The sequence below is a fragment of the Agelaius tricolor genome, unplaced genomic scaffold (genome assembly GCF_023055355.1).
Source record: "Agelaius tricolor isolate 1412-34295 unplaced genomic scaffold, bAgeTri1.0.p SCAF_13, whole genome shotgun sequence".
NCBI classification, from domain to species: Eukaryota; Metazoa; Chordata; class Aves; order Passeriformes; family Icteridae; genus Agelaius; species Agelaius tricolor.
This window is the reverse complement of record NW_027269273.1, coordinates 21,217,075-21,350,622: the sequence shown is the minus strand read 5'-3', so window position 1 is coordinate 21,350,622 and position 133,548 is coordinate 21,217,075. Positions and strand designations below refer to the sequence as shown.

Here is a 133,548-nt window from a genome sequence, read left to right as displayed (position 1 = left end):
TTTGCATGGCTTTTATATTTGGAGAAGAAAAAAAATCATATACTTAATTTGGTTTTGTCTGGACATCTGGGGGCACATCCTCAGCTGCTGTAAATCATGACAACATAACCTATGTTAGGTACTGCCCCTGTAATAATTTATCTCTGTAGCTAAGCAGTCTGTCACTGCTGTGCAATTTAGGCATCCTGGAACTAGCTTTAAACCAGCTATCCTGAGAAATGCTAGCAGTGCAGCTACAGTAAAACGGAGCTCAGTGTGGGTTAATTGCTGAAATATTTGCCCAACTTCTTGAGCAGGTTTTACAACCCCTGCTAATCTCCTGTATGCAGCTGTATTTTGACAGCTTGGATGCTGGCTGCAGACCAGTTTCAGGTGAGCTCTGCTGTGATGCAGCTTTGCCTGCTCAGCAGAGGCTGGGGTGGGCACATGCTGAGGCTGTGGTTGCTGTTTAGGTGCTGCACCCCTCTTGTTATGCCGGGTCCAGGAACTGATTTTGTTGAAAAATTACCTATCAAAAAAGGAATTGCTTTTTGGCCAGACCAGGTCCTCATTCCAGCTCCCCACATGAGCATAGTTTGTGCTGGGGAGCTGCACCCAGACAGGAGGAAGGGTATTTCATATTCCTCCTCTTGGTTAGCCTGTTATTTAAAAGAAAAATATTTGACCAGGTCTCTCTTCAAAAAATCACACACAATTTAGAAGGTGCTGTGCTTTGGTCCTGGAGTAAAAAGCCATGATTTATATGCAGCATGCTGGTTCTTCCCCGAGGGTAAGGTGAGTTAATAGAACCCACACTTCTCCCAAAATCATGTGAGTAACAGCTCCTGCCAGCCAGCAGCATCTCTAAAGCTTAGAATTTCTAAACTATCTGTTAAGTTCTGAATGTGTTGTTCTTAACAACACACAGTTGTATCTACTCTTTAATCAAAAGGACATTTATGAATTACACTGATGGAAATTGGCATTGAGGAATGCTACTTGATAAATCAATATTTGATTGAAAGGTAAGAGTATTTCCAGATAAGGTCAAAACAGGTAAAAGTGAATTTTTCTAGTGGTTATATGACTAAGGAAAAAAATGCTGAAGACTTATTGGAAATGATTAAAAATAACTTGATCAGGTTTATTTATTTTCTCCTTGTGAAACAAAGACATGTTACTTGCATGTTGCTTTCAGCAGTTGAGCTGGGAAAGATTTTCCTTTGTTATGGTTCATAGAAGCACCTATTTAAGGGACAATATAGTTTGAAGTCTTGTATGTTTAAAGCTTGAATTTTATTTTATTTTATTTTGTTTTATTTTATTTTATTTTATTTCATTTTATTTCATTTTATTTCATTTTATTTTATTTTATTTCCTTACAGGAGTCTTTTCCTGGACCTTGCAAGATGAGAGGCTGACAAAAAGGTTTTCCTTCTTTCTACCCATTTCAATCGATTGTTTGTTTTCTTATTTTATTCTGTTCAGTGATTTAGAATTAACCTTTGGAGAGGTACCAAGAAAAATACTTAATAATATGTAAAATACTTAATCTTTGACTTTCAAGTTGCATTTTCCTACATGCTATAGGAAGTTTTAAACAATGTTTTTACAAATCTGCATGTAGCCATCTTTGAGAACAGAACACTGCTGTTTTTTGTTAATTCTATGCATCTGCAGAGGTTTTCAGGGTGGATGCTGATAAAATAATATGTCTGTCTTTTAGAAAATAATGTGCATAAAATTAGAACCCTTGTTCTAATTTTTTTTATGATTAGAATTGATTTAATGAGGTATAAATTCTGAAAATTTGCTATCTATCTCAAAGGGAGCTGCACTGCCTGGACTACCTGAAAATCCAATATTACTTTTGATATAGTCTTAAACACCAATTAAATAGATTAAATATCCCATGTGTAAGCAACCTATTGCTGAATTTTTTTACCTGAAAATTAGTGCATATCATCTTTCCTAGAAGAGTCTAACAGGATGTATGCAAGGCTCCTGGATCTTTTACAAGGCTAGGCAGGACATTTGCATAAACCAAACTTTAATTTACTGACTTTTGCAAAGATTTAGAAATTTTAAAATGCAGACACAAATCCTGAGTTTGAGATATACTGCTGGTATGTTCCAGGCCCAAGTTAGTGAATTTATTTATGGCTTAAAGGTACTATGTTACATGTAGTTGTCCTCTATTATAACAAAAAAAGAGTGGGGTGAGTTTGGATAGCATTTAATTGAGATAGTTTTGTTTGCCAGGTGGTTTGTATTGTAATTTCTCTGTCAAGTTATACATCCAGCATGCAATGCAAAACATATACAGATTAGCAGCAAAAATTCAAAAAGTTTATTAGTTGCAACCATTAGAGTGATAGATTAGGAGAAAGGAAATGTAACTGGCAGCAAGTTTAGAGAAGACTCATTACTAGACTGGCTTGCTTCACTTGTTTAATAATGTCTTACAAAAAATGTTATATGAGAAGTTCAATGAATAATGCAGCCTTCATTAAGTTATGTAAATGAATGTAGCTTCGTGGGTGGGTTAGAAATAAAATATTTAACAAATCTGTTTATATCCAAAGAGTAAAAGCAGCGGAAACAGCTTTTAAAGAATCTGAGATTTAAATATTTAATAGGTGACAGACAGAACTTTCCTAGTAGGACATAATAGTGATGTTTTTAATAGGTGTTTACAGCTTGCCTCTCAGTTGCAACAGAGGCAGGGCAAGATATTAAGTGTTCTCAGTTAATGAAATGTTATTTGTGCCTTTATCAGCAGTCCCAACATTGCAGTTTCCCTTGTATGCCGTTAGTGCCCCGGAGACATGCAGGGCTTGTGGGATTTGCAAGGCTGGAAGAATCATTTCCGCAAAAGTGACTTATGATATACTTCTTTGCCAGGTCATTTTGTTCACAAATACACAATCATTCATATGTTGCTAGATTTCAATTATTTTCTTTTCCCCAATTTATGACCATTTAGGAAAGCCTTAGAATTCATGGGTTCAGGCTACGCTGCTGTGCAGGATAACTGTCACAACATGAGAAAATGACAAACTCAGGACTAAATCAGGCATAGACAACATGTTCTCCTACCACACCCACAAATGCCAACCTTTCTTAGGCTTCTCCCAGAGCAAATCCTTGGATTTGGGCCTCACAGCTTACGCAGAAGGTCAAAGATTGTTGGAGGCTGTTTTCAAGCAAAAGGGGGAATAAATTCCAGAGCTGAGGGCCCCTCACAGGATCTCTCTAGAGATAAAAGTAACCAAAATCCAGTCAAGTACCATTTGCACTCTTGAGTAGGAGGCAGGCCCATAACTTTCTGGGGTGGTGGGAAGCTGAAAATATTGGTGTAACTACAGAGATGTGGGTCCTGAGCAGTGCTCTAGGTACAGTTTAAGGAGGAGATGCACATAGGCACACATCTACCGAGACTTGTTAGGTCATCTTTGTTAATGCTGCTTTAAGTGAAATAGCTTCCTCCAAGAATTGCTATTTTGAGGGTAAAAGCAACAACTTAGGTTTGGGATTTTTTTTCTGCTTGAGCTCTATAGGGTCAATTTGCTATATCTGTATCTCAGAAATATACTGCTTTTATAAAATATCACCAGAACAAACATGTTTTCAAGATTGAACCTAAATTTTCCATGGAATTATAGTAGGTCTTGGTTTCCTTGGCTTGCTGACTTACTTGATGTAAAGCAGCAAGAGGCTGTGGTGTGCTTTACCTCTTAGCCTTTATTTTGTATCTGAGCCCTCCTGAATGAGCTAACTGCTTATATCCTGTGGGAAGGCACAGAAGGGACTGCATGTTGCCCTGCTAGCAAGAGTACTGCCTGCCTGTGTGAATAGAGTTGGGGTTTTTTCCCCTCTAAATTCTACATCCTGCCCCTTCTCATCAAGCACGCTGCTTCTCTCCAAAGCTTCCCTTGGAAGCCCAGGAGCTGCCGAGTAATCGGAAACTGCTACCTGACCTGGCAATAGCCCCCTCTTCTGTGAATTGTCCCGGCAATAGCCTCCTCCTTTGTGAATTGTCCTTAACTTTGACAAGAATGGAAGGAGATAGGGTGGGAACAAAGGGGAGCAGCAGTGAGAGCAGCAGCCCCACTGCTCCAGCGCCACACTGCTGGCCTGGCTGCCTGGCACACAGGTGATTTTCATCCTGGTGTCATCCTCCTTGTCCCTCTGGCTCTGGCTCTCGGTGTCATTATATTAAATAAATATTATTGGTGTTAATGATGCTGCCTGCAGCACTGCAGCAAGCTAGCCACGTGCATTACAAATCTAGCAGTAAAGAGAAAAATTAATAATTAGTTTTGCTTGAAGTGATGGCAGGTTGTGATCTTTTTCCTCATTGTATGACATGAAATGCCTCAGATTTGTGACATTTCCGAGGGAACTTTTCCTTTTAACTGGGACTAAGAGCATGTTGGTCTCTGAAATTCACTAATTGTCAGTCGGTATTTCTAGGAAAAAATCTCAAATTTCAACCACAAGGACATGCACAGCAGAGTATATTTTACAGGGATCAGTTACTTGCCTGCAGAGTAGAACCATCCACTTTTTATGGAATTGTCTTGTTGGTCTCCTCCTTTGCATACTGCTAGTAATTTTTTTTAATCAATAGTTTGCAGACGTACTTATTATCAAAGTATTCCCGAGCAGAGAAAGGAGACAGGCTGAGCATGCTGATGTGGAAAACCAAGAGTCCTTAAGCAGTCAAAGGTACTTGTTTGTTTTGGTGGCTCCTTGGTGATTGTCCTTTTCACCTTTTATTAACCTGCAAATGGATTAGCCCTCGTAAACTAAAGAGAAGAGACCAGTGCACAACCCACTGCCCCAGAGATAAGGTCACAAAGAGGGGACGTGTCCCGAGTACAACCTCGGAGAAGAAATAGAAGTCTGAAGGCATTTACACGAGGCTGCCATCGCGCTTTACTAGCCCTACTGTGATTTACCGTATCAGTTCAACTGCTGACACCTTTATGTCCCTCCCTCCTATCCCAGCAGGCCACAGAGACACAGTCCATGATAGATGCTGGTGAACTTTTCCTCTGATCACCTTCTGAAGAACTTTCCCATAATCTATTGTTTTCTATCACAGTGGAAAACAAAACAAGGGGGTTTTTTTGACTTTCAGTTACCAGCTATTTTGCCCTAACTTTAAAGCAATGTACTGAATTTATTACATCAGTGTGAAAGAAGTTTTAAACTCTTGTCTCTTTATCCTACTCCCTGAACTTAACATGGTCCAGAGTAAATCAACGTAATTGCTGTTAGACCTACATTGTTGCAGGAATGTTTTATATTCCATGTTGTCAGTTATTTAGAACAGTTAATTGAAATTGCAACCATAAAGAGAGGAAAGCTACAGTTAAGAAATTAACTTTTTTTTTTTTTTTTTAGTGCCTGTGGCTACTTATATGAATTATATAAAGAGCCAACACTAACTTTTATGTAAGACCAAAAGTGTCTGGAATATCTAAAAGGAAAAATACATTTGTGTATTCAAGGCAAGTATTTCCTTTAATTGACTGATAAAAATATAAGAGCCCATTCTGGATTGAGAGAAGCAGCTGACCTATCATTCTTCTTTATAACTCCAAAATAGTTACCAAAATTTTGTATTTGCCTCTAAATAAATAAATGCCACGGGCTACACCTGGTTTGTCTCATCAAAATTCAGCACCAGTGTTACAGCATGAGGGGGAAAAGAAAGTCACAGCAATGTTAACAAGGGGTATTTTGAAGAGAGTGCACTTGGAAGAGAGGGAAACTGTGCCACAAACCCTCCTGAGAGTGTTCTTCCTCTGAGTGTGCCCTCAGCTGGGTTCCTTGCTCCTGCAGCCTGCAGAAAGGCTGGGAAGTGTGTACAGAAGCATCAGTACCCGTGTAACAGGGAGTTAAGGAGTGGCTGGGCCGGGAAGGAGATATTCAGGGAAGGCTAAGTCAGCACTTGTCAATAGTGACCTGATTGCAGAGCTGATCAGCTTCATCCTTCATCCTGATCAGCACAGAATTATGCTTGAGAAGGTCTACCATAAAATGCTCCCAAATAGGTTTCCCCAATTTTGTGCAAGGCTCTGTGTTCTCTCTGGGTTGTGAGTGTTGCAGATTTGAAGTTGGTTTGGGTTTTTTGTTGTTGTTGTTTTTTGATTTTTTAAAAAATTATTTTGTAATGGCTTCTTATAATTAACATTGCTGTAGAGGAAGATTTGGCTTATGTCATTTAGCAAATTATTTGTCTTGCTATTTTTTTCTTCATATACTGAACTTCATGCACTCTAAGCCCAACTTCTGGGCTCTGCTCTATTAGCATGGCTGCCTGTGGTCCTGCAACACTTGTTCTTAGCACAAGTGGCAAAAATACAATTGAGATATGATAAACCCATCTTGTATTTCTGAATTCCTTAAAACCAATTGCTTTATCTGGCAGCATGAAACCTGCAGTCAGTTAGACATAGAAATATTTACTCACACTACATGTGGGCAAATGCACATAGTTATACATCTAGCTATATAAAGTAGGGTAGAAATATGAAAATTTGTTTTAAATTTCGTATTACCTACACTAGGCAAAGAAATAGAGATGCACTGTGGACTTGATGCTTAACCTGTCACCTTTAAAGAAAGCACAGTGTGTGTCCCACCTGGCTTCTACTTCTGTGGTGCTTCTTGTTTGCTGAAGGCTGGAGGAAAGACAAGAATTTTAGCAGCAGATTCTTGACCAGACACACTGTCCTTGCAGCCACAGCAGAAAAGGGCAGGAGTGCAGCCAGGCCACCAGCTTGTGACAAGGTCAGAGTAGGTGCCTTCGTGCCTGCTCACCCTGCTCAGATGGAGGGACATGAGTGTGCTGAGGACACAAGAAGTAGGGAGCATGGAAACGCAGCCCTTTGCTGCTGGTTCTACTCAACACTCGTGCACCTTGCAGCTCCTGCAGGCTGAGCTGGTGCAGGCACCAGGGTCACCTCCCTGCCAGCCTCCTCCTTTCCCATCTTCCTTTCATCTCCGGCACGTCTCTGATCCCTTCGATCTGAAGCCTCCCTTCCCTGCTGCAGACCCTGTACAGAGAGTAAACGCCGTTCGCCTCCCCTCGGGCTCCCTGTGCCTCTCTCCCCTGTTCCAGCTTTCCCTTTCTCCCGTGTCCCTCAGCAGCGCTCACGGTGGCCACGTCTCCCTCCATTCCCGTCTGAATTGCCTTCCTCAGTCTCCTACCACTAGTGAAGGCAGACTCTCCAGTCTTTATTTGTCTGGGAAATGGCTCATTTAACTGGGACAGGGAGGATAGCCAGGGATGAGAAAGGGCCATTGTTATGCTGAAAGCAGTTAATGGGTGCCACCAGACACTTGTGCGATCTACAGACCGTAGCACAAGTCCCTTAAGCAGCGCTGGTACTGCCCAGGCCACCAGGGTTTCCCACTTCTCCCTCCTCAGTTTCCAAATTTTTGTCCTGCTGGTCTGGTACCATTCCTTGGCATTTTCTAATGAATCTGATGAAGTAGTCAAAACACACCATACTACAGTGGGAGAAACACCCTGGAGTTGAGGAAAGGCCTTATGATATCAAAGGCCTGAGGCTTTGATTTGGAGAGCTGGCAGTCCCTCCGTGGATGGGAAGGACTGGGGATGGAGCTGCACACAAAGCTCCATCCACACACAAAGCTCCATCCACACACAAAGCTCCATCCACACACAAAGCTCCCTCCGGCTCTGCTGGAGCACCTGGCCATTGGCCGGCTTTGTGGAGACAGGGTGGCATTCTGTGGCCCAAGCCATTATTTCTCCTGAGCATTTAAACATGCCATTAGAAAAAAAACAACCCACAATTTTCCTGCAGAAAATATTTTTTTTTACAGACAGACGCTCAGCCTTCAGCACATATGTAGGTCAGCTGCACGGTCTGGGTGTCCTTATTTAAATAAGGAAGTCTTCCTTTGTGTTCCTGTAGAAATTAGGCTTAAGTCATGATTGGACTGGAGCTTTTATGGTTATTAGACAAAACCACTGTCAATTTAAAAGCCTAAATAACTTAGGTTTTTACACCAAAAATCATTCATTTCACAGTACTTCTACTTTTCATGGGCTTGCCTGTTAGAGGCAATGCGAATATTGGCTCAGTTTTTCAGTTCTGCTGTGTGGAGACTTGTGAGTTACTTAAATGTTCACCCTTTCCCATGGTGTTTCTCTTTCTGCCTCACCCCCTCCCTGGATCACAAGTGCTGACTTTAATGCTTAACATGAGCAGTAAGTCTCTCAGAGTTTTCCTGTGACCAAAAGAACTGAAAGATGAGTAAGATTCTGCAGGTCAGAAATTGACTGTTACTGATTCATTGAAACAAATCCAAGTGGCTGTTGGAATGTCTGTAAATATGCTGTAATGAATCACTACAGTGACCTCTGAGGGGAAGATAATGTGTCAGATATTGCCTACAGATATGTCTTGTAGACTGGTATGGAAGATGGTTATTCCCCAATAGGCGCAGGGAAGGCACTTGAAATAAATCCTATTAGGACCAGGGTGGCTGGCATATGGTGTTATTCCCCTTCCACATCCAGCTCAACTCAGCAGTGGCTGGCGCAGTTATCGTTGTCCTTTAATGGTCCATGAAAATGAACTTTTGATCCCAGTCCTGTTTTAAGTAAACAGATGACCCCATCAAGCAACACCACCCCATTTGGGAGCTCAGCAGAGGCTAAAGCTAGCAGTAAAAGATCTGCCATTTATAGACACTGCTAGTGAGCTGTGAACTTTCATCCAGGGGGTGATAGTGGTGAAAGGACACAGGAGGAAGTAGGAGGAGTGACACTTGGGCCTTACCAATTTATGGCCAGGTTTTTTTAACTCTAGTTCCTTCTGTCAGAAGAAATGTTGGCAAAGAAGGATACTATCCATGAATAAACTCGTGAGGAAGGAAAGGTTAGTAACCCCTCCTGCCTCTCCTAGAGGTTGCCTGTGTAGTGGCAGGAGAGAGTTCACATCTGGTCCAGCTGTCCCTGCCTGCGGTGGCAGCCCGACACCCTGCTGCTTTTAGCAGGAGTGATGCTGAGGGATGGAGGGCAGCACACGTGCAACCCCGGCCCTGAGCTCAGCTGGGCGATAGAGTGAGGAAGTGCCTCCAGCTGAAATTGTGTGCAGACTGAACTCTTTCCCATTTCAGTGCCAGAAACCAAAACTCTGTTGCAACATGGTGTGCTTAAAGGCTGCCACAGGCCACTTCAAATTTGATCTTTAAAGTGTTTTTTCAAGACCATGAAAATTCACTGTCTATAAACCTTTTTTTTTCAGATTATTGCAATCTTCTTTGTTAAACCAAATTCATTAGTTTAAACTTAAGGACTGCCTTATACCATAAAGCTGGATAACCTTTTTTTTTTGTTTGTTTGGGGGAAGGGAGCTGCACGGCCTTTCACCTTCCAGCTTTACAAGCAAAGCCAAATTTCTGGGCAATCACTGCAAAATGCTTTTTCCCTCCCCCTCTTCCAGTGATGGCTGCAAACAAAGGTCTTTAGGGCTGGCTACTCCAGACTTCAGGACTTTTAAAGGTCTTTACTTGACTGGAGATCAAAGGTTTCTCCTTAAAGAGTTTATCACTCAGACAACTCTGCAGTTAGCATTTCAAACTGGGTTTACAAGTCAAATAATTTAGCAATTTCTTCTAACCATGTGGCCTTATGCAGAGGCTGCTGGATGCCAATTATAGCACCATTATGACATGGAGTGCAGCACTATCTATTGACAAATGTGTGTACCCTTTTCACCATTCTTTACTGCAGAAAAAAGAGGTTTCCACATATTCTGAGTAGGTCCCAGACTGCTCAGCTGGGGTTTGAGCTCCCTTCCTGGGATTGTGGATTCCTTCTTTGTCACCTTGAGTATGGCTCTTCAGCCCTCTGTGCCCTGGCAGAAAATGTTTTTCTCCTTGGAAAGCATGAGAGCTATGAAGACAAGTAACAGGATGGTGGGCATTATTATCATTGGTGTAAAATGCAGCAATATGACTAAAACAAGACCCTAAACACAGCTCAAATGTCCCTGACCACTGACACTTCTCTTTTCAATGTTGCTATCAGACTGTCCTGACACAAGGAAGAAGGGATTGGTGTGTACAGGCCAAGCCAATGACCAAAACACTGTTGTCAGCAAACCTGCACAAGCACATTAGCTGCTTGAGTCCAGAGCTCTGTTTATTTTCTGTGCTCGGTTATCATCTGTTATGTTGTTGTAGGTTCCCTTGCCGTGCTAACCACTTTAAACTCCTTCCAAAAGTGCACTGAACAATGACACTAGCACCCATCTTGGATTCATATAGCTTTTCCTCTCACCAGGCAAAGGAATGGAGCCATTGAATTGTCTTGGGGATGGTGAAACCTAGGGTGAAACGTTTGTTCCTGTTAGTCCTTTACACATGTCATCACAAAAAATATGTGTTTACACATGTTGTACTTTAATTTGGATGTAAAATTATGGTGGCAATATCAGCTGCACATTAAATTGTCAGAAGAGTAATACATGGAATTCATTGAAGGGGAGGTGCCTAGGCTTTCACAAACAATCAGCCTGTTGTAAGCAGAGCTGTGCAACAAGTATTTTATATCCTATATATCCCTTCTTTATGCACCTGGAGGGAGGTTTTGCTCTGCCTGCTAACTATGGAGGCATAGGGTCTGACTTTGGCTGGCAATTCCAGAACAGAAGCATTTTATGGTCGAAGAAAGTGAAAAAGTCAGTGAGTCAGGTTTTTCAGACAAAAGGCTGAATGGTTTCTCAGACCTCCTGTACAACCAGTAGTTTACACAGTATTTAGGCAATGTTATTACTAGTAGTTTAGCTGGCTAATCATTTTCAATTCAAAATGCATGGAACAGTAAGGAAAATGTCAGCGTGCTATGGGTAATTTGTGGCATACATTTTTTCCAGATGGACTTTCTGTCTTGTACATGCCCATCATGATGAAGGCTGATATGTTCAGAATTATGAGTGATTGAGCACTCAATAGAAGAATTGCATGTTGTTACTAAATAAATGGTGTGTTCTACTTGCATCTATAAGCATGTGAAAGGCTGGTTAAGGATAGCTTTTAATTTAGGATATATTAGGTGTACATTAAGTACAACTACTCCCTCTAGTTTTACATGACAGTGGTATCTACTGAACATCCTGATAACTTAACAATGTTAAATTCTTAGGAAGCATTTTGATTATCAGACCCTTTCCTTCACAGAGAGGGTGGTTATTTTCTACATTATTGGAAGTGAATAGCTTCTATTCCCCAGGCTGGCAGTTTCTACAAGAAGCCAAGGTCCTTCACACAAACTCATTGCAGAGAACACAGAAGGTGTTGCATCCTTCTCCTGAGCAGATTTTGCATGTTAGCCTGTCCTTGCAGTGTCCACACATGCAGAAGGCTTTTGCAGACCAAAATGAAGATAATAATGATAGTGGTATGATATCAAGAGACCATTGTCTAACACAGGGACCATGCAATGTTATGTACAAAAGCAGGGTATAATTCGGAAGACATCATTTGAGTTAATAAACAAAATTCCACTTGAATTTGCAAAACCAGGCTGTATCTAGCCAAAAAGTCTTGCAGGACTTCTCTAGCAACCCAATCTTTATGCAGGAGTCCTATAAAGAGGCTCTCTTATTTATTTTATTATTATTTAAAATGTCATAGCATCTAGGAACCTGTAGCATGAACTAGGAGTCTAAAAGAGCATTTTCTAAAACATATTTGTTCTCAACAAGCTACAAACCTTGAGGGCCCTAAATGCATTAATTTTTTACTAGATATGCTTAGAAGAGGGGAAATAGCAGTGATGTTTCCCTTTCATCTAATTGCCTACTAATGCAAGTTGCCATCCAAGACACAGGAAACATGAGTCATACCTTGGCTGGGTGACATGCTTCAGCCTCTTGCTGGGAAGGTATTCCCAACCACAGAGCCTCCAGCAGCACCATGGAGTGTTCGGCTCAGGGCAGAAGTTTGACCTTACCTGGAACTGTTCCAGACCATGATCAGAAATATTCACTCCTCTGGTCAGGAAGCAGGATGCTACCACAGGAGCTGGAGTGCTTCTCTGAAAGTGACAGGCTTGGCTGCACCTTTAATGAAGATGTACATCAAGAAAGTTGATTAGGATGGGTTTGGTGTCAGTTTGGTTCCCATGTTGGTGAGATGGCTGCTTGAGCATGGAGCTGGTGTGTTCAACTCTGCTTTTCACAGTGCAACCCTAGCTCTGTATAACCCAAGCTTTCCAATGATGATTGTGCTTGATTTTTGAGAGACGAATACTTTAAAAGATCAAAGTTAAGCTCCTAGGAACCCTAATGCCAAAGGCTCAGGTTTAACCCTCTGTGATTTAGTTCAATTGTTTCTTGGGATGACAATACAGGTCAGTGCATTCAGGAGGGTATTTGCCCATTGCAGGCCTGGGAATAGTGGTTAAAACTGACAAGAGTGAGGCAAGAAACAGCAACACTGACTTACTGCAGAAATGCTCATATTTCCTAATGGACTATCACCTTTTCTGTGCCTGAATGTGAACATTGTCCACTTTATTATCTCTGTCTGAAAGAGGAATTGAATAGAAGATAGTCACAGACCTGAACCTTTCTGAGTGATTTATCAAGTAGTAGGAGAATTCTCAATATGAGGGTTAAATCTGGAAAACAGCTGTGTTATGAACTGAATCAATGCAAAATACAAATTCCTTGTTCTCTCATACCCTATTTGGTTTGTTCATTTTATTTCAATGTAGTAAATGGGGATCCAATTTTGCATTCCTTACTCAAATGCACAATTAATGTAAAAGAATCCCCTTGTCTGAAAACAAGTTGTGAAAGGCCTGAGTTAAAACAGCAGGACCAGGCAGTAAGTCATACACTGCAGAATAATAACTTCTTAACATAATATCATCATGTGCCACAAAAACTAGAAACTAAAATATTCACACTGACCATAAAAATATCTTTCTACACTTCACCACATCCTAAGGTATGTTTTCTTTTGGAAGTAATGTATAATATATTCCTACCATTACTATTGCTTGGTGAAGTGGCTCTTGCAAAGTTTACTGTCTGCTGAAGCAAGGTGGGGGGAGGAAGTGGAGGGAGAAAGAGCTTGTTTTTAAATTTTAATTTTGAGAGAAACTATATTAATATGTCAATATCTTGCAGGAATCATTTTACAGATAGCTTTACTCTGGCAACAGCAAGGTAATTTTTATATCAGAGCTAGTAACTTTTTTCAAAAGCAATATATGTTATCATGGCACTGCTCTATAAAAGACCTTCTTTGACACTGCTGTTGCGGGTAATTGCGATCTAGTCACAAAACCCATTCTCAAAATGTATTAAACTTGGCTGTCAAAACAGCTACTTGCTTCTACTTCTTAAAGGAAAACTCTCCTTCAATGTCCTCTTTCTAAGAGTTAAAACTTTCTTTGAAATCTGGAAAAATATTACTCAGAGCTAGATTATAATCATTTATTCTTGCACTAATTTGGTTTTAAAATTAAGAAAGGTTTTTCCATTTTGAGTATAGAGAACCATTCCAGCAGAATTCACTGTATTGCACCACACAGACCTTTTCATTCTCTTCTCCAAGGTCCTGTCAGTACAGCAAGTTTTCTCTTTAGTCATTCAATTGTGAACAAAGATGAATTTAAAATATGGGCTAATGTGAACAGTATTCCAGATGAGGCTCGAACAACACCTTCTCCAGTGTTATGAATGTTTGCCTATTTCCACTGGAAGTGCCTCACCTCATATATTCCAGGATCACTTTTGGCTTTTCCCAGCCATATCATGTTGGCAAGTCAGTCTTTCCATGATCAGGTAGTACCTCCTGACCTTTTATTTTTCCTTCAGTGCTTTCCAGCTGATGAGAATTATTGGTCTCATCTTAGTCTAATTTTAATTCTTGCTATTAGTTGCTAAACATTCCCTTTATATATTACTTTTCATGCCACTAGCACACTCTTAAGTGCCATTCTCTTTTGGACACTACCACCCTCTTGACTTTTTGCCATCTTATGAAATGAGATGATCACAAAACTGATCACTGTGAAATTACAGTAGTAATTTCTCGTCCAACCACCTCTGACCAAATATTGCTTCTTTTAGAACCTCTCCCCTAGCAAAATCCTCATTCTCCTCACAGCTCTCAATTCCTACCTTCTCTGTCTTAACTAGTGACACCTACAAAACACCAAGTGCTCCAATGCAGGCATTTTCTGTACCCAGAAATTCTGTTATTTCTTCAAAACAAACCACCATGAAATGCCTCATCCAATATGATTTATTTACCATGAATTCTCACTGGTAGAACTGAGCTTCATATGTTAGTTCTGTACAACATCCTATGAAACAATCCTTAACTTGTCAGGAAAAATTTAAAATGTATGCATTTAAAATATGGAGATGGTATTGTTAACAGCTGCAGCTTTGTGATACACGAGTGCAACATTCAATAGCTAATTCCTCCCATAACAGAGGGGATAGAATGCAGAAGCAGCAGGATAATGCTTTTTAAATGATTGTCTGACTTGCTTTTTTTTGTCTGTTTTTTCCTCCACTGAGAATCAAAATGATTACATTCTTTCAAAGCGGATGAAAAACATTTCTGTGACTATAGTTGTGCTAAAAATCAACTTTATTTATTGATTGATTAAATCTTTAGAATAAAGACCTGGCATAGTTGATCCATCCTAATAGAAAAACAAGATTCAAGAAATATTAATATTCTCCTAATTACACAAAGATGATGTGCATACTAACTTCTTAAAGTATAAACTAATGCCTTCAATTCAGTACCATTTCATGACTTTACATTCTTTTGAGATCTAGATTTTTGTGAAGCACAATGGAATAGACAAAGAAGAAGAGGGATTTTGTCTTTTTGTGGTACGGACAACTTCAAGCAGATATAGTTACCCATATAAAGCTATTCATATACTATTAAAAAAATAGAAATTAAATGTAGAGAACCTTCAAGAAGTTTTCATCCTTGGAATATCTTGTAAAATACGTTCTGTAATTTTTATTAGTCATTCTTTTAATAGTGGAAAAGATTTATAATTCTCAGATATAAGTCCCTGGTTCTTGTTTGTTCTCATATATTTTTTTAATCAATTATTTATTAATTTTTTTTGGAAAAAGGAATAAGTAGGTGATTTGGAATCAGATTTGGTCAGATGACAAATACATGTAGCAAGGCACCCAAATCTTTTCTTGGATGGAAAGAACCTATGATAAATAGGCTTTTTCTCCTCCTCAAAAAATTAACCAACCAAAAAAATAAAATCAAACCACAAAAAAGCCCAAAGAACCAAAAAACCCCCTCAGCATATTTATAACTACTGAAATCCAGCTAAAAATTATAAGAAGGTAAACATTTTTGCAGATGACTTCAGACTCAGACACCTGGTTTTGCAGCACAGAACCACCTGTGCAGAGTTAAACAGGAGAGGAAGGAAGTACAGTACACAAGGTGAAAATACAGGGCAAGGCAATGTGATGTATCCTATAAGTCAAACAAGAGGCTGTTTGTATATGACCCTTCTGAGGCAGGGTATGACTTCCCAAGGCTGGAGCTCTCTACAAAGGGATGCATAAATAGCAGTTGTTCACAGCAAGGGTTATACTATATGGCTATTAGAGTGAATAGAAGCAGCTCACTTCTTTCCAATGACAGGAAATAAGGTCAAGCAAAGATAACAGGTCATTGAATTAGAGGTTTTCAAAATATTAGTCTTACGCCTTTAGTATGGAGTGAATGAGTGGGTTCTCTTTAAATGTCCTGCTTCTGAAACTCAGGGACATTTGAGACCAAGCCTATGAAACAGCAATTGTGAGGTTTTAGATCTGCCTGACCCAGCCCCACTTTCTCCAGAAGGCAGTATATTTAATAACACAGTCAATCTGAAGGAAAATCTTTTAAAAGCAGCTGAGGCCTTCTGGACTGGTTTGTTCAGTCTGCATGTTCTCTCCAAAAAGAAGGGAGAAGAAATCATGTAGGATGTCAATGCTGTAATAGCAATGTTAAACATCTGCCTTGCTTGAGAAAATAAGTATAACAGTATCTTGTTTACTATTAATCTTTAATACCTGCATGTGCTGCAGGAATAGTTATCTTTTTCTATAATTCCTAATGGATTAACTACATAATCAATTTCCAGAGGGACCAAGCCTTAGCTTTCTTGCTAGGCATTTGTTAAAGGAAAATTGGTCTTTTCCTGTTACATGTTGCTGAATGTGACGCATAAATCATCCAAAACCAGTCATTAGCATGTTTTACAGTGCAAGCATTTAATATCAAAATTTGTTAGGGAAATAGTTTCTCAGTGATTTCTAGAAGCTCAGTCTGAGTTACTGCCCTCTTAATCTCTTCAAATCTTACAAAGTGTTTTTTCCTGCGTTTTCAAAGCATGAAGCAACTGCATCTGTGATAGATATATGAAATGAAATCACAGACAAAAACTTCAGGTAAACTCTTACTCATGTTCAGCAATCACACAATAAGTGCACCTATATAAACTTGTTCCATAATGGGGTGAGTTCAGTAGAGTGGATTCAAAATTAGTGTAGTTGCCAGCAATTATGAGGATATGGGCAAAAACATGGAAAAATTGAATATACTTTTGGTTTTGGTAGCACCTATACTAAAACAGTACCTCATATTAATTTTGTATTGATTTTTGTAATCAAAATCAGAAATTTTAAAAAATCAAACACCAAATTACTTCTTGCAGCTATACAGCTGTAACAGTTTTTGTCTCAGCTGCGTACATGTTCCCTGTGTTTAACAGGTATGCAATTCGATTTTGTACATATGTTGTTCTTTCAATAAAATACAAATCACTGCTAAGTAATTTCTGAATAGTTGGTAAATTCATGTAGCGTAAACAGATAGACTCCATATTTTGTTCTAGTGTTTGTGCATACATTCATGTTTCAAGTCAAAGAACACTGCATAAGGTAATTTTTTTTTAAAAATAATAGAAAGTCTTGTATGTCATTCTAACAAGAAAGGGTAAAAACTCTTGATGGTCACTAATGTGTTAGTTGGGTTAAAAAACCCCTTTCTTATTATCCCTTAATCATAGGCAAGTTCACTGATTCAAGTTCATCAGCTGCAAGACAAGGGAAGAAAAAAATTTCACACTTTTGTGTTCCTTTTGTAATGCTGCAACTCCTCCTTTAAAATGAGATAAAGCATATTTCTAACTCAGCCTTTCAAAGGAAAACTCCTGATCCTACATAGTCTGAAATTCCTGAGTTTTTGAATGAAAAATGCTTATGCATCATTCTACAAATTTGATTACAAACTTGAGTCCTGCTGCTTTGTCATATTTTCTATCCATACAGGTGCATAGTTTTTTCTTTGGCTGTACATGTATGGACTTTCTCTGTCTATTGTAGCAACATCCATAAACATCGATATTGTATCTGAGGTGCCTGCTGAGCGTTTCCGACACTTACCCTGGGAGGAGCACACATGTTAGCAATGATAGTCCAGCTGCTGCTAAATAAATCATAATGCCATCTTAAAAACATTGACAAAATAGAACCAGATTCCATATTGAAAGCTGGCCAATCTTTCATATCAATGTCTTTCGCAGAAATTCCTGGGCACCTGTTATAAGACTTACTCTTCACTTTTAATTAAAAGATATCCAGAAGTATTTTTATTAAATACCTAAGCACACATGGTCATTTCTTTTTATCTTTTGTTTCTTTTCCATAGAGTGTAAAATCATCTGCCAAGTATTGTACTCTGTGTAAAGTTTGTGGTTTGGGGGTCATGTTGAAATGGGTAACCAGAAAGATGAAAAAAATGGATGTAAAACTACAAAACTATGTTTGTATATCCAATACATAAAATGCAGACACTCTCTTTCATTTGTCTTGTGCTGCTCTCCAGAAATGAAAACATAATTATAGAATCATTTCCTTCTGGAGTATGTTACAGAATAAGTGTTACCCATATTTTAATAATAAGGAATGAAAACATACATGGGATAGGATTTTTAAATAACTCAATGGTACTTCCATATTTTTTGCATATAGGTACCCAAATGAAATCAAATTCATCAACATTGAAGGTTGCTTCATTATTTTTCTGGTTTTCTATTCCATGGTGAATGGATAGGCTTCTGTCTCTCCGTGTAGGTCTTTCTTGTAATGTTCTCTGCACATTTTCGTTTTTTATTCTGCATTACCTGACTTTTGTTTTCCCTGAGGCAAAATGCACAGTTACAAAATTTACCAAAGGCCTGAAGCGTTCAAAATGACAGTAACTCTTAACAGAAACACCACGTTCCTTTAGTGATTTTCTTTTGTGGGGGCTAAGAAATCCTTTTTAATGGTCTCTTTCAGAAATATGACTTTGAGACAATTTTCCCCTGTGTATCTATGAGCTCTGCAGAACACAGTCTGCTTTCAACACAGGTTTTCAGGTAGCCATGTCCTTCAATCCTGCTATGTGTTGTCCTTTTGAAACAGTTTATTCCTATTGTTATAGCCTAATGCCATAACAGAAGAGTGATGGTAGTTGTGTTAAGAGGAAATAAATGAGACTCTCGGGTGCAGACTGTGGAGAGAAGAATATGTAGGCCAAGGAATGTACTTAAACCATTGGCTGTTTGGCACAGGGGGGAAGTACAGTGTATGTTCAGAGGAAACCAGTGCTGTTAATATTAACCCACCATTTTCAGTGCACAGGGCTCCTGTCCTGCTGAAATTCTGTGTCAGACAAGAGCTATTAAGAACAAACTTAACAACAGGAACTGGTGGAAATTTACTTGTATATGTTGTGATAGAAATCATTAGTGACTAGTATGTGTGTTAGTTTGAAATAATTTCATCACCATGTGTTGCACAAGTGAGAACTACCAGCAAGAATCTTATATTGGGGTTGTCTACCACATATCTGCTAATTCAAGCTTTGCAAAAAACATTGCCAAACTAGGAGGCCCCATATGCCTTTTGTTTAACTTGCTGTATAAATTGTCTAACACCTTTAAAAAACTGTTAAACACTGTTTATGCAAAGGGAATCCCTGACATTGTGTGCCAAGTTCAATGTTAGCATGGTTTACAGACTATTCCCATGCCCACAGGGCTAGAAATTCTGCCCAAGGCCATAAGAAGGGTGTAGTCTGGTTTGGAGTGACTTAATATGAGGCAGCATGTCATAGAAGTACTGGATACTAGAAAATAATAAAGCATTTTAGATTAAAGGTAGAACTTACATATTTTTATTTTCTAGTTTAAATTTATGTGAAGAAATGACAAGAAGTCAGGGGATTTTTGTTTATTTTTCTTAAGTTTTTCCCCTTAATCTTGTTCTTTAAGATATTTTACTTTGTTAATATTGCATAGGTTACTATCTATATGTTAGAAGCATATATTCTGTTCATTTGTCTCTTTTCTTTCAGTAAAATACTCAATAGCCAATGGTTTAATTTTAAGCTCACTTAAAAGACTGATAATGTAAAATAAAATGAATCTAGAGCTAAAATTTAATGGATAAACCACTGAGATTATTAAAACTGTTCCATATAATAAATAAAAAAGAGGAGTAAAACGAGCCTTGGATATTGTCATACACAAAGTACGCAAAACATCTCATCTGCTTTCTGGCATTAACCCAGCTGAGACCTAGCTACCATGTAAAAAACAGATTAAACTAACATCCATCAAGGTGAAAGATAATTATTGCTTGTGTCAGACAACACCTGTTTTTGCAGCATTCCTCAACTGAGTTAAACTAGAGACATGCTGAAGTTTTCCACTGAATTTTACATTTGACAGTTGCCTGAAGCAATTGTGTCTGTGGAACACCTTCACCTCTTCCTTTGTTTACTTTTTAGATAGACTAAAAAAGGTAAAATACTAAAGACAAAATTTCAAAAATTAAGCAGAAAATTCAGCAGCAAAATATGTCAACTTTTTGATGGATGTTTATTGAAAAGTGTTGCAATAGTCAGTCTTTTGTGATGTCCACATACAGGTCTGTTGAAAACATTCATTTGGTAATGAATTCTGCTTACATTACTCAGGGGAGTAATCTCACTTACTTCAGTGGAAGTTTGCAAAAGTTCAAGTAGCAGTTCCTAGATAATGTCATAAGGTATTCCTGCTATCTTTAAGCAACACTGCATAGGTTGTAAGGCAAGATGTTCATCCTATTGCATAAAGTAATCTGTATTTCAGGCACTGATTTCACAACAAAGTCCTGCTTCAGTTGTGCCAAGACAGCTTAGAATCCATGGATCAAAGTGAACTCTGTAACATGAAAAGCAATGATACATATGAACAGTATAGCTTTCACAGGTCAGTTCACAGAAGGATTTGGATTTTTTTTCCTTTTTTTTTTTTTTGGTGAGTTTTTTGGTTTTTTTTTTCCTTTTTGAGAGACATAGGATAAAGTTTGATTTTACAACTGTCTTTTGAAATAGACCTCTTAAAATAAAACTTATTTTTCCACTATATAGGAAAAAAAACATTGAAAACTCTGTGTCATTAACTACTCTGCAAGGTACAATCTAACCTGATCAGGCTAAATACTAAATATTAAGAGGTCCAATCCAGGATTCACTTAGGTCAGATAGGGTGGTATCTGATAGAAAGGCCAGGTGGATGATTATGCTAAACAGTAGCCCCTAAATAAATTTGTTAGGTGTATCAATGTGAATTGGTGCAAGTAATGGAGCACCAATCATCCCATTAAAATCAAAACTGCCAGCACAGTGTAAACTATGATAAACTGTGTTCAAAAGGTAAAGAAAACCCCTCTGCAAAGAATGTGCTTCCCAAGAGAGAAACACAGAGGTCCACAGAAGAGAATGAGCTGAGGTCACAGATGTGATGTTTATTGGGGCAATAGATCCAGAGGCAGCTCAGCATGGCTCACTGCAAAATGAGGCAGCAGTTAACAGTGTTTGGTACTGGCTGCTTTTAATGACAACTTCTAAAGATTGCACACAGATTTGAAAACAAACATGATCAGATGGAGAAATGTGAAACAGATAAAATGTATAAGCCAAAGGCCCTAAAAGAAAAGCTACTGCTACAATAATTTAGGGTAGGCAATTGTATCAGTGCAGATAAAAGATGCAAGATCACCTTGTGGGAAAACCTTTGCTGAATGATCAGGCAGAGAAACTATTTATGCTACTTCATCTGTTCTTAAGAGTTTTATCAGAGCATATCAGAGCAGTATGGCCACAGCAAGGGCAGGGCTGACACCTCAAATAGAGGGCTTGAAGGGAACTCCAGGGGTACCTTTCCATTGCAAACTCATTTGGAGGGCAGACCCTGGCCAGCAGAGTATGTTCTTAAGAGAGTAAGCATACTCCTGAGAGAATTAAGAAAGTGGAAAACAGAACAAAATCAGTAGAGGAGACCACAAATTGGCTCAAATCAATGGTCATTTCACCAGAAACTTAGTGACCCATAAAGATCCCTGAGTTTTTATTAAGATTGTTATGCAGGAGCAGTATTAGGTACTGACAGAAGAAAGACAGCGACAAAAAAAGCATGAACATTAAATAAAAAAGATACTCTGCAAAAATCATGGTCTTACAGTGGATGTCAGGATGACCAAGAAAATATTTCATAATACTTTATCAACATTACTCCCTTAATTTTCTAAAAACTTCAGAAAAACAATGAATGGACAGAGGCCCAGATGTAACTGGACAGTACAGTAACCAGGGGCAGGAGTTAAGAGTATGCAAACAGGAGGATTGTGTCTGTGGAAAGTGTTTTAGAGATGATGCCTCAATAGAGGATGAGGTCAGTGGAGAAAGCTGTCAATTATTTGAGCTGGAAATCTACATTGCTGTGAACTGTATTAACAATACAGCTGGTACTGATTACATAAAAGCACCACAGGAAATACCAGAAAGAGTAGATAAAAAAATGTCCTTTGGTTTAAGTGTATGAAAAATACATCTTTGTAGTTATGGTGGTAACTGTGGATGGTTTTAGTGCATTTCTTCACATCTTTCTTAATGTATTGATTCTGTGCTTTAGAATAATTGACTTAGAGCATGATTGAGGTACATCTAACCTAACCGAATAAAGGTGTAATTGGTGATTAGAGAAGTGCAAAGAGATCAGTGGGAGGAAGCAAATAATTAGCTTCCACACAATATTTTTCAGAGTTTTATATTCCAGAAAAGTCTGAGCACAGACCTAACACACATTCTTTCAAATCCTAGCCATAAAAACATCATTATGGTTATAAAACATAATATTCTTTGCCCTGGAGTTTATAGCCTAGAACTATTTGAGTGCCGAGTCTGTATTTCTGCTTGTGTTAACATTTTAACTTCTACTACTGCCTCAAATAGATCAAAACTGGTAGAGAAGAAACAAACGCCCAGGGCAACATACAATCTGAAGAACAAATCACTGGGATTAGCTGCCCAAGAGATGATCACAGCCCGAGTCTGGTCCAAGGAACTGGTCTAGGGACCATGTACACAGCTGAGTTCCATGTAATCAACCCTCACCCATGTGCCTGCACAACACCCCATGCTCAAATCAGTACCAGTGATGACCACGGTGCTATATTTAACTTACAGATTCTTCGTGATCTGTGATTTCCAGGTGCCTAGACATCTAAAACCTTTGAAACTCTCACCCCCTCATGTCAGTTTCTAACACATTTTTTTGTCTGGTGTTCACAAATTCAGTTCTTCTACATGAATTTCTGCTCAGAAAGATACCTAATATTGTTTTCTTATACGATTATTTCATTCACCTGTCTCACAATTGCTCTTTCCACAATCTAAGTCAGCAGAAGTGACTTGTCCTTTTGGAGTTTCATAGCTTATGTAATCTTCTCATTCAGCATTTAAAGGTTGACTCCTATTTTTAACCTGTTAATGATGCCAGTCTATTTTCCACTTGTTACATTTTCAAAAGAGCACTGGAGTGCTTTCATCCATATATTTGGCAGAAGCTCCATTGAGAACTTGTAAAGAAATGCAACCTATTTATCTTCATTGCCCTTAGATACAATGCCTACAAAAAATTGCCAACAACAGACTGCTGGCGTCCTGAGATGCCTGCTCTTCAAGCTGATGAGTATTGTTCTGGTGTTCTTTTGTAAAGCTCTGTTATAATTTGTGCTCTTTTATTTAATGGTACAGCTCTTTGGGGCAAGGACTCAGGGACTTTTTCTGCTTTGCATTTATGCCGCATTCCTGTGGCCTGCATCAATGCCAACAGAAGAACAATTAATAACACTTGTACAAAACCTGTACACACAACAGCCCCTAAATGGATACTAACTTTTGCATGATCTACTGGCTATCTTGAATTGCCTTGCATACCCAACCCTTCTTCAGCATCAAGCAGGGAGATCCTGTTTTATTAAAGATGTCATGTCTAAATATAGACTTTTTTAAAGCTTGTGGCATTTGCTGCCTAGTTCCAAACACTGTATTCTACACACATTAGCTACTTTGCTTCTGCTTACTCCAAAATTAATAAAACTGGTCCCAGTCTTTCAGTGGCACTGTTTGTTTCTAACTTTCTCTCTCCAAATCTCTTAAAAATGCATGAATCAACACAGCAGTCTGACAAACCATTTTAGGAGCTGATTTGATTGATGCTTCTGTAATAGGTTGCCAGTACAAGTCCTACAACAAATTAGAAAGAAATGGGAGAGCAGGGGCACACACAGGGTCTACAGAGCAAGGGTCAACTTCCTAAGTCTCACAGAGGATTCAGTGTTTCAGTGGGGGAATGGGTTTGATATACTGTTCTGAACTTCCCAGAAGAAAGACATGGGGATCTGAGGGATTAAACACATATTGGTCATCCACACCTGTCATTGTGAAGGTAACAGCAGCCTCAGGGGTGCTGGCAACAAAATCTTCCCAATCTGTTATCATTGCAGATGCCAGAGCTAACTTTCTCTCTGGGTTGCAAAATGGATGCCAACAGCCACTCCTCCTGTTCAGAGAGGGGCAGGAAGCAGCAAAATCACTCCCATATATTTGAGATGAAAAGAAATTCTCCTTCTTGCATGCCAAAAGGCTTGACTGGAAAGCCATGCCCAGCAAGGCTCCCCCAGCAGAGCCATTTGAAAACCAGGGTAGATCTGTGGTGGCACAGTTGCAGGGTGTGCATACTGCACCTGGGGCCCAGGCCCAGGCAGGGTGTGGGGTTCTTGATAGGGAATGCTCAGGGTGTTCAACAATTGGGCAGGGCAATGGGGAAACTCAACTTTATCCCTTGGAAAGTTCAGAAGATTAGAGCATCTGAGGTGTCAGTTTACATACTTCATGGAGAATATGTGGAATTAATCAAGTGGTGATTCAGATTATTATTTTTCTGATCTCTGGTAACAATATAATTAGTGGTGTGTACAAAATCTTATTGTTTTACATCACATCTCTGTATGGAATTTAAGCTCAGTGTTGCCCTTCAACAGTGCCTCACTGTCAGCTACTTCGCCCATTTCAGAAGCACAGGTGGGTTCTGAAAAGGAAAATAAGTAAATAATAATGAAGAGGATCCTCAGCCATCAGCCTGTTATGAGGGAGGGCTGGTATCGAGGCGCAGGTGGCACAATCCTTTCCAGACGACGCTGCTCAGGCCTCGCCCGCGCCGGGCTCGGGGGCGCAGAGGCGGCCGGAGCGGGCCCGGGGCTGGCGGTCTCGTCCTGTCCCCGTCCCTGTCCCTGTCCCCGTCCCCGCTGCTCAGCCGGTGTCCCGCGAGCCGGCCCCTGCCAAAGCCTGCCGGGTTCGGTGCCTTTGCAGTGCTGTGAGAAGACGCTGGGACCGTGATTCGCAGGTACCTCAGGGCCTCCCATCCCTGCGTTGGGCTGCCTGGGACGAAGCGGTTCCGCAGGCGGCTTTGGGGGCCAGCCGAGGCGCTTCCTCACGGGTATCTGCATCGTGCCCCCGGCCGATGGCCCGGCCAGGAGCGGAGCGAGGTTCCAAGGGGAACTCCTGTAGCATTTGCGGGAAAGGAGAGCCCTTGGCGCGGCCACGGGAACGGGAACGCCCGGCCGAGGCTGCGCTTTCCCCGCCGACCCTATGGGAGCCCAGCTCCCCAACCCTTCTATCACTTTTCTTTCCTTTTTTTTTTTTTTTAATTTAATTTTTTAAATGCAGCGAGATTGGTATTTCCTTTCCTCATTCCTGCTGACTGCCTAGCTCTTGGGTGAATAGAAATAAAAGGAGCAGATATCTTGGACGTAAAACTTGCCAGCAAAGGAAGTGCAAGGGCTAGAAACAGAGCTGTATAAGTAGGCTTTGGAGTTAAATGGTAAAGTTGGAAGATCTAGTTAGAAAAGGAAGTTAGTAATGCAAACTGTCATGAAATTGCTTTAGAATTTTCTGAATCTTGAATCTGTCTTCCTGTCATAGTTCAGCTGATTAAAAACATACAACTGCATTAGTGAGGTGCAACAGAGGGGCGATACTATAGTGATTGCTACAGCTGCTCTTTGTAAGTAATCTCTGGGTTGCCTTTCCTCATTCTTTTGGATGGAAGTAATGAGTGACTCTAGCGTTACAGGCGGGCGAAATGCACGGCTTTGTGTGGTATGATTATTTTCACAGGGAATTTACACAGTTGAAGAAGTTTATCACTCTTCTTTGGACATTGTAAGGCTTGTTTGAACCCATTTCTAATGTGGTCAGAAATATTTGTCATTCATATGCACCAGTGAGTTATGAAACTGCTTGTGAACTTGGAAGTACAGAACATCTTGTAGTCTTAGTAGTTTTAAAAGCCTCAACATATTTTCCAGGTTTTGTTGGTTGATAGGTCTAAAACTGATAAAGCATGAATTGAGACTGCTGTAGAATTTCTAATAACATTAAGAAGGGACAGTAGTAGTCATGTGCATGCAGACCAAGATTTAGGAGGAGCATCAGCATAGGAATCTTAAATGCACTGTGTTTTCCCAGTTTTTCAAAGGCTTTTTGCTGGTATATATTGGGAATGAAGGCAACAACCTTTTTCTTTTTGGAAAAAAAGTATCTCTACTTCTCTGTATAAAAAGAATACAGCATAAACATCAAAATGAAATAGCAGTGTGAGGAGCCAAGTGAACTCATGTGTGCAGAGTTTGTTTTGGTTTTTTTTTAACTAACTTTATCTGTGAACTCCCAGCCCTGGAGCCTATTTTAAATAAGATAGGAAGCTTCAGTCTTGTCACAAATGCAGCTACAACTTGTCCTGGGGAAGCCTTCGTAATGGGGTCAGGTAAAGTTCAATGAACTACCAAACCAGCACTATTTCAGAAATGCTAAGGTGCTCTTTCCACTGATCGCTCCACTCTCTCTGCCTGTTATTAAACTGGTAGTTTTTACAACATCAATAAAGAACTTTCCTACCCAATTGCCCCAGACAAAGGCCTGAAAGCTAGGTTTAAACTATGAAAACTTTGTGTTAGGTTCATTTAGATTGTTTTGCTGTGTCAAATACTCACTTGAGTTCAAAAGTTCAGATGAACCATGAACTTTGTCATTTCACAGCAGGCAGTTCTACAAATATAATCCGAAAGTGAAAAAACCTGGTATATTTAAGGTGCGTTTGTTGTTCTATGTGGAATATACTTCGAGTTCCGCATTTGCAAAGTTCTGCTCCACTTAAAAAAAAACCTTTTAACTATTTAAAAGACAAAAAACCCTAAAACACAATTAAGCCAAATAATTCCTTGATCCCTGACCTTTTAGGCTTTCAAACCAACACATATTCAGTGACTAATCATTACTGCACAAACTAAACCCAGCTAATCTTCTTAATAAATTGTGAAGTCTTGTATGTCTCATGGTTTCAGTGATGGCTTTTCTCCCTGTCTGGAACATTGCAGAATATCAAAACAAATGGGTCATGGCTTTATGTATTTGTTTAAAGTTTTAATCTATGTCATCTCATGATATAGTCTTGAGTTGAGATGGTTTTACAAGCCTATGTGAAGTATAAGACTGGTAGGAATGAAAAATCAGTCAATGTAATTTTCACCTACTTGCTAGAATATTAAAATGTGTGGACAAAACCAGTTTGTTCAAAACTATTTCATAAATGTGGAAACTTACCAGAAACTGAAGAGTGTAATAAATTCAGCTTATTTTCCATGAAAAGGAATTCCTTATGCATACTCTCTTCCTCCTCCTAGTAGGTCTGGAGTCTCAATCTATCAGGAAGAAGCAGCTCTTATTTTTTTTTTCCAGACTTCAATTTGGAATCATAAGTAAATTTAGGCTATTGTCACTGACTGTTCATAAGTTTGAATTCAAGGTTCAGAACAGAAATCCTCCAAACCCAACAGGTATTATCTGAAATATATTTTTCAGTATCACATATATTTTCTGATTTTTGCATTACAATAATTTTGAATTTTTTTACTTTTCTTGATGCTGTATCAGGCTTGAGACTGCATATGGGGGCTTATCATTTGATTATAACACTTTAGGAACTTCTCATTTAAGGAAAGCAAAATAATTACAGATTCTTGATAAAATTTGGTCTCTATATGAAGCACATGCTTTTGGCAGAAGGAGTAATTTAATTGTTTGAAATAATTCATGTATCTTTGTGCTACTCAGCAAAGAACAGATATGAACATAGAGAAGAAATTAGCGATCATATTCTTTGTGAACAGCAAAGAGAGAATGAGGAAACATCACATTTAATGGACATCTGCAACAGCTCACCAGTTGTGCTAAGCCCATACTTGTAGTTGAGATTGTGACTGAGCTTGTGATGCGAGCAGTGGCTACTACTAGGATCACTTCCCTATCTCCTTCCTCTTTCTGAAGGTTTGTGTCTGCTGAATGGAAGAATTATACATTGTGAGAGACTGCATCGCCTGTCTCGTCTGATAATTGCCAGTGCTGGTTATCTTGGGCACTTCTGCTGCAGCATCTTGACCAAGTGCACCAATTCCGGGGCTGGTGACACCGAACTCGTGAGCTACCTCTGCTGCAGCAGGCATGAGCTCTCTTCCTGCTGGCAGGCTGTCCTGGGAAAAGCCAGGGAAACAGAATTTCTGCAAAACAAGGCATGCTTTTCTGTAGCAATAGCTTCCTACTAGTGCTGGCAGGAAGCTTTATGTAATGCATCAGTGATTTTCAGCATGAGCCACAAACCTACTCGGGAGTTTTGATTACAGTCTAATTTTTATATATGCATGTAAGTCTTTCCTCAGTCCCCTTATGCTGGGTAAAAATCACAGAGCAGGACATCAAGCTTTCAGGATTTTAGATCTAGGTGAGGAAGACTGTCTTCTGAGAGCCCTCCTGCCATGCCTTCCAGCATTCCTGGAGGTGGATTGGTACTAGGAGAGTCATTTATCACATCTGGGGAGCCTTCCATAGCATGGTCAGCAAGTGACCTTAGAAACTGTGACACAGATTGGCTTCAGAGATGGCTTTAAGCCAACTGAGCATTCTGTAATTTCTGTAAGAGCTCTCTGTAGAGGAGGTACAACATATGGGCAGCCTTCCTAAACTGCTGCCTAACTTGTAAGCTGAGGAGAATTTCAGGGGTGGTGGTGGTTGTTATTTGGTTGGTCTGTTTTTGCAAGATGCAGTTTAGACCAGAGTCCTGTGTAAGCTTTCAGCTGAAGGGAGAGTCAACTAAAGATGAAGTGGCCTTCACTGATTGCAGTGGCATAGCAGTAGAATGGCTAGGGTGGATAGGCTGCTTTTCTTCTATTCTGAACATGGCCAGTGACTGTAAACACAGTTTTCTTTTTCCATTTGGGAACATGAGCTTTACTGAAAAATATTCTACTGAAACCAGGCTGCAACACTAATAATGTTAATGCAACACCATACTTTTCATTGTATTGTCTCTTTTACTCAACTTTAATGAGATAATAGAACAGTATTTATTTACTTCTAGATATCTCTTGCACAAACAGATGTTCAGGATCTAATTCATTGTGGTGGGTTCTAACAGGTGAAAGCTAAAGAGGGCTCCTGTTTTTATAATCACTTCTAAATGTGTAGTAATTGCTATGCAGTGCATTTAATGTATTTTAGAGTCAGACTGAGAAAATCAAAATATATATTAAAAAAACGGACAACTCACTTTTTTGTTAGATGTTTCTTCCTCTAGGTCATCTCAGTTCTGTGGGTATGAATAGCAAAAAACTGATAGTCACTGAGATTAATTGCTAAAGCTATGTGAAGAAGGTCAGACTACTCTAGTTCCATTCATAAATTAGACTGCATTCATCTCATACTGTTTTGACTGAAGTAGAATAATAGTGGTGATAAATGCAATACATTTTTCTATTCAGACTGCTCTTAATGGGAGTGATCAAATTATTTAGTGGCTGGAAATAAGTCCAGGATGGGAGAAAGACCAGCACAGGAATTGTATTGCTCATTAAGGCTTGAATTACTAGGTTTTCTGGTTAATTATAATTTGTCGTTTGTTTTAACAACTACCACATTTACTAAGATTTGCTATTAATTGTAATTGTATGAATAACTTTATTTGGGTTACTCATGATCAGCACAGAAAGAAAGCACATTGTCTGCTTTGAGAATGCTGAAATTCTGGGGTTTGTTGATTTAAGCACCTAAAATGGTGTCAGTTTTACTCAAGCTTCTTGAGACTTCAAATGTTGACTTGAAAACCTGAAACAAAAACTTGATTTCACATACTAACTCTTACTGGTCCTTTTGCACGTATTTGGGAAAGAGAATTTTAGTGGTATTTTATCCTTTTGGCTCTGCTTGCAAGTAATATTGAAAAACCATTAAGGTGATTTCAGTTCTGTTTAGACTTGACATAAAAACATTTAAAATATTTTTGGATGACAATGGTGGAAAATTTGTGCACTTTTTCCCAGAGTGGTTGAACAATTACTAATTCAGTGGTTCCTGGTCTTATCTATACAATGCAGTAGAGGCTTTGAACTTCTTTTTCAAATAGTGTCCTTTCAGAGTAAATATTAGTGTTACCTTTTTACTTCATAAACGCATTGTTACTCTGGTTAATTGTTAGATTTATTGGTCCTCTGGGGGCTGACATGGAGTTTAAAATGAAGTCATTTAAACTAAGGGCTGAACAACAAAAAGCTGAGACTAGCACAGAGACCAGGCTAGTGCACTAGTGTATGTCTTTACTCTGTTAACTTAAAGCACATCAAAGGTGCAGGAACCTGATCCTCTGACTGCTCAGAAGTCTGAAAATAATTTGGTAGTAAGGTGCCTTCCCAGAAAGGAAGTGGTAAACTGTAGTCCCAACTCTTAAGTCAGTGTGGTCAAGTCTTGCACTAGTTTGGGCAAGAGTCAGTGCTTGCAGGAATTCTAGTTTTGTCATTGGACCACAGGAGCAGTGAGATATTACTTCTGTGAGATATTACTTCTGTGGCTTGCCCAAGTCTTTGTCTCTAATTGCCTTAACAGGAGTGATGAAATACACACCAGAATACTTGTGAATGGCAAAGAAGTAGATTATGAAAAAAACAGGGAATAAATGAGAATGTTGGTTGTAAGAATTCCAACAAGAATTCTGTCTTGGTTTTTGTCTGCATTGGGATTCTCAAGTACTTTGACACCCTACTAAGGATACTGTCAAGAGAGATCTTTGTGTTGAACTTATTTCCCCTTTTACTGTCAAAGGAGAGTCACTGACAGCAGGCTAGCTATACATTAACATATGTTTCATATCCTCCTCATCATCAGATCAGGTACCCGGCCAAGTTGTGGTTAGCACGTCTAATTCTTTGCATTGTTGGCTGGCTGCAAGACTGTAGCTTGCCTAAGCCTTCAGTTCTGCCTCCTCTCAGACTGCTCCTCTCCTTGCTCAGCTGCTCTGTTCCCCTATTCTTCAAATTGCTTTTACTATAACTGCTAAAAGCATTTTTTTTAGCTTAGATATTCTCCTGGCTAGATAGCAGTGAGAAACTGTCAGTACCGGCTTCACAGCCCATAAAAGACTCTGTGCTATTGATAGTTTTCACCACAGTATTTTGGAAAATGTGCTATTGTAGGAAACTTCCAGGGTGCACTTCTGTACCCTGTGGACCTGCCCGAGGCCACACAGTACAGTGGCCTCCTTGCTGGTTTGTTTGTCTCCACATTGGGATGCCAGAACTGTCACTGGCTTGTCCTGTGCCCAAGGATGTTATCCCACTCCAGGAAAAACTCAAGAGGAGTCACTACTTCATTGCAATGACCATGCTGCTGAAAGTCAGGGCATCCACTGCTGCAGTCTGATATGGCCAGTTCTTTAAAGTCAAGTTCTGCAGGTGTTTGGTTTTAATGCTTTACCAATTTCCACAGGAACTGTGGAAGTAGTGGACTTTCTGATGGCATGTTTCCAGCTTGAACTGGAGAGTGCTGTTCATACACTTCCATAATTGGTTTTGGCTTTGTAAAATCAGTCCAAGGAAACACATTTTTCTTCAAGCAGTTCGCTGTCCAATCTGTAGATGACTGCCTTTCAGACTACCTCTTTCCTTTGGTTCACAATTCCCTACTGTCACTGACTAATTTTCAGCTTACATCAGAGACATCTGAACATTTTGTAGCTTTTTGTTTTCTCTGAAATAAAGAGATCTCCGTTTGTGAATCTGAAAGTTTGTGGTCATGTTGGAGATCAGTACCTATTCCAAGGTCAAATAATGCCGTACTTGTTTCTTTTGCTTCTATAAGGTGTAATTCCTTAAATTTAATCTGCTTTACTAGTATTTTCTTTTATTCTTTCTCACATGAGCCTCATATAAATACCAATTGGGAATAGCACAGCTACCTCAGCTGTTCTGTTAGTATGGTAAATAAGCTTTTTCAGTAACACTGTATTTTAGTGGATTGGCTGTCACAAAAGTGCACAGAAAGCACCGCTCAGGCAGAGTAGAACACAGGGAATGCAATATTCTACCTCCACTTTGGGAGCTGGTTATCTCCTCACACAGACTTGGAGTGCTTGGAGCAGGCTTGCTTGAATGCAAGTGGGAGGGAAACTCTAGGAAACAGGGATATCTGCTTAGAGAGGTGCAAGAGAGGAGAAGGAAAAGGTAAAATCAAGGGTTGAGAAATTTTTTAGCCTGAGAAGATGGATTCATCATATCTGTCAGTGGCACTTTCAAACAGTCCACCTTTTAGATGTTCTTGCATCTGTGATCTCTGCTCTGAAAAATCTCCACTTGCATTCTTTCATCTTACAGCTGGAATATTGAATAAGTGACCTTTTCTGACTCAGACACATTGTTGTCTCTGACCTCCTCAAATCATGGCTTCACCTTTGCTGCTGCCGGATGCCTGACTGCTTTCCATCTCCTCTCTCTGCACCTCAAGAAGTGTCCTTCATTCCTAGCAGAATCTTTCCTGTTGGTCTGTTGCAGAGCTGCTTTTCTCACCACTTGCCTCTCAGATGATTATAAATGACAGGCATTTACATTTTATTCCACTTTAGGAAAGCAGCTTCCATATGGAAAACACATTTTATTTGATGTTGGATTTATCCAGGAGCTGATCTTAGTCATAATAACTGTTTCTCATTCAGGGTTGCTGCTTTTCTTTCTGTATTTTCCAGCTAGACTGTTTGAGGCATAGGAGGTCAAGTGACTTGTCCCAGACTATGAGTCAGTGCTGTGAATTTGGATAAGTACCCAGTATCCTAAAGGCCTCCAGTCTTCTCCTCTGACCATCACTAGACCATGCAGCATCTCTGAAAGGATTGGCTCTATGGAAAAACACAAATTAAGAACACTGAGTTTGAATCTTTCATTCCCAGAATGTAGTTATTGAGCCTTGTTCGTATTACAATGAAAACATGTTTTTTCAAGTTCATAAACCATGTAACAGCTTTTTGGGTTTTGGCTTTGTCTGTTTCTATGCCCAGCTAAGTAGTGGCAAAATGTTCTTTATCAGCAGCTAATACAGGAAGCAAAATGTGAAAGGGAAGAAATCTAGAAATGTTTGACCTAACAGTGGCCATGATTTAACAGATATTTTGGACAGACTGGCTCTTTTGGAGCTACTTGCAGTTGAGTGCCTCCTCCATTTAATTAGAGTGTACTGCTGTTTATAACTTGAGGTTAAATCCTCCTCTTTCTTTGTGATATATATTGTGTTTTCCCAAGGGTACCTTCTGGAATGCTTAGCTAATATCTTTAATTAAGATATTTTGTTTTCACAGCAGCTCTACAGTGTGAAGAGGATATGCCCTCATCTTATGAAGTATGACAAAAGTGCAGGGAGGTTGGTTCAAGAGTTTCTGCTAAGTTTGTGACTGCAGTCTGAGGTATTTAGGCCTGATTCATTGGGAAAAACAAAAGTTGTTGCTTATGATTTTAAAGATTCTGGCTGTTATTGGCTGTTTGTATTCAGTAAAAGCTGAATACAAAAATTACTTGTTTGTGAACAAGATCTATGTGTTTCCACAAGATGCCATTTAATAGAGCTGATGCCACAGAAACTTCTGTCACAGGTTTTGGACTGACAAGCCCCTATAGCTTGTTGTCTAACTCAGTGAAGATGACATGAAATCTTCTGCAGACATGATATCTTTTGCTGAGGTCTGATCAAATATTTTTGTTTTCTTTCCCTATCTACTGCTCCTCATCCCCAAGCTGACTTCATGCAAGTGTGAAATAGTGGTCTCCCAAACCAAGTCTTGAGCCTTTGTTCTTAAGCATCCTAGTGCTGGGTGTTATCATCAGAATGTATTGATGGGGCAAAGGTATTCTTCTTTCAGGGAGCAGTGGTACAGTTGCACTGCAGCTTTCCAGAGGACACTCCCATGTCTGAGGAATATGAGTGTTCAGATTAAATAGAGTAGTGAAATAATAGGTAGCTGAAAAGAGACTTCTATAGTGCAAAATGATTCTATGATTCCATGTTTCTGGTCAGCTAAACAAGTTCTGGAGATGACTGGTTCCTAAGTCAAATGTTTTTGACAACTGGAATTTGTAACACAGTACTGATATTCATTTCCCTTTAGATCATCTCTCCTAGGTAAACATCACTGTAGTAAATCTGAGACCCTTCCTCTATACATGCAAATTAACCAGCTAAGTTTTAATTTAAATTTGAATTTAAAAAATTGAATAGTTTTTTAAGTCTCTCTACAGGGGGAAATACAAATGGCATTCTCATTTCTGCTTCCTAAAAATACTGAATAAAGAGGTTTAGGCCCAGCGTTATTTAAGGTTACATTGAAAAAAATGGGCACAGATGAAAGGACATCCACATGCCATAAGATTCCAAGGGAAATATTTAAAGGTTAGCAATTCTTATAAGATGTCTGCTCTTTGAAATTTGATCCTTATGGAAATTCATATTCTCATGAAAATTTCAACCAACTCCTAACAGACTAAAACCGAAGAAAATCTGTCTGGTTTTGATTTTAACTGGAGTCAAAGCTGCTCTTTCAGTATTGGACAACTTTGAGGAGACTGACTCTCATAGCTGAAAATAATTTTTTTCTGAAATGTTAGATGGATCAGGGCATTAGAGTCAAGGTTCTGATTGTAATGCCTCTCTAAGCAACTTCATATAATCATGAAACTCACACAAAACTTACTAAATTCATTTTGTCTAACAGTTTACCCTGATATATGCAGAGTGAGGAAGTGTCACATACTGCAGAAGGAAGGGAGTGTTGGTTCCACTTGATTTTGTTTTGTTTAAGCTTGAATTTGAACTCTGGATGTAGGATTTTCTAAAGGATATCTGTCTTGGGTACTTTTGAGGCATAGACACTTGTGAAATGGAGAACATCTGGTTCAACATTGTTAATCTCCATTTGAAGAATGCCATTTAGTTATTAGTCAGACTTTATGGTGAAAAGAAAATATTTTGTTTTTCAACATTGTCTGTTGTTTTTTCTGCCTTTGAAACTTTTCTGGGATGGTGGGGTGGAAATTTAAATATGATGAATGTGTTATGCAAATGAATTTTTTTTGTCTCTGTAACTGAAAAATGTTTTGTTTTAGTGGTAGCTTGTCTGAAAAGATAGGTTACTCTAAATAGCAAATTACAGTTTTGCTTGCTTTATTGTGGGGCTATAGTATGCAAACTTGCAGTGTAAACTGTTGAATTCAAATGAGAGAAAATGAGGGCTGGGGAGGCTTGCCTGGTTTTTCACCTGCTGCAGTGAACTTCTGACTTCAAAGAATTTGTGTAAAGCCTAGAAAAGCATTAAAGTTTTACAGCTACCAGTCTTTCATCAAATCATTGGTAGCAACCAGTGGCTAAAATACCAGTTGCTCCCTTGGGTTTCATATACTCAACACAAGACTATAATTTGACTTTCACTCTTTCCCATCTTGGTTTTGCTCCCATTTAATAAAAATTACCAAAAACTTTGTAAGGTCTACATTGCAATGTACTTTGCCAGTCTCCCATAGCTGTATCCAATAAGGAGAATGAAAATGTTTACTTTTCTATATTTTCTTTTTTTTTTGATAAGCCCTTTATATGGCACTTAACAATGACATTCTTTCTTCCACAGTACTCTGCTAGCTGGGCAAGTGATAATTTTGTTCATGACACAGATTAAGATAATGTACACTTTAGTAATATTCCCCATTAAATTATGCTTTTTTTTTTTAAACTTTGCTCTTGAGGTTAGTTGCCAAACATAGAAGAGGTAGTTTGCATCAAAGGCTCTGCCCTGTTGTTGAAAAAGGTTAAAAATATGAGAACACTCCCTTTTTAATTTCCAAGTTTAATTTTTATTTCAGTTATCACTGAGCTTTTTTTTTTAATTGATAAGGAAAATACTTTGATTTAATTAAGTGAAAGTACAGCTTCCACAAATTTTGCTACTTTGAATAATTGGAAAGTTAAATTCAGCAAGTTCTAGCAGTGTTTTGTTTGGGGGAGGGGGAAGGTACCTATATGTGTAAAATTTCCTCTGAAGTGAGGGGGGAAATCTGTGGGAAATCTCTTTAATTCTTATTGATTTTTTTTTTAATCAGTTATGACATGGTGCACCAAGAATGGCTATTTCCCTCTCCCCCCACCCTCCATGAATTCTTCAACAAGTAGCAAATTATTTAAGATAAATGCCTACTGCTGTAGACAGCTGCCAGAATAGAAGTGAAAATAAACTGGTGAAAGGAAACTGCCCAGTTCATGGAAAGGGCAGCAAGGATATAGTGCAGCAAGTCCATGACACTTCTGGATACACATGCTGAAAGACTTACCCTGGCTGGCCTGCTACAAATCTCCCAGTAATTCATTAAGGGGAAACGCTTCTTGCAACATTTCACTCCTATTTTAACACCCTTTGTCTTTACCTTACATACTCACTGGGTTCATTCCTATGTCAAGTGAGCCTCAGTGAAACCAGTTTTTCATTCCTGATAGAGCCAACTGTTTTGCTCGAGTAGAAAGATTAGATGGATGCTTTTACTGTAAGCATTTTAGCAGTCTGTGGTATTTTTTCGAGGCTTGGGGTCAGAAGAAGGATATGATCATTGTGATCCAGTAAACAATGTAGAATGAAGTAACTTGACTAGTGACTGAAACAGGCAATGTTGTCATGTTTTCCCATAACTTTGAAGAAACAGTTATCTAAATATAATACAGTCAGACATGTATTAAGATGGAAGTACAAAACTGTGTCCTGGTTGTTCTAACCTGCTTCAAATCTTTGAAATTACAGGATTAATTTATTTTCATTATCATGGGGCCAATTTGCTACAATTGTCTGGGGAGGAATCCCATTAACTTCGCTCTGATTTGTTTTCTGAATGCTGACCATGGGATTTGACCTGTTTAAACAAAGCAGCTTGCCATTTATTTCAGCTGGTATTTAGTTACATCAAGTGTCTCTATTCCACCTTATGTAACTTTACAACTCTAAAGACAGTTGTAGCAGAGTCCTGGTTTAGTAATTTTGTATTTCTAAAACAGATCAGAGTGATGGGAAAATGCTCAAATTTACACAATACTGACTCAAATATGTTGGCAGAAATCTGGGTCTGGATAACCTGAGTGTATCTGCAGAAGCTGAACTGTCATCTTTGCTCATAGTTTAGAGTTTTATCGAATTAGGCAGGTTGGGGGGGCAAAGCATGGTAATACCAGTACCTCTGGGATGGGGGGGGAAGCTTGTTTGTTTGTTTTGGAGGTGTGTGTTTGTTTGTTTGAAGTGTAATAGCTACATAATGGCATACTGGCGGGTGCTGTAATACTTTAGGCGTAGTTTGTGAATGGATCCATCAAGAGAAAGTTTCAGAGTGGCTCTATCAAGTGTACAATTCAAGAAGCAATCTGTTTTACATTAGTAAGTCTCTGGCTGCAGATTACAGGGTTTTTAAGGTCTTGTTGTTATTTCCCAGTTTATAAAATAGCTCATCATCAATGGTATTTTGTGTAGCCTTTGGATTCCATTAATAAACCTTTACAGTTTGATGGGATTTCCATGGCTGAGGCACATTCCATTGAGCATATGCAAACATCCATACGTTTGCATGTTGCAGTCTTATCTGTATAAAGGAAACTCCTCTTTAGTGGAGGTATATAAATAAAACATCATCTGACAGAAAAAATGTTTATACTGGGCCAAAAGTGGTCTGCATGTTCACATTGGTCCAGAAAGAAAACTAACCTCTGCAATACCTGGAAGTTTTGTTTCCTGTTTTTCTGTTTGTTTGTTTTAAAATAGTTTTCTGTAGAAGTAGCCAGTGTCACTGAAAGTATCACAAGCCAGGCTGCTGGAACTCCTGTTAACTCTCCTATGGGTTTAAACTCAGAAAATCAGTGAGCTGCTGTTTCCTTTGTTTTACACAAATTGTAACTAGGACAGAAACTTCCAAAGTTAGAAAGCAATCCCAGTGCACAGTAGTTATTTTTTCACTCACTGCAATAAGTTTGAGACTTCAGCACCTTTTAAAGTATAAGTGATCCAAACACTCTCATGCTTTTATGGGGGTGTATGTTTGCTGTCCATTTTTTAAAAATCCAGAGGAATCCATGTTTGGCATGATGTGGAAGTGCAATGCTTGACACTCTTTCTTATTATACACACAGAACATTATTGAAGTTTCCTTTTCACCCTTACATCTTAGCATTGCTGTCTTTCCTCTGGAATTATATTCTGTGTCTAAATATTGTTTCAAGTGCTATGATTAGTTTAAAAAAATCTCTCCCTCCTGTGACACATAAGTGCATCTCCTACTTGATGCCCTGTCATGTGCTTTAAGAGCAGGACACAGTGAAGCTTTCTGAATTCAAAATCTCATCTAAAAAGTGTTTTCTATGTTTCTTCCTTTCAGAATATTAGAAATTGACATATATGAGAACTGAACATTTTACAAGGCATGGTCTTGCTGCCTAAAAGCAATGATCTCCTGAAGTACAGGTAATATGCTTAGAAAGGAAGCAGCATCACATAAAATGGGTTTTATTATTTTTTTCAAGAATTCAGGCTTGGGCCCTGGTACACCCCCTAATTTATCTTGAATTTATCTCTTGATTGGATCACAGAAGTACAAAAGTTTGCATTACTGCTGGGAGATGTGGCAGCGTGGTTTGTTAACCAAGTTCTGAGGAAGACTTTGAAAGACATGTACCTGAATCTTGTCAAGTCTCTCAAGGAGTCTGGCACCTAATGTGCCTTTACCAGAGGTGAAATTTTCTCTTGTTTTTTTTACCAACCTTACAGATGTAGGTTATTCTGTTTCACACTACAAAGTATGCCCATTTAAATAATAAAATTTGCTACTGCTTTCTCCTCTCTTGTTTTGTTTGTACTTGTTTATTAATTACTTCTTTAGGGTTTGACCCTAGGTTTAGATTTAGGTTTTGTGTGTTCAAGGCTGAAAAAGTAAAAATTTCTACTTTAACTATGAGAAGAGATTAAGAATTAATAGGTTAAAAACTTGCTGCATAAATCAATACTAGTATGCCCTGTGCTTTAGGGAGGGCAAATCTATGTTGGTATATATTGCTTTAAGTTCAAGCCAAGAATCCCAGCTAAATTTTAAGTACAGGGCATATGCAGACCTGTGATGTGGAGCATCTACCTTACCAAGAAATTTTAGTTTGGCATAGTGAAAAAGGAAAAAAAAAATTGTAATGCATAGTATGAACTGGTGAAAGAGAATGATGAGCAGCATTGCTTTGCTGGTCATGCTTCTGCTTCAGGAAGTCATCCTTACTTTAGAAAGTGTCAAAAATAGAAAAATGTGAGGCTAGGAAGAAAAATAATGGGAACAAATCTAATTGGGCATGAAAAGAAGCAATGGTGTGAATTAGAAACATCAAGATGCTGTAAGACTTTTTCTCAAGTCAAAAATTAAGGAACAAATAAGATTTCAAATATGGAACTTGCATAAATCCAGCGTGCCAGCAGCCACACATGTGTGCTCCAAGAATTGGCAAGAATTGTTGCTCAGATAGGAGATGTGGAAAGATTGCTTCCATCATGCTGCTTATTCCTTATGCCATGTAATGCCATTGAGTGTAAGGTGGGAAGTGAGTCCTGCTGTTCTGCTGTGACATTTTAAAAATGGCCAGTCCAAGAAGGAATCTGAGGTTAGTGTGCCCTGACCAATCAGTTAATATTTCATCTGGTAAAGAGGTGAATTACAGCAAATGTTAGGGAGGAAGGAGGACATGTGGAGAGCAGCAGGTTTCAGAAATGTAAGTTTCCAAGTTCTAGAGCCTTGGAGATACATAGACATGAATAAAATACTTGCAGAACAGTTCATGCTGAAGCGAAATAGCTGTGTGTTTTCTGAATTAGGTCACATAAAATCCTGAATTAGCTCATCTCTACCTCAGCCACATCAGAAAGGAGCCAAGAGCCTGTTTGAGTTATCAGAGAAGCAACCATGAGAGAGGACTAAAGGCAGAGTGTGATAGTCATGTACCCTTTTGTGTATTTGAAGTTCTCATTGCTTTGCTCCTGGGATTCTCTCTCCATCAGCTAGTTCTGCTGTGAACAGCTGAGTATTTACCAAGTAGTAAAGAAGCAATTTACCTCTAAATTCAGGACACAGGACCATTTAGAATTGAGTTTAGGTTTTACAATTCCTTGTGACAGTCATCCTTCAGGTGAGTTGGAAGCTGGCACAGCTTTGTCTCCTGGGTAAATAAAACTTTGAGTCTTGGATTTGGACTCCCCTTGCTATCATCATGCTAAATTGCATTACAAAGAAACCACTCCCATCACCACTAAATTCTGGTAAAACGTTAGTAATTGGTGAAATCATATGCCATGCTTGATGGCTACTTAACAGAGAAGAGAACATAAATTCAAGTGCATTGAGAAGCAATTGGATACATTTAAAGGAATGCCCCTAAGCAGGCAACCCTGGTACGAATGAGTGTGCTGGTACTGGCAATTAAATCTTGTTCAAAAGGACAGGTGGAAATCAAGGCATTTGCTATATCAGTAAAATAACACTGGGAAAAGGATGTGTATGGCTGAGTGATGAAATGTGCCAGGTAAAGCAAAAGCAGCAAGTTTTCTTCACCTTTTTGTTGGTAGGTAGGTAAGGAACCAATCCACTGAACAGCATTGCACAGGTACAGAATAACTTGGAAAAGTCCAAGCTGAATTGAAGTCACAGTGGCTGGAGCAGAGAGGGTAAAATCTTATGTAAAGGTCAGAAAGAAGAATGAGTAAAGTTCTCTTCAGGACAGCTGTGAGTTGGGACCATGGCTTACTCCTGTGTCTGCCTGACAGTGTGTTTTCTTGGAGAAGTGAGCAATAGGCAACAAATGAAAAATTCATTGTTAATCTTCTGTTTAGTTCTGTAATTTGTAGAAATTATTTCTACTCATCCAGAAGGACATTTACAAATTATATAAGGAAAAAACACCAACCCCTTAATTTCTGATGAGATCCTGGTTAATTGATAGAAATTTTATGTCCCACTGACTTTAATTATGTCTTAGTTTTGGGATGTTTTCCCCTTTTGGTTTCTTGTAATTTTCAGATATTTTTAGTCTGGTTTCCAGGGAGTGTATCTGATTTACTTTGTCCCTTTTAACTTGAGTTACAAAGTTTTAGAAGATCAATAATAGTTTTTCTTGCTATGAAAAATGAAGTTCTCAATGAAAAAGGCTTTTATATGATGATTGATAGGTCTACTGTATTTCTGGTTTTAAAATTCACTTTGTTCATTTTTTTTGTAAAGCAGAATAGTGTGAATATTACATTCTATTCAGACAAGTCCACTATAGGCACTCAGATGTCAAAATGTTTCAAAAACATATAAAAAATAAAGAAATGAATAGAAGCTTCCTTGTTCCTTAAATTATTACTGTGTTACCCTGAACTGTAAGTGAACCCTTTTTGCTTATAAAAGAAGCAGCTGTTCATGCGATTGAAACCATGGTTCATTACAAGCTGACCTCAAATTCAGGACTAAAACTTCCTCTATTTTACTACAACTATTCAGACATGGACTAGAGATAAACAATAATCAAAATCAGGATGAAACTTGACTGGGAAACCTTCTATACTCTTTGGCAGAATTATAGCAGCTTTTGGATCACCAAGAGTGATATAATGTTAAATGACCCTAAAACATTCCCTGCACAAATGCAGCAGGTCTGCGCTGCCAACTCTGTAGCAAACAAAGGCTGATTGTAATGACTTCTTAAGCATAAGAGTATAGAAACGTTAATTATCACATTTTTTCACATTAAACATTTACAGAGATTCAAGATGAAAATGGACTTGTTCATGATGATTTCCCACTTCTTTTTGGGTAAGCCATGTGATTAAAACAGATTTTCATTGTGTGTGTCTTATTTGAGTTTCATATCTTTCCTAAATGGTTTTGCTTTTTAGCTAATTTTGGAATCACAACTGGATGTAAAAGTAACAAAAGTAGCCAATATGCCACTACCCAGTTTTGAAGATGTATTTCTAGAATAATGTCATACCATTAAAAGATGTAAACTAAATTAATGCTCATTACTAGCCAACTCTTTTATAAATGAAGTAGGGCAGTGACATAGTGCCTTGGATGTATGTTTCTCTGTTTTGCTCTATTGTGTTTGTTATTCCTCTTCTGTAGCTCCCTTGTTTGTTGTTGTCCAATTTTGAGACACAGCATAATACGGCTTTCTAGTATTATTCATGACCCATATAACAAGAGTCAGAGATAAGATCCTTTACCATTTACTGGGGGGGCTATAGAGAGTCCCTAAGATTTCATGATCAAATACAAATAGGAGATTATGAATGTGTGTGTGCTTGCTATGATACATTTAATTACAGAGGTTTGGGGCAAAAATCTTTTGAATCAGAGTGGAACATAATTTGAACCAAGTAGTAGCAATATTCCTGATACTTGTTCAGTAAACCAGACATCTTCCTCATATTAGAAGTATGTTCAGACAATTTTTTTTGCGTTCTGACCTAAATTTCTTGTGGGATTGTTAAGAACTTAGTAATGGGAATATGTCTCTGGGCTCTTAAAATGTACTGTGGGAGTGTCTTAAGAAATTGTTGTGGGATAAAGAAAGAAAAAACTGTTCTCCTATGCTCAGAAATCTGCTGGCTGGAGATGTGTAATATTGTTCTGGGGTAAACTGATACTATCTTCCATTGATAGTTTTCCTTATACCTTATTCATTCATTGAAGCCTTTGTGGGGTTTGACATAGAACCTGCATAATTCATAATAATCTGAATTTGTTCATTTCTTTTACCCACAGATTTCGAGGTGTTTTTACTGAAGATGAGGTTTGTTTAAATTGTGTAGTCTTTGAACGTTAGGAAAGCAAAAAGTACTTCTGTCAAAGTATATTTTGAGGGAAGATAATATTTCTCAGAAATGTGAAGTTTTAGCTTTTGAATTATCTTAAATTTGTTGTATTTTCTTTGTTCATGACATGTGCATTGCATTCAGTGTCTTCTTCCCTACTTTTTTCAGGTCTTGCCCCTGCCCTTCTTGTAAAGAAGCCCACAGGAGGCCACCCAACTTGACATCTCAGCTCTCCTAATTCCACTGCTTGGTTTGATCCCATCACCCTGTTAGATTACTCATGCCTGCTTGCCAGGGGATCAAGGAGCCTTATGTGATAGAGGTCAGAATCCCACTAAACTAGACTACCTCTTTTTTTTTTTTAACTTTCTTTTCTTAACCTACTGCCCAACTGGTGGAAATTCAGTTATAGTCTAAGCAGAGAAGAAAGAGGGAGAGACCTTGGGCAGCTGCTTAGCTGTGACTCTGCTGTGTGACATGGAGTCATGCTTAACACAGACCATAGCTGCCTCTTGCTCTTCTCTCTGTCTGGACTCTTGGGCAAGAATCTCCTTCAAACGTTTCACGTATCCTGTTTTCAGCTGGTCTTTACTCAGCCTGTTTTCATTTAGCTGCTGGTCTCTCACTCCTGACAGTTGTGCCCTCTCTTCTTGCTTGTGTTACAGGTCTTCACTCTTAACAGGCCTTTGTTCTTCTCTGCTTTTGAACTTCTGACTTCTCTGTTTTCAAGACAGAGTTTCTGGTTTTGTTTCCTGTCTGCTCACAGTGCTACTAATTTCATATTTTACTCATTTCATATTTTGTATGAGAGTGATAATATTTTATATTTAATCTTTTTTAACTGTTAGTAAGTGGCACTGGGGGTCACAGCTACATAATACAGGATCCTACATTATCATATCTGATACTTGGACCCACTCTGTTATTTTCAAAGTGATAGTCTGTAAGTTGATTAACACTGCAGGTGAGCAGTGCTGTTGTTCCTGAGACTGACCAGTTTTTTGCCTTCACATGAAAGCAGTGGGTTTTTTTTCATGCTCTGCTTTCCTTATGTTCCTGTGCAGGAAGAGTATATCACAATTCCACTTCCTCTCAGCTGCCTGCAGGATTAAACATTCTGCTGAATAAGTCTCATGCAGAGAAAACATGAAGAGTTTGGTCCTACTATTATTTGCTGCTGTTTTGTGATCAGTCTTCAGCTCATGTAAATTCCTGCTGGGGAAAAAAAACCCAAAGACAAAACCTGGAGAAAATTCTGTTAATAGCTATGGTTGTCAGTCTTCTCTTGTGTCAGTCATCTGTTCAAGTCTTCTTAGTTCATTTTTGGTGAAGGTAAGTTCAAGTGCTCTGCTTTTGGGGTAGATGCATTTCTGTCCCAGAACAGCACTTTCTGCTTCTCAGGTGCACCAAGTTCTGTGGTTCTCAGCAGCATCACATCACGATCTTTGCCCTGTGAGAGAGGACTCCACTCAGTACTGAGAATATCTGGCATTCATCAGGCTCCTCTGGACACCAATGTAAAAGCACCTATGGATACTCCAATTTCACCCTGTTCACTGTTTTCACTGTTCATTCCCTCAGAAGTGTGTCCATCGCATCCACTGCCACTGCTTAATGTCATCCATGTGTCTGTAATCTTCTCAACTTCTGGATGAGGAACTCCTACAGAAGAAAAGCACAAAGGCAGAGAAAGACTGATTTCTGCCTTGCACTTAAGGAGAAAGCTGAGCTCACCCATAACCTTTGGGATATTTCTCCATAGTCCATTAGCTGTTAGGGCAATGCTTCCACTTAACAAAGCTTTTATGGTTCAAGGCAACATCTTGTGGTTTATTCTGTCCTCTTGTCACTTCACTATGAAACTAGGCAGCAAAATGTATCAGCTTTCCACTGGGGAGACTGGTTTCTTGTTTGGTTACCTGCTCAGCTAGAAGTACCTATGAAATCTGAACTGTTAACATAAGGACCCAGATTTTTTAGTTGCCTTTGGTAAGTGATAATTTCTCTTGGACTGGTGTGATTGGATGATTACAGGACCTTTGGATGTTCATTGAGCACCAGCTCATTGGTCATCAGTGCTTTCCAAACCTCTCGCTCACTGAAACCAAGGATACCATGGTGGAGTTTCAGAGAGCTCCAGCTAATTTCAGAATCTGTTGAACTGTTCCAAAAAGAGCAGCTCTTAGATCTGTCAATTATCTTGTAATTTACATTTATGTTTTTGCTTCTCTAAGAGCAGTTAAAATTTACCAAATTTTGGAGGTTACATTCAACAACATCAAAATATGTCAGACAGAAATTATTGGACAGTGAGTAGGACAGTGCTTTTCAATTGGAAGAGATTTATAAATGAATTTGAAATCACTTTATCTGCTCTTGAAACAGAGCCATGCCATTTCCAACAAAGGGCACGAAGGATATGCACTCAGTGGTGCTGTAAGGAGAGTAGAATAATGAAGAATTGTGCAGTGGAACAGATATATTTGCCCCTCTGAATGCCCTGAAATGCCCCTTTAATGGCCTAAGTGATCAGGAATATTGCTGTGCCTGTTGTAGCTGAGTGTAGGGTTCCATGGCTTACAGCACCCTGGATTGCCCTGTGTGTTCTCTTGCCTGTCCAGGTTGACAGTAAACTATTTCAGTGACTGTGATGGTACAACTTGCAGACAGTCTATTACCTTCTGTCTCACTCTTCAGTGTCTCAGATTAATTTCATAGATAAAAGAACCTTTGTCCTTTAAATCTTCTTTCAGTCATTTGAGTTAAAAATGAAGTGTCAGACGTGGCTTTTAATTTCCTGCCTATTTTCTTTTAGGCCGGGTCTTTTGGCATTATTTGGTCCAGGTCATTTGATGTTATTTAGTCAGTGTGATATTTTAATGCAGCTGTTTACATTTGACTATTGCTCTGGCATGTTTAGAAATACACAACATTCCTGCAGTATGGAAAGAAAATTGCTAAAAACTGAACAAGGAACAAAATACTTATTTTTCTTATTTTTAAAAAAACCCAAAACCTGGTTATCTTAACATAGCCTAGAATGGACTTTGTAAAAAGATGACAAAGATAGTCTTTGTTTGGAAGATGCTATTTAAATATGGCTCATGCAGATAAGAAGTAGTTTAAAATGTGAGGGACAGTATTAATTTAAGGAACATCTTCATATTTTGAGATTTTAAAAACATAAATGCAAGACATTATCCACAGTAATTTGTTAGTAGTAAAAAAGAAAAAACATCTGTACCAAACCAAACTATTAGGATAAAGCCTATACAGAATTTAAATAGCTGCTTTCAAAGCTAGCAGTGAAGTATGCTGCTTGATGTCATTCATGGCCTCTTTTTAGGGAACTTAGATTTCCCTGTGGTCGTATTGGATTGACTCAGGAAAACATAGAGGGGTCTAAACATCTCAGAGGGAGGTCTTCTGCTGCCTGATGCTGGGGCTGCTCATGCAGTAATGCAGATTATGTTCTTTTCAAAGAGAGTCAGAACAAAACCACCCCTCCATGACCAAAACCAAACTCTAAGACACCTTAAGTGTATTGGCCTTTCAGTGCCTTCTTTGTTCTGGAACTGCACCATCTGCCTCATGCTACACTGGGATTCTCATGAAGTGTTTATTTCTGTAGTGTCTGAAAGTTTGGGCTGTAGCTTAGGTGTTAAAAGCACATTTTGCCCTTTTTTAAAAAAACTTTTTTGTTTTGTCCATTCTGCTGTTTTCTGTAGCGACTCTTATTTTCTAGTTGTTTCCTGTTATTTCTGGGGATTTGACTGCTCACACATGCTTTGTTGTTTCTTGTGTAACTCTTTCATAAGCCATCTTGCAACTTTTATGAGTTTTTCCATTTCATTTGGGCTTTCTTCTGTTTTTTTTTTTTTGCACTTGTATACCTACATTTCTTTCAGCTGTTAAACAAAATTAGTCTGTATTCTGCTTCAAACTGCTTGTCACAGGCCTTTGGAGGAACCAATTCCCAGCACATAGGCTCCTGCTGAAAATGCTGATTAGACTGCTGGAGATCTTGCTATGCCAGGGCCACTGGGTATCTCTGTTGTGAGCACTAAAGATAAGCCTAAAGTGAGAATGAAAGCCTTGCTTTCCTTACTCCTTCTGGTCTGCTCTGTGCTTGCTTGTCCCAGGGTGTTGCAGCCTGGAACCTCTTTCACCTGACTGCAAGAACAGTAACAGTGTGGCCTGCACAGACTGCAGTGGAAGGAGCAGTGTAAATGGAATTTACGTGCAAAAGGGCTTAGAACTCGGAAGTCCTTAAAAAACCCCATTTCCTAAGATTTTGAATCAAAGAAGAGACTTATCAGACATCCTACTTTACTAGCAGTAAGAAAAATTTGGTATGAGCCAAGATTTCTGGCCCAAAGTTCAGAACAGCAGGTTTTCAACTACAGAAAGGTGCAGGTTTTGCCTTGTTGTTGATCCTTGACAGAAATCAAGTGTAAGCACCCCTCACTTTGAGACATCAAGTGATGTTGTTGGCTCTGTTCCAGCAAAGGCAATATTCCAGGGAAAGATAGCATAGCTGAGCAAGTCAGCTGTCTAAAAATGGCTATGTTAGAAAGGAAGAAAGAGTGAGAATAGAGAATGTCTTCTCAAATTTTAAAAAAAGTGTTATTTTAATAGTTCTTCTGACTCCCCCCTAAAAGTGGCCTCAGCTGTTTGTACATTGGCTCCCAAGGATATTGTCCTTCCACTGGAGATGGTTTGTTTTAAAAAAGGTGACTTCAAAAAAAAAAAAAGAAAAGGACAGAAAAATAAGGTGCTCTAGTTACTATTAAAAGAAAATACAAGCAAGGCAAAATATTTATTCAGCATATTATCAAAATTTTATTCAATCTGAAACTCATTCCCTCCAAAGCTTATATCAGAGAAAACAGCAACAGTTAGTTTACAAATTGGTAGTTTAGAAAGATTTGAAATTCAACTTAATTTAGTGCTGATTTTGAAGTAATTGTTGTGTTAGGAGATCAGATGAAAGAAAACAAATTTATCCATGTCTGAACCAAAAATTCCTGCAGAAATTGTCATTTGTTTTTCTGCAATGTGACTCCTGGGCTAATAACTTCCATGGAGCTGAAACATTCTCCTCTATGGCTTCAGTGCAGTTTATCACTGTCTTTCCTCACTCCACATAGAAAAGTTATTTCCATGGAAGGACAGTATTTCCTAGTATCACAATGGTGGTTTTAATTCTGCTTTTCTTCCCTAATACAGCTACGTATTTCTAATGACTTGGCACTACCTATTAGCTTAGGTGGTTTTGTTTTCGAATTTATTTTCACAGAATTTCAGTAAGTCCAGGTTTCTTCAGTGCATTTCTGGAATTAAGAATACAAATTAATTAAATCTTGCTCAAATGAAAGACCTCTAAAGAAAGTGTATTCAGCTGTAGCTCTCTCTGCTTTGCTAGGATTAATGAATTTTAGTGCTCAAAAGGCCAAATCTATGTTCCTCACAAACAGGAAGCCCACAGGTGTGTGCCTTTGTCAGACAGGATAACAGAGTCTGGTGAAAAAGCTTTGATGTGTGCAGTGACCAGGTCAGATGTAGTATCTGATAGTAAAGCTCCATTGGGTAAGTGAGAACTCTAATATGTGTCTATATATGTTGTTTTCCAGACACCCTGAAGCATCTCTGGTTCATACAAAGACCCCCTATATGAATTGCTCTTCCCCCCCTCCCCAGTTGTGTTAGGTTTTGGGGAAGGGGGGGGGGGAGGGGGGGGATGAAGTTAAATACTTGAAATGAGATAATAATAAATGGAAGTACTTTGGGATTTTTTTTTTTATTTGCTTGGGTTTTGGTATTTCTCTCTTTTAATTTTGAAGGGGTTTAAAAAAGGTTTAGCCTCTGAAACATTTTCTTTCTCCTGACACATTCTAAAAATTACCAGCCTTTAAAAAATTAAAATTCTAACTAAAACCTAGGGTTCTCCCATAAGATGATGACAGAATCTGGAAATCTGTTATTTTTATAACTTGTGATAACAGAAGTGTTGGAAAATTAATTGTTCTTGCAAATACAATCCAGGATTTGAAAATTAAACAAAATACTAAAAAATACCCAAACAAAAAAACCCATGAGAGCACCACTTTTACATACTGGGTTCAGTCTCTTAATATCTATCTACTCAAACCTGTACCTTAGAAGGGATTTGAAAACATTATTACTTTATGGATTTCTTTCTCCTGCTGTATTTGTATCTTTTTTATGCTGCCTCATGTTGGCTAGTACAGAATTACCCAAATTTGATGATTTTAAGGAACCTTGCAAGCCGCTCAATTCAGTTTTTCAACCTGTGGGTGCAGAAAAATTAGAAAAGTCATGTCAAAGCATTAAAATCTGGAATGCTTATGTCAGGTAGCTCTGGATTCCATGACTACTTCCATCTCATTTAACCCTAATACCAAGCTCACTCAATAGGACAGAAAAAATAGTCCATTGCAAGAGCCATCAGGTTATAAATAGGGAAAGTGTGTTACCTCTCCCTGCCTTTCCCATTGCTTTTTGAATGCTCCCCATTGTGCTCTCATGTGTGTTAATGTTTTAATAGAGATTCCCACTCCTGTTGCACTAAGGATATCTTGTTTAGCATCAGCCAATGTGAACAGCTCTGGAGTTGTAAGTCTGCACAGTTCAGCATAGTTCAGTACAAGGACAAGGCTCTGGTTCCTACATCAGGATCCTCGTGATGCTCATCAGGGGCTGTTGCTTTCTCAATGGTTTGTTTATTTGGGTATGGCACAGATTTGACTAGAGCAGGGAGTTTTTCTTCTTAAAGTGCACTTTTCAGGTAATGGCTGTGCATTGTTATGTTGAAATATCAGAGAAAGCTTCTTCTATTAGATTAAACCTGGGACCAGAATTTAATAAATTTGGCTACTGGGGATTGTGACCAGTTTGATAACGGTGAGCCAATAATTTTATCATTGTGTGCTTGATGCTTACTTAATTAAACCTGTTCACATGCACTGAAGCTGGATATTTTTACACATCAGAGCCAAGAGTAAGAGTGTTTCACTAGAATGCTGGATGGCTTAGTCTGATGTGACATTTATCTTCACTCATCAGAAGCGCAATCAGTGGGGAGTTACCCAGATCTTTGTTCGTGAAGATAAATGTCAAATATTATCTATCTCCATTCTCATATGGTGTCTATCACCATGGGATCTGAATGCCTTCCAAAGCAGTGATGTACACAAATTAGATCTAAACCAGTCAGCAAATGATCATCACAGAGATGTCGCTGACAATTTTCTGGCAGTGCCTGTTTGCATCGAATCTTTCCTGTTTCCTTTCATTCTGTATCAGACAGTGAGAGATAAGCTTGTTTAATTATTGGGGGGGAGGGGGACAGGGAATCACGAAAGATAGATTGGACAGTATGATGGAATACTGAATTCATAATAAATTCTTTCCTTCACCTTCCTTTGAGTTTTCCTTTCTGCCCAGGAGGCTAAAGACAAGTTTCTCTGTTCTAAAGTCAGTCTTGGAATAAGCAGTGCCAACAAGGCCAGGTGTAATTTAAAAATATTTATGCATTGTCAGCTCTGGAATTAATCTTTCTTAATTGAATTGACATGAACTCATGTCTGCAGGTAATGTAAACTGTCAAACACTCTGCCAGTGACAGCATGTTGGTCAGGGTGGTGAAGTTAATGAGAGATCTAAATTATGATGGAATATCTCAGTGTTGGCTTTGGAGCCTGATGTTTATAAATGCATTAGTAACATCACATTAGCTACAGGCTACAGACTCTGGAGTTCAGAAGGGCTAATTACTTGTTTGCAGTTTCTGAAAGAACCGGGGATGAGTTATTTGCACCTCAGAAACATTTTAGTAGTATATTTGCAGTGAAATTTATTTCCCTTAAAATACATATAATGGAAATTTTAAGCCAAATATATTTCTCTATATGTAGTATAGTGCTCTTAGTGTTTGGAAATACTGTTTTAAAATGCAGGTATCAAACTACTTATGGGTGCTGTCTAGGAGGGTTTTACCCATTTCCACTGACAGTGAGATCAAGCCTGCAGTTAGCTGTTAGCAAAGCACTTGGCACAATCAAACAATGATGCTTTTCTTTCATGGCAAAATGGAATAACTGTTAGCTTTCTAAAATGCAGAGAGTGCAGGGTGGATCCTGTGGGACAGAAATCATAGATAAGGTTTGTGTAGAAGGAACAAAATTAGCAGATGAGCCTTTGCTTGCCATAGGCAACTGTTGATGAGATTTTCCCAGGGTGCTTAGTGAGGCATCACGAGCTGTGCCTGACATGCTGGGGTGAGGCTGCAGACTAATTTTACTGAAGAGAGGTAGGAGGTGATGAATCCAGTCTGAATGTTCCATCTTCAGAGATGAGCACTTGCTTATGTGCCAGAAGTACTTGAAAGTATAAAAACTGCTTTTGGCACTAATTAGGGCTCAGACCCTTTTTAGTGCGTGCAGGCTGGGCTCAAACAAGGATGCTGATTACATTTTAAACAGCAAGGCTTTTATCTTGAGGTAGGTGGGTGATAAGAGAACACCTGACTGATAATAATGGGTCCAGTGATCCATTCTTCCAGACTAAAGGAACTGGGCTTGCAGGTGGAGCCCTGAGGACAAAAAGCTAAAATACTTAAATATTAGTTTGGTATTGGGACAGTCTCTCTGTGAGTTTGAGCTCAGGACAAAACCAAAAGGATCCTGAGAGTCCTTTCAGGCCTTTCACAGGCAGAATTCTGACTTGATAAGAAGTCCCTTTCCAAATTCAATAGATGCCTAACTAGGAGAACTAAAGAGCATGGTTTAGCTCTTCTCTTGCAAATTTTCGAGAGGCAAGGTAATTCATTGTAAAAGGTCTCCTAAAATTTTACTGGATTTGGGTTGTGTGGGATGAAATTATTTTCTGAAAAATTTGAGTAAAGTTCACAATTTAGGTTTTATAAGTTTTGATAGATATTACACAAGAATGTGTATTTAGCTGTCCTTTGTTATGAAGGTGACCCTTCCAGTCTTCATGTCAGAGGACAGAGAAGTGAAGGAAGAATTCCTGTAGGTAAGTGAACTGAAGCACACAGAGTTTGAAGTAACCTTGCTTGTTGTAAACATCAGCTAGCACAGTAAAGGTAACACCTACTGATAACTTTGAAGCATATTTAAGATATTTCTCACCTGGTGTAGCACTGCTTTCTGTAGATCGTTTACACAATGAAAGCACAGGATTGTTTGACACATTTGGAGAAAATGCTGATTAAATTTAGCCACACAGCTCTTTGTTCTCAGCAGGTATACATCATGCTATCACTGTTATTCTCTGCATTCAATACAAGAGAATTGCTGTTCTAAGACTGTGCAGGGAAGTGGAGGCTCTGTGGATTAACAGAGCTGCCTGGGAGCTGAGGTGCCGAGACAAGCCTGGTCATGAGGGGACCTGGTCAGGTCATTCTTCCACTCTGGTGTTTTAATTGCGGGGTGTGGGACCTGCTAACTCCTCTTATCCTGACTGTGCCTGCCCTCAACATCCTCAGGAGTAATGATGTCCTCCTTAGACCTTTTCTGCCTAGCTCTATGTGTAGTTAGAAATTTTGTTCTGTGAAATAAATGGGGGAAAAATGGAGGAAATTAGTAACGCTTTTTACAAATGCTAATTTCATTTTATTTTTTCTGGTAGCATAAGAGCAACATTGTTTATGAATGTTCTTCTTACAAATGCATGTTAGTCAAATTCTTCCTTTCCCTCAAGTCCTCTCTAAACCACACATCCTTCCTTTAGCTACTTAGTGATTCTATCCTAGGCCAAATAATTTATTTTAATGGGGTAATTCTGAGTTATGAAGTAAGACAAATGAGTTTAGAATTGAGTTTTGTTTGAAATTCACCATTTCGCTTTAAAATCAATTAAAAACTGTAATCTTTGTCAGACATATATCTTGCAGAGGCATGTACTTACCTAAAGGAACTAAGAAATACAAGCAGGGTAAAATTAAGTAACTTTGTTATGCACAAAAAGGAAACAGAAATTCATTGGTCTTGACATTTCAGTTGAGGTGTTGTTCATGATACAGATACAGGGTCTGTTACAGCCTGGCCTGTATCTCTGAGAGCTTTCACAGCTCCAGCATTGCCCTGAGCTTGTTTAGATGTCAATGCTGTTACCACAGGCAATTCTGGTACCTTTCTCCTGCTTTTCACTGGAACTGCTGTTCATGGCAAAACCAAAAAGTGTGCGTGTGTTTTCACAGACAGGCAACAGATTTTTTTCTTTTCGCCTGATTTAAAAAAAAAAAAATTGTTGGGTTCAGATTAAAAAAAACCAAACCAAAAAACCAGATGTTATAAACGATCAAATCGGCACCCAAATTTATAAGAAAATTTAACAATGATTTATTAGATCGTTAACAAAAATAGAATTTCGAAAAACCACCACAGCCAAGGCAGCGTCAACCCCGGGTGCTGGCGCTGGGTGAACCGAGATCCGACCGACAAAGCGTCAGCGTCTCCCCGGTGGTTCACCCCGACTGCTTCACCCGCTGGCTTATATACAGGTTATTCTGCCCGAGGCAGGGATGACCGAACGTTCCTTTGTGTCTCTTCACATGTAGAACTGGGGCCATACATGAGCAGAAATAAACAAAGGTAAGTCCAGGTGTCCAGAGGATGTCTGAGCACTTCGGCAGAGCCCGTATTCGCATGTAGCAGAGTGGTGCCGGTGCTTGAGTGCGGTAGATGCAATCTTCCAGGTGTAGGTCCTTGTGAGTGGCTTAGGCATTCCAAGGAAGTCAGCACTCATCGTCCGGGAGGGTTTTATTCATACGTTAACAGACTTGCTATTATCTTAACGTTGTCCGGGAACTTCTTGAATAAACGTAGGACTCTGCTCCCAGCCAGGGTGGTCAAAGACATACTTTGGATTCTACAATATTTTATATATACATAGCATGAATTATCTCTACCATATGCTACACAGAGGTGAAATTTGGTATTTCCAGTTTCCAAACTGGAATCTCAGCTTTTGAGCCAGTAGTGGCATGCTGCAGGGGGTATGTATAATAGAGTGGAAGTTTCACGGAGCAGGTGGCCACACGCTGAACAACTGCTGAGGGAAGGTGTTTCAGGGGTGCATCAGCATCTGGACTGCCTGACCTCTGCTAAGGTAAGACTGATTTGGAGGCTGCCTGAACTGAAGGCAGTTCCCCCATGCTCCAAAAGGGACCAGGAGCCGAACAGTCACTAACCTGGCACTGACAGCAGGGCTCTCCCGTGATGTGGCAGGCTGGCCTGGCTTTTGCTGTGCAGGAGAGATTTGGGGGTTCAATCCATTCTCTCCCCTCCCTATTGCCCTGAACATAGTTTGTTTTCAGAGTCTTTTGCTAGTTGAAAGCATCAGAGCTAAGGTTCGCTTTCATTGCTTTGGGGGATTTCCATTCCCTTTTCCTTTAATTTTCTCCTCCCTGTTAATTCCATAAGAGAAGCTAAGAATGTTAACTGAACAGATAATTCTGGGTTCATGTATATGAGCAAGAAGAATCGAGATTTGCATGAAAATAGCTATCCTCAGGTTAGACCTTTGCAGCTGGAAATAAGCTCTTTTCAGGTCTATTTTCCCTCCATTGTTATGTGTTTTATTTAATGTGAATGGTGGATGTTTGGGGAGGGACAGACGTTTGTTTGACTATTCAGATGCATTGGCAGGGTTTAAGTTGGCACAGCATGGATCAGAGCAAGATGAGTGAAGACATCTTTTTTCTATTTAAAAACACACCTACATATACTTGTGCAACTGAAGTAAAAGTAAATCCTTTCTCAGAACTGATTGCTTTTAGTGCTTTTACCTGTCTACTTTGTGTGTGTGTGTGTTTAAGCTCACAGCACAGTGGGACTATCCTATTTTGTTTCAGGGTATTTCAAGGCAAGAAATAACAAAAACTTGGAATAAATCCTCTGTAACAAAGTCCCTGTATGACAACACTAGAAGAAGATCTTGCTAGGCATTCCAGTTCCTGTCTTTCTTGCATAAATAATTGTCTCTGTAGTTTGTTATTTTTTTTAAACTTTCTTAATATTCTAACAGTAGCAGTTAATCATATATAATGCATGGAGGTGCAAGAATGTGTAGATTTGAGGCTAGACTGCTCTGACATGGGCAGGATTAGTTTTAAAAGTTGAATTGACTGCCTCCTACTCTAAACCAGGAACTCTTCAGCTTTGAAAGCAGTCACTGAAATGGATCTCCTCTGCCAGGCCAGGGAGTGTTAGGAGCTCATGGCTGGTCCCAGAGGTGCTGAGGCTGGAGTTGCCTTTGGAGCTGCTGTGTGACTGCACAGGAGGTGTTGGGCTGGAGTGAAGGTGCTAATTAACTGTGCTATCACTTCTCAGCCAGGGAGTTACCTCAGTTAAAACAAAGGCTTTGTGTTTCTGGGAGTAAAAGAGCAGAATCATATAAAAAATACTTCTGCAATCTTTCTCCCCTTGAAAACTTGGAAAAGAGTGTTAACAAATCTGTAGTTTGCTGTAGAAACCTGGTGCTCTTCTCCAAGGTAGATGATGTCTAATGCTTTGCTGCTAACTGGAGCCTTCATTGTTTTAGTGCATGTTAATGTGTCTTTTACATTTAGGGTAAGTGTTGGCCTTCTTATGCACTGTTTATCTCAGCTGGTAAGTTGTCCTCTTTGCAGTGTCCATCCTCATCTTTGGTACATATGTGAGCTGGTGGCTAAGTAAATTTTTGTTACCTTAATTTTATATTTTATTTCGTTTTATTTTCTTTACAATATTTGTCCTCCTGTGAGCAAATAAATTCTTCTGGGGGCCTCTTCTGTGCTGCTGATGTATTCATGTCTCCCTGAGTTTGCCTGCAGTCCTGAAATGGAGTCTTGTGGTGAAGGAACTTGCTGACGACTCAGTTTGAGAATATTTTATTTGATGACTACATCAGCTTAAGATATCCTTCTCAAGGCCATAACCCATGATTTCTTTCAACACACCATAGTACTATGGCTGGAAGCAAATAAGAGGATTGTCTCACACTAAACAAAAACTCAGAAAGGGTGTAGGAAGGTTGGTACTTTCTTTTTGTTTTGATTTTGTTAGTCTAAAGCATGGTAGTGAATGGGAATAAATACCTGAAGTTAGTCATGCCACCAGTGCCAATGCATTGTGAAGCCATGGCCCAACTGGAATGGTGACTCTGAGGCTGGCCCATGATCAGCTTTCATGGCATTTGCTCTGATAACCTGAATAGTAAGCAGTATGTGGTTAAGGCTAGAAAACTTGGGAATTCAACAGGGAAGGACATCTTTCACAGCTGTGGGTGCATAATCCTCCTCTCAGAAGCACAGTGCTATCTATCTTAGAGTGGAACACTGTTCTGGGGATTCCAGTGAGGATGAGATGCAGTGAAATATCAGAGCTAGCTTATTTCATAACGTTGTCCTAATATGTAAATGCAGGCAGGCATTGCAGTCTTTCTCTGTCCTTATTAAACTAAATAAGATGCTCTGCCAATATGTTCCAGCAGTCACCTAAAATCTGCACTAAAACATCTTTAATATTTTGTAAATATTTTGGCTTTTAGTTTGAAGGTTTTGAGAGGGGAGAAGGAGTCTGTGCATGTGTGTGCATGTGCATGTTTTTAATATAGTCCTCGAAGAAATGCATCTGATTTATGTCCTCTACCTCTCTGTAGCCTACTTTAGACACTTGTTATTTTCTTGTTGCTCTGCCACTTTCCAGGCTAGTGCTGATGTCTCAAGCTTTTCTTGTACAGGAAAAGCCTACTTGCTTGCTTTTGATTCTTTTCATTATCCACATTTGAATCTTGATTCATTTATAATGTGCCTTTTTTTGAGACCTGTAGCAAAATAAAATACATGGTTTAAACATAAGAGGATTATGATTGACAGAACACTGTTAACAGATCCTGGGTTTATTAATTGTTTCCTGTTTGATGATGCATCTAACTCCATTAATTTTCCTAACTGCTGTTTTATAGAGAGCAGTGACACGACCCAACAGACACACAGCTGTGTGCAGAGGCACTACTGGGAGTTCAGGTGCTTAGGTGCAAATCTGTAACTGTTCCATTACTGCCTAACAGCACTTCAGGTTTATATAAACTCTCCAGTCTCTCCTGGTTCTGCACCTTTTCCTTTCTGGAAGTATGTGTGTGTTTTTACAGCCAACTAGCTTGGCACTGAACCTGCATCATGGCCAAAAGCTTCAGTATCTCCAAAGGCCTGGGCTTACAGGTTCACTCATACAACTCTGTGCTACTGACTGTCCACAATTGCTCCTAGAAGGTGGTGCCTAGCGTCTCTGCTTTTGTTTTGCCGAATTTGCTTAACAACGATGAGAATTACACAGGAGACTTGGAAATGAAGGTTCAGTTCACTTCTCTTCCTGAAAGGTTTAAACCTGAATCTGGTGCTGGGCTGCTCCTGCTGCAGCGCGCTGCGGTCACTGCTGCACCGCGCCGCTGTCACTGCTACACCGCGCTGCGGTCACTGCCCAGCAGCGCTGCGGTGGCAGCAGCAAAGCAGCAGAGAGGAGGGGTTTATTCTGCACACCCCAGGTGCATTCTGGCACCCTGCTCAGCCCGGTGCTGGGTAAGACACGCTGCAGGCTCAGTGTCGCTCACTGACCGCTCCTGGGTGGGTAGCTCTCCGAAATGCAGCGAGCACCACTCCCTCCTGCCCTGTCACTCCGGGATCCCTGGGGGTGGCCCCGTGCCACTGCTCGTTCGGGTGTTTGGTACCTCCTGCTGTGTTCTCGATGCCCCGGTGCTTTTTGCGGCAAGTCCTGACTCCTTGTAGGTCTGGGAAAGGAACAGTCTTTTTCAGCACTTACAATGCATTCAGATTTTTTGCAGGCTTCAGGAAAGTTTTTTTTTTCCCTACAGTGTTCCTCATCTAGCACTTATCACTGAATGCAATCTCTAGCCACAGCAAAGGTTACAAGGGAAATAAATTTTTCAAAAAATAACTTTGTGGTCCGAGCATGGTCAGACTCGACAGATAAAATGTGTGGGTTGTTTTGGTTGGTTTTTTTTTTTTTCACATAAATTTTTAAAGAAGTTGGTAGTTTTCCATTAAAGAATTGTCTTTCTAATTCATGTCCCTGTCTGTAAACGTGACATGGCAGCTCTGAGCAATGGCAAGTACTGTGTAAAAAGTTGTATGGTATTTACTAGCTGAGCTAGCACTGAATGCTACCATTTCACACTTTAGTACTGCTCTCGGGTTGCTCAATAGATACTAAAGCATGTAGGGGCAGGGAGAGGATACAACAGCATAGAGGTCAGTAAGGGCCGGGCTTGGAGTCACTTTGTGTGTAATAGGTAGGTCCCAAAGGTGCTTAGAGCTGTGTTTTTCAAATACACTTAGAAGTAATGGACTTGATGGGACTGCTTTCCCTTGATTACTAAATGTATCTTGTTCATCTCCATCTGTGAGACGTATTTAGGGTAGGAATAAAACAGAAGTATGGGAAGGCCTCCGTGAACACACGAGACTTGGGATGTCATCTTGTGGTTGTTCAAAGAAATGCAAGAACAGCCTGTAAGTATGCCTGAGTTTACTGCCTCTTTACACTGAGCTGATAGAGGTGCAAGTTTCTCCAAATATTTTATCTTGAATTACACAATGGCTCTTTGTAAAGTACATGACAGCAGCTGTTAACTTCTTTACAGCCCATTCCAGTAGTCAGGGTTTGGGGTGACAACAGCAAGCAGTGATAGGAATGCTTGGATACCTGAGTGCATCAAAGATGCAGCCACTGGTGTCTGAACCTCTGTGATGGCAGAGGCAGGAGCACTCTGACATCCTGCTGCTAGTTACTAATTTTTTGTTAGAAGCACTTTTAGCTTTAGCCTTTCCCTGGCTGTTCCAGCTGGCTGGAAAAACAAACTCATAGGAGGAGGAATTCCCTGGATTAAGTAATTTCCTGTAATAAGGAGGAGTGGTATCAGGAACATCTACATTCTGCCCTCTTTTCTCTGGCCTCACAGGCCATTTGCCTCAGCTGCTGGTAACTGGAGTGGTTCAGATCTGGACTGGCCAAAGTGAACATCCCAGTCATCGGTGCACGGTGAGAGCAGCACCAAACTGTTCCCAACACAGGGCTAAACCTTTGGTAACTGCTCCAGCTAGACAAAAACCTGCTGCATGTTGGAGTCATGCACAGCAGCTGCACCAGGGATTACAGATCTGACTAGCACTGTATGTAAATATAAATGATCACCTTTTCTTTCTTGTGAAGATGTGCTGTCTTTTGTTTGTTACTGAGGCAGGCTGGCAGACGGGATGGCTTCTCAGACTTTTCAGTTATGTTTTTAATAGCACTGCCTAATTGAAGTGAAACGATCAAGCCTATGCATGCTTGAACAAAAAGGCATCTGGAAGAGGGTGAACTCCACTCAGAAGGGCAGTACCTGCCACTCTTCAAATGCTCTGTGAACAGGCTTGCTTGGATCTCTGCTCCACGCCCTTTGAAGTTAAATGCTTTCTAATTACAACCCTTAGAAGCAGCACACTTTCTTGTCTTGCATGAAAATAAGTTTGCTGTGATTTTTACCGTTTGTCAGATTTATGGCATTGATTGAGACAGATTTTAATAGTGGATGATCAAACATTAGCTCATGCAAATTGCTGGTTATTTCTGGAGAGCTATTTCATCATTAGTGGAGGGACAATCCATCTGGATAGTGATTAGTTCCAGCTCTAAGCTCTCATTCAAGGGTCAAGATGCTTGAGAGTTTCTTGACAACAAAAAACTAAGGGTGGTGTTATGTTTTCGACAGGGTGACTGCTGCTTGCTCCACTCTAGCCACTGGGACTTCACATGATGGAAGCTATTTAATATTAAATCTTTACCCTAATTCCTCCAACAGAATAAGGTTACTTATTTTGCCCAGCAAGTACATGCTTATTATTTTACAGTTCTGTGTTTTAAGAACATGTTAAGTATGTCACTAAATACAATGACAGAAGTTTCTGAAGAATAATTTTTGTAGTTATTGTTGACATCTTTTTAAAGGCAGGTGAAGTCTTTATCCAGTGAAAAATGTGACAATCACACCAAATGCTGATTTCCTTTATTTCAAGGACTGGAGGATGTTCAGAGGCACTTTTGTGTCAGCCCTCCATAAAAGTGAGATAGCATTACAGACTATAACCTGATTTTTAGTGCAGATTATATTTTACTCTGCCTTGGGAGAGGAGAATGAGGTACTTCCATGTGCAGATCAGATTTCAAACAAGGGTTGATTCTAGGTCATGTATCCTCTTGTGTTTTGATTCATGATCATCTCTAAATACAAGGAGTATAGTGAAACTAGTCAACAGATTTCTTTATTAATTTCCTAACTAATTAATAAATTAATGAGAACTTTGTGCAGAAGTATTTCCTTATTCTTCACTGTGCAGGTAACAGTAAAATACCTTAAATTCCAGGTCTGTGACATTATATCCTCTGATAGACACTACACAAGTCCTAATAGATTGTAGTTTTGTAACAGTTGAAGAAAACGGGAAACTTGTGTTTTACCTGTGGATAAGTTTATTTAAAAATTTTTAATTATAATAAAAAAACAATGTATAATTCATTTCTATGTTTATTAACTTGTCAGGATACTTGTATAGTGTTGTCAAGTCTACAGCATGGCAAATAAGAATTTTAAGCAGCATGATGATGGTATTAGAAAATGAAAACTTTGCAATTAGAAACAATGTATGACCCTTTGGTTGCACTATGATGTTTCTTTAGTAGACGTAATTGAAAGTAGTGATTGTTTTCATTTAAAATGCAGAGTTTCAAAGTGTGCCCTTTTGAGAAAAGGATTCTCAAAAGAAAGTATCTGTTAAAAACCAGAGATAGCAGTAGCAGGCAGCTCTTCTGAGTGATTTTTATGAAAAATCCACGTTAAAAGCAAAGTCAAACTTTACCATGTAGAGATACCACTGAAGTAAAAAAAATGGGGGTTGTGGGTTATTCCTTGTTTTTAAAAAGCACCTTCTATGACCTCTTGAACCTTGGCTAACCTTATTGAAAGTCTTAATTATCTATTTTACCGTTCTAAATACAAGCAGATACAAAGGATGGAGAGCCTTGCTGATTTTGGTCCACAGCCTGGGGCGAAATTTCGGCACTATTTAAAAAGATGAGGTAAAAATTCTTCCTTAAATTGGCTTCACGATCTTCATTGACAAATAATTCTGTTGGGGGAGAAGGAAGGAAACAAGAGAGGTAAAATTATGTACACAAAAGACTTCAGCGTAGTTTTGAAAAAGACATTTTAAATATTAAAATCAAAATGTATTTAGGGCACGTAATTTGAGTTAAAGTTTGTTCAGACTAATGTAGACTCTAGGCCAACTATTAGCTATTTTAATTGTGTAGGTTAGTAACTCTTCTAAAGCAGTTCCTTATTCCATCTTTAGTTAATAGGTTATTTTTTTAATTGTTTAATTGTTTAATTAGTTGAATTTTTTTCATAGCTATAAGGATATAATCCCTATCTCCTGCTAAAACAGAGGTGATAGACTCTGTCTGAGTCAGGAGTGTATCCTGTTGATGACTGCTGCCTGAGCTCATCGCAGAGCTGAGGAACAGAACCATTTAGGAATCCTTACCGGCAGGGAGTAGAGGAGCACTGCCACAAACAGCAGGAGAATCAGCAGGATGATGAGGCCGAGGAAGAGCCATTTAAACCTGCGCCACACAATGAATTTCATGGTCTTGCAGGGATTTGTGAACCAAAGGAAGGAAGTATCTGGCCGGCTGCATTTTGAAAGAAGTATTTATTATTTATACCCTAAAAATTAAGCATGAGATTATCACACTTCAAAACATGCTGGTCTGAGGTTGAAGAAAACAGACAATTTTGAAATGCAAGATAGCAGCTGCAGTAAACATGTGCCATTAGTAGTGAAATCATCCTGCATTTTATCCTAATGCTTGCAGGAGGAAACAAGATTGGCTTTTATAAATGGAGCTTTGCAAAGACTAATATATTACTGCATGCATCAGAGTAACTAGATACTGGGTATTTCTAAAGCTAGTGAGATAAAAGTATCTTACTTTGGTAGATCTAGTTTGGGGTTCATGTTGGGTTCATCTCTTCCTTTACCAGCTGGCCTTTCCTCAGCTTCTTTTTCATTGACAACTTCCAGTGTCATTTCAACTTTACCCTTCAGAAAAAGTGACATGAGACAAGCATCTTACTGAAATTGCACTAATGGGACTTGCTTGGTACTTAGACAGAATAGCTGGGATCAGCTCATGGTGTACATCTGTGTTTCCAGTCTCCTCCTCAAAATACACTGATTTCTGTACTATGACAGGTCACAACATAGTATCAGGAAAAGACACATGGAAAAAACCAAATCACTGGACATAAAATTGTCCTGCTAGTTAATCTATAGTTCTAAGCCATAATTTTTTTTTCCATTTCAGCAAAACAAAAACAGTTCTCTTCTTCCAAGAGCAGCCCAAGGACTGCATATTTTCCGAATGACCATGCATCTACTTTTTTATATTTCATATTTTTCATATTTTTTCATTTTTCATATTCATACTTTCATATTGTCAATGTTTCTGAATATTTTTCCTCATTTATTAAATTCCAGTAATAAAGTTTTAAGGCAAAATATTAGAAAGAAGAAGACACCTTTGAAAGGCTTAATATTCTGCAAATGATAAATACACATTTATATTCTCTGTAGAACAAGTTAAAATGCTTTGGGTCTTCTGATGGCATACATAATCACAAAATTAGTCTGGATTCTCAGTAAAAAGATTTTGTTTGCTGTGTACAAAAATCCTTTGGATTTAAACATTTTCCTTTAGTCTTTAATGCACTTGGGATGTCTCTAATGTTCTTCTGAGCAATAATGTGATAAATTAATGAATCACACAATCATTTTTGGTTGGAAAAGACTTCTAATATCACCAAGTCCACCTTGTCAACTAGGCCATGGCACTAATGCCACATCCAGTCCTTTCCTGAACACCTCCAGGGATGCACCTCCCTGTGCAGCCATTCCAATGCTCAACACCCCTTTCTGTGAATAAATTTTTCTTCATGTCCAAGCCAAATCTCCCCTGGCACAGCTTGATTCATTCACATGACTTCATCAGCTGCTTTGGCAAGATAGCATAACTGGCACCACAGTCTTTCAGGTTAAATGAAGTTAGCAACAAACTACATAAATGAAGCATTAATCTCACATTTTAAAAGAAAAAATTGTTGCTGGACCAAATTCCAAACTTGTGCATGGAATGTCCTATTTACCCCTCCTCTGTCTATCCACTGAAAGCTAACAGCTAAGTGGGAGACTCTTTACAGTCTTTCTTTGTAATTTGAAAGGAAAGGTGAGCACATCTGAAGTACTTTTAAAAGAAGCAATAACCTTACCGCTAAAATACGTGAGCCATCCTTTTCAACATAGCATGGCCACCATCCTTTCATGGATTTCTGTTCAAAGAGAGAGGCAGTCCTGGGAGCCTTCTGAGAACTGTCTTCCTTGTATTCTGGAATCATGTCTATATTACACTTCTCAGGAACTTTTGCTGGAATGATTGTTTTATGTAGATCAAGTTCCACAAAGCCTAGAAGGCAGATACAAAAATAAACACTGCATCACACAACCAACCATACAGCACAGCAGCTCAACATCAACCTTGCTGTATCTAAACATGTACACACAGGAAATACAGGAAAGGAAATCAACAGACACATTATATTCTTGATTGTCTAAAGATGTTGTGAGGCAGGGAAGTGGAACACAATTGTTTAAGCCCTCTTGCTGGTGTTGATAAATTTGATTTAGCAAGCTCAACAAGAGCTTGCAAGATTGCTTGATTTTTTTAATAGAGGGTTTTTTCCCCCACAAATCTAAATGGAAGATACCCAAACACAGCAATGTAATAAGTAATTTCTGACAGTTAAATGTATAATTTAGCAAACTTTAATAATGGTTATAAATCAACTACTTGTTTTCAGATTTTGAGGCCTGTATAGTTTGTATGTAAGCTAAAGACTTTGGAGCAGTGTTAACACAGCAGAGAATCCTGTGCAGAGCAGTATCTCTAGAAAAGGTGGGGATTAATAACAGTGTGAAATAGATTGCTTAAACCTCATTTACATGCTATTGTCAATACTCTTATTTAGAACTGAAGTGCCCTTGTTTAAGTAATTTTATTTAAAGAAAGAAACAAAGTAAATTTTCATACATATTATCATTTCATGTGCCTTGTGAGAGGGTTTACCTGAATGAAAAGTATCTTGGTTTACCTGCCAGTAGGCCTTTACTGAGTGAATATTTATTCATTCAGTGAGCCTGTACTGTGAAGGAAAGCTGGAGTATATTTCCATGTTCAGTGTCTCACTGTAAATGCAATCCTTATGTAATAATTTAAAATTGTTCACTTTGATATCCTGCTTTGAGAGAACAGTAATAATTTTCATTCAAAATCTTACCCAGATAGTCATCCAAGGAGAACTTGTCATTATCCCATATTTGAATGATCAGTTTGGGTGGGATTCTGAATTCTGTCTTGTCAAGACTCCAAAAATGTTCCTAAAATTTTAAAAAACAAATACCAAACACCTTTAAAATTACTTATGGAAATCCGAAGTGGGAGTTGGCTAGTACTTGTGAATTCTGGGCTTGTTGGAAGTATTAAGAGATCTAATCTTGCCCTGCTAAAAGCAGACTGCTGTTGTTGCCAGTGTTGTTTCTGGCCCAAAGGCAAAATGAATCTGTTCACAACAGCAGTGTGAGAAAGTATATGGAACTGAGCCAAATTGTCTCTTTCAATAAGGAGGTACAAATTACCAGGCTAACTAGAATCTGTACTCTAAGAATTGACATCTTTAGGAATACTTACCTTCTTGGAAACTAAACAGAGTTGCTCTGCTGGGAGATAGTCAAAAGGAAAAACAAATCTCCAGTTGAAGTTCCCTTCTCCATCTAATGATCGGTAGTGAACATCAGTTTTCTGCTTATTTTCTTCATTACCAGGCATCCATCTGAAAATATGGAGAGATGTGTCTGGTGTTTGCAGTAGGATTACACTGTGGGATTGCCTGTTTGTACTGGAACTGTGTCATTAGGGGCTTGCACACCAGCTGTAAGAATTGCTCACAGAGGGCTGGGGAGTTTTTCAGGCCCCTTTGCAGTTTGGTTCCAATTTAGCACTGTAAATAGGAACATCTGATCTAAGACCAGTGCTGTGGTCTTAGAACTCAGTGGTGAGTTACTGAGTTCTTTTTTAGTGAGAAATTAGATCTGCCTGGTAATACATTTCTCTGATTTCTATTGCTTTTTTTATATTAAGATGGGGGAATGTAAAAATTAAGAATCCAAGCCATGCAGCACCAAAACTAACTCTGCCTTTTCAGTTGCTGTCTGACTCAAGAGATGAAATTCTGGATCTTACACCACACATAAATGTTGTGCTTTATTTGATAACACTTCTGTAGTTCTCTGAGGTTAGCATTTGACTTGGCTGAACCAAATAATATTTGAAATCCATGGTCAAGGTATTCCCAGGACATTCTGAATATTATTAAGTGTCACGTGACAGAATGCTCTTACCCCTTCACATAAATGTCACTCATTTCTTCTCCTGTGATGCTCTTTTCATCCAGAAGGACATCTTTGGTGTTCCAGATGATCACACGCAGGACGTACCTAAGAGAGAGATTTGGGGTGAGATTTGAGTTTGGACTGCTTTGTCAAGGCTGCCAGGGGGTGTGTAGGATGTGGGGATGGATTTTGGGATACTCACTTCTTGGCTTTTCGGGGAGTGATGTTGAACGGAGGGCCTGGTGGTCCTAAGCTTTTGGGGAAAACATCCACCCACATCTGCAGCTTTCCCTGCAGCAGTGAAGAAGATGGATGAAGGATTGTTTGTTGCATATAGGTTTGTTATGGCCCCTTAATTTTTCAGATAAGTTTTCTCGTTTCTACAGAAACTTTCTTAAAAAAGCTGCATTTTTATTATGTTTCTAGACTAACCTGCCTTACATTTTAAACCAAGCAATAATGATTTGTAACCCTCTTCCCCCTCAGAAGCACCACACCATTAACAACATGACATAAATTCTGGAATGCTCCATTTCTGCTTTCGAGAAACCACAACCAAGGCAGCTCACAGTACCTGGGAGATGTTGGGCTGGAAAGTGCTATATAAGGTTCTTGTTTCCACATGTTCAGGTACCAAACCCTGGGTTCTGAGGATATGAAGGGCTAACCGCTCTTCACCTGGACCAAGATGCTGATGCAAGATTTTGTTAGCTTCTGAAATAAAATAAATGGGAAAAAACCAGGGGCTTATGAACTGGAATTTACATTTGAACTTAAAAATAATTAAAACCAGGAATTTTAAATTGAGCATAAAAGTGTGTTCAACTTGGAGAAAAATCAAAGATATTTTTCTAGTATTCCATAAATAACTGGAAAGTTTTCTATTTTATCAATGTGAATTTGAGACATACATGTAAAATAAGTGAACTAACTCACCAGCCTCATCCAAAGTATAGTCTTGTCCCCCATAGTTAATCTTTCTGCCATTCTCAGAGAAGACAGGAGGAGCATAGCCTTTGAACCTGGCTACATTTTGCAATAACTGGGTGGGTTTTAGTTGATCACGCCAGGTATTCACACCTGAACTTTTATGAAAGCAAAAGAAACATATCCTAAAATTATTCACAATTCATGGCATTTACACATCATGTAAAATGTATTCATTAAACTAGCTCAGAAAGAGCAGCACTTGAACTGCCTAGATTGAGGGCTCTGGAGTTTGATACAGTGACAGAATTTTGTATCAGCTCAATTACCTTCCAAGACAGAGTGTTTTTTCTCTACGTATCAAAATAATTCAAACTCTCAGATGCTTTCATATTTACTTGCAACAGCAGGTCAGAAAATTCTGCTAAGTGTGAGTTCTCTGGACAGAAATAACATGCATTACTGGATTAAGAAAATATCAAAATATTTGATGCCGTGGTTTTCAGTGAAGGCTGTTCTGAAGATTTACAGCTTCACTTGGAATTTAGATGATAGAACAAGCACAGCAAATACCCTTGAGAAGCCACAGCATTGTTTTTTAACTATAGAATTAAGGGCTTTTTTGAGATTGGGTACTAGGTCTTACAGACTAAAATTTTCAACAGACAAAATTTACTTACATCCAGTACTGCTGGGGGATGCCACAGTGAGATCCATAACGGGAAAGGAATCTGTTTTCCAGATCAATTATGGTTTCACCCACTTTTTCATCACGAGTCAATGCATCATAATCATAGACTGAAATTTTCAGATCCTTTTCTTGAGGTAAGAAGCAGCTGAGTTCATACATTCTGAACATAAAAATTGCCCATTAAGGCTATTGCTCTTTTGAAAAATGCTTTTAATTTTTAAACTTAAAAATACAAATTGAAAGAAGCACTTACTAGTTTATTTTTGAGCGATAGCCTTTGGAAGGTATTAAAAGGATGCTTCCAGTGCTGATAAATCTAGCAACAGTTATCTTTCATCCTCCAATTTCTATTTGCACTTATAGATAATTTCCTTTTTACTCCTCTGGATATTACCTCCTTCCTTTCTGCACAATGTATTACTTAGATGTTTTCTGTGCATCAGCTTGAATTGGGACTGAGGAAGGAAGTTACTTTGTGTCTGCAATCAAGTCTCTTTGCTGTCTATTTCTTTGCATAATCTGAACAATTGAAAACCTGTAGTACATCACTGCAAATTATGCTTTTCAAATCCTTTATAACCCTTCTAGTCTTCCTCTCTAGTCCTCCTAACTTCTAAGTTATCAAAATCCTCCTCCCACTCTAAACCAGACCTAGAATTTCATAGTAACTATGCAGATGATGTAACTTTTCATTCCTAGCTAGTATTTTTTATTCATATATTTCAATGGTGTCACCAACCTTTGATGGAAAGACCAGTGTACTGGGAATGCATGCTAAGCTGATTACTTGTACGATCCATCTAGTTTTCAGAGTTAAAACTTTTTCCGTATTCCATAAGCATATTTTGTTATTCTAATATGCCTAACACAGGCTGGTTTAAGATATATACATTGTTTTACTTTGTGCAATTTACCCACATGACAAAATCTATGGATTAGCCAAACATCTGTGTTTCCCAATGATTTCAAAGGAAAACACCTTATGCAATTTTACTCCCAATTAACTGTCAGTATATAACTATGAACAGAGCACTCAATATTTCAAGTAATGGTTTACCTTAAAAAAATAGGAAAACATTCTAAAACACAGTAGATTGAAAATACAAAAAAATTTGTTACCTGCCAAAGATTGGGTTGAGGGTATTAGGCACGTAATGATCTCTGTCTTCAATTACCTTTTTACTTAGAGTTATTTTTATATAAGGATCACACTATTTAAAATAAGAAGAAAGAACATCGTTAAGAAACAGTGTAGATCAAGACTAACTTGACTGAAAGCGCAGCGGAGCAGCGAGCCGGCGGGCGGGGCGGGGAGCCTCACCAGCCCGTTGTTGTCCTGCGGCTGCAGCTGCAGGGCCCGCACGATGTAGATGCGCACGAGGCACTCCTGGGGGCCGCTGTCCGGCAGCTCCCGGAACTGCCGCGGCGGGGCCGCCACGCCGGGGTCGTCGGGCAGCGCGTAGATCTTAAAGGAGCCCTGGAACGCAGCGTAAAGGCCGGTCAAGAGACAGGCGCAACAGGCACTCTGCTCAAAGTCTCTTTTTTCTTATTTATCCTACACATACACGCTCTGTTTTATATAGGAGTAGCAAAATTATAGCCTGATCAGCAGTGACCTAGAAGTATTTGTTTTATTTTTTGGGCTTTTGGATGATAACACTAAAAGCAATGTTATATCCTTTGCCAGTTTAACTCAACTCAGCTATTTTGATGTCAACACAATTGCTCGGTTTTGCTCCAGCTAAGAATATGTAACAAATACTTTGCATTTGTTTCCAAAAACATCATTTAAGGTTTGGAGATGTTTTGATTGGTTGGTTGGTTTTATCTACATCAGCATTATTTTAATCTATAAAAGTCACAGAAACAGTACAAAATACCTTTTCCAAAATCATCCTAAAAACGTGCTTTTTGGAATTTCAGTCCTGTTTGAGAGGCTATTTTGTCCCCCCATGGTTACTGGGGAAGGTTACATTAGAAGGTATTTTGTTTATTTTCAATTAATGTGTAGCACATTAGTGTGAGCAATGTGTAGCTGTACTTTCCTTGAAAAAGACAGGTCTGTAGCTAAGCAGTTACCAATATCTGTTGCCCCTACTAATGTACACATCTGTATTTAAGCTGAAATTCTTGCATGTAGATCTACTTAAATAATCACTAACATACAAAAGACTGCAGCTAGCATTTCTTTGTTGCCCATCATTTGAATTTTACCTTGAATTCTCCAACCACTGATGGATCATCACTCTCCTCAGATTTCCCTCTGTATAGTTTAAATGTATCACAGAAGTCTGTTAAGTTATTGAATTCAGGTACTTTTTCCAATTCACAGTCATACACCTTGAAAAAAGAAAAAAGGAAAGTTTAGAAATTATCATATATATCAGCTCCACCATAATGGCATTGCAAAGTATTTTATGTTTGATGGAATATTTTAGGGAACCAAAGCTTTTGGAATTATTTTCATATCAAAGTGGGAGCAAATGCAATGTTTTGGAGAACATGTGATAAAGCTTCATTTAGGCTTGGTTAAAACCAGGGTAAGTAGCATGTCAAAAGCTTATCCTTATTTTCTTTGTTAGCTGTATTTTTTGTTAGCTGAATTAGACAAGAAATGAAAGTAGTCTTACTTCAAATTTTAGCCAACAAACAGTAAAAGTACTGATTCTCTGTGCTCATACTTTCTTAATGTGTATGTTTATTTAGGATCTGCCTGGTGCCCAAAGATGTCAAGAGTATAATTCTCTTTTACTGAAGGCAAGATTAAATTATTAATACATCTCTTAATAAGTGTAGGTTAGTAGAAGAGAAGACAAGATATCTTCTTAAAGCCTTCATTTAATCATATGAATTAGGAAAGAACTTTTATAGAAAATCGTATATAGTTAAATTTTGAAGAGCATTCAAAAAAAGGGGGGACAGTTTTGATGAGGTCTTGGGCCTATAAACTCTGAAATATGTTAACTTGTTTTATCCTGAGCATTACCTTTAAAGTGTCATATCCTTTTTTAATGTACTGTCCACATTTTTCATATTCTCCTACTGAAGCATAAAATTTGCTCCACCAATCAACAATTTCTTCCTCCTTAAAAGAAAAGCAAATAAAAAAAACTTTTACTGGGAGATAAAGCCTCTCTCCTATCACACTGTACACCAGAAATAATGAACAATTGAGCGTAGTAACAAATATCCTCTAAAACTTATTATCAGTTAGGTAATATTAAAGCTTTATCTGAAAGAAAATTAGAAAATAATAATTATGGCAGTTGCAGATCTACCTCATTGTTAACCAAATGCAGTTGAGAAGTAGTTGAGTCTTGCCCCTTAAAAATAGTACTCCAATAAGCTCATGCCACCTAGATACTAGCAATCTATACATTCTACTAATACAGTATTTCTGTGGGGTTTTTTTCTATTTTTATTTAAGTCTGATAATCACTGTTTAAGAAAGTTGCCCCTGAAAACAAATTTCCAATGGTAATAAATAACATTCATTGTCTATGAATGAACAGAATGAATAGTATTCATCCACTGGGTAAATCTGATTTTTTTAAAGATTATTTGGATTTAGAGAGAATCTTAAAGTATTGTGCAGATCATTAATGGTGAGTGTTTGTTGGGGCTGTTTTGGGTTTGTTGGGGTTTTTTTTATATACAGGGCTTCCTATTTCAGTCTTGCATATTTTTCCTAAATCTACCATGTAACAAGTTCACTGTAGGTTTTATATCAAACACTTTCAGAGATTACTGTTGTCATCCACATGCTTAAATGCTAATTTGTAAGGAGTATTGATATACTGGTTTTCAATTGGAGAAAGCAATGTGTAGATTATTTTGAAGTAGTATACATTACCTTTTCTGTGAGCTGCTCATGAGGATCAAGCCATAAAAAAAGAGCAAAATAAAAGCAATGGTAAGGATATGATTTGTAGAATTTTATACTGTTAAATAGGCTTTAAATGTTTAGGAGTTTGTATATAGTAAGTATACAAAGTAAGTTACAAACGTTAATAATTTCAAAATGCTTTTGAAGAATACTCATTCACCATGTGTGTAACTTGATTTTTTTTTGGTGCTGTCAGAAAAGCAGAATGTTCTAGATATTGAATTGGAGCATGCATATTTATATACACAGGCATTTTAGAAAGCAGGTTTTCAGGACTGTAAGACATTATTACCCTGTGCTTTGTTCTTCACATAACCAAAAAAAAAGGCAAAAAAATTGTGTCTATGGATTTATCCATAGAAGTGTGAAAACAATATGCACAATCCAAAATGCTTCACCTGTTAAATCACAGATACCATAATTCTGACCCACTAGTCCACTAAGAGCAAGCATCATGCATCCCATCTGGAAGCCATCATTAGCAATGTCATTTCTGCTACTTTTTATACATTGTACCTTGTGTTTTCATTTAAAAGCGTTAGCAATGAATTTTTGTGCAAAGCAGAAGAAATATGCAAAACATTTTATGAATACAAGCCAAATGCATCAATAGGTCAGGACATCACTCTGGTATATTGTTCTCATTCACTCCCATTTCTGTTCTCTTAAGTAATTGTTTCACTGGGATGTTCAGATCTATTATATTTTACTAGTCTTGTCTACCTTCAAATCATAAATACAGCATATTCTTATCAGATTAGCATGGGACTGTCATTTTCTAAAGACAGTTGGAGTGAATTTTTTGTGGAAACAACATCATCAGTGACTTGCAAAACTTACTGGTAGAATTAATGAGGTAATTTTTAATAGTTTTCTATATTTAAATTTCACTTTGTTTAAATACTGGTTTGTAATGTTGACAATGTATAGGTTAGCTTGCATAATTACTCAATCATAATTCAAAGAGCAAATTTGAAACCTTTTCACAAAATATACTTTGTAGAACTCTGAATCTTTCATCAAAGCATAATGTAGGAAGAGTTTAAGTCAGGGGTTATGTTTTGGGTTTGTATTTTTTTTCCTTGATACACCACCAAATGTCTCTTCAAATAATGCACTTGGTAGTTTTGTGAAGAAGTAGTTAAGGAGAAAAATAAATCAAAACTTTAGATCTTCTTTAAAAATTCCCAGAGCAAATAATAGTCTTCAATATTCAGATATTATTGTTACTAAAAGTTGTAATCAAGATGTGTTCACAGAATGCCAAAACACAGAAGAAAATGCCATATGATAAATTAGAGATTTTGGAGTGAAATACTCACATGGTAAAAACAATGTAATGTTACTGTCCTTTTTTAAATGTACCCAGTAACTTCACTGTAGATTGTTATACATGAAGTTGTCAAGATATTAACATTTAACTATTATCTTTTTGAAAAACGTGGAATTAGGGGAAAACAGTCTAAGAGATACAGTGGATCCCTAGAAAAGTCAGAGTTTTGTAAATTGTAATATTATTTTCCAGGAAGTAGACTTCTAAAAAAGTTTAAATATTAATAGCATAATGAAATAAATCCTGGTTTTTTTTTCTGCTTTTATCACACAGATTTTAATTAAGTTGGCACACAAAGAAGTTTCTAGTAGTTCATACAGATTGTGTACGCATAGTAAGATCTTCTGAACAAGGGTACCTCAATATAACTAATCTTACAGGACTTGTGAGCATCATCTCCTCCAAAACCTCTCTCTGGCAGAGCTGCCCAGAGAAGTAGCCCCTGAAGGCCCCATGCAGCCCCTGCTGGTCACCTGCATGCATCACTCTGGTACATACATGCACTGCTGTTGGAGAAGCCATTTTGCTGAGTGCTGTTGACATACTGCTTAAACACTGGAAATCGGAATGTAATGGATGAAATTTTGGCATTTTGTGTCCTCAGGGTGTTGTCTGCATAGCACTTACACTTTCCACAGTTTTACTTATTTCAATTTAGATTGTTCTGAGTTTTCATTTCTCTAATATGGATGCTTTCACTGTATCTAATGTTGTATTTGGCTTGGGTGATGTCAAACTAAAAGAAATTGTGTTTCTGCTTATGTAGCATTTAAAATTTTCCCTTTTTAGCTGAAATAAACTACACAAATATAATCAATTTTACTGGTGACTTTGAAGTGCTAAATCTTCTTTATTTCCTAAATATTTTTCCTTATAATTTTTAAAGAAAATAATCATATATCTTACTTCTATTGGAGGAGAAGACCTATTTCAGATAAAGGTTAGAGACTGCTGTAAATTAAATATTAATGACAATTTACATGTATGATGACAGTAATCACAAGATCATGGTCTATCTATCTACTTTAATTGGAGTCTGAATATGATGACAACAAGAAGAAGAGATGAAAGAAGAACAAGGCAATCATTAAAATAATCAAATAGCAGTAAGAGTCCAAAAGCTTAAATTCAGTATTATTTACTTTGGGATTGCTGTAACAACATAAAATATTCTGAATTTTCAAAAGTCAAAATTCTGGATTAAGAGCCTGCAAAATTGCTATATATTGATGAGCATAATTTCTCTGCTTTCTTTAATGTAACAGGCCATCAGAAATCTTTGAAAACACCTTCTAGGCAAGGGAAACAATTTACAGTCCTAAAAGAATGAAAATATTTTTCTTAAAAAATGTACTGCTTGGAATCTGTCTTCAGTCACATTTCAACTCAAGAGTAAAACTCTGTAAGTAGAATTATTTTTTACCTGGAAAGTAAAACTGTATTGTGGTGGTCCCGAAAGAATCAGAGCAGTAAAGAGACAAGGCACAACAGAAGAGAAGGAAAAGAACTGTTAGTGCAGAAAAAAATTTTTTTCAGTGTTATTGGGTTTGGATGGCTTCAAGATAAGAGAGGCCAAGCTGTGACTGTGATAAAAGGAAGGGCTGAAGGACCAGAGCATAGCCCTACTTCAAACTCCTTTATCTAGAACTGCTCAGTCTGCAAAATCAGGCTGCCCTACCCACCATCAGTGGGAACTGGGTGATGTTCTATCACATAATTACAGTAGCTATTGAACAACATCATTAATTCTTAAGCTAGTAGTGAATTTGACCAAGGACAAAATGCTATAGTTTGGTGTTCATGATACGAAAACAAAATTTAAAATTATGACCAAATTTCCATCGCTTCCCTGTCACCAAGTAACTTTCTCCCATCTGGCTTTCCAGAGGGTTGCATATGTTTCTGACAATTTTGCTGTCTAGATAGTTCCTCAGAAATCAGAGATCTTAAGACCAAAGTTAAGCATCAAATTTCAAAGATTACCTGAGCTGTTAGGAGTGGCTGTGAGTCTTCCATATCAATTACTGTATCCTGGCGAGGTGCAGCAGAGAGTAGACTAACTGTAAGCCAAAGGTTTTATTAAGGCAATATGGTGTAGGAAAAATATCTTACTAAACAGTTTCATCAGATTTAAATCCAGACAGTTACAGAAGAAGTAAAATAATTCACTGGCTATTTGTTTGATCCTCTAAAGAAAGCAATTAATTGCCACTTTTTCCTAAAAAAAGATAAAGTACTTTTGTGCAGGATATGCAAACATTTCTCAAATATATAGAATTAAAATTAAAAGAGTAAAACTTGAAAAATGTAGAGGAAATGTCACCATTGTATTCAGACCATATTTGCTGGAATACTGGATCATTTCTTTGGCACTAGTGCTGAGGTGATCTGCAGGTAGTTAACTTCCAAGTTGATACTAAAGAGGAACATCAGGGAATGAGCACAAGTCCAAGAGTGGACTCGCCTTTGCATTATGCCCTCTTATGCTTCACAGAATGTTACACTAATTGATGCTCTCTGTCAGATGTTGTTCCTTTCAGATAATAATATCTCCACCTAGTACACAACACGAGATGGCTATCATCAGAGTAAACAGGCAGGTAATTCTAGCATCTCAAAAGAAGGTAGAACTTTTCATTTTCCAGCTTTCTACCTTTCATCTGTGGTGCAATGTCCTGTTTAGTGGTGTAGGGGTCACAGCGAAAGCTTTCCAGTAAATCAATAGTACATTGTCCCACGATGGGCTTCCGTCCAAATGGTCTGTGGTCTATTACTTTAATAACAAGAGATGGACTGTATAGCTCCTCTTTGGGTAACAGCTAAAAATAGAAAGTGAGAGGTTTTTTTACAATGCAAACAGAAGAAAAAAGAAAGAATAAAGATTTTCCCCCTAAATTAGAGCTGTTACTTCATTTATTTAATATTGAACTACTACGTTCTATGGCTGTATGGTGAATAAAAGCTTCTAATCTTATCAGTCAGTAAAAGTCAGTAAGAATAATTGTCCCAAATCTTGAATATTCTTGACTCTTGCACAGCACCCATCCTAGCAAAAAGTAGCTAAACATCTATAAGTAAATTGACGCCCTTTCAAATAAAAAAATATATACTGCACTGGATTGTGCATATAAAATTGTGCAACCTGTACAGTACATGACTGTACAGACATGTTTACATGATCTTTATTACAGTTTTCAGGCTCATAAATTTCTAATGGTAAATCAAAAAAGGATGTGTGAGCCTTCCTACTCAGAACAAATCCCGGACTTCTAAAAACTATGGAGGAACTTATTTTGCTATAGATAGCTGGCATATAGGTTTTTGTAACGTACAACTTTCATGAAGAGAACAGAAGATGGAAAATTAGGTGTCTTTTTGAGGTTTTTGATCACCACAGATTCCACCATTTCACCCCCACATTCCACAATTAGACTTGGAGACATAACAGGTGCCAGTTGGTAGTTTTTCATGTTTCGCAACCCCCAGGCCAGAATCTGTAAAATAAAATCCAATATGAGCAAAAGTGGGAAGGAATGTCAATATGTTTAATATAATACTCCAAAAGTAGGAATGAAGAAATTAAATCTTTTCAATTATAATATGTGTCTGGCAAAATATTTCAAGGTTCTAGTTCTAGGAAAATCAATGAAAACAGTGATATTCACCAACACTTAGAAAAAAGAGTATTTCTCACTATGAATAGTTTTTGTTTTCTGTAAGTAAATTCAAAAACTTTCTGTCTAGAGGATGAGAAGACTGCCCTTGTATTCAGTTAGTTTAAGAGTAACCATACCTCAACAGCAGTGAGTTGAACTACTGGTCTGATTCCTTGAGGGACCATGTAAAGCTTTGGTGCCCTTTGTGATGGAAGAATTGGAAGGTTGGTACCACCCTGTTAAGACACAAACATGAGTATTAGATTCTCTCATCTTAGCTGAAATACCCTGCAACTACTAAGACAGTTCTTCCCATAATGTCTCACCGTGTAAGAATATATGCTGTGTCTTATTATATTACACATACATACAAAAAAAGAAATATATACCTTGTCTCTCAAAATAAGTTCTGCAGCAAAAAGAATGTCTCCACAAGCTTTGCCATTATTTGTTACAGGATACCAGAGCAGTTTTGGTGTGATGTCATCTTCTGGGGTCAATTTGACCATGGGGGAACAAACACTTCTTCCAAGGAATTCATCTTTACCCTGCAACCAAAAATAGCAAAAATAACCATTAATGTACTGACAATTAATATAAATAAATAAAAAAAGCAATCAGGGTAAAAAGATTTCACCTACCACTTGGTCACTGTCAAAAAGTTCAATAACAACCTTAGGTGGGTTTTGGGCTATTGACTGTGGGTCCCCATAGATCTCAATTTCATTAAATATGAGAGTTTGGTCCCACGTAGGATTTAGAGTTGAATGAATGATCTCAGTTGTTTTGCTTTGATGGAGGAAAGAAACATGAGCATATGGATCTGAAATATCATACAGAAATTGAAAGCACAGAGTTACGGACAAACAAAACCACATCGAGCCATAAGGCACACAAGCACATTTTTTATCAAATATAGTGTTATTTTTCTACTGTTGTTACCAGTTCTAGAAGAGATTCTATGTAAAACAAAAATGAAAACATACACATAATTTACATTTAATAGAGCAATTTCCATTTGATTAATAAATCACTTCCTTTATACAAGGCTTGATTAACTGAGTAATAAATGAAAATGATAAAATATCTTGCAAAGCAGAAAGAGAACCAGAAAACTAAAATGAAACACTGTTTATACTAATCTTGTCTTAAATCTTGTCCATAGAAACCCTTTTTTGTTCTCTCCATTGATATACAACTATACTGCCTCATAAATAATAGAAAGAAATAATTCAAGGTCTGACTAGTTGCCAAACAACAAATTGTCCCAGGCTGTATTGCTCAGATCATGGTTAGGTTTCAAACATGCTCATTTATAGCAACCTCTTTTTGTGAAACAGCTGAATGATTCAGGTGGTCTAGGCCCAGTATTCGGCAGGCCTTTAAATCAAGAGCTTGGTAGAAGGTATCTGATGATGGTCATTAATGTTTCCTGTACAAATTGCAATCACTAATGACTAAAGGCAATTTTAAAGGTTATCTTTAGGTCAGTTTCAATAGATTCTGCCAAGGTACAGGATCAGAGTTTTACAAAATTTGGCTAATTCTTCAAACTAATTTTAGAGGAAAATAAAATGTAGATGAGCTAGTTTATGTATGACTGCATCTGAGGTGCCTGTCCTGAATGATACAAATGCAATTTGGAGGCATTTGTAATTGTTGCTTTGCATTGCTTTTAAGTACTGCATATTGAAATAAGACCAAATTCACACAGGCAGCCATACAGAACCCTCCTTATTTTAGAAAATATCACTAAAACCTGTAAAGCACTGTATCTTCAGTAACAGAGGCGTTACATTTACTCAATTACAGGGGGAAAAAGAGGGATGCAAACGGAGGGTAATGGAGAAAGAAAATTCATTTCAGCTTTGTCTTTTGCTGAACCTCCTTAAAGGAAGTGTAAAGTCATATTCTTACAGAATCTAAATTCAATTTGCTCTGTGGCTTTCCAATGAAATTTTGACTTGAATTAGCAAAACTTGAAAACTGGGTATTGCCTGACTACAAAGATGCCAGATGGACACAGCACTGTTGGAATACCTAAGAGTTGGAAATGAACATGTATAAACAAATAAAAGACATGCTTATCAGTAAGGCACAGTGTAGTTTTCTGCAAGTTAATTTCCATAATGAATTAATATAAAACACTGAACACTGAGAGGCAGTTGGTGCCATAACTAATGAAAAAACCATCCAGCTTTCTTCATCCTTGCTTTTATGCAAGCCTCCTGCAGGACAAAACTGCATGTAGGCTTTGGTTAAAGGAGAATCCAAAGCAAAAGGAAGGGCCTGGTCATGGGAAATTCAGACCTCATCTGAAATCCAGTTCCCTCACTGACAATTTACTGGCAGCAACTGGTACAGGGCATACAGAGCACTTTGTTTGCAGCAGCCTCTGGGGCAGCAGTAAACAAATTCAGATTATACTTAATAAAGCTGAGACTTTCTTTATGGCATAGTTTCAGTAGCTGGGACCTACACACAGACCTTAAGGAGTTAAGATATTCTACATCCAAATAAATCAAGCTACAAGTTCATGGCAAATGTGGGTTTTCTGCACTTTTAGAAGGATTTTTCCATACCTGAAAAACTGTCTTTGTCTAAAGCCATAAGGTTTCTTGCCTGGTAGATGTAACAGCGAAGGTGGTAAGTATATACTCCTGTATCAAATAAATAAAACCAGTTCAACTGCATTATAGAGGTTTCTTTTGTGTGATGAAGACAGTTTGTACAAATGCCTTACACATTTTAACATAAGCACTGTAATAACATTTTTGCTTTTCACATGAGTGTATTAATACCAATGAGCTAGCCCCTGAGAATATTTGTTCCAACACAAAGCAGAAATGAAAAAAAAAATCACTAATGCTATCTGGGCTTTTTTCACCACACAATCATCTAAAAAATCCTTCTATTCAAAAATTGCTCTTTGAAACAGTTTGATAATCTAGTTCACACAAAGAGAATCAAGAACTGGGCACTCCTTTGCTTAATTTAAGTATTCACTACAGCACTTCCGGGATCTTGGGTCTTTCACATTTTTAGCTCTTAGCCTAGAAAGTTATCCCAATTGCAACTCTGTCTCTTTGGTTAAAAGATTTTAAAAAATAAACCACTACATGTTTGGTGGAATAGCTTAAAAAGAAGATGTGAGTGGCCCAACTGAGGACAATGTGGGGCTAAGTTACTACAGCTTTTCTTTAAAAGATGTCAGGTGTAACCCTTTCAGCCCTTGAAAAATTCTGAGTCACCATCATTGGGCTGAAACCTCTGACCTCTGGCAAGAAAAAGTGCCATTTTCCTCCAGCTGTTAATTATTAAAACAATATTCCCCAGGTTCTGAAATATTTAAGACTTAGCCATCCATTATCAGCAGGTTGATCAAGTTCTGCAGAATTCAAATTAAGACAAGTCAGAACCCCTCAAAAAGGATGTTAAGTCTCAGAATTGACCTCTATTCCTGTTAACTAGCACTGGTGGCTCCCATCTCAACTTCTTTGCTTTTGTGATTCACATTACAGTGATTACAAAGAATTTAAAACTCATCCAGGTTGGCAAAGTTACAGTTTTGTTCACTTTGCCAACTCAACTACATGGTACTGCTTCCTCTGGGCCAGGCATTGTCTGATCTTGCACTGAGCTGGTTAAGTAATGTGAACCAACAAAAAAAGTTAAATTTAGCATTAAAATTCCTGTCCCATACAGGTTTTAAAAATATCTGTGTGACACCAGACTGAAATACTGAAATGACTAACTGTAATTTTTCTTTAATAACTTTAAATAGGATCCAATCAAGGGTCTGATAGTAATTACTAGAGAAGGCATATAAAGCTAGAAGTAAACCACAAAGATTTATTATTTTGTTTGAAACCAAAATGAAACAGACAACATTTTTGAGAAAGGAATTGTTAAAGAACCTACTGTCAAAATAGCAGGAAACCATTGGTGTATTGGCACCAAACACTGTTGTAGCTGACTCCTTGGCTTTGTCTGAACTCTTCCCTTCTCCATCATCAGCACTATTGTCTGCTCCCTGAAATTACATACAGAGAAAAGTTATTGAGTATTTACAAACATGGAAGGAACTTGATAGAAATGGACCATGTGAGAGAATTTATGGGCTTCCATCTCCCTTCCAGCACAAGGAGAAATTTACTTCTGTGAGTGAATGTACTTTACAAGATGTTTACTCAAGTCCAGAGGTTGTTTCGTGTTGCCAATTGAAGCTCTGAAGAAGTCATATGCAGTCATGTCATCTTACTTCATGAATGTTTATTTGTGGCTACCTACTAGCTACCTATCAGCTCTTAGTGGAGGAAAGCTCCCAGGTCTTCTGCACTGTGCTGTGGCAGAGAACTGCTCCAAGGCTTTATCCCAGCACTAGCCCAGGAACTATAGCTGTAAGCAAAACTGAAATAGGCATTTTTACTCAGAGCAACCAAATTAACTGGAGAAAGAAAATTCTGTCAGTGAATGCTTGATCAACATTTGGTGCCAAAAAGAGAAACAAACCAAGAAAAAAGTGTGAAGTTCTGTTAATGCTACACACTCAGAGTTATTATATATTTTATAAAAACAAAGGAGGCTTCTCACATTATTTGCTACAGTTTGTATTTTGGTAAATAGAGGTTATTTGTGAAGCTGTGTTAACCTCAAAAGCTGAGGAATAACTGCATTCTGCTCATCTATCTGTGTCATATGAAATTGTGGCTTCTCCAACACACTATTTTCTTTTCTTATGGGTTTTTTTTTTTGCTATCTTTTCTTGTGTTTGGTTGTTTAGACAAGCAAATATTCATCAGGGGCAGCTTTTTCCAAGCCTGTTGTCTTTTGTGCTGATGTTAAAACATCTAAATTACATGCACGAAAAGCTTGAGCTATCTTTTCACTTTACTTACAGGAGGCTTACCTAGTAATTTGGCCTTTTGAGCTAAATCTCACATAATGCAAAAATAAAAATAATTTAAAAAATAAAGTAATGAGTAGGATTAAAACCATAAACCATAAATCATATATAATGTGATATATAATATTGCATATGTCATTAAAATATAAAAAATTAGTAATAATACAAGAATCTCTACCCCAACTTTAATGATCCCTTTCAGACTAAATAATTTAAACAATACACACTGTATTGTCTTCTCAGTTATACACTAGTTTAACAATATAGGGGCTAAAATGTCCAATATATTTGTTTATTTACTGCAAAGTAACAGGTTGACCTTTGAAAGATGTGTTTGACATTCTGTCTCTTACCAAAGCACCTTCAAGTTTAAAGATAGCTGCAGCACCATGTGTCTCTGAGGGAGCCATTTTCCGTCTCCATCGTCTTCGACGGAAAGTATCAGAGCTGCGCTGCTCCCAGTGAAACTTCCAGCCAATCAAGGAAGCATATTCCCATCCTTCTTGGTCTTCATAGGATGACCTTCCCTTGAAGATATAAATTCTTGTTATCCACAGTGTTGTGTAACTGTAGTAAAAAACCCAGCGTTTCCTCTGGCAAGCCTAAAAACCCCCTCATAAACCAAGGCTAGAAACATCAATGTACAAAAAGATAAAGAAAGGGAATGCAATGAAAATGTAAAAGGTTGTTCTAGATTTTTTGTTTGGTATTACAAGTTTCTTCACTCAGATAATGAGTAATCTCACGCAGATTTTTAAAAAACAACCCCAAACCCTGACACTGTTACAAAGTACCAGTCCCTGCCTGGATCTCTCTTCCTTACCCTTCCTGCTGTCATTCCCTCAGACTGCTCCCTCCTACGTTTCCGCACCAGCCTTCGTCGTCGATGTGTGTGGTACATTTTCTCTGCAGCAACCCATGACTTGGGTTTAGTGTCTGGAGGAATAGTAATTCCATATTCCCACCCTAAAATAGAATTGATGAGTTGGTATATTTTCAGAAATACAAGCGAGATACCTGTGTGGTGTGTGGTCAACACAAACTGGTTCCCCACTTCCTTTAGTCCTCAGACTTCCTGATTCACTTTGTAGCATTACTTGGTGACTGATCCCATGGCTGAAGGCTCACAGGTAAATTATCAGACAGATCCAAACCTGGTTTTGCCACATATTCTTGGTGCAATTACAGAGGTTTCAGGTCCCAACCTTCTGACTTCTCTAAAAGTCTCTCAATTGCTGCTACTAATCCATTAAAATGGAAATAGAAATAGATGCAGACAGTGAACACTTTCTCAATGTCATATTATCTGATTCCTTAAGCAATTTTATCCAAATATTTCCTTAGTATTTTTCCATTGGGCAACCAATATCAGGCTCAGAGTATTGCTACAGTTTTGGCATGTGTCCTCCTTCATTATAAAATACAGCAAGTTTTCCTAGAATCAGCAGATAAACAGTAAATCTTACCATGTTCATCCACTGCTCGATTTAAATCGGATTTCCAAGCATCATCTTCCCACACCCATCCAAAAGGACATGTGAATTCACGTGGGGGTGGGGCTTTTTCTCCATTCTTTCATGTAAGGGAAATATAACAGTTTTATGCATTAGTAGGGTAAATACACTGTGTAGCAAAACATAGTAGTCCTTCTCTTAAACCTTTACTTATCCAGTGAAAAATTTAACTCTCACCACATCTGTGAAGCTCTGCTCAGATGCTTTCCATTCCCCTCCAGGATAGCGACTCTCATTTTCATACACTTCATCAGTAAACTCAGTATGACCAGCATCAGCTTCAGTCAACAGACTGCATGTCCAAAAAAAATACAGTAATAAATAAAACCCATCTTAGCTCACTACAGAAGACATATAGAAACATAGTACAAAATGTGCACACATGGGGGAATTCTGCATTGTCCAGCTATATGAAGGAAACTTAGGAAAAAACAATGAAGAAACTCAAGTTGTAGTAAGCAGTAGGAGGAACATTACTTGTAAATATGAGTGAATAGCAGGAATGTTTAACTGCTGTTTTATTGGAATTAACACTGTTTTATTCAGGATCTGCTTTGAATACATCCTCTTGGAAAAAGAAAAAAACATCATAAATTTAAGTGAAGGAGACAAGGACTGTGTATGAATTATATGCATCTCTAAAGCACATGCATCTATGTATATACTAAAATTTGGCAATGTATTTAATTTTGTTTCCATTTATGCTGTTGACAAGGCAAGCAATCAATTAGCGAATATTTTTCTAATTTGCAAGTAAAAGAAATAGGAGAACATGAAATCAGATAAAAGCCTGTTGCTGTCAGGCACAGTGGTTCACTGTGGTTCAAAAGGCACCAAAATGTGTTCCACACTGCCCTTTGCTGGCCAAATCGAGCCACAGATCATCTCCCAGGGGAAGCAGCTGCATGGCAAAAATATGCATTTCAACAGGATTTGATGCAATTTCTTCACGTCATCTTATTTAGTAATAGTAAATAGTAAAACTATAGTAAAACTATAGTAAAAAATAGTAAAAACTATTAATTTAATATAAGCAAAACCCCATCCACTCATGCCTATAACTGATAAAATTTTAAAATAGCACATATTTTTCCCACACAGCTTTTCCATAGCAACAGTTCTACGTATTTTTCACTGTCAGAACACAATAATTTAAAATGGGTAAAATATCTTCTTTTAGGAAGAAAGAAAACAGTCTGTTTCTCATGCTGGTTTTTGTTTATGAAACAAATAATGTTCCCAGTCTGGTTTGAAGTGTGGCAACACAGTCAGACTGGCACAACTCCAGAGCTGAAACCCTCTGGCAGAGTAAGACTGAACCTGTTGGAGCTGAGGAAGGGCTGACACTTCATGAATTTGGTCTGCCAGGGGAGGAGCTGCCACATGGCACCACAACCTTTTTCTGAAAGCAACACCTGCCTTGAGTCAGTTTGAGAAATAACCTGTGACAGTTGTTTAGTTTCTTGTTACTTTTCAACATTTAATGAAATAAACACAAAAAAACCATCAGTGTTTGTGAATGCCCATGCAAATGCTGTAATGGTGTTGCTACAGCACGAACTGCAGATTTATACTGGATGCCAGGGTTAAATTTCATCCAGGGAAAATCCACCAATCCAAGGGTCTGCTCTGAAATCATCACAGCAGGACCTGTGAATCTCACAGAGGCACATGTAACCTTCCTAGTAGCTTCCTAGGCATGAAATACTATTATTATCCCTTTCTAAAAGATGAAGAACTGACACCCAGAGGATATAAGCAATATAGCCATCATAACATGGGGACTGCAAAACCATAAGCTAGTTCTTAGAAATGGATACTTTCTTTCTGTTGCCTGTTTTGTTTCACTTTTTAAAAAAGGTAATGTTAGTTCTAGCACTATTAACTAGCTTTGACTATTGGCTGGTTTTTGCTGTCCTGGAACATTCAGCTTAAAATCCCTTTCTCATCCAAGAAAACAGAGAGGAGCTTTTACTCAACACCTCAAATGCCTTTATTTCTATCTGCATAAAATTAAAAGAATCTGACCTTCTTTCAGGATCAACCATCCATTCTCCTTCCCAGTCCCAGCCCTTTGGGGGTAGAAAATACTCTCTTTTCAGTTTGATTTTTCCTGTAACGTCAGAAAACTTGTGGCGGCCAACAAGTCCTGAGGTACCCCACTTTCCAAAAAGGAGAGCCTGATTTTCATACTGTGTGGGAAGAAAGCAAAAATCCAATTATTATTTAGGAATAATAAACAGCTTTTAGGAGGAAAAAATTATATATTTATGTAACTATTATAACTGAAACACTTTACTATAAATTTACTTCCTCTGAAATTAAGTACTCCCTTTCCACATTACTCTGCAATGTCATCATCAATTTTTTCTTTCATTTTCTTCTATGCTGCCTGGTAAACAATCTTCTCAGTGTAATGCCTCCCTACAACTACAGTAAAATTTCTCTAAATTAAAGCTCTGTTAAATAAAATTATGTTACATTGTTCAAAGAAGTTCCTTCTGTTCCCTAAATGCATGATTTTGTAATTAATTTCCATCTCAAATCTCCTCCTATTTAAAATCTTTTCTTTTGTAATATGTAGAACTAAATCAAAATCTAATCATAGTAGTTACCAGGGGCATGATTCTGATGTCAGCCCTGTCTATTTCCTCTCCTGGGATCATTTGTAGTTTATGATGGTCTTGAGTTTTCTGCCCTTATTCCTGGAAAATTGTTGGATTGTTGAAGACCAACAAAAGAGACATTCAATACCTCTTAAACTGTATATTTAAATAATGGCTTTGAACACCCATTGCTTTAAGTGACTTAGTACAGCACTACTAAATATTTAAGCATAGGTGCAACAGTGACATCACTGCAAAAATGTCTTTTTATTAGCTATTTTACTGCTACTGGATTATATGCACCATTAGGTGATGTAGCATATAAAACACCCCTGCTACTGCCATCCAAAACCTCTATTATTTGCTGTGGGAGTATTTCAAGTATTTGAATTTTGAATTTGTTCACTCTTCTCATTGAGATGTTATTGTATTATAGCATTTTGTCAGCAACACTAAATTTTCTGCTGCTACGAAAGAACTATTAATAAGCAAAACCACTTGTACGCAAGTATCATTTATAGAAGTGAAGAAGCAATTTACAAAAAGGGATTATTCACATGCCAAAACATAATAGTTTAGATCTCTATCTTAATTACACTGATAAAAATCTAAAATAAATATTCTTGAAATCACTGGAGTTAACCAGATTTGTAGTGACTAACCAGTTCAGAATCTGGTCTGCTGAAGTTCATCTGGTAGGCACAATGGACTTGATCATTAATTGCCTTGAATGAGTTCTACTTGTTTCCTTATAATAAAAACTACTCTCTCTTTCTGTCAAGCATGCAAAGAAATTCAAAAGAGCTCCAGCTGCATTGAATTCCCAACATTCACATCCAAGTTTAAAGTAAGAAAGCAATGCTGGACATACCATTTCTGCAAAAACACTGAATGTTCCCTCTGCAAAGCTATTAAACTTCTTTTCAACTGCACTGAGCCCCAGCCAAATGTTAATTCGCAGCTCTGCAGGCATTTTGACATCTTTCGTCTTGTCCTGTGGATACTGGCACACAAACAAAAATGTTATTCTTTGTTCTGTTATGGAGGTATCATAGCTTTCAGTAAAAAATAGATATTTACAGAGCGATATGAGTAACAATACATATTTATTTATCTCCTCCTGCTTTTTCTCAAAAGCCAGGAATAAGTACTACAGGAGGAAAATATTCTTTAAATGGTACCTGCCTAGGGCATGTAAAAACCAAACACATTAATGGTAGTGTAAAAACCATACTACATTACTACAAATGGCATGTAAAAACCATACTACATTAATGGTAGTATCATCCCTGTTCCTGTATATTCTCTCCCAAGTTTCATTCAGCAATGAGTTTTCACTGTTGACAACTTAAAACTTCAATGTTGATATTGGAGTTTCTTGCTGGGAGACTCTGGAAATGCAGAGGTTAGCAGGGATGGTTCAGTAGAAGCCAAAATGGTGGTTTGAATAAAACCATGAAGATACAGGCTTGTCTGCATTGAGGCATTCATGAATATAACTACTAGTAAAATTACAAACTCTCTAAGTGCTCTTGTTTTACTGTCAGATTGCTTTTCTCCTGGTTTAGTTTATTTCAGTTGAGGACAATATCAACTTACATGGAGAAAGGCATTCCCATTCAAGAGTAAGAGTCAAGTCAGAGGGACAACTTCTGGGTGTAGACATGCTTCATTGCTTACAGAAAACCATCCAAAACTTTGAGTAAGTTTTTGGAAGTTCTCTGACTTACACTTATTCCTTCTGAAAGTTTCCATTTATGTCCAAATATCTGGAGTTGATATCAACTCCACTCCCCAACTATCAACTCCTGTAACACTTTAAAAGTTCTATCACAATTTTGAGCTCTTTTAGAAAAGTCTCAGAGATGGGGGCCAATACTGGTTCTAACTGGCTTATGATAAACTTAAAAGTTCTGTGATATTTTGAAGAAGCTATATGCAGTTGGCTTCTAATCTGTCCTGTGTTTGACACCTCATTGTCCACAGTTTGTTCACATGTTTCATGCTCATGTCAGATGGCATGTCAATTCAGGGAATTCATTATTTCTTAAGGAGAAAGAAATAGTACCTTTAAGAAGATTGTTTGGGTCTTTCCACAGTATTTACCAGATGATTCAGGGCTTGCTGTGGAGTACAGCACTTGGTGTGCAGGAACACGAGCATAGGCCAGTCTTTTCTCCCCTCGGATCATCCATATGATCACATCAGGCATGCTGTTTTGTGGCTGAGGATTATTTGTGGGGAAAGGAGAGTTAAGAAGAGTAATTAATTGAACAATAAACTAATCTAGAGCGGAGAAAAGAGAAACATAAATAAGGGCTTATGTCAAAGGATTTATCATTTAGAATCATGAATCATGACAAACATTATAAATAGAGGGAACTGTTTTGTTTTGCAACTAAACCAATATATACTTCTGAAAGAATAATAAAAATACCATTGAGATTTCTGGAAAACAAAATAAGTTTTATTAAAAAAAATCCTTACATCTTTTATAGAATTTTCTAGAGATATTTTGTATCCCAGTTCCCTTAAGGTGATGATAATGACTGGATGCCATATGCTGATGCTTTGGACTGACCTGCTGCATATTAAAGTACTTGTGATGCTTCCACATTAAGGGCATGTAATTGTAAGACTTTTAGTGAAGACAGAAACCACCTATTACCTTTTTGGAGTTCTGTGATCACGTCTGTGAGCTAGCTGCAAGTCTGGCCAATTAATTGCTCTTTTTTTTTTTTTAATCAGTAGCTCTACAGAGCAGAAGCCACAAATTAAAAATGAAACCACTTCTAAAATGTTGTGAAAACCAGTTATGAGATAGCCAAGATGAAAACAGAGAACATTTGAATTTTAAAAAAATTAAAAGAAAATTTTAAAAAAATCCACAGAAGCAGATTTAACTCTGTTAGAGGTTGATTACTGTGGCTACAAGCTGTGGAAATCCAATGTACACCCTGCAGTCCCTGAACCAGAAAAGTGACTTGCAACTCTGGAAGAAAGGAGAGGACAGAACTGTCACTTAAACAGAAGAGAGTCTATTCTACCAATCACAGAGTGATCATTACCCAGCACACATTCTCAGTGAGAACAGCTAACAAATGAGTTTTGTTGAAGTAAATTGCAATTTACAGAGGGGAACATGTTTACTTTCACAGCATCTAAAATTACTATTCTACTATTCTAGAGAGTGGATATTGCTTGATCAGCAGTGAACTTTATACCCATTTGTGTTAGACAGGTATTGCTAAACTAACCAGTTCTGCTAAACCAAACACCAGTATTGTGAAGCACTTACCTCTTCACTCAGTTGCAGTAATCTATCCAACCAGTCCTCAATTTCTGTCAGAGTGGCTTTCACCTCAGTAGCCTCACTCCTCATCCTTGCTGCTGCTTCTCCAATCTGTTTGAGAGACTTGAGGCGCAGCTTCTCTATCTGAGTGTCAAGGACTGTAATATTAGATTTGCCTTCTATGAGGGGAAATGGTTTACTGAAAAGAGAATATTTTTTATGGTTAATAATCAAAGTGGCTTTTATTTAGTTACACTCTAAATGCAGACATGCAAACAGTGGCAACGGACTGAGTGCCATCATTTCTGTGATTGAAAACCACTGGAACAGTGCTATTGCATCTATTTCTGCAGAGATTTTCACCTCACAAGGTATTTATAGTAAGCAAGGGAAAGGCTGTACTTACATAACAAGCACCAAGGTAGAACACCTTGAGGTGTTTGCTTTAATGTAATTGCCACCAATCAAACTAAGGAAAACCCATTTCTCTATATACTCATAATAAAATATTATCCTCTCAAAATGTACATCTCAAAACTGAAACTAGTGCCTTCAGACCAAGATTAGGTTACTTTTCTTCCCTGGAAACTGTATATTCTCAGAAATTCAATATACAAATATGCTTTGTGGCTATGACTATATTTATCTTACCTTCTAGCAAGAAAACATCAAAGAACTCTAAAAGAAATCTGTGACACAGAACTTTTGAGACAGTAGAGGGCAGAGTAAGTATTCAATGGAACCAGAAAGTCTCAGAATCCTGAGTTAGAAGACACTCTCAAGGATCATTTAGCCTTGCCTCTGAACAGAACACCCCCAAAAAAATCATACTATGTGTCTGACTCTGCTGTCCAATTCCATCAGAAAAATGAGAGGAGGTTTGAAGAAAAGGCAGCTTTTCAAAGACCAATGACTGTATCCCTTTAGCAGAGCTCATTAAAATGTCTTTAATATGATATTTTACAAAAAGTTTAAAAATTTCCAAAGACACTGCCTAGTTTCTCTTCTTTGACCTATATTTAATGCTATGAACTTCTAAGGGTTTTGATTCTGTAAAACTTTGATAGCGACTATTGTGCCTTCCACTAGAGTTAGTTCTACTAATCTGAATGCAAGAGCTGTCTGCCCTGGGAGCTGCTTTGACATCAATCATATGTACCAGATCATAACCTTCAGAAAGTCAAATAATTTTAAGTATTGCACTGAAAACTCTCTCAAACTTTGTTTTTGACTGAAGTTTTTTGAGTTTGTTGAAAAAAAAAAACCCAAAAGAGAGTTGTATCCCATCAGCAAAATGAAGTTCATTTGGTGCTGTATCTAAGTGCTATTGCTCCATAATTGTTGAGTGATATTTTATAAAATAATGGTCTGAATTTATAACAGTGCAAATATGTGTCAGGATGAGGAAATGATCTGAAGTTTCCACACTGGTTCCATGTGACAAAAGTTTGCCCTTCACATTTTACTTTCCTCGAGTTTGTCAGTCCTTTTTATCTGTTTCTTTCAGATCACAGCATTCTATGAAGTTGTTAGTTTATATTTTTCTGTAAGTTTTCTATCATGTACTTCTTTGTTAGTACATACTGACCTCCACTGTTTGTTTTTCCTCTGCTAATGTTTATATTGGCTCAACAACAGGATGAATTTGTTCTCTCATTTCATGTTCTTTGTTATTTCCTCTTATGGATAATAACTGTTCTGTCATTTTCCTTTTACTTTTCCTGTGCTGTTTTATCACCCACTTGTTTACTCTCCCCATCTCAATATCTCCTTTTTGAATGTCTCTTTCTCATACAATTCCTTCCTCTCTATTTAGAACATATTCTCTTTCAAAACTCTAAATGCTGACTCCTGCTGCCTTCTCTGAACACCCCAGACATACAGACACATTGACTAAAAGCTTATTCAAAAATATGATCTTTATGGCCCATAATCCCTGCATACCTTTTGATTTTTTTATTTTGGGCTTGCTAGTGAAGTGCTGGACTTTCTTCCCTCTTCAGTTTCAGAAATAACATTGAAACACAGGTAAACCAAAGGTACATGAAGAATACTAAAGAAGGGTGGATGCAAGAAAGGCAGCAGAGAGACCTAATATCCGTTTTCAGGAAAATCCTGCCTCAGATTTTTTTCAAGAGATACTGTTTTGTCTTATCACTGTCAGTAATAAAACTATCCTGAGATAATGGAGAATTACACAACCAGATGGATTATTTGATTGGCAACATCCATGATGTTTTACTTTTGGAATTTCAGTTCTTAGGTCAATTCATGGAATTAGTCAGTTTTATAGTCCTCAGAATTTGTTTTCTGACTTAGCAGAGGCAATAACAAAGATTCTGAGCAGGCCTGGAATGATAACGTAAGAGATAAAAAAAATTCTTTTACCTTATGTCTTCTGTAAGTTCATCAATCAGCTTCAACCACATCTCTGCTAATCTGTTTTCAGACACTTTAGCCTGCATTCCTGATTTTAAGGTGGCTAAGTTGGATTGCTGAGGAATTTAAAAGAAAAGAATTTGCACTTATAAACTTCCAGTGTGGTTTATGGTCAGTAGGAGTTTCAAGATTTTGATCTTATTTATTCATCTGTGTAAAGGCCAAACCAATAAAAGACTCATGTTTAAACCTAATTTGTATTTAACAGGACTATTCTGATGTTCTCCCCCACTGTATTCAACAAAACATGCAAATAACAGTCCCACAGACTTAACAGCTCCAACCAGCACTGAGGACTCTTCCTTTCCCTGGGAATTCCCTGTGGCTTCAAGCAGGAGTGTGTTGAGCCTTGCTAAAATACAGGCCTGTGATTAACAGTGCCATTTGCTACACCAAGCAACTTTTAATTTTGACTAAGAAAAAAGGAGAGAAAGTATCACAAAATTTCCATAATTTGCTCAAAATGCCACTTTTTCATTACACCTCTAAATGAAAACTAATAAAATGAAAAAGATTTTAAATGTCTTACCAGTCTTTCAGCCATGTTTAGGATTACATTCACAGGGTCTAATCTATGACTTATGTCCTCCCAAAAAGAAGTCAGCGTTACAACTGGCTTTGTGTTTGCCCATGGCAAGTAGTAATAATAATTACCTGGTGTGAAACATTTGTATGTAAGGTTTAGAATTCATGACAGGAATGGATACTGTACAGTGTTGCTACATTCATATCATTTATGTACTACAAATCATTAAGAACATATAAGCTACTCCAAATTCACAAAAACATTTGCGTTTTCAAGCCACATCTGTTGAATGGTAAATGTTCACTTCAAATTGTTTCAAAATCCAACAGGGTTTAAAAAATAAATTAGCTGTTAACATATTCTTTCCCATGACATACTGATGAAGATGTCACATTAATATAATTTTATCTTTGAAATAAAATATTCAAATAATAATTTTCTAGAGTAAGTCTGATTATTTCATTTAATACACAGGAAAAAAAAAACAACTACTCTCTGCAGTTAATAAAAAAAATTATAGCCAAAATGTATTTTCCTGTGATCTAGCTATTTTTTTTCTAAGCTGAGTGATGTATGACTTAAAACCAAGTTATTATTTTATTCTAAATCAGAATATTTGAAGCGTGTTTTCCCTACTTAATTCTAAACACCTCTAGAATAACGTGATTTCTTCTCCTGGCAAAGTTTGTGTATATGTAGTACATGGTCAAAAGATTTCACTGAATTCTGTCAAAATTTCACTAATAACCTCTTATTAGTAGGGCCTTGCAGCACGTATTCCATAAATGCAACTTCACCTCAAAAGCTCTGAAGACCCCCACGCCCTTTTCTGTCACATTTTCAGTGCAGTTTGGGCTGACACTCCCAAGCTACAAACAGCACATCCAAAGGGCAGTTCTGGAATATTTCATCCCCAGAGCAGAGCGCCCTTACCGTCGAACACGGCGCGGCTGTACTGGGTGGTTGAGGCCAAGGGTTTGCAGGTGCTGTCGAACTTGTTGCCGTAGTTGCCGATGCTGACCTCGAACTGGATGGGCTCCCCCGTGTCTTGCAGCATCGTGGCAGAGTGAAACACAGCGGCCAAGCAGAACTTCCGTCTGCGCTGGTACTTCTACCAAAACAACCTCGTCAGTTGTATTTCAAAATGGGATTCACAATTATAGAAAAACAATAGCAATAGCCAAATGGAAATAACAGCTTCAATGTTTTTACTATTTTCTGAGAAGAAACCAAAAAATATAATGTGTATAATAAATTATGTATTTGATATTATAAAATGTTTCAGATTAACACTTCTTGCTACAAGGGCACAACATTTTTGTAGCCACTACTCCTCAGCCACCAGTAAAGGTCTCTCTTAACTTGGAGATTGAACACTACTGTCCTGATTTTATTGAGTTAGATCACTCTCTAAAAACAACCAGCCAAGGCACATCTCCAATACCCACAGTGACAATAAAACAAGGATTTACCTCAACAACCAGTAAGTCATCATTAGGAATCATTTCTAATTTTTTATTAACAGGCTTGCTTTCAGATAATGTAGATAGTTCAACCAGAATTCTCCCTCTATATGCAACTCCTTCTCCCTGTAACATAAACACATTTCAAATCAAATTTTATATATTTGCCCTAAAGAAGCATAGATTTTTTTTTAGCTGTACACGATTCTGGCTTCACTAAAGTGTTCTCAGAACTCCTGCAGAGGCATGGATGTACATATTGGAACAAGTGAAATAAAGTAGTTGGCTTAATGCTGGAAGTGAAAATCATATTTATGCAAACAAGGAAAGAAGAAATACAAATGCATGCAAAGGTGCAGTTAGTGAAAATTGTCAAAATCATTGCTGCTCCTTCAAAAATACCTTTAAAACAAAGCCAGATAAGAATGGAAAATACTGTCATACTTCCTTATTAATCTTAAATTTAAAATATTATTCAAAAATAAACAGCAAGAGGTGTGTAGTGTAAAAAAAATTAAAATTAATTAATTCATTGATTAAAAAGAACTGGGTTAACTCTTTTATGAAAAACAATTAATAAAGAAACTTACCTTTCCAAAGTTTAATTCATCATATGGGTCTGGGAATCCAGTGTATTCTCTTGGACTTCCATAAAAGTTTAGGTAACAAGGCCCAAATGTTGGTAGAAAGCCAACTTCAGTTTCTCCAGAGTTTACTAACAGAAGACATTACCATTATATATTTATTAATTACCATATTGAGCCAGAAAGAAACAAGTAACATTGCTATCAAATCCATTAGAAGAAATGTTAGATATTAGTTAGGTATTAGTAATATGAAAACACTTTATTCTCTGGATATACCATATGAATTTAAATTAATTATACCACTGACTGTATCTAACTTCTTCACTGCACAACACTTACACTAAATGCAGCAAAACACTTCATGCAGCAAAAATCCCAGAGGAATTTATGTCCCACTCCAAATATATGGTTTTAATTTATGTGCAAGGTTAATGTGCTCTTATGCTAACAGAAAACATGTTTTCTAGAGAATGTGAAGCTGAGTAAAACAACGTTTGCAGTCACTTAAAGGCACAGGCTAAAGATCAAACTAAACAGCCACAGAAAAGATGCACTCTCTAGCAGAAAAAAGAGATGAGAAACAGGTCAACTTTGCAACAGAAATTTCCTGGAATGACCTGCAGCACAGAGAGGGATGCACTTATTCCTCACAGGAAAAGAAGGCTGAGGTGACAGAAAAGGGCTGTGCCTCGTGTGGCTATGCCACTACTGAGGGACACGAGTGGATTGTAAAAGTGGATGTGATGTCTTGATGTCATTTCCTGTCAACAAAGTCACCTATAACCTGCACAATATAAAATAAAGATTTGCAGTTCTCTATTTTGCATTTGGCTATTTTCACACCCTTACCTCTGAATCAGAAACAGTTCAAAAAAATAATTTGAATAATGTCCAATTTAAAAAAAATTCTAAGACTGAACTGCTCACATCAGACCTCAGCATGACTAGGTTTAAGATACAGATATGTGTTAAATTCACTACTTACTGATGCCAATAAATTAAACAGAATATAAATTTAAAATCATATACACAACAAAAAAACCTCCCAAAACTGGAATAAAAATAATTTATTTTCCATTTTTTTAAATTTAAAATTCAGTTGTTTCCTTTTAGAAGGCTAATGATCATGTATAATAGAAAGTGACTCTGAGAAATTATTTCAGCCTCTAACTTAATGTTACTTTATTAAGAAAGGAGGATAGCAAATGAAGTACCATGTGGATGAATGTTGATTACCTTTCAACTGCACTCCACTTGTATTTCTTTCTCACTACTTAAATATTTACCAGAAAGTCTTTCAAACCTGGATGTCCACCTGGAAAATGTCACCTCTCCAGGTAGTAACAGAATCAGATTTTATTAGTTTGTTTATATAGCTTGTTAAGCATAAGCAAAATAGCCACTAGTTATTTAAGGCAGTTATTTACTTCTGCAGGGCTCTGCAGTTGCAAATATACCCATGATCTCATAGCTAAGTTAAAAATTTCAAGCCATTGTTAGACTAAGCACTCTGTAACTGAAGCAACTACATGCTCATCTCTAACACACAGCTTGAAGCACCAGCCAAACAGAAATATTTTCAAACCAATTCCAGTGCCAAAACTGGTTTATAGAGTTAGTTATGTTTGATACTCTTTAATCACAATGGTGAAACCTTTTAGACAAAGAATTATTAAAAATATTTTGAAGCTGATGGAGTATCTTAGGCAATACCCTTCAGTTTGGGCAATGGAACACAAAATCAGTAACAGGTGAAGAGATAAACCTTCATATGATGAAGCCCCTGTTCCCGAAGATGAAAAATCTATATTATGAAAAGAGAAGTAGTTACATGATGAGTGACAATAGCATTTAAAAAAAACCACACATCACAATGCAATCTCCCTTAAAAATAAAGTTGAAAGCCTGAGACAAAATAAATTTCATATGGGCTAGAATTTTGCTTCTGGTTAATACATGAAGGTATTACTCTTCCTGTATAAATTCCAAAGGGCAAAAAACCAGCATATATCTGACAAAATAGCTTATTTTAGTGCTTATTTTTCAGCTTTGTACAATTCTCCTCCACACAAAATATAGATTTATTTTTTAAACTACTTTAAAAATCTTAAGGACATTTTAAAACCCCACTACATAAGGGCTCCTTAAGGTATCTATTTACATTTACTGAGGACTACAGACTAGTTCAGTTTCACAATCCTTTAGAAGCCAGAACAGGCGTCAGGCACAGCACAAAAAAGAAGACAATAGAAATGGCTATTCCAATGCCAGTGCCTGAGCAGAGAGAGAAGCCAAACTAATCTCCCAGTGATGAGTGTCTGGGTTTGATAAATGCTCTGTGCCTCAGCTGCAGCTCAGGATACACACTCATAGGGGAGTACAAGGGATCTCTCCAGAGCTGAATTCTCCCCAACAGCCCAACCCCTCTGTCTTGGCTTTCCCAACGCCTTTTTCTTTTACTTCTGGCTGTGCACAGGATATATAAAAAGAATATTTGCATGAAGTCTTACTTCAACAGCAGCCCTTCTAAGAGGAGTACTCCATAAGCTTTTATGTGACTGAAAATACAATTCCATCCAATTCTTGCCTCAAGTCAGCATAGGATTGGAGCCACTAATTTTGTTTCAAAACACCTGATAAAGCCACCAGCTTAAAGACAAATTGGTCTCAGACAAGTACATATCATAGAGATTTTATAAATACAACAGAAAAATAATTAATTTAGATTCTTATTGTGACAATGCTGAAAATGGTTTTGGTACAGTGTCCTTCAAACTATTGTAGACAGTCAGATAAATTCATGTTAAGCCTGTTTAACCTTGAGCTTTACAATGCTGTTTGGATAACTAATATGCCAAGCTATGTTGACTAAAAACATAAAACAATTTTTCTGGCAAGTTAACACAGAATCCTGGGTAGGAGCTGGCCCAACTGTATGAAAGATCTTGCTATAAAAAGACATGATTACAGATATAGATCACAAAGAAATTATCAATAATCACAAGATTATATTAGAACATAAATGTAACTGGATTTTTTCTAATATTTTCCAAAATACTGGCAGAAAAAGTATTTCTTATAATATTTTAAAGAAGAGTTTTATTACAAAGCTATTTCCCAATGGGAACAATATGTTAGGCACCTCATATCTTGTCTAACTTGTTTTCTTGCAGTTAATCAGTTTTGGGTTTTAGCTGTATGAAATTACATATCCAGACATCTCTACTGATTGAAGCATATAAATCAATTGTCTGCAATCACAGCAGTGCAATCAAAATCAGAGTTACAAAATAGGAATACAGAGCACTTGTGCAAAGAAGTGCCTGCTTCTAGTCAGCTGCTGATCAGAGCAGAGACTGACCCAGGTTCCCCAGCATCTGCAAGCAGCCCAGTGGTGTCCAGGAAATGAGTATGTGGTTCCAGATATTCCTTTAGGATAACTACTCAGGAACACTCCACAGCTTTTAGGTTCTCTTCTCAGAGACAGAACAGAGACTCTTATGAAGTAGCAAAAGGAGTCTTGTTTACCAGTGTTCAAAGAAGAAATGGTTCTGAAACAGTGACTCCAGATTGTCTTGAAATTAAATATCTTATTAAGCATCTAAGTAAATTTGCATATCTTACACATGGTAGATTGTGATATCACATCATTTTCTGAATTTGGGAAAGTACTGGCAAATTTACTCAATTCATTAACATATATATATAGTGGGAAACCAAATCTTGAATTATTGCTATTTCCATCATGATGTGGTTTAGTCATTAAAATTTTAATACTTTACTTTTTTAAGTCCCATAGAATGTTTTCTAGGAGCATTGTTTAGAATATTTCAAAAGGAATAGACAATCCTGTTGCCAGGGAACTGAGAAACTATAGATAAATATATACTTTCTTAGAACACTGATCTTTGCCATTCTGTGTAACACAAGAGAAGAGTGTTACACACTGCTCAAGCAATTACCTTCAACCTCTCCTCCAGAAGAAGCAATTTTTGAGAGACTTAAATATGTTGTTCCAACTACATCATTTTTTGTAAGTCGATCCCTACAAAAAAGGAAAAAAAAGAAAGATTTTATTTAAATATAATGCTAGTCATCACACCCAGTGGCAAGCTACTAGTACATACATTTTCTATGACCTGAAATGCTTCAATATTACTAACAAAACCAGTAATGACAAGTTACAAAAGTGGGCTGTAATCCATGAATAAGTCACCTGACTTTTACACGATCATTAAACAGTGACAGTGCTCAGTTCTCATTGCACACAATTAAAAATAATCTCATGTTACACTAATCAAATCTCTGGTAAAGAAACCATAAAGGTACTTAAACACTTGCTTAAATACTCTCATGCATTGTAAAAATACCTGACATCTATAGAACCAGACTTTTCTCATTATCTTATTTTCTTTTCTTATTATCTTATTTTCATATTTTCTTATTCTTTGCTTATTATTATTTAGCTTCATAAGTAATTTGATTAAAAGTCATAACTCACCAGTCAACAATTGAAAGTTTTATTTTCTCACACATTGAGGGAAACTGAAATAAAAAAGCAATGAAAGTAAAAAAACTCATTACTTTTTTTCACCTCTGCAAAGTCAATGCCCTGACTTCCAAGAAAAAGGCTGGTTACTACAGAAACAAGGGTAAAAAAACTGACCTTGATTTGAAGATAAATAATTTGATTCCATTCTGGATTAGCATTTTTCTCAATGATGTTTGTGCAAACCTGCCAAAAATGAAATCAAATATACAACAGAACAACATCAAAGATAAAACAGAAAAAAACCCATTTACTAACTATGATTTAGCACACATCATCATCTGATTGGAAAAATTAGGGGTGAATCCTTAGTAAGTGAATCCTGGATTAAAGCTGCAATGAGCCATTGATGCTCAATGAGTTTTCCACTGATAAGTGCAGTTAGAGTAATCTGCATATGCAGCATGAATGACTTTCAGAGGAAAAGAAAATATTGAAACAGTGTTTAAATATGAGATTTGGGTTATCCTGGTTTTTTCACTAGCGACAAATAAATGAAATTATTAAAGCTTGTTAATTCCACAAGCCACAATTTATTCTGCTTTTATCACTGCAGAGAAATGAGATGAAGGAATTACTTTACTCCAACTTTCTTTATGCAGATTTTAGGGTAGATGAAGAATAGATCATAGGGGAGAGGTTGCATTATTTGCTGGTCATGTCTTGTTAAGATCTTTTACACTACAGGGTGTGGTAACCTGACTATGCAGCGTACTAAATGACTGACAAAAAATTTACTAGTAATGAATATAAGTTGCACAGTTGTGCTCCAGATCAAATTTGGCATTCTAAGGAACACATCATTATTTAAATGTACAAATGCAGTTAATCTGTGCAGAAAGATCTGTATCACCAAATACTAAAAGCAATCAGGAACAATAGGCAGGCAAGCAATCTGGCATATGCCAGTTCTAGCCTTTAGTCATACATTCCTTTCATTAGTCATCAGTTTTACACCCTTTCTATTGTACCTTGAAGTTTGTAATTTTACAAAGTTAACTTTATTTTTTTTTTCATTTTTTAAATTTCCATATTTCCAGTAAACTTAAAAATTCATGTTTGCTTATGAAACCTGTTCTCAAGACTACAATTAGAATTCAAAGGTACAGATATTTAATAAATTACCTTTTTCCCAGCAAAAGAAACTTCTACAAATGGATCTACCAGGTTTTTCTTGTCTGCTTCTCCTCCAAATATTTCCTTGACAGTTTGTGCAAAAGCATCATCCACTGGAGAGGTGTCAAAGATTAAATTAAGGTTGTTTATTATTATTATTATTATTATTATTATTATTATTATTATTATTATTATTACTATTACTATTACTATTACTATTACTATTCCTAAATAATAAATTGCCCATTGCAATCTTACCAAAATCAGCTCACAGATCTAGGAAGGATAAAGTCTAACCTGATAAACAAAATTCAGAAGTGTTGCAGGTAAAAACTGACAATTTTGGCTTAGGAGCAATTTTAAGAATATAGATTTTTCAACCATCATAAGAAGTGCTGATGTGCTCCTGAATTTAAAGGCATCACTGTATTTGAGAAACATTATACATGTATTTGAGGACATTGCTATTTGGCAACATGCTAGTAAGGGACAAAAAGTCACCTATATTCTATTCTGAGCAGCTAACACAAATAACTATTTCTAACAGTATGCAAACACCAATGGACAAGTAGGGAGAAGCTGCATACTTTGTGGAATGTCCTCAGCTCTGTAGATTTTGAGAAGGAAAGTGACCCATCGAAGTGCAGTCCCAGCTGGTAACAAAAGATTGCTCTCCACATCATCACTTTCATTATCTCTCTCCCTTTTTTCAACCTGTTGGGGGATACAGTTGTAGACAAAAAAGACAAGGCAATGTACAGAATTATAATTAAGGTAATTAGCTTAACTGTTGATTAGCTAAAGACGTGTCAGTTTCATGATGAAGAATGAGACTGTAGCAAATTATCAAGCCACAAAAATTTAATTCTAGCTAAACTATTTTACTTTCAGTTTTATCTCTAAAGTACCCAATTGCAGGAGCCCACTATAATCACACTTTCAAAATCACCATCATCAGACAATGATGATTTTGGCACATGTAAAATGCCAACTTCATGCAAATTTCACACTCATCTCATGAGAAAGCATTTATTAGAATTAGGAAAAGCTTACAAGTCTGATATAACTTACTGCTTCCTCATTTAAAAATAAACACACCACAAACAACTAGACATATCCTTGTGATTTCAAGAAGTGTGAGAACAGCAGAGAGAACAGTTAATATGAAACTAAAAGGCAATCTGCCACGGTTCTGAGAACCACATCATATTCAGCTAAGGAGAACAGTATGCAAAAATATCAGACGGGAAGAAAAGCAAAAATACAGGCAATGGTCTGGTAAGTGAAGCATTACAAGAAAAAATCACCTGTTTTCACCTTGACTGAACAGCAGACAGGAAAGATTGGATTGTTTAAACTACCTGCTGCTTTCATCTGCATCAAATTACTTGTGCCTGACTTGTAATTACTGAGGGGTCTGATCTTCACCAGGAAAATTTGGGCAGTACTCTGGTTTCCCTATGGGCTTGTCCGTGTTTTGTAGTAGTGGAGACATCCCTGACTTAGTCCTGGCACTGGTATCAGTGACTGTGCCTGCTTAGCTCAGCTAAGGAGAGTTACACATCAGCTTGCACACAAAGCCAGGCTAACACATCTCTGCTTCCAGTACGTGAAGGAGCATCCACAAATGGTGGAGGTTGCTTAACTGAGCAGAATAACCAAACAAGCTTTGAGTTAGCCACTTAGTACAGGATGAAACCACTAGTAGATTCTGTCTTATAAGTACTGCTCACAAAGCAAATTAAACAGTATTAAAACAATGTTGGGGGGACATAAATAAGTATCTGTGGGATGGAGAGTGGAAGAAAAACATTTAAATTAAACTTACTGGTGGCTCATCTCCAGTTCCCAGGACAAACATGCTGACTTTCATATAGCCTTTGGCTCCTGAATTTGTATCTTCAGGATCACTCAGCAAAAGCCATTTTCTCATGACTGCATGGCCTGAAATAAAACAAACATCACCACTGTCCCCAGTAAAGTCCATTACAAAATGGCAGACATCATATAAGCAGTGAGCTATTTCAAAAGTATGCTTTATCCTAAATTGCACTAATTATTTAACAAAATAATCCTGTCCTAGACAGGTCTCAATAGAGTCATGCAAAACAAGAAATCTGGTGTTAAACTATTTTGGCATACTAGTTCAGGGACATAGTTATCAAATGTTTTTGCATTTTTCAAATTTTAGGTCTTTGATAAAAAAGAGGCTTGTACTTCATTGTGAATTCACTGAAAAGAGTTATATATTGTTGGATATTTGGAAGTTAATACTTAAAGCAGCTAACTTAAATAACTTTACATTAAGTTTCTTCTCTTACTTTAGAAATTCAATGAAATGTTTCAACTTGTAGTTTCAAGGAAAGAAGTTCTGAAGTAACCATTACTTACCAGGCTCATCATAAACATAGCCAATGTCAATCTGAAATAAAGATCAAAGGCATTACCTCTGAAGAAATACCAAACCAGAAAAATGGTGGGGCAACTCCCCCTATGTTTTTCATGGGCAGTACTACATTGTTCTCTTGTCACAAACACAAGACAGTTTACATAGAATATTACTAGGAGGAGAAAGAGAAAACATCTTACGCTGAAAAATGAGGGATTTCAAAGGGATAGAGCAGCCAAGAACAAAATGCAAGGAAAGATAATACATGTAGTTATTTTCTTATATTCTTGGATCCCCAGCTTTTTCATTTACCAGAGACATAAGATGGGGCTGGCTTACTGCTTCTTGAATTCCCTACACTCATTCATTATTTTGTGTTCAGACAGGCTTATCAGAACACTTTTGCTCCTTCTTCCTGCTCAACATTTCATCCTTCAGTTCCAGAAGTGAAATTTGTTTGTTTCTTTTTTTTCAATTAATAATTTCCTTTTCTTTATTAAGAATTATGAGTGTTTCTCTTCCCAGTGTGTCAAATCTGGACAAGATTGCCTCATTCATTGGATCAGATTTGAAACATGTTCAGGAATGTAAGTATGTTTGCTCATGGCACTTGGGGCCAGTATTCCTTGCAGGTGAAGTCTGAAAGAGTGATTTTCTAGACAGAATTACCCTGTTGGAATGCGTGCCTGCAGGGACAGAAAGCAGCTGAGTGACGTGCTGTCACCTGCTTAGTGAATAATCAATCTTCCACACAGCAATACACCACTGACTCAATCACTAGAAATCACAAAGAAAATAAGCAGAGTGAGATGCAAAGAGCAATCAGCTTTGTGGCAGAAAGTGTTTCATTTAGAAAAGAGCACTCTTCCCTCTTTGCATATTTTTGTAAAAAGCAGGTCTAGAGACCTCTTGAATTTATGCAGTACTAAATAAGCAAGCAGAAAAGACAGCCAGTAGTGATACTGAAAGTGTTGTAACAGCTGATCCTGGTAGCCATTACAAGGGAATTACATGGGAATTACATTACATGGGAATTCTTGGCAGGCAGATGTCTACTTCCCAGAGTTGACAATAACATATCCAAATAAAGACCATCTCACTAATATCATCAAAACCATAGAAATTACTCTAACTAAATGAATTTTCCACCATTGTTTTTGCTTAACTTCTGACCAAAGGAAGACCTCTCCACATTATTTGAGAACATGTATCTTTATGCCACCATACATACCACTATTCTGCCTATTAGCTAGCTAATAAAATTATCTCTTCAAACCCTACCTCACATCAAATAATCACCTGACCACAAAAGAAGAAAAAGTTACCTGGATGCAAATTGGAGAACTTGGTATATAAACCACACATTTTTTTTTAACAATAATCTTCGACTCAAATAAAAAAACCTGTTTATTAGTGCTTTGGGTAAATGGTCTCTAGCTTGAGAAGCAAGACATCATCAGGTAATTCTTTGATCCCATGAAAAAGAAGTATAAATGTAAACATTTAAAATACTTAAAAGATTTGTCTCATTTTATTTAATTTAGTCCCGATATGGATCTTTCTTCATACCCACCTTAAATTCACCCATCAGACAGTCTGCTCGTAGAGAGTGAGAATCATACACCTAAAAAGACAGAGAAACATGAAACAGGAATGTTCCTAAACAACCTGGGAAATGGCCAGAGGATGCTACAGGTATCCAGCAGCCTTGTGAATATGCGCTGGTTTTTCTTACCCGAATGCTAACGGTTTCATCGAGCAGCTCTAAAGGAGTCATGTGGACATTGTAGAAAAATATCTGTCAAGGTAAAAATAATAGGAATAAGCAAAAAACCCTGTCTTAAAGTGATAAGCACATAATTTCTTGAGCATAAAATGCAAAAACATTATTTTAAGAGGCATATGAAGGATGCCTGATCCAGTACTTTCACCCCACCTCCTTGCTGGAGTTATGTGGTAACTTAGTGCAGAATGAAAGATTGAATTTAATAAATTGACTCAGTACAACACAGACAAGACAGTCATAACTTCCATTTGAGCAAACACTGTCAGCATAACTGTGCTGCAAATTTCCAGCACTGCCCTTCCCTCCTTGCTCTGCACTTCACATTTTTCTCAGGGGAACAACTTCAGAAACTACAAAGTTTATTACCCAGAACATTAAGTCCTGGTCTAACCAACTCTGTTGTAGTTGTCAGAGGCCTTGTTTAGGGTTAGTGGTGATAGTGATTTGTATTCCAGTTTTAGACTACTATGGACTGCCAAGGAATCATTTCAATATGAGGTGCAACCGACTTTCTGCCCTCCCTATTTTTTCCATGGCTTCTTAAATTTTGACTGCTACCTACAGCTTATTTCAAGTTTTAAAGTTTTATAAATTCCTTGGTCTTGCCTGTGTATGTTAAACATGCTTGTCCTGCAATTCCAAAATCTTCTGAATTTTCCACAAGTGCCCAGATAATGACAGTCATCCTCATTATCTATTACACTTCAGTTTTGCAACATTACTCTTTCAGCTATGGGATCAGTCTCGTGTCCCTTAGGTGGCTTTGAATTCTCTCCTGTATTTCAGTGTGTTTGATGCACAGACCCCCTGTCTGGACAGAGAAATCTAGTTGTGCTTTTATAAATCATGGGTAGCAAGGCAGTGACATCTCCAGATTCTGTGGCGCTCCTATGGCATTGCACTGAGCACTCATCTGCACACACCACAGAGGTCAACAATGATTTCTAATTAATTTTTCTGTGACTTTTATAACCTGAACACAACTATTCAAAGTGATTCTGTCACATGGCCAACTGCACCAAGAAAACATTCCATATGTCTCATATGAAGTTTGACTTCCTTCTAGTTAGTTTTATCTGCTAAGACTGTCAGTGACAGAGATGTGTTTAGTGATGTGAATACATAAAGAAAGGGACTGGGAATGGCATAATGCATAATTACCCATAAATATTAGTAAATTCTTATTAACTGATCATAATGAAGGCTGTATTAACTACTTCTCGACATTTGATAGCATCAACACTTCAGCTAGAGTGCTCTTACACCACTTACCTCATCAAAAAATGGGTTATTTCCTCTTTTGATTCTTGTCCGGTGTGTCTGACCACAAACATGAACTTTGACTACTGGTTTTATGTTATTCCCAGGCAACTGACGACCTTCAATGACTCTAACACGAATCTGAAAAAAATCAAACATTTGTACTGATTTATTCTCTATGTTATTGGTGATCCTGATCACAACAATTCCTTATTATACCACCAAAAACGTTAGCCAACACCTGAAGTAGCTGACAGATATGAACCAGATTTTGCAAGCCTAATTATGACAGTAATTAATTTTACAAGACAAGTTAGGGCTAATTATTTCACAGGAGTTTTTTCACTTGCCTTTACCATTTATTTTTGAAGGTGCTATAGTAGTTTGAAATCTGTACAACTATACAGCAAATAAGGTTCATCCCTATTTCAGTCAGAACTGTACAAATCAGACATCTGAGTAACAGGAACATGTGAGGAATAATTTTGAAATCCTGGCTTTCAAATGAAGTGGCTAATTATCTCTGTGGTGCATTAGATAAGCTGACATTAAATTATGCTCAGGCTGTGTAAAAGCCTGTTATGCTCAGCAGAAAAAGGAAACATGCAATATTTAATAAATCTAGTACCTGAAAATCTTGTGGTTTGTTGGAGAGGATTCTCCGCGTTTTCTTCCCTTTGGTGATGCGTTTAGCCAGCTGGGCTTCCTTTGTGCCACTTGGAACTGTTGGGGTGATACCACCAACTGGGCCATCCAACCCATCCTCGTAACCTCCTTCATCTTCTCCATCTCATACAGCAAAAAACCAGTGTAATTAATAAATAGCAGAACTTGCTGTTGAAGTTACAGGAGTGAGAGTCCGATATCCAAGAGTTCCACTAAAATTCTATTATTAGCTCACATCAACAATGTTTTTGCCAACTACATTCTTCCAACTCCTTTTGAAAGCTAGTCGTTCTAGCCTGCTTAAGAACAACTTATATCCTAACCAAACTAACTCTAGACCAGTCTCTCTTCTGGATGCAGAGTGTCTAATACAATTCCCATACATTTTTTTAATCAACCAATTCAAGCAAAGCTGAGCTGTGATCATTCTCCAACTAGTTCACAATTCACCACAAGGGATTCATTTTATTCCAGCTGAATAAACATTGCTTTTGAATGAATCTTGCTGTTTCCCAGCAGCAAGACTAGGCTCTAGCACAGCATTGGTTTTTAGTTCAGAATCTTGAATGCACAAATACATTTAGGGTCTGCCATCCAAAATAAAACTGAATCCTTCACCACAACATTTAGTGTGGAATAAGTTTTTCAGTGAGGATCTTTGACAGCTCTGAAATCAGCATACCTCTGTGGAAGACAGTTCTACAACCACATGACACTATAATACTGAATCATACTCTGAGATTCCAGTATTGCAAAATAGGATCCATAAATATCTAGACCACAAAAGTGATCACTTCCTTATGTTTACAGCTTTTCTTAACTGGGCAGTGACTATGGAAAAATTTAGAGGAAGAAAGAGCTGTGTCTCTGGTGGTTGGCATTAACAGAATGTATTCTAACTTCATAAATTACAGGCTGATGATCACTTTGTATAATGAAGTCCTTCATGGTCCTTGTAAGAGATGTATAAAACCAGAGAGATTGACGTGCTAAGTATTTTATAAGCAGAAGACCACACCCACCTTTCTAATGTCTCTCAAAATGCATTTGCCTGAATGGATCCATGCAGCTAACTGATTACCCTAGCACTTAATTTTTAATTCCTGAAACTGAGCTGTAGCTGTCTCAGGGAAAGTGATTTCATTTCATGGGAAAAAACTGCCATTTTTTATTTTATCTGTATGCTATAATTGAAAAAATTTAAAAGCTGTCAAATAATCTCATAAAGGTGAATTTGCATTTTTAGCCTTCAAGTCTCCATTTCTATAAAATTAGTTTGAAATGCAGTAATTTAACACACAACTTTTGTGTTTATATTACTTATCCTTTTGCTCTCCAAGAATACATGTGAGAGAAGTCAGTATAATCAAAATTTCCCTCCAGAAGACTCCTGATTTCAATTTTTTTCCTTCTTATGCTACTATCTATCAACAAATAATGGTCAAACTGATTTACTTCTCGAAACTAAATTTACAAAAAATTTATTAAACTTCCTTCTTTCTTCACAAACACAGCCTTGATATTAGGCTTATTATTGTCCAATCAACTGTAAAAGTCAGTTATTTCACAGTTCTTTTAAGAGTCTGGAAAAACAGATCTCAAAAAATCTCTCAGCAAAAGCCTGGTCAATATGATATACAGAGAGAATAATGAATATTCCCTACTGATCATAGTATTTCATTGCCTAGTCAAATATCAACTAATATAAAACAGTGTCTTCCAAAACTTAATAGTTCTACAAGGGGAAAGAGGTTTAATTAATCTGGAAAATTTTTTCACCAAGCTCCCTGACAATTGAAAATAATAGATGGAACGTCTCTGCTTTTTTGTTAGCCCTAGAATTGCCACAGATAATTGCTGTTTCCTTGAGCATTCAAAAATCTTTCTTTCCTAAACAAAAGCCATTTTGAAAAGTTTTTAAACAAATAGAGAAAATTATGCTAAAATCCATTTTATGTCAGGAAATGCCAATTTTTTTCTTACCTTCTGAATCATCCTTAATTTCTTTGAAATAATATCTAGCAGTCTTGACATGCTTGCTTCTGGTGAACAGCTGCTGAATCACCCTCTTGCCTTACCTTAAACAGCTCCTAGAGCTTTTATGAAAAATGTTCTGAGAAAAGGATGAAATACCTTCCTGTGCACTGGTCCCTCCTGGATCAGTTGGATTTGCAGGTCCAGCTGGTGGCTCATATCCTACTACCAAATCAATTGTTGCCTATAGTGAAATAGTTTTTGATGTAGCCCACAGTATTCACAACAGTTGATTCAAAGCAGTAAGTTGTTCAAACTCTGTGCATGAACAGTTAACTATATATGGGCACAACAGTTTTATAAAATTTCAGCTACTAGTAAGTTAATAAACTATTATTAAGCTAGAAATACATACAAACAATAAAGATTACACAAATTCAGCAAATGGACTAGGTTCTAAAATAATATCTAAGAAATGGAGTTGCTGTGTTTATATTTAGAAAAATCTGTCACAATACAAGCATGTAAGGTGTTCTACAAATGTTAGCTTTAGTTCCACATTATCCATGGCAGACAAGGTGATATTCTAAATTTGCAGACAGAAAAACAAAGGCAGTAGAGAAATAATACTATCTCATCAACAACTTAACAAGTCTGAACCATAACTAAATTTTCCTATCTGGCTTCTCTAATTGCTTGTTCATATCTCCATCCTGGAAGAAAAACAATACATCATTTTCCATTCTAATTATAGAATTGTCCTTTTTCTGCTTGACTGTGGTTTTGGATTATTGAACAAACCATTATTATTACTAGTTGCCAGAGTAACATGAGGAGTCAGCAAAAAAAGCCCAACCCTGTGACCAACTAATCATGATTTTAAACTGCAGCTGCTGAGAGACTGAAATTACTCTTAGAGTCTCTCATGACTGAGTAGGCCAGAATGCAGTATGAAGTGCCTTAGCAGCTACACTGCACAAACACAGTAAGGTCCCAGGTTCCAAAACCTACTTAATTAATAACTAAGTTAATAACCATTGAAATCTAAACATGTGCTAAATCAAGTTAAGCAAGTTCTTGTGTAACTTTCTGAAGGGAGCTGGCAGTGAACATGTACTTGATCATGTGCTTTGACACAAGTAGCTGTTACAAAGCATATGGAGAAAAGGTGCATATGAGAACTCTATCTGGTACTTGGAAAATGCACTTTTTCAACATCAGGCTGATTTCCATGCATACTCTGTGGTCCATAATATTTATAACACATACATACAAATACATAATATATACAGAGAAAACAAAATTGTATAGACTTAATTCTTTCTGGTTATAAATTTCCTTTGTCTGGAGCTTTTGCTAGACCTTTCCAAGAATTAAATTGATATTAGCCCTGCTGGAGCATTTTGATAAAGAATACAGTAAAATAAGAAGATGTAAGTCACTCACTCCAGTCTCTTGTCCCCTTTCATTCAGTAGAGGTATGAGTTTGAAGGGAAAAGATCTGCTTTGGTTACCTACAAGATCTTTAAGTGCTACAGATGCACTGCCGATTAATCTGAAATTAAATAAAAATCATTATTAGAATGCAAATATACATCAAATAGGGGTTACCATTTTTCTTTTGCTAGCATCTGTTAGACAACCAAGTAACTCCAGCCATTACTTGAAAACTCAAAGCACAACAAAAGACCATTGCAAATGTAATGTAATGATTGCATACTGCTAATTTTTCATTTCTGTTTCATTATACTCAAATGTGTTGGTGTTCTTTAGTGAACATAAACTAGGTACAACAGCTGTTGTACTACACAAAACAGACACAAAACCAGACACAACCACGTCTTTGTAATGAAAACAGTGAAACAGAACAAATGCAATCAACGTGCTTACTAGAGAATCACAAAATTAATCTTCTTGCACATATTCTGTATTTTGGAACAGGTTAATCTTCTCACTTCTAAATTCTCAGAATGTTTATAATGGTTCTAGAGCAGTCTACCAAAGGAAGGTTTCAGAGGGATCTGACATGGATGGACTCTTCTGAGTCTACTTCTGCCTACTTTGGGACTACATCTGTCATGCCCACCCTCTCCCAGAAAGATGAAAATTGCATGTACTTTTAGCCCAAGAGACTACTTTTAGGCAAAATTTCTTAGTGTGGTACTAGTCTCATGATACCTGGCACTGTATTTCATTCCCATAGCATGTAGTAGCAGTTTACTCCCATACTGAAGTGGATTACTGGAATAACTGAGATTTTTTTTCAATTAAAAAAAAACAAGATAATTTTACCCTGTAAATATTTCAAAGATCATGTGTCACAAATAAAATACCAGCTTTGCTGCCAAAGCGGAAAAAAAAAAGATCCGTACACAAAGAACCTAACTGAGGTCCCCTGAAGTTACAGAGCTTTTTCATGGAGCAGCTAAGGATGCAAGGGTATTTTTTCACCTTGAGCAAGAACACTATCATAGCTACTCTTGCATACTGTGTTATGAGAACATAAATTAATTTTTTGCAAAGTACATCAGGATACCTATATATAAAACATCAATTTCCTCCAAATAAACCTTCCGGATTTTACACATCACAACTTCTGTTCAGCTGCAGAAACTTACATATTTTGAGGTGCCATAGAAGGGAAAAAAAGAGAAAGAAAGTATTTTCCTATACACATTTGTAGAAAATTTATATAGACTTGACCTTTTGATTTGATATAAGCTTACTGGAGCTTATGGAGTGACTTCAAAAGAATTCAGAAGCCACCCAAAGTAATCTCAAATCAGCAGGATGAATGTTTCAGCAACCACACCCTCCCATCTGGTGACATTAACTCAAGAATTGCCATTCACCTGTAGTGCTTTTCAAATTTTGCACTGTACATTTCCATTTCTACATCCTCATCTGCCCTGTACAAATGATAACTGCACATTTGAATGCCTAGTAACCGTTTTTAAAATAGTGATCCCCTTCAGCAGACTGAAGAGGGAATCAGTTACACAGACTTGCTTGCAACCAGCTGCCTCTATACATTGCCTCTCTATCTACATGCCTTTATTTCCCCCTCCTTTAGCAGGCTGGGCAACAACAGTCTCCAGTCTTTTTCCACTCTAACAAGACTGAGAAATTTAATATACAATCTATAAACTCTCTTCGTCTACTTCTAGACTTTAGCCAAATTTTAAGCTTTGGGCACTATTCTGCCTTTCCAAAAGTTGTCCTGTTCACTGGATTTGGGATGTTTCACCTCTCCCCTATCAGAAGCACAGAACCGATGAGGTTGGAAGGAATCACTCGTGATCATCTAGTCCAGTGCCTCTGCTCAAGCTTAGTCAGCTAGAACAGGTTACCCATGACCATGTCCACTCTGGTTTTGATCATAAGCTACTCAACAACTGAAGTAATACATTCCAAAGTAACAAGGAATGCCTCAAAGTCATCCTTAGGTTTCATCTTTGTCACTTTTGTACAAGTCTTAGAGAAAGCCTTTTTTCTGACATGGTTCTCTCAGATCTCTAATCTTTGGGCTAAGTCAGCTACATCAGACCTCAGGAGCTGTTGGGAGATCATGTCCATCAGCAGTTCATTGATGTTTAGTGCTTTGCTGCAAGGTCTGCTCCCTCTGACAGGTAACGAGACCCCAGTTCTCTGCATGGCCACTGTGAAGTTGTTGGGCTCCTCCGAACTCTTAAGACTTTTTACCTTCAGTCAGGATTGCATGTGACCTCCATCTGAAACCATGACTTACAAGATGACAAGGACTCCCTTCCTTCCAGCAGAAAAGACTTTCTACCACTTGTTCATCATCAAAGGACACTGTTCTTTGCTGCACCTATTCCAGCTTTCTTCCTCTTGCCTAAGCAGATCAACATTTGCCCATTTAATTCCAGGTCACACTAGTCTCTTGACACCATCAAATGGGACAGTTTCTGCTACTGGAATAGCTTAATGCATCCTCTGACCCTTCGTTCATCAGCTGTTTTAGTAGAAGACCAAAACAAATTAGTATTGTTTCTTAAATGTTTCAGTACCTCTTTGGCCATCCCTAAGACTTCCACAGGTATAATGCCCAATCTGTCTGGTCTCTTAAACTTTTCAAGCTTTGCAAGAGTAAAGCAAAAACCCTGTTCTGCAAGCAGTTTAAACATTCTGATCTACCACTGGAGATGACACAAAAAATTAATGCAAAATCCCTATTTAGAAGCTGATTTTGAACCTTACCAGGCCTACAACAGCTTCCCCACAGTGAGCAAAGGAAAATACCTAGTTTATAAGCATGAAATCAATGAACTACTGATGATCAACTACTAAACACTGAGTTGCATTTGTGCCAAATCTAATTAATCCGTTAGTACTGTGGTTAGCACTTCCTGTTAGCTGCCTAAATAACCAAGTGAAGTGAAACTTCACACCCATGTCTGGATAAGGAACTAACTCACAGTACCAACCATTTTATTATTCCTCTTGGTTTGAAGGTAGCAATATACACTAAATTCTTTAGCCTGTCATGTTCTCTAGCTGCTTACATGCTACTTCTACTGGAAGCCCCAAGGTTTAAATTACTAAAGAATCAAGCATTTAAATTCTTTTAATCTATTTTTAAGGGTATATTTTGGCAGAGGTTTATATTTATTATTCTCATCAGCAACTTGATTCTATGCTGCAGTTACAATTACTGTACTCAACCTTTCTTTCTCAGTGTGTGTGTTTCATTATAGAGTACGCCACAAGACCAAACACCCACCCTCTGATATTCCTGCTATGTTTAATTATTTTTATCAAGAAAAACCTCTATTTTATCTTTACTTATTTGATAATACTCTTTGCAAGAACAAACTTTAGTAAAGAAACAATTTTCTTCCTTGTTTTGAACAAGGAAGGAAAGCCCAAAACTGTATCTTAAACTGTCTGGATCTTGCATACAGTGGAGCAAGGAAATCCTGCAACTATGTACAGTCACACTGATGTGGAAAAGAATCCACACAAAAGGGTACAGCTGTAGGAGGATTTAAACAATCTAGAAATTATTTAACGATGAGAAATCCTTAGTAATGACTAAGTCATTTGCTGCAGTGCTCATTTGTAGCTGCATTTTTCTGTTAGAGCAAAGGGTGTGCCCAATCTGTTTTTCCTGTCTCACTAGGTTACCAACTACACAAAGGACATGGGCAAACACATAATCCCTGCTCATTCTCTTAACTTCACAGGGACAACTGACTTTACTGTGAGGTCTTTGGGACTTTTTAACTGCAGAAAGATTTGTGTTCTGAGAATTTGAAATCTTTCTACTAACAGTATTAGATGTAATAGAAAACAGATGTGTTCTCTTTTCAAACATCTTTATGCCAGAAAATCTAACTAAGCATGAATCATACGAGTCCTCTGGTTTATTCCTATGATGTTCTGTCTGTATACAGTGGTTTGCTTTATTTATCTTTTCCAATTACTGTGACTTTTCTCCATGAAGAGCACTCATTAACCTATCTGCAAAAGTTTAGTGATCCTGTAAATGAAGCAGTAAATTTTCCCTCCTGGAAAACAAAGAAATGGAAAAATATCCAAATGTTCCTTCAGGCTTAATTTACAGAAACATGCCAAAGCAATGAGTTCAGTGCCTTGGCACAGTGCAAAAGCAGAATAACATCCACTGTACTCCTCCTCCAGGCATGTTTAAAAACAGACTGGATGAACAGTTATATCAGCTTTTAGGAACAGGAAAAAATCATGTCTTATACTGCAATCTTCTGCTCTGTTGCTCCACAGGTTCTGTAACTAGTCAGGACTAAGAGAGCATGGACCAGAGTGTTCTGGCCAGGAGCTCTGTGAGTGAGCAGCCACAGAGGGAGGCTGGCCTGAGAACCACAGGGCTCTGCTCTGGCTATAGACAGACAGTAGCAGAACATTGAGAACATATTATTTTCAATGTCAGGGAGCCAGGTGAAAAACTTTTCCTGATTAATTAAAAGTTGTCACTACTTTGAATCAATAATCAAACAATCAGCAACCCCCACTGCATATTTTCCTCCAGAGGAAAGAAAATAGAGCCAAAGACATGGTGTAGGTTCTTCTCATTGCTTGTTCTCAGGCAACAGAGGCCCCTAGACACGCTCTTTACACTCAAAAACTAAATCCAAATTAAATCTAGATTATTAAATAAAATATAAAAAAACATGAATCTCTAAAGGGAAGGCTGTTGATTTCAACTCAAATCCCACCTAGCTTAGACACCTAACACAGCTCCCAAGTTAATGGGTCTACTTGTCAATGTCAGAAGCAAACACTGGGTTTCTTAACTGTCATCAGAGTAGCTCTCCACAGTAAGGACCTTAGATAGGCATTGTGCTCCACCTTCCCAATCCTGAACTAGCATGCAGACAAACCATGGGAGTGTTATTTTCACACTCTTCCACTGAGCACTGTTTTGAAATGCTGCAGCACTTCAGACATGTATCTGACTATTGACTTTTTCTTAAGTATTAAAAGAGGATACCATGAAAAAGTAGCAAATCTTTGATATGGTAGTCCTAAATCTCTCTCCAACTCAGGAAATACAATCACTAGTTCTACAGGAATACAGGTTATGCATACATGCAATTGGTAGGTGAGAAACTTATTCCACATTCCCTCCTCCTTTCATGTACTTTTGCATCTAAATGTGAATGTTCATAAATACCAAATCTCTTCTGTTGTTACAGAGCTTTGTGTCTTTAAAGGAACTACAAGATGCTATTTCCTATTAGCATGTTAAAATCAGGATGCCTGCTCATGTGTTTCTCACTTCTCACCCCCTTACCCTGTTTCCCTGCCAATATCCCTTCCAAACTCATCACACATTGCAAATGTGTGGATGTGATTGAGGATCTATTTTCAAAGAGCATTACTTTGAAGGTATTACTCTGGCTTTGGTATGAACAACTTTCTGTGCATAAACCCAAAACCAGGCATTTGCACAAACTGGGGGTTAAGAGTTACAAATATGAGTCTAGATGATATTTTAAAATACAATTTGAAGAAAACCAACCACATGACTGCTTAACTTTGAACTCATGTACAGAGTGAAACATTTTAGGTGCTTCAGACAATCACTTTTCTTTATTTTTTGATGCATTATAAAGTCAGTTACAAAATTCTGATTACTGATAAGCTTTCCTATCTCAAGTTTCGAAATCTCCCTAAAGTCAGAGACATGCAATATATTCCTGCCTAACTGACCTGCAGGAATCTTAAGAATGAGAGACCTGAAGGCACTGGCTTGATTCACACTGATTTTATGACAGAGCTGTTAGAGTATTGTAAAAACCAGAATCCATGTGTTGGGAGGAGGCAGAGAGTAGTAAAGAAAAGCTAACAATGGAATTGGGCTACTATGAGTAAACATAAATGTTTGCCTAAGACATGAAATCTGCCATGAAGAAAAGAAAAGATGACATGATCATACTTCCTTTCAGAACAGCAACAGAGAACACTACTTGGCATCGACAGAAAAGGGAGAGCACAGCAAACAGCAGCTCTCAGTTCCATTTTCCCCCTGTACTTCAGTATTGAAAGTTGTGTTTAATACTGGGGTGGGAGTGGGTAGGGAGAGGGAAAGAAGGAACATACTTGTTTTGTCCAATTGTTTCAAAATCCTTCACAATAATTGTTAGGGAAGATGAATTATCCAGAGGAATTCCTTTCAAGTCAAATTCAACAATCTGAACAAAAAAAAAAAAAAAAAAAAAGGGACCAAAACCCAAATTATAATGACAATTTATGTAAAAATTACCAGCAGAGTAGCAGATAAAACAAAATTAATCAGAAATAAATTATGCATTTAGCGAGAGACCAAATCCAGCTTACATTTGTGAAAGTAAAGTAAAAACGCTCATAGCATGTATTTGATTTGCTAATTACTAGCAACAATAGCAAAATTAAATTGTTTAATAGTGAATCATCATTTCTTTTGCAGTTCCACTTCCTCACATTAACGTACATATTGTCTTGTCATTCATAATACCTGATATTAATCCTCTCCAATATTGGCTGAACTAAGTTGCTATTGAATTTAAACAAACATTTGTGTGTTCCCTTTTCTTATAATTCTAATTACAAAATGTAAGAAAAATCCTTAACTTTCATTTATTATTGTGAAAAAACACTGCCAAGAAAACATTTTCCCCAAGAAAAATGTCCCTGAAGATGCAACATAACACTAGACCTACAAATAAACCATGAGAACTTTCAATACATAATTCCTTTTAATTCTCTATGGTTTTTCCTGGTACATAATAAATTATCCCAGTATGTTCCCATACATGTGGCTAAACAATGGCTGAGTATCATTTTGATGGAAAGAAAGTGGGAAAAAAACCAGGCCAAAACTCATCAGTTATCCATCTAATTTTACATTAACACATTGCTAATGAGTTGTAATATATGGCACAAGATGAATCCATTCACCTGCATTTACTATCACCTTGACAGAACACATTGCACCAGATCCCCTTTCCAGTAACGTGCTCAGCTGTTGAAACTGACTTAGCAACTTTGCAAGCATTGTCTTGAAATGACCAAGGATTTATTTTTAAAAAAAATTACCTCATTCCAAACAGGATTGAGTTCATTTTCAATTTTCTTTGTTTTCTTTTTTTCATCTGCAAATACAAACAAAGCGTGATTAATTGTTTTTGCTAAAGCACTACAAAACTATAATGTTTTTTCCTTTCATTTTTCTAAAGAAGGCTTGAACTCAAAACCAAATGTTCCAATTGTTTTTACCTCTTCCAGAAGTTGCACGTTTTACAATCAAGAAGTCCCCTGGGCAATTTTAGTAGTTGAGGCTTCTTATTGTTTTGTTTAAGCACAGCTAGTTGTATTTCCAAAAAGCAAAATAAATATTTAGGTTTTGCAACCTTTTATGACCCTTAGCTTCACCTTCAATAATGATGAAAAAAGACAGACTAAAAGACTTGGAGATATCAAACCAAACAGTAACGTCTAAGTGATAGCAGTAAAGCACTACTTTTGAAAGTAGTAGAGAAAATGTGTTACATATTTACCACATTTAAATTACAAAATATTTTTGAATGTTTAGCTCTGGAATAAAATCACATGGAAAAAAATCTTAAGGAGATATGCTTACAGTGTCAGCACTGTCTTGTTTAAATGAGCAAACATTAGAAGAAATATACATGCATGTAAGAGGAAATGCAATCCTTCCTGAAAAAAAGGGCTTCCAGAGGCTATGAAGGTATGACTTCACTGAACTTACCTAAAAATTAACCTAAAAATTACAATAATTGCAAATTTTCTATACTTCATGGTAAAATTTGCACTTGGGCAAGCTACAAACATGAGATTGTGGGATGTGGTACAAATTAAACATAGTCTGGCATTATTTTTCCTGTTCAGTTACAATATCTAGCTCCAATGGAGGACAAGTCTTTTGACACTCAGAAGCACAAAAGAGCACAGACACACACAGAGCTCTTTTTGCATATATTAGTGATAACAAGCCTATTTAAGTACAGGGTGTAAAGCAGCTGCTGATCTCCAAAATGCTCAGCCACCACAAGAAGTCCAAGCTTTAGACACACTCCACGTCTTTAAAGACTCCAGTAAAGATAAGTGCATTTTTGGTATTTGAAGTTATGACTGTACTTAGCCTGGGAAACAAGAGTAAAGATATGCCAAATGGGCAAGTTCATATACCCACTGGTCAGGCTTGCTGATTGTGGTGGCTGTTTTTATTGGATGAGAGTGGGATGTACTGAAAAAATCAGCCCATGCTGCAAATTACAAGAACTGACTCCCATTTATGTAACAGGAATTGTCTACAATTCATACAGGATATTGACTCACATTGTAGGACAAAGTGCTTTCATAACATACCATACTGTGGCCTGACATTTTGCAGAACAAAGCACTAATTACCAAACTAGTGAGAGAAATTCAACTTTATGCTATCTAATAGAGACAAAGCATTTTCAAAACTGGGTAACCCAGAATAACTGGGGTTGGGCACTGATATTCCAAGTTCCCCTAGAAGATGGGAGATGAAAAGATGTTTTCACTGCCAGTGAAAAAAAAGGAACAGTTACAGCTGTTTGTAAAAAGGATTGCAAATTACAGACCTGATCCTGATGGAACTAATGGATAAAAGTCCTATGATCCCTACCTACGCTAAAATTTAACTGTGAGTCCTGGTTCGAGCAACAGTCAGAACAACTCTTAACAAGGCGCTAAATTTTCCACTCTGAATTATCCATTTTCACAAAAGTAAGATTTATTTTTCCACTAATGTGCATATTCTAGATTACACGGAGAAAAAAAAACCCTTTTTCTGTTGTGCATCTGTGTGAAAGCTGGATGAAAAAACACTGGGGAGCACAGCTTACTTTGTGTTTTAGTTGTAATTTTAGTCAGAGTACAACACTCCCATTCCTCAAGGAAATACTTTGCATATATTCCCGTCTCTTTACTGACTTCCTTTTTATGACACTTTTATCGGTATTTTAATGCACTGGGTAGTGGTGATATTTGTTTTTAAGCTCTTGGCAAAGCTCTTTCTTCTTCCAATCAAAAACCCCCGTTGCCACGCCGGGTGAGGTGGATTGCTGTTATTCCAGGAGCTCACAAAAGTTTCAGCTCCTCAGGCTGTTCTCCTCTGCTGGTAATGATTGCAGCTATAGCAACCAAGACTAAACCACATCAGGATAAATTGTGCAATAGGGCCAGTCACCATTTTTTGTTTGACCCTACCATGAAATAAGAAATTATAGTGGATACAGATAAAACAGTCTATACTTGTTTCTTTAAAAACTAACTACTTTAACTGTGGTACTGCAGAAGAAATCACTATTTACTTTATCTTGATGGAGGCACCATACTACCTTATAATATAACATGCTAGTTAATATTCTTGGGTGGGAATGACTGTAATAAGAATTTAATTGCTCAGTGTCCAAAAAAATTAAGATGAGTTGTTTAAACAATAACTGTTCATTATTAAAAATATTACAGTATAGCAAAACACTTAATGTTTCCATCTTAATTTTTTTTTCTATTATAACTAGCAATTTTAATCAACATGAGTAGATGGGGAATAGCAGAAGCCAACATGATCTTTTACAACAGTCCTAAGTCTAAAATTTAAGACAGTATCACATTTCAGTTAACTAAGTATCCCAGAAAACTTTTGTCAAAGGAGAATTAAGGTTGCATGATGGCAGCAACTGCAGGATCAAATGGGCAGACCTCCAAAACCCTGAAATTAAATTTAGATAATTTAACTCTCTGCAAAACAGAAAATTTAGATACAGTTTAACTATTTTCTATTAAATTGTTTTCTTCCATACACTGAAATATAAACTAAAATAGTTTTGAAATACTGCAGTCCTGCAGGCCTGTTGAAAAGCTCTTAGATTAAGCACAAATGGAATCAAGTTGGATTAATCAAATTCAATGCCATTTCACCTCAGTTTTTACTGCATAAAGTGGAATGAGGCAGCCAAAATAAATTATCAAAGCACTAAATATCCTAGCATTGACTGCACATACAAGCAATTGAATTCATTTTTACACAGTGAGACAAGAATCTAACAAACCAAAATGATTACACTGATTTAATCATTATAATTTAGTGCCAGTTTAGCAAATTGCAACAGTTTTTCATGGTAATTTGACCAATGAATTGTCTCATGTTGAGTGAAAAACACAGAATTCTGCAAGAGCAGCACCCAGTTCCAGAGAGCAATATTCGTTTACTCTCAGGGTGTAGTTCTCTTTGAACTGTGAGCTTTTCTTAAAGTAAATAAAAGTTCCATCCCATTGGACTGGACATAAATGTGTTAAAAAAAAAAAAGGGAAATGCTTGCAAAAAACTCCTCTGCTATATTAGAACTAAAACAGCTGCCTATTTCCTCCTAATATGCAGCTAATATATATCACTGTAACAATTATATTAACTGCCTATTCTGTAGCCAGCTTAGTTTAAAAAATTGGATTAAATCTATTCTATTCATAGATGAAACCATATTGACTTACATGTCTTAACATATAAAACATTTGTAGTCCTTTCATACTAACAGTTGCAGGATCATGAGTTTTTCTTCACAGCATGTCTGTAAAGGTCTGAGACTGAAAGACTGTGTTTCCATGGGAGGATTAAATTTACTGAACCTGACATCAACAAAGGCCCTGTAAATCCAAATTTGACCAAATACTGTTCTAATGAAATGCCAACTTCCACAGCAATCTTCTGTCAAATGAGTGCTGCTCACTAAGACTTCACCAAGAATACTCCAGAGTCAAACAAGAACATTAAAATGTCCTGCAGGACCATGGTCATAGTCCTGCAAATGCTTAAGTTTTTCCCAGTCTAGAATATGCATTCCCAAATGTGCTTTTTATGTCCCCTAGGATTTACACTGGGTAGGGACTAAAGTTAAAGATTAATGCCCTTTGACATATTCTTCCCAAAATAAGATTGGTTTCCTATCTCTACACACCAACAGGGTGAGGGGGAAACCAGCAGTGTATATAAAAAACATCTATAAACATCAACAGCTAGAAGTCAAACATATTTCAGATATGACTCTGTCCTTGCACTTGGTAGCAGGCACTCCACTTGCAAATTAAATCAGAGCTGCTTAAAAGCTGGTAAAAGCCTGGTATTTTCTGTCCCACTTGAATCACTCTGGACAGGAAGCAAAAAATCAGACTGTTGGTATGTAGTAAAATCACATAAACAGAAGTGGCAGGATAATGAGAAAATAAATATCCCACTAAAAACCTGTCATAATTATGAAGCTGGCACTGGTTAAGCATATTTGGGAACATTAAAAATCCCAGTTCTAGTACATAAAGCATAAATATGAATTCATTCCTTTAATGTCTGTTGGCCAATTCCTGTGTTTGGATAACTGAAGGACTAAAAAAGAAAATCAAGCAATAAAGAAAAAAAACCTATAACTTCTATTTACTAGGTAGAAGTGAACTCCATTAGAGCACACAGAAGAAAAGTTTACAAGGAGGGGAATAAACAGACACTTAAGCATAAAGAAGGGAAGGTATAAACCAGCTCTGGAGTCTGAAAACTGAAGGAACAGAGGCAACACAGAAAGGCAAAACTGGCAGGAAAGCAAAGAGAGACAAGGAACTGGAAAGAGAAAATGGATACTTAAGAAGTAGCAGAATGTGAAACAAACCAGAGAAATGACAGTATATTCACTTTTTTCAGGGCAAGTAAAATCATATTTTAAGTATTATGAAGTTCCAAAAGCTACTGAGACAGGCTCTGCCACTTGTTTTAACTCAGGGTGGTTAAAAAGAAGGACAAACCTAGAAAAAAAAGGAGGAAACTTAAAGGAAATGGAATGATTTCACATATTTCTGATGCTGAAATAAATGCATCTGCAAACTTGTTACTTTGAAAGTTAAGATTCTGTATGTGCAGTGCCTTGTCCTTTTTCAGCCTACAGCTGTCCTGATTTCAGATTTGGTTTCTAAAGGTGACAAACTCCTGCAAGGATTTTTCACACTTTAAAATACCATTTGGATTTCAGTGCAGAGTTAGGAAACCAGGTCGCTGGGAGATAAGATGCCTGTTTGTCACAGTTTGGTTTGATGTATTACATGACCCAAATTTGCTTAAAGGTTTTGGCACCTTAAAAATAAATCAATACTAGAAATCAAGTTCCTCTAGTCTAGCCAAGTGAGGTAATGTTGGCAACAGGTAAAGTATATCTAAAACATACTTAACTTTACATATAAATGCTTTATCACAGTCTTCTCCTTTTCCTATATATAACTGATGAGCAGTGAAATTGGAAAAATACAGTTTCCTTTCAAAATCTTGTAATTAGATAATCTCAACAGGCAAAATTTTGATGTGCAATTCTCTTTGTGAAAAATAACCAAACCAACAAAAACCACCAACAACCAGAAAAACCCCAAACCAAACTAAAACAAAATCAAATACCTTCCAAAACAGTACTACTGTTTTTCAGTATACTACTTGTAAGAACAATAAATCACATTTTTATTGTATGTATGTGACAGTGAGCAGTGCCTGTTCAAAGTAATCAAGACAGGAATGATTTTTCAGATGGAAAACAAGGTAATCTTCAATATCAGAATTAAAAGTAGGTTCATTCACAGAATTAGAATTGTTTTTACAGCAACAGGCTAATCCTTTGAAAAAGCTTGTAAAATGTGGATCCTGAAACAGAAGCACAGCTGCTCAGAACAGATCAATGTGCTCCACCCAGTTCAAACTTCATTCAGGTAACTCCTGTCTCTAATTAAAAAGTCTCCCCTAAAATTACATCAGATGTAATTCCAGGAAAACATGATTTCCCAGATTTTCAGATACTTACAAAGGGCACTAGCTTTTACAAAACTTCTTCCCTGGCTACATTTATGACAGTTGTGCTTACCTTTAAAAATAACAGAAACGATAGGATCTGGTTTCCCAAACTTGGTTTTAGGGATATTGGTAGCAGATTCCACAATCACTCGAAGCATTGTTTCCCTCTTCCCTAAATGCTGATCACTACCGAAGGAATTAAATCTTCAGTTTCACAGTCCTTAACTTCTGGACTGAAATGCTAGCAGGAAGAGGAGGCAGGGAATTACTGGTTTACAGCAAAGGAGGTCTATGGGTGGATCTATGACGGGCTAGCTGCTCAAAGCTCTGGGAAAAAACCAGTCCTGTAAATTGACACCAGGTTCTGTCGTGCTGCACAGAAAGAGCTCTCGCTAGTGAAATCCCGTAACGGGATCCTGTTTAATCCTGCAAAAACTTTCTTGTTGCTGCTTTTATTCTTAAACTGCGTGATAAATCTCTCGTCAGAAACCAAGGCTAGAATAACTGTTAAGCAGCATGAACATTAAGCACGACTCTAGAACTCGATGTAAACCGCATCTGCCTCTCCGTATACCAAGGTATGAAATTCCACAATGGCTTATATTTGCCCCCCAAATTTTTAGAACTTCATTCTTCGCAAATGCCTTTGGCTTGTCTCCGCGCCAGCCTAGTCAGAAACTGGCGATGATCCCAAAAACAGTGCGAGTCCTCCCCCTCCTGTTGTATTCTGGAACAACACTGCGGCTTCCTCATGGAACATCCTGGATATAGTAGATTTATAGTAGAATTATTGAAATACGTATCCGTAACTAAAAATTTAAAAGTATTAAGGAAATGCGTGCAAAAAAGAAATTAAAAGTGACAAGACTCTCTGTACAGTTTGGAGGCATATGAATGTTTTGTCTTAAACACGTGCACAAACACTGCGGTAACATGACCTAGGTAACATTTACATGACAAGCACAGGAGCTTTGAGCTCCCCCGTGCTCAGCCTTAGTTTTTCTCAGCTGTGAACAGAGGTAAAAACCCGAGAGGTTCCCTCTGCCACTGCCACGCGTGTCCCCAAGGAGAGAGGAGAGGGGAAGTCAGCAAGAGGCAGCAAAAGGAGTCACAAGTGAGCGCGGTTCAGCCTAGGTTTTACACGGTCACACGAGACCTAGCTTACTTTGTAATTTCTAAAATTATTAGATTTGGGGTAGATGGAGAAGAAAAACCCCACATGTTCAGGGAGGAACGAGGACACAGACATGTAAGAGACACCACTGAGCGGGCCCTGCGGGCTCCACCCGAGCCCCACGGCGCCCCCCTCCACCCTCCGGCAGCCCGCGGCTCCTGGCCCAGCACCGCCGCGCCTGGGGGCCCCGGGTAGGGACGGCACCGCCTGGGCGGTGACACGAGGAGGCGGCGACACGAGGGGACACCGCCCGTGCCGCCACCGCCCGCGGGCACCATCCGGAAACCCCGGAAGTGACGGCCCGGAGCCGCGGGATTCAAACTCCCGGAAGCGGCACGGGCCGGGGCCGGACGGAGCTGCCGCCGAGCCGTGCCCCCGCACCGGGCCGTGCCCCCGCACCGTGACTCGCGGCCCCTCTGAGCCCCGCGGGAGCCGGGAAGGCCCGCGCCGCCTGCGTTCGCCTCCAGCTGTCGGGAGCCTTGTCCTACCCGCTAGAAGGGATCGCTGTTCCGCAGCGCCTCGTTCGGTTTGTACAGGCGCCTAGAGATGGACGCCAAGACCGCCATAGAGCGAATTATTGCCAAGAGGGGCCTGAAGCTGGGCAGCTCCAGAGCTGACGGTGGGCTCGAGAAGGGGAAGCGGGAGGGCGCTGCCCCGCGGAACTCCATGGAGGCGGTGGCCACAGGCAAAGGCAGGATGACGGAGCCGGAGAGGAGCGAGCTCCTGCAGGTGAGCCGGGCTCTCCCCGAGCCAGCGCGGGCCGTGTCCCACGGGTACGGCACTCGGCAGCAGGAGCCCCACCTTTCCTCTCAAAACTTCTGATGTCACAACTGGTTTAGTAGAGTCAGTTCAGACAAACTTTTTGTTTCGCACTTTCTTTCTCAGATATTTTTCAATGACAGCTGAGCTAATAAAATCACACTCATCTGACAAGGCTGGTAAATGCAAAGATTTGAGGCCAGAGGTGCCAGTTAGTCCATTAAGACCTGTCCTCGTGTGTCCAATAGAACATGTCTCAGAGAAGTCTTTTAAGCACTTCCTGCAAAGAGCTTAACGTTTGAAAACATTTGATTAAGAACATGCCAAAAAGTGCAGAGTGTTTGAACTGAATTGCCAAGCTCCCACTCAGCTATAGGTAAATTGGGTCGTTACATTATTCTTCCATTGCAGCTAAAGAGCAGAAACTAAGACACTGCAAGGTATCAAAGCAACTGTATGTCTATATGACTGTTCCACTCGAGGCAAACCTGTGGTTGCAGAGAGAGAAGTTCAAGACTTACAGGTGACCTAGTCACAGCCTGTCAGGATTCCCAGAAGGACAGGGAAACTTTAGATGGACTCTAGAAAAGGATACAACTCATATGGACTAGGCATACTAGTATTTCTAGGCCACTCTTTTTAACGAAAGGGCTTGTCATGGGTCTGTGCCACAACGTCAGTTGAGTAGTCCTAAGTCAAGGATGAGCTATGGCTGGGCAGCTCATGCACAGTTCTGGCTAGATTCCTTAGTGTATTTTTGGTGTCTGTTGGCTCAGTGTTGGTTACTTAATACTGGTTTCCTATAAACTAGGAAAAACAGGTGCAAAATCACCATCATGTTAGATACACTGGATACTCTTTGGTGTCATTATTTTAATTTTAGTGAGCAGTGGTGTTCAACCACTCCCTAGTTGAGGCTCTCTCAAAATCACTTGCTTTCAGTTTTTCTTTCTAATGACTTTCTGTCAACATGCAGGATTTCAACATCAGCCTTTCTCAGCAGAATTAAATGCTATCACATCTGAAGCTCATGCAGAGCCCCATGGCATCTTAAATGCAGTAATAATTGTCTGTAATGAATACCTGTGCTGGAGGCCTACTGGAAAAAGAGTGCATGTTGAAAATACCTACTAAAACACAAACTACAGGGCCAGATAACATGGAAAACAGGATCCTTCTCCCGAATGCTTTATTATAACTCTTCTGTAACTCACTGTCATGTAGTTTGCAAGAAGGCTCTGCTGCTTCCCAAAAGCAACCAAATATGCTAAGAAATATACTAAGAAAGGTAGCACCAACCTTTTTGCTGGAAGTGTTTCGGAGTTCTTGAACTGCTTTTGTTTTAGGGTCATATACTGTAGTGATCTTTATTCAAAACTGAGTACATACCAAGCCTGTGAAACTTGGTTCTTTGCATTCTCTCCTTGTTTTGTCTATTTCAGACTGGTTTTACTATCACTTGATATATTTCAGATGATCACTACAGTATTGTCTTCTTTGAGTTAAAAGTTTTCTCAGTTAATTAAAGGCTAAGAGAGAGCTTTGAAAGTGAGATATTCTTATCATAGAATCATAAGGTCATAGAATGGGATGGGTAGGAAGAGACCTTAAAGATCACCTAGTTCTCACACCTTCCACTAGACCCTGCTGCTCAGATAATCTCAAAGTACTTGCTAATGCATTTGATGCATAGACTAACACTTACTCTTTTTTATTCTGTTTCATTTAGAAAATACTTTTGCTTGAGAAAGAAAAAGAAAAATACAACCATCTTCTTGGAGAGAAGGACAGAGAAATCCAAAACCTGAAAGACAATCTTAGGTCCAAAACCAAGACTAGTGAAGTGTCTTTACTACAAAATCAACTAGAAGAAAAAACAAAGGAAGCAGAAAGAAGAGAACAGTTACTTTGTTCTCTATCAGAAGAAATTAACAGGTTAAAGTGTAATTTATCTGCAGTCATGGCAAAATGCTCTGATCTTGAGAACGAAGCCAGTAGTACTTCTCAGGCATCCCAGGTAAGCACTGAAGAAATATTGCAATTGCAAATTGGGTTTTGTGCCCACTAAGCACCAATACCTGCTATAAAATAGGATGTTTTTTAATTTTCTTACAAGCTGTGTTGCATGCTGAAATATTCTTGTATGAAGAGAGATGGTACCCAGATGGAACTCCAAATGAGGAACAGTCAGAGAGCACACTTCAGGCAGCACAGCTGGGGAGGGAGTTCTCTCCTGCTGTGTTCAAGGTCACACACAGGTAGTGTGACCTGTGATACTGCTGGGATGATCCACTGCTGCTTAGGCAGGCACTGTGCCCTTCTCAGATTTGTGTGCTCAGTGATTAGACAGAGTGAGAAGGCAGCAGTGATAAGAAATATGGGGCACTAATAAAGAACAAACTAAGCTCCTCACCTAATTCAGCTTCAGTCATGAGAATATCTTTCTTCTCTCTGCTCTTATGAATCCTCATTTGTGTCTCAGTTGTTAAAACTAATTGTCTTTACTTTCTGTGGCATCACATGGTAAATTCTTCAATGTGGCACACGGTAGGACAGCAATGTTGAGTTTCTCCTCTCGTGTGAAGTGGTCAGTAGGTATGGTGCCAGCCCTTGGCAGGGTTTACAAGTCCATTTAGGATTCTACAGTTGTTTTTCCACTCCTGCCCCACTCTAAGGTTCTTTGGAAAATGCAGTAGTAACTCTATGAAGGGCACAGGGAAGTTGTTTAGTACAGGTGCCTAAAAATAGGCGGCTATAAGTCTTTCTTTTCCAGCTTTTGACCTGCAGATGGTGCTGGTTCCCTCCACTCCACACGGGAGTTGAGCAATTTCTAGAAATTCTGCTGTAGCCAAATCCATAACAGAATATCTTCATCTACTACTTTTGAATGGTAACACATATATATATAGTACTTCCAATAATGCAGTTTATTGAGAAATATCACTTTAAATGCAATGCATTTATTTTAAATTTTAAGACATTTTGAACTTCATTAGAGGTATTAAAATGTGTATTAAGTCAACAGGTTTTCATGATATTTTTGTCAATAAACCACCAAAATATGTATTACTTTAAAACCATAGTTTTCTTTTAAAATTTTAACTGATTTATATACAGAGGACAGTGATGTTTACTGGATGTCTTGGAGAACTTGAAAACAAGTCTAGCAATGCTGCTTGAAACTGCTAGGTGGCATACTAGCTCTGAAATGGAAACAACAGTTTTATGGCAGAATTTTGAGCAAGTTTTTACTGACGCAGGACTCTGATGTTCATAGAAACAAGTTCAGTGTCTCTAAGTCCTATTTTTATTAGGAAGTGTTTAAGTTTAATAGTAACATTCAAAGTTCTGTATTTTTCAGCTATAATTTCTGTTTTAAATCATGTTCCAAGATCCATAGAAAAATGTTGGAAAAAATGTAGTTTGGAGTTGGGTAGTAATGTACATTTTTTTTCCTCACTAAAGTTCCCTCTGACATATACCTACACAATTTCACAACCACTTTGTATCCTGCAGAACAGTTACATGTCAGAGTGGGAGAAACATGACTGTAACTGCTCTCCAGTTTTAGATGGATCTCAAGAAGTCTCCTACTCATACATAAGTCATACTCACTGTACTGGGATCAAGCTCAGAAAATCAGGCTCTTTGTCCTTGTGCCTGCAGACAGGCCTGCAGGATTTCCCAGATGTTCACAGTCTTCCTGTTATCCCAAGCATCAAGGTCTCTGGCTTTCCCCAACTCCTCCTGTATGTCTGGGTCATTATCAAATGTATGAGGATACAAAAATAGAAAAAAACCATTTACTTCTTCTTGTGTACTTAAATAATACCCTTAAATATCTTCATTTTTCAAAACCTCTTTGCAGAACACCCTTCAGGACTTCCAAGACAGCAGTTCAGCAGAAAATACATTATGGTTTCTGTAGGAAATGTTTTAATGTAACTATAAATTGCAGACTTATGGAATAAATTCCATGTAAATCTTTATCCCATATTTTGTAGAAGAGTCTATTTTAAATATCTGAAATGGCTTTCTACATAACTTGGATCCTTCAAAAAAAACCAGCAACCAACTATAAAGATCTTTAAACACAAAAGGCACATCTGTTTTAATTTTTAAATGCATCTGATTTAATTTTAAAAATATTCTTATGCTATTTATGTGAGATTAATAGCTGTACAGGAGTAGCTTTGCTGTTTCAGCCATCTGTTTTAAACAACACTAACAAGTTGTTCTTTGTCCGCAGGAAGCTGCAACAAACAGCACTGAAATGGAAAGACAATTGAAAGATGTAAGTTTCCTGTAAATTTCAACCATCTGTATGGAGATGCAGAAGAATGTAAATTATCATCATGTACATTTTTGGGTAGTATGGGACCTCAGAGGGTATGTTTCTCTCTAAAATATAACCCCTAAAATGATTTTGTGAGAAGGCAATAATTTAAATTTAAAAACTAAAAAACTTGCAAAAGAAAAAATTAAGATTTCTATCATCTTTGAAAGACCTTGCTTAGAACATCAGAACAAAGTGGTTGCTGACAGCTCAGAAGCCTCTAGGAACCAGACACTGCTTGGGATAGCATGTGGTTGGATTAGAAACCTCCTGAGGTCCCTTCCAAACTGAATAAGTCAATGAGCCAAGCAGCTAAAAAATCCATGTCCTTGTTCTTACAAATTAAATTGCAATGATACAGTTTTATTTTATTCCATTTTCAAGGTCTGTTATTTTATATTTTATTTTATATTTGAGATTGAAAAGTTAATTCTTCATAATCTAGGCATGACTCATGAAAGCCTTTGTTCTTTAAGTAATTTTCCCATTGCTGCAATTTTAACTTATGCTCAGCATCCTGAATTAACTTTCCAAATGAAGATGGATTTATTTTTTGTATAGATGACTACAATTTGCAGCAGACTTATCTAGCTTATCTTTAATAACTTCTAATATTTTGAAGACATAAAACAAATACTTTTAAAAGCTGATTAATTACCAGAGACTTTTTTTGTTGTTCTTATATTTCTTTTTATGAAGGCTCTTGAGAAAAATCAGCAGTGGCTACTGTATGACCAGCAACGGGAAGCATATGTCAGGGGCCTGCTTGGAAGGATCTTTGAACTTGAACAGAAGGCAGAAATAGTTAGCCAGCAAGAATCTAAAACAAATTCAGAAGGTATCAACTTCATTTTTACTCCCACAAGTGACCCAAACTATAATTATCTATGGAATTAAATTTTCTGAAAACAAATTCTAGCACACTTAAAATCAAGACTTTGTTCTCAACGCTTTGGCTTCTTAATGGTAAAACTTGGTTAAATAATATTCCTCTGCTTCCTGTTATCTATCTATGTTACTTGACCAAGAGTACTTCCTGTTCTTATCCACTTCAAAGATGGTTTTAACAGCCTTGACACTCTATTAGCAACCTCTCTATTTGTGGAAAGTGTTGAGGCAAATAGATGTACATCTCCCATCCTTCAAAGTACACTTTCAATAGACATAATGGAAGCATTAAGGATTTATTAGCTAGGTGTGGATCAGATTTTTTTAAATTTACTTTTTTCAAAATAAATATTATAAAAATGACTCAAGATTGCCATGTTCTTTACTCAGCTGAACAATTGTTACAGGGCAAGAAAACCTGTGACAGGTTTTGGCACCTCTCCAAAGCAGTGTTTCACAATAAAGACCTGGCCACCTCCAGCTCACTTCCTTGCTGTGCAGTTCCTCAATAAGGCACACCCTCTCAGAATTAATAAAATTAAAAACATATTAAGCAGAAGAACAGAAGGCATTGACTTGCTTTTCTTGTTACCAAATTATTAATTTCATACATTCTGTAACTGACCTGCAAGGTAAATTCACTAAACAGAACAAACATTGTGTGGAGTAAGAGCATACCCACAGACTTACCATTAGTAATTCATGGGCAGTGGCTTGGTTTCTGTATTGCTGCTTGACTCTTTCTGGGAAACACTGAAATATCATCACAAACTTGTTTTGGTGCTGTTCAGAAATCTATAAACAGTATTTTTAGAGGGAGGCAGACTCAGCTCACCAGAAAATGTTCCACAGAGTTACTGCAGTCAAAGCTTTGCCACAAGAGCAACCAGAAGACTTAAAGTCAGGGTATAAGAAAGTTCTCTTCGAGCAGCTAGGCAGTAGCAGAAATCCAAGTTTCTAAGAACCTAGCTATACAAGTTGGAAGTATATATATGAAAACTTTTTCTGTGGAAAAACTGGGGCTTTCTCTGAGGATGTCACTGCCCTATAAAGGAGTTTTGCTAATGAGAAGATAGGGCTTAGTTCATAGCTGAGGGAAGGGAGAACATTCAAGCAGGAAACTCTCCCTAGTAAATTACACTTTGAATAATTAGGGTAAGTCTTCAATAGGAAAATTACCAAAGTCACAAAACTTACAGTGCCAAAAATCAGCAAAGCCCATGAAATTCTGCTTTCCTCATTCTGCTTCTACATATATTTTGTATTGCTCCTTAATTTTTGCAGTCTGCCTCTTAATTTTTTCCTACTTAATAAGCTTTTCTTGGGTTTTCAAGCAGAAATTTTCTAACCCTGGTTTAAGTAATAGTTGCTACCCAGGAAGCAAGCATTTATTAATCAAAAGAACTGTCCTATTCCTTTCTATTGACTCTTTAGAAGTAAATTATGGCATACTAAAAGATGGTCTGCAAAAGGCAGTGGAAGGTCTGGCTTTGGTCAAAAAAGGTTGAAGTAGAATCTATCCCATCCCCAAGGGTATCTCTGGGGAGGGAGTAATGCCAGCAGCTTGGCTAAAGAGCCTAAAAATAGAAGTAGGAATCCAGTGTCTTTGGGCCAGATTCCCATGTATCAGTATAATGCATGAGGACTTAGAAGAACTGTGTTTTTTACAATATACAGTAAGTGTATTGGTAAGGAGACTTAATGTATTATAAATAGTGAAAGCTGTTTCAACCAAAGTTTGGTTCTAATCTGAGCTGTGCAATAGCCTACTATGTCAATTTCTATTAATAAGCTTTAAAATGCTGATAATAATGTTAATAAGCCTTAAAATCAGATATTTAGTGCTCTGATTTTTAAGTGGGTTTTTTTTCACATTACTAACTCAATTATTTCTAACTCATTAAGGTCATCTACAAGAGGAAAAACAAGAATTCTGTGACCAGCTGTTCCTAACTGCTAAGAGAGATCCTGAGACTGAAAGACGCACCATAACTCAGCTGAGATCTGAACTTAATGAACTTAAAAAGACATATCAAGAAACACAAGGGGAAATGATGAGTTTAAATGCCTTACTGCAGTCACAACAGCTTGCTGAAATGAAGACTCAAGAAAATGAAAATAAAATGAAAGAGAAAGCACAAAGACTAAAACAGGAAAATGAAACTCTCAAAGAACAGCTCAGAGAAGAAAAAGAAAAGTCTGAAGATCTTTTATGTCAGGTATGTGGATGGATTTGGTGGTTTGAGATCATTAGCAAAGAATCAAGAAAGATAAAAATTCATAGTTAATCAGAATGGACCATCTCTCTCTATGGTAACTGTTCTTCACATAGATCTAGACTCATTCCTTGTGGTTAAAACTGAATTGTTTAAACATGAAACTTCTTTCTTAATTTATTTCCCTAGTCTTAAGGGACACAAAAGAGAAGGAGAAAATACTGAATTGGTTCTAATATAGTTTATCCTTAAGACTAATAGTAAATGAGAACAAGAAAGCTAAAAAATCATTTTATCATGTGCTCCTAAATATGGAATACCACTAATATTTGCTGTCACCTGGCAGCTAAAATACAACTGATATTTGAAATACGAGAATAAAATTTACTAGACACCAAAGTAGGCCAAAAACAGAACAACACTTAAGCTCTCTAAAGACAGACTGGTTCTCACTGCTCAATAATGATTAAAATATGTTTATTTTATTTTATTTTATTTTATTTTATTTTATTTTATTTTTTGAAGCTGAACAACAGCATTATCATAAAAGTTGATACATGCTGAAAGCAGAGGATATTTTAATGTATGTATTTACTTAATCATTATAATATAGTACTTTCTCTTAAACTTGTTCTCCTATTTTAAAGAAAATCGCATTGTTTGTTTTATTAACATCATGTCATGTTAGTGCAGACATAGGTTTTGTGAGTATATTTTTATCAGCATCCTGGCAATCACCAGGCTTCCATTTTTTTGTTTCTTTTTCTAACAATAACATCATCCTGTATTCCCCCTTCTCAGTGCAATAATAATTTTTCACTAGGGTTTTCCTTGGGGAAGTAGTGATTTGAATTGAGTTTGGTTCTTGCATAACAGGCACACATTTGCTGTTTGCACTGGAATGTAAGTGTTTGCTTCCATCTCATTATAAATTAATTCTTTTTAAGCTTATTAGCTATTGTATATGGATGTTGTTTGTTACAAGTGCTCATCTGCCTTGTAGGTGCAGCTTCTTCGTAAATCATTGCTCAGACAGGAGGCAGAACACACAAGAATAGCTTTGTTGGAACAACAGGTACACAATTATGTGCTAAAATGCTGATATTTAATGTGTTAGGCACAGAGTCTTTCTAGACTAACTTCACATTTAAGAATGATTAGTATATCAAAATAAAGTAATGCTAGACATGAATATTCAATTGTAGATAATCTCTTGATGCTTTCAAAAATTTTGACATGTCAGGAGGAAAATCTGTAACCTTGTACTGACAAGAGGGTATGATCAAATCTGATAATGTTTTCTCCACAATCACTTATTGAACAGGTGAAGCCTCAGATAAGGCATAGGAAGCATCCTAAAACTAATCACCTAATTAAATTTAGCAATATATTTTTGATATAGAAATAATTGCATTGCTATATTTTATATTTTCTTTATTTGAAATTGAAATACCCTCCAATCAAAATAACTTTAAACTGTATCTCTTCTAAGGGAGATTTTAATAATTGGGCACATGTGAATTTCACTGTAATAAAAGCAACAGCAATTTTTAATTTTTCATTTAAATTTTCCTTTTAATCCCATTTTAAGATGTTATTGCAGAGCAAACACATCTGGCTTTAAATACATAAATGGGAAACATTCCTCCCAATTCATACTAACTTTGACTTTAAGTTTTCACTTTGTTGGGCTGCCAGATCCAGATATGTACCACAGACTTAGAGAATGGGAAGCTTGATCGCCACAACCTGAAGCTTGAGTTAAACCACGTTCTCAAGGAGCTGCGCAAGGCCAAGGAGAAAATCACCCGTCTGGAACCCCTGGTATGTACTGAATATTCAACTCACAGGTGAATTCAGTCAGGGATTTTGCAAAAACATACATCTTCTTGCTTTGGGATCTTGTTTCAAACCCTGAGTAAGTGTCCCTGCATCCCTTATGTCTGTTCCCCAAGCTGCAGAGCCCTGTGCAAGCCAGGCAGGCGCTGCTTTGCTCTGCAGCAAGCACGGAGCAGGAGCACTGCAGCAGCAGCTCCAGAACAGGCAGGGTGCTGAGCAGGGAACACTCTGTACTCTGTATCAGTGTGTCACCAGCTTTGTCTGTTGCACCATGACAAAGATGCAATGTGCTTCCACTCACACTTGTTGCTGGTGAACAGGGCACAGTCCTTAGTGCTGTAACACACCAAGGCTTGTGTGCCATCAAGCCTTTAATATATTTTCCTACAGTGCTTGATCAGTGCATGCATGTCCCAGTCTTACAGTGAAGCTCCTCCTTTTCCAGAAACTCCGGGAATCTGGACATATGGAATCACAAGAAGATTTGCCAGCTGTATTTGACAAGAAGCTGACCACATATGACAGAAGTCCTCCCCTGAAACATTCCAGCTGCCTTGATGAAAGTTTTCTCGAGTGTCCCAGATGTAAAGTGCTATATCCAACGAGCCAGCATAGAGAATTACTAGCACACATTGACTTCTGTACAGCTTGAGCTCCAAATGGACTAACTATCTTTGCTTCATATCTGCTGCCAATATGCCTGGCAAAAGATCTTTTAAAGCTTTTTTTCTTGCAGTTGTATAAACAAATGCTGATTTTATAATTCAGTTCCACAAAAACAGTATTAACATTATAATTTGGCCTCAGTATTTTACCTCATGTTTTTGCAAAACAGCTACTGCATTTTCTAGTTGCAAACAAAAATATTTTTAGAGTTAGGAATATTTTAAATAGTAAACTACTGACGGGGTTTTTTTTGCACTATTAAATGTAGGAAATAGTAAAAGCACAATTATTGTGTCAGACTATATTTTAGTTTTGGCATACCCAGTTCTTGGTTGTTGAATCCTGATGATTGTGCTTGTACCTTAACTGACAAGAATAGCTGCAAAAGATTTTTGGCCCTCATAGTTGCACTATATATATATATATATATATATTTATTTATACATTGTGTGTGTATATATGTGTCGTGTGTATAGTATATACATACATGTGTTATAGA

The 133,548-nt window shown here is 37.7% G+C and overlaps 2 protein-coding genes across 2 annotated transcripts; one reads left to right on the top strand and one right to left on the bottom strand.

Annotated features, from left to right (window-relative positions):
* Positions 1-60,264: 60,264 nt before the first annotated feature.
* Positions 60,265-121,410, bottom strand: MYOF (myoferlin). The gene is made up of 55 exons (XM_071439129.1): positions 121,242-121,410; positions 115,402-115,457; positions 114,427-114,518; positions 108,271-108,379; positions 106,984-107,068; positions 104,813-104,973; positions 104,197-104,325; positions 102,874-102,936; positions 102,712-102,762; positions 101,141-101,171; positions 100,578-100,693; positions 99,337-99,463; positions 98,759-98,862; positions 97,751-97,819; positions 97,586-97,629; positions 97,047-97,129; positions 94,850-94,888; positions 93,088-93,212; positions 92,507-92,623; positions 91,968-92,145; positions 91,038-91,162; positions 90,458-90,564; positions 88,076-88,268; positions 86,846-87,001; positions 85,649-85,780; positions 84,200-84,363; positions 82,349-82,463; positions 82,124-82,229; positions 81,481-81,623; positions 81,011-81,184; positions 79,673-79,784; positions 78,334-78,411; positions 76,393-76,574; positions 76,141-76,299; positions 75,889-75,987; positions 75,428-75,589; positions 74,749-74,914; positions 74,079-74,155; positions 72,594-72,650; positions 70,730-70,741; positions 69,863-69,961; positions 69,091-69,216; positions 68,198-68,353; positions 67,996-68,087; positions 66,866-67,036; positions 66,195-66,343; positions 65,833-65,972; positions 65,461-65,549; positions 65,268-65,363; positions 64,558-64,699; positions 64,148-64,247; positions 63,083-63,276; positions 61,747-61,856; positions 61,299-61,446; positions 60,265-60,881 (listed from the first exon to the last, which is right to left on the bottom strand). The coding sequence occupies exons 1-55, from the start codon at positions 121,327-121,329 to the stop codon at positions 60,846-60,848; spliced, it is 6,234 nt and encodes a 2,077-aa protein (XP_071295230.1). The 5' UTR covers positions 121,330-121,410; the 3' UTR covers positions 60,265-60,845.
* Positions 121,411-122,808: 1,398 nt separating this feature from the next.
* On the top strand, positions 122,809-133,068 carry CEP55 (centrosomal protein 55). The gene is made up of 8 exons (XM_071438363.1): positions 122,809-123,074; positions 124,834-125,121; positions 127,354-127,398; positions 128,140-128,278; positions 130,234-130,547; positions 131,548-131,619; positions 132,243-132,368; positions 132,829-133,068. Exons 1-8 carry the CDS (start codon positions 122,892-122,894, stop codon positions 133,033-133,035), a joined length of 1,374 nt encoding a protein of 457 aa, XP_071294464.1. The 5' UTR covers positions 122,809-122,891; the 3' UTR covers positions 133,036-133,068.
* The last annotated feature ends 480 nt before the right edge of the window (positions 133,069-133,548 follow it).

Excerpts from the sequence above, each read along its gene's own strand:
- MYOF (XM_071439129.1), bottom strand. The coding sequence starts at position 121,329 with ATGCTTCGAGTGATTGTGGAATCTGCTACCAATATCCCTAAAACCAAG. Across the intron at positions 81,624-82,123 it reads TCGAGCAGTGGATGAACATG|GGTGGGAATATGGAATTACT; the intron begins GTAAGATTTACT and ends ATTCTATTTTAG. Across the intron at positions 79,785-81,010 it reads TTAAACTTGAAGGTGCTTTG|GGAGCAGACAATAGTGCTGA; the intron begins GTAAGAGACAGA and ends ATGTAATTTCAG.
- CEP55 (XM_071438363.1), top strand. The coding sequence starts at position 122,892 with ATGGACGCCAAGACCGCCATAGAGCGAATTATTGCCAAGAGGGGCCTG. Across the intron at positions 123,075-124,833 it reads AGAGGAGCGAGCTCCTGCAG|AAAATACTTTTGCTTGAGAA; the intron begins GTGAGCCGGGCT and ends TGTTTCATTTAG. Across the intron at positions 131,620-132,242 it reads TAGCTTTGTTGGAACAACAG|ATCCAGATATGTACCACAGA; the intron begins GTACACAATTAT and ends TTGGGCTGCCAG.